Raw genomic sequence first — 144,179 nt, 5'->3', positions numbered from 1 at the left:
AGGTCCCTTCATGATGATGTTAATGAGAGCAAGGGGAGGCCAGGTGCAAATTATATTTTTTAACTCTCGACATTTGCAGCAAGTCCGCTAGGTCAGTTCCACGAGAGTTGGATACTTCTTTGGAAAAATAGACTGCTGATTTTGGTATGTTGATCTTCTCACCCAACCATAGACAATACCTGTCAAGACAATTTAATAGACCTTTAGCTACCTTGCGTGATGCTCTATCAAATAGGATAATATCGTCAATGAATAAGACGTGACTAATGACTGACCATTGCTTAGATACTTTGATCCCCCTGATAACCTTCAACTTTTCTTGATGGACCAACCTTATGGGAAGGACATCAGAAGCGATGATAAACAAAGTTGGGGATAATGGGTCCCTTTGGTGTGACCCCCTTGTAAGAGTGATGCTTCCAAGCCAACTATTGTTGAGTAATAAGCTGAGTGTAAAAGAAATAACACACCCCATGATCCATCCTGCACACCCTATCACAACCCAATTAAGGAGAATTGCTTCCAAGAACTTTTAATCAAGCTTATCATAGGCCTTTTCCATGTCCAACTTGGTCAACATATAGCCATCTTTGCTATGTTTCATATTCATAGAATGAATAACTTCATGAACCACCGTAGAATTATCTTGTATATGTTGGAAAAATCATTCAGAGCACGCAACGAAAACTTTGCGTGGTGGACCCATTGTTTTATTTATGAACAACAGAACAACAACAACAATTTTTTTTTCATTAATCATATATACAATTTATTTGACCAAGAGAACAATCCAGAAACATTATCATACAATACTATTAATCATGCAACAAATATACATATATAAATATCCAATATATTTATATAGAATATATAAACACAAAAATCAAGAGCATAATCTTTTACCTATTGAAGCCTATCAACTGTCTTTGAGTCTTTTTGTATTTTTAACGATCTAACTATCCAAAGCTTTGGACACTCAAACCACGATCTTTCAGAGAGTTCTCTGCACCTCAAGATGTGTGTAGGCACATAGAGAACATGGGTTTATATTTTAGGAATCAGAAGTATTTCTCAACACATGAGAACTTCGATTATTGTCTAAGAATGGCTAGAATATAAAAAGAAGGAAAGACTTTTTGTCTGACAAAAAGCTCTGAATGATTTGTGTTCTGTGTAATGTGTGTATGTTATTATGTTCTCTTCTTCTTCTTCTTCTTCTATATCATATATATAGAGATTTACATTACCTTATTATTCCTAATAATAATAGTAATATAATATAATATAATAATGCTGATCGGAATTGATTTAGGTAAATATCTAACTTACTAAATTTGAAAAAGCCATTTTCAAATTATTAAACAATTAAATAAATAAAATAAAAATTACACTGATACAATATCAGTACAAGTAGTACACGCATGGCACAGTCCTTGGACAGTGTCAGGCATTTACTGCTATTCCCTTTTCAGGGATTTTTTTATTTTTATTTTATTTAATTATTTAACTAAATCAATCTCCCACAAAATAATATATTTATCTTTTTAAGGAAAAGATGACAACCATATTTCAAAATTTAAATTCTAAATTCTAAATTCAAAATTCAAATTGATGATCATCAATATCATCATCTTTTAAAATTCAATAAATCAAAATCTATTTTTGACTTACCAATTTTATTTTCTCTCACTCAAATAAAATAATTAATTAAAAAAATTCATTTATTTATTTATATATATGAAATTTGAAATTTTATATATTTAAATTAATAAATATATTTTCAAAATTAATAATTAATTCTAAATTAATTATTCAACCTCAATTATCATATAATTGCATACTTGACCCGAAGAATAAAATTCTTCTAAAATTCCCAAATTACAGTTATACCCTTGTATAAACTCTTACCTTGGTATGGTGCTGATAAAGCCACCCTCGGGACCTATGGATCTATAATATCAAGATCCAATAAATATTACATTATTAATAAAATCTCTTTGATTAAATAATCATATTTATTAATCTCATGATTACTCTACTAAAAATATGAGATTGAACTCTTAATAATTATAGATATATATTTACTGAGTGCTTTATTAAGAATAAAGTGTCCATTGATATAATCATTACATATAATGTTAATCCTATATTAATGGTTCATAATTAAAAGGGAGTAAAATTACCATTTTACCCTTTTAGCTATATCTGTTCCTAGAATACCATTGACTTTAGTAGTGTGAAGGTTGTGTCACAACAAGTTTGCGACATGAGTGCTCATAACCTTTTAAGTTCCAAAAGTCAACCTAATAGGGAACCATTATTCAATCTATAAGGAGGTGTAGATTCCATATCTGTTAAACTACGTTCCCAACCATATAAAACATTGAGTCCCCAAAATAATTGTTCTTAGCCTGATCATTCTGACAAACCTTAACACATAAATCAAAGGATATGATGACATATCTAGGAGTTCATAGTAACCTTAGGATTAAGATTATTGTGTATATGATCATCGTTTGATGTGTTTGATTAATACTTTGAAATGGTGTTTAAACAAGTATTAACAAATCACATCCGGTCCAGTTCTACATACTCTCAGCATGCAAAGTACCTCATCTAAAGTGTCCTACTACACTAGTAACCCAGATCTAGGTCACATGTATTCATAATACTAGTGGACCATACTAGCAGTAATTAATCTAAAGATTCCATAACTGTAGCGTCCCAAATTTGCTAATAAGGCTTAGGGCCTCGATTAGCATGCCGGGAGGGTAATAATTGATTTAATTATTTTAATATGTGAATTTAATGATTATGTGATTAGAAATGCATGCTTAAGTGAATTAAATATGCAAGTGGGCCCCATCTAGTTGTCAGGGGCATATTTGTAATTTTAGCCCCTTTAGGGCATAAATGTGATATATGTGTTGTGATTGATACCACGAATGAGTGGTGATGTAACACCCCAAGTTGCTAATAAGGTTTAGGACCTTGATTAGCGTGCCTGGAGGGCAATAAGTGAATTAACATGATAATATATGTGAATTTGCATGAATATGTGATTAGAATGCATGTGGACCCTGTTTGCATGATAGGGGTAAATTGGTAATTTTAGCCTGTTGAGGGCATAAATGTGATAATTGTATTATGTGATTTGTACCACGTGAGTGTGGTGATGTTAATGAGATGCACGTGCCGAGACGGTCCTAGGGAGCTAGTTAACTTAAAAGTCACAACGGGATTTTAATACTCGGCTCGGGAGGAGCCTAGGGGTATTTTGGGAATTTTGTAAATTTGAGAATTAGTGGATAATGGTTATTGGTGATTGAGTAACCTGAGTAACCGTTAGTAACTGCTGAGAGTAACAGGTTTAGATGGGAAAATGGTAGAATTGCAATAAAGGTGAAAGGACAAAGGTGCCCTTGAGGTTTAGTTAGGAGAGAATTCTTATGGAAGGGTAGAATGGTCATTTGGCTAATGGTTAGATAACTTCAATTGAGGGGAAAAGGTGATCACGTATTACACTTAGCCATAGTGAGTTTATGTTGAATTTGAAGAAAAGGCTAGAAGAAAAGAGGAGAAGAAGATGAAAACTGAACTCTTGAAACCTAGGAGAGAATTAAGGGAGTTTGAGGCAACCAAATTCGAATTTGAGCAAGGATTGATTAGAGGTAAGAATTTGAGCTCTATTTTTTGTTGAAATTAAGCTTGAATTTACAGAGGTTAAGTGTGGGAACCTAAAGGAAATATGGCTGGTTTTACTTGGAAATTCAGTTAGAATAATCAAAAGGGAGGAGGCTTGAAGCTGGAATTGAGAAGAGTTCAAACTGAGTTTTGATTGAGGTATGAATCCTTAGCATGTTTAAATTTCGTACCTAGTGTGGTTTAAGATTTTAGAAGTATGGTTTGCTGTTCTTAAGATTTGGATTATGTTTTAGAAGCCATGGTTTGAACTTCTGAAATTTGAAACTCAAGAATGGATTTTGAGTGTGATTGTGTAATTGAGTTTTCTTATGATGTTTATAGGTTGTTAAAGGGTTCATTAGGGGGTTTAAATTGATTTTGGGGCTTAGGTACTTGTTTGGGTTGAGTTGGAGTTGTTTTGGCTCGGGAAAAATGCAGGGGAAAACCCAGAAATCTGGGTTCGCGTAGGGGCGCCGCGACCCTGTTCTTTGGTGTCGCGGCGCAAGCTTGCATCAGGATTAGGGATATCTTCTGGGCGCCGCGGCCCTTGATGGGGAGTGCCGCGGCCCTAGGCAATTTCTGACAGTGTAATTTTGCATTTTTAGGGCTTTTTCCCGGGGGCTCGGGGGATGTTTCCGTTACATTGTTATAGGAAATTAGAGGTCCCGAGAGTACGGGATTGGTCCCGGGAAGTGGTTTTGGATTGGTTAGTATTAAAAAGTGTTTTATATGTGTTGTGACTAGGATTTCAGAGAGGCTCGTGGTAGAGGACCGTGCTTGTGACCTTGGTGCATCAAAAAGCTCGGGATACAGGTAAGAAAACTGTAGCACCCGTAGAGCAGGGCATGGGCCCATAGTATTGTTGCAGGGAGTGGCCCTAAGCTGTGTTGTTGTTAGGATGTAGTCTTGATTAAGTTATTATATGTTTGTATGCTGTTTGAGAATGCTTTATGTGGTTATAGCAGAATGAACGATGAAGGGCCGAGAATGGCGAAGGCCGAGAACGGCAGTGGTGCCGGGAATATCACTTAGCACATGGAGTGATTATGGTTAGGGTGAGACCCCAATGGATACATGGGATATCCTTACGGTGTGGACCAGGAACCTAGACTTTGGTAACACTTCTGGGATGGCTTGGCCGTAAATGTTTAATCTGCTGGACTATCTGTTAATCTGTGGATTTATCTGACATAATGGTTATAAATCATCCGTGTGTTATTTGCTGTATGAGTTTTCTTGCTGGGCTTTGGCTCACGGGTGCTCTGTGTTGCAAGTAAGGGCAAGGAGAAAGTCAACCAGCCATGAGTACGGGGAGCGTGGGGGCGGCGCGTAAATGTTTGGCCTGCCCGACTGCTTTGGTTAGGGGCATTTTGAGAAATGGTTGTATTAAACAATGTTTTGATAATTAGTCATCTTTTAATCTATTTTGAGTTGTAAATATTTTACAAACCATATTTTGGGATCCCAAATGTTAAACTTTTAGAACTTTTAATGAGATAGTGTACTTTTAAAGACTACAGCCTTGTCTTTCTGTTTAATCACACTTTTGTTCTAAAAACCTCGTTTAGCGAGTTAATTGCACATTTTAAACACACTTAGTAACGACTCTAAGGTAGTAGGGCGTTATAGGTGATATATTTGAGATGCAAGATTCGAGACAGTCCTAGGGATCAGTTTAACTAAATAGTCACAATGAGGTCGAATACTCGGCACAGGAGGAGCCTAAGGGTATTTTGGGAACACAGTTGGTGTTCGGGATTTAACGGGTAATGGGTAGTAACTTAGCAATTATTTGGACATGTCGAGATTAAATGGGGATTTATAGGAATACTCAAGGACTTAGCGGGATGTGGCATATGAAGAAATTGCCCTTGCTCGCACTAAAAGATGTAGATAGGCTTAAGGGGTACTATGGAATTTTGGCTAAGGGGATAGACTTAGACTCCTTAGGCTGCTAAAGGGAGTTAGAAGGAAACAGAAGGAATTCCCAGCTCTCACTCTCTGTCTTACTCAGTTTTCTCTCCCTCTATTAGTCACTTTGGAAGCAAAGAAATTGTGGAGGATTCAAGCTTAGGAATTTGAGGCTAGAGGCTTTCTAAGCTCGAGGAGATTCAAGGTTTGTGGCAATTGAAGTTAGCTCAGGGCAAGATCAGAACAAAGGTAAGGATTAAAGCAAGTCTTTGTATAACTTTCTCTATTTTGTTGGAATTTTGGTAATTGAATTTAGGATATGCTGAGGTTTTCTGTTGGATTTTTGGAGGTTAGTACTAGTGTAATGACCCACTACTCTAGACTTTTGGACCATTAACGAAACTATACATACAAATCCTTAATAAAACTTACATTTGCGAAAATACCATAACTTTATTGGAAACTTGTAAAAATAAGAGTTACTTTCATAAAATAAGTAGGATATGGGATCCCATTGTCTTAAAAACAAAACATGATTTAAAATAAAAAGGAGTTACATAAAAAGTGCGGAAAAATACATGTAAAACCATAAAAAAGGTAAAACAAGACTACATCCTCGAAAATCGAACTCTCGACTCCTTGAATCCATTCACCACCGATACACATTCTCCCAAGCATCCACGAATCTTACCGCCACTATAGCTATTTCCCTGCACATAAAAACAAAAAGGAATGAGCCTAATGCCCAGCAAGGAAAAATCTAACACATAGTTCATATACATAAATTTCATAAGAAACATAAAAAACTTAACATAACACTTTATCATACACATACTATAATGGCCATTATTACTTGGGGTCCCATAGACTAAACAAGTCATATGCCCATGAGATTAGTGGGGTCCTACTAGCTAAGTAGGTCATATGCCCATAATCTATTTGGGGTCTTGTTAGTCATATGGGTCATATGCCCAAGCCTACAAACATACATATTCATAACATATTTTATAACATAAAACATAAGATAACATAAGCATAAAACATATAGATTCTATCCTATTTTCCTTACAAAAGTTACCGGGATGTGAGGACAGAGTTGGGACTTTTGGAACACTCCTAATAACCATTATGAAAGGGTGAGTCTATAGAAGAAAAAGAGAAATGAAAGGAATGGAAAAACTAAACCTTTGAGAAACATACTTACCAAAACCTTTTTGCTTAAGAACTTAGATTCCCTAACCAAAATAAAAATTAAGGTTAGAGGCTGAGTAGAAGACTATGAGAACTTAAAAGAAAAGTACAGAATTGAACTAGAGTTTTGGGTTACCTTGAAGACTTGTAAGACCAATCTACACCTCAAATCGAAATACTATAAAACCTTACTTCCCAAAGTGTTTGATAAGCTTATGATGATCAAGCTTATGATTCCCCAACCCAGGTGTTTACACTCTAACACTCACTTAGCACTTGCAGCCTCTGAACTTAGAGCAAAAGATGAATAATGGCTGGGTACTAGGTCCTATTTATAGAGTTTTGGAATGAAAGGATCTTAATTTTACTTGAATAAAAATAATAGCTTTTTAGGTGAAAATAATTTGAATAATCGTTCAGCAGAGGCTGAAGACTCGTTAAAAAAGGTGCTGGACTTATCAAGCGGTTGAAGGGCTGAATGGAAAACGATTTCAAAATGTTTCAAAATATACTGAAGGAGGCGATATATCGCCCCCTGTAGGCGATATATCGCTTGGGCCAGTATGCCTGAGGCTGTCGTGCATCGTCTCGTGTTTTCCGTATCTACGTGCTGCGATATATCGCCCCCTATAGCTGCGATATATCGGCACACACTGATTATTTAAACACGAAATTACACATTTTTAGCTAAGTTTGAATTGAGTAAATAGCCTTGACTAAGCCCTCAACATATTCAAAGCTGCTGACTGACCTTAAAGCATTCAAACTTTTACCCTTATTAAATTTAATCCTCAAAATACTTAATCCTTAATCACCCATTGATAACATGTGCTTAAAATCCTATTGGTTCTTATCTAAACCTTATAGTATAATAAATTTTATCCTTAATATCAGTCATATAATCAAACCTTAGGTTAACATTAATATTCTTAAACTATAGGTTAAACTTAGAAAATCTACAAGTACTACTATGAGTGTCCAAATAATTCCCGGTCTGAACCAAAAATCCACAGTTACAAAGATAATGCTATAAATACTATAATACTACTATCTAACTAGCTAAGTAAAGTTCTTGGACTCTACAATTCTCCCCTACTAAAAAGAATTTCGTCCTCGAAATTTACTTACCAAATAACTCCAGATACCGACCTTGCATGTCCTCTTCCAACTCCCACGTTGCCTCTCGTTCAGAACTGTTACTCCATAGGACTTTGACTATAGGAAAGCTCTTGGACCGTAACTGCTTCATCCCTCTATCTAGGATGCTAACCGGTTGTTCCTCGTAACTCAAGTCTTTCTGGAGTGCTATCGTATCGTACTTGAGGACGTGAGATGGGTCTGACACATATTTGCGTAGCATCGAAATGTGGAACACGTTGTGACTATCGGCTAGTGCTGGCGGTAGGGATAGTCTATACGCAACTGGTCCCACTTTGTCTAATATCTCAAAAGGACCTATGAATCGGGGACGAAGCTTGCCTTTCTTCCCGAACCGCTTGACACCTTTCATTGGAGATATCTTCAGGAAGACTTGATCTCCAACTTGGAACTCCACATCGCATCGCTTGGTATCCGCATAGCTTTTCTGACGGCTTTGAGCAGCAAGCATACACTGTCTAATAAGCGCTACTGCTTCTAGAGCTTGTCTAACAGCTTCGGGCCCTAGAAGCTCCCTTTCTCCTACCTCGTCCTAGTGCAACGGTGATTGGAACCTTCTTCCATATAGCAACTCATAAGGTGCCATCCCGATCATTGACTGGTAGCTGTTGTTGTACGAGAACTCGATCAGCGGCAAGTACTTGTTCCATGATCCTCCGAAATCAAGTATACACGCGCGTAGCATATCCTCTAAAATCTGAATCGTACGCTCGGACTGCCCATCTGTCTGAGGATGGAAAGCTGTACTAAGGCTTAACTTAGTACCCATAGCTTGCTGTAAACTCCTCCAAAATCTCGATGTAAACACCGATCCTCTATCTGACACTATTGTCTTGGGGATTCCATGCAACCGTACTATCTCTTGAATGTAGACGTCTGCATATTGGTCTGTCGTGTATGAAGTCTTAACAAGCAGGAAATGAGCCGACTTGGTTAGTCTATCTATTACTATCCAAGCAGAATCATGCTGCTTAATCGTCTTTGGCAGACCCGTCACGAAGTCCATGGCTATGTCGTTCCACTTCCATTCTGGTACGCTAAGCAGTTGCAATAAACCTACAGGCCGTTGATGCTCCGCTTTCACTTGCTGGCATACAAGGCACATAGATACATACTCCGCTATGTCCTTCTTCATCCTTGGCCACCAATAGATTGCCTTGACATCATGAGTCATCTTGGTAGACCCTGGGTGAACTGAATACGGGGTACTGTGCGCTTCTTCTAGGATCATCTTCTTAATACTTTGATGATTTGGCACGCATACCCGATCCTTATATCTCAATAAGCCTTGGCTAGATATTGAGAAATTGGTATTCTTGCCTTCTCTGACTGCTTCCATATGTGTTGCTAGCGATTCATCATGTCTCTGACCAATCCGTATGTCCTCTAGCAGATTCGATTGGATAGACAAGTTAGCCAGCTTGCCTATAAATACTTCTATTCCGGCACTGATAAGCTCCTGCTGTAGCGGCTTTTCTATTCCGGATAAGGCTGCTAAATTCCCATAGCTTTTCCTACTAAGCGCATCAGCAACCACGTTCGCCTTTCCTGAGTGGTATAGGATTTCGCAGTCGTAATCTTTGACTAACTCTAACCACCTGCACTACCTCATGTTGAGCTCCTTCTGCGTAAAGAAGTATTTTAAACTCTTGTGGTCCGTATAAATCTCGCACCGTTCTCCGTAAAGATAATGGCGCCAGATTTTTAACGCAAAGACCACCGCTGCCAACTCCATATCGTGAGTTGGATAGCGCTGTTCATATTCCTTTAACTGTCGTGAGGCATATTCTATCACCATGTCATTTTGCATCAGTACGCAACCCAATCCTTGCTTCGATGCATCGCAGTGGACAACGAACTTATCGTTGGGTGTCGGTACGCTGAGTACTGGTGTTGAGCAAAGCTTATCCTTAAGCAACTGGAAGCTTCTTCACACTTATCATTCCAGTTAAACTTTTGTTGCTTCCGGGTCAGGTTGGTGAGCGGAGTGGCTATATTTGAAAAGCCCTCTACAAACTTCCTATAATAACCTGCTAGCCCTAAGAAGCTTCTTACTTCTGATGCGTTCTTTGGTCTGGGCCAATCCTTCACGGCCTCTACCTTTGATGGGTCTACTGCAACTCCATCTTTCGATATAATGTGCCCGAGGAACGCCACTTGCGAAAGCCAAAACTCGCATTTCTTAAACTTTGCGTAGAGTTGATGCTCCTTCAATCGCGTCAAAATCATCCTCAAATGTTCCTCGTGCTCTACTTCATCCCTGGAGTATATCAAAATGTCGTCGATGAACACAACGACGAACTTATCTAGGTAATCCTTGAAGACCCTATTCATTAAGTCCATAAACGCGGCTGATGCGTTAGCAAGACCAAAAGACATAACCAAGAACTCGTAATGTCCATAACGAGTCCTAAAGGCTGTCTTAGGAATATCTTCTCCCTTTACCTTGAGTTGATGATACCCGGACCGTAAATTGATCTTTGAGAATACCGTCGCGACTCGGAGTTGATCAAACAAATCGTCAATCCGAGGTAGCGGGTACTTGTTCTTAATCGTTACTTTGTTAAGCTCACGATAGTCTATGCACATCCGCATACTTCCATCCTTCTTCTTCACGAATAGTACCGGAGCTCCCCATGGTGAATGGCTTGGCCTAATAAAACCCAAGTCTAGGAGTTCTTGTAGCTGCGTCTTTAACTCCTTGAGTTCCGTAGGTGCCATTCGGTATGGTGCCTTAGAGATAGGCTCGGTGCCTGGTACTAATTCTATCGTGAAGTCTATTTCTCGAGTTGGTGGCAATCCTGGCAAGTCATCGGGAAATACTTCTGGAAATTCTTGTATAACTCGAACATCTCCAACCTTGAGTGGTGTCTCCCTTTCCACATTTGTGATGATAGCTAGGAATGCTTGACATCCTTTCTCCATCATTCTCTGAGCTTTGAGAGATGACACTAACGGGGTACGCAATCCTGAAGCTTGTCCCATGAAGCATAGCCTCTGGCTGTCAGGAGTCTCGAACATCACCTTCTTTTGTTTGCAGTCGATCATTGTGCCATGCCGTGCTAGCCAGTCCATGCCTAGTATTACGTCGAAGTCTTTGATCACCAGTTCTATCAGGTCTCCTTCTAGTTCTTTGTCCTCAATCTTGATCGGTACGCCTCATACTATTCGTGATGATAGAACTACTTTGCCCGAAGGCAACTCGGTTACAAACCTAGTTCTAAATCTTTCACTAGGTTTGTCTAGTTTTTCTATCATTCCTAACGAGATATACGAGTATATTGCTCCCAAATCAAGCGATACTAGAACATATACTATCGAGGATAGGAATCTGACCTGTAACTGCTTGTTACCAGCATGGGTTCCTCCCTGGGTCAAGACAAAGACTTTGGTCTGGAACAATCGTTTAATCCCTCTTCTCCTCGCTAACATTCATCTGAATCCTTTCTACTCCGATTGCCGTCTCAAGAACGTCGGCATATGTAGTGTTTCCCGGGTTTGCTAACTTAACCCCTAATTCCATCTTTGGTCTAAGTCCTCTAACGAACTTGGTCAACCTCGTAAAGTCAGTTGGAACCAACTCAGGTGCAAACTTGGCTAATCTGACGAGCATATTCTTCTACCATTAGCGATGACTGCCGAGGTGTAATACTTCTTGTGGAAAAACTCCACAAATCTTGTCCATATCATGGTGGTGACATCGTTAGTCTGCTGAACTAAGTCCCACCATATTCTGGCATCCTTCTTGAGTAATGACGAGACGCAGGATATGCGGTCCGCATTACTGAGATTCATGTGCGTAAGAATTGGCTCCACATTCCTTAGCCACTCTTCTGCCTCAAAGGGGTCTGTAGTCCCTTCGAAGTTTGGAGTGTGCTACTTGTGGAACCTCTCATACACTGGCTCCATATGCTGTACTGGATACGGCGCGTAGTTCGTCATTAGCCATCCCCCATATGGACCAACTTGTTGGGGTGCTGGGGCCATTTGTTGTGGCTGCGGCTGTGGCGGAAGCTGAGGCTGAGTTTGAGCTTGTTGGCGTTGTTGCTGCAAAAGTTCCTCGACTTGCTGTCGCAGTCTGGCGATCTCCGCAATGTTGTCAGCTGGCGGTGCCGGCGCGTTGCGGCTAGTAGTAGCACGCACTCCTCTTCTGCGAACTGGAGGGGCATCATTGGTCGTTGGAACATCGTTGGAGGCATTTCCGTTGGTGCGTGCAGATCTTCGGAGCGACATCTTCACCAAAAGTTCTAACAGTCAAGAACATGTTAAAACTTACCCTAATAGGCTCTAAGGCAAAACTTATTCTAAAACAAACATATCTCGGACCTATTTATTATGACTTCTTATGAAAAAAAAATTTATATAGGTCTTTATTTATTAGTAAGAGTGGGTTTCTATACTTAGAAAAATAAGTCATCTTTATTTTCTAAGTGTGTTTCTAATCATCCTATATGACTTAATTTTCAGGCTCGAAACTTATCTCTGTTCCAAAGTTAACCATATTGAGGGAGGGCTGGGATCAGTAAAATCATTCCCACTACTATGGCCCCCTAACTATCAATAAGGAAACTTGGTTCATTGATTTGTATCCACCCTCACCGAACTTAGTCATTATTCATTTTATTTATTACTTATTATGATTGCAAAAATAAAATCAAACTCATACATGATAATAAAATAGCATGTTATTCATTTGGAAAAACAGTTTTCACTTATTACAATCACAAAATAAAGAAAGAAATAAAACAAACAATGAAAACTACTATTCTAAAAATCGGGATCTTCTACATCCGATCCTTCATCTAGCATATCGTCATCTATCTCCTCATAATCATCATTGTCTTGAGCCTCAAAATTTCCTCGGGGAAGATTCAAGAAGATCCTATGTTGTTGTTCATTAGTGAATTGAAACTCTAAATCATAGGTGAACTTAAGTATGAGAGAATAATATCTTAGGGCTACTTGTAAGTCATCATCATTATTTATAGTCTCCCATATTTCTTCTAAAGTTGAAATTACTGAAGGAAAATCTTTTAAAAGCCTAATTACTAGGACATATTGTTCCGTTGATCATAACATTATTTGCTTAGCCTCTTGAAGGTGACCTATCTCTTTGTGGAACAAGATCAATCTTCGAGTGATCCTTTCTAGTGCTCCTACGGTGTTTCTTGGCTCCCTTATTCTTTTTAAAGCCTTAATGGCTCGGATATCTTGGTAGGTTAAAGCTCCGTTCATACTTAACTGAAAACATAAACACTAAAGTTGTTAGCTATATACATAAGCAAAATAACTTATAACTTAAATACTTACTTGGCGGTCAGATTCTGAGCTTTTGAGTGTGTGTATCAAGGAGAACTTCATGCAAAGGAATCGTTTCTCTGATACCAACTGTAATGACCCACTACTCTAGACTTTTGGACCATTAACGAAACTATACATACAAATCCTTAATAAAACTTACATTTGCGAAAATACCATAACTTTATTGGAAACTTGTAAAAATAAGAGTTACTTTCATAAAATAAGTAGGATATGGGATCCCATTGTCTTAAAAACAAAACATGATTTAAAATAAAAAGGAGTTACATAAAAAGTGCGGAAAAATACATGTAAAACCATAAAAAAGGTAAAACAAGACTACATCCTCGAAAATCGAACTCTCGACTCCTTGAATCCATTCACCACCGATACACATTCTCCCAAGCATCCACGAATCTTACCGCCACTATAGCTATTTCCTTGCACATAAAAACAAAAAGGAATGAGCCTAATGCCCAGCAAGGAAAAATCTAACACATAGTTCATATACATAAATTTCATAAGAAACATAAAAAACTTAACAAAACACTTTACCATACACATACTATAATGGCCATTATTACTTGGGGTCCCATAGACTAAACAAGTCATATGCCCATGAGATTAGTGGGGTCCTACTAGCTAAGTAGGTCATATGCCCATAATCTATTTGGGGTCTTGTTAGTCATATGGGTCATATGCCCAAGCCTACAAACATACATATTCATAACATATTTTATAACATAAAACATAAGATAACATAAGCATAAAACATATAGATTCTATCCTATTTTCCTTACAAAAGTTACCGGGATGTGAGGACAGAGTTGGGACTTTTGGAACACTCCTAATAACCATTATGAAAGGGTGAGTCTATAGAAGAAAAAGAGAAATGAAAGGAATGGAAAAACTAAACCTTTGAGAAACATACTTACCAAAACCTTTTTGCTTAAGAACTTAGATTCCCTAACCAAAATAAAAATTAAGGTTAGAGGCTGAGTAGAAGACTATGAGAACTTAAAAGAAAAGTACAGAATTGAACTAGAGTTTTGGGTTACCTTGAAGACTTGTAAGACCAATCTACACCTCAAACCGAAATACTATAAAACCTTACTTCCCAAAGTGTTTGATAAGCTTATGATGATCAAGCTTATGAATCCCCAACCCAGGTGTTTACACTCTCACACTCACTTAGCACTTGCAGCCTCTGAACTTAGAGCAAAAGATGAATAATGGCTGGGTACTAGGTCCTATTTATAGAGTTTAGGAATGAAAGGATCTTAAATTTACTTGAATAAAAATAATAGCATTTTAGGTTAAAATAATTTGAATAATCGTTCAGCAGAGGCTGAAGACTCGTTCAAAAAGGTGCTGGACTTATCAAGCGGTTGAAGGGCTGAATGGAAAACGATTTCAAAATGTTTCAAAATATACTGAAGGAGGCGATATATTGCCCCCTGTAGGCGATATATCGCCTGGGCCAGTATGCCCGAGGCTGTCGTGCATCGTCTCGTGTTTTCCGTATCTACGTGCTGCGATATATCGCCCCCTATAGCTGCGATATATCGGCACACGCTGATTATTTAAACATGAAATTACACATTTTTAGCTAAGTTTGGATGGAGTAAACAGCCTTGACTAAGCCCTCAACGTATTCAAAGCTGCTGACTGACCTTATTGCATTCAAACTTTTACCCTTGTTAAATTTAATCCTCAAAATACTTAATCCTTAATCACCCATTGATAACATGTGCTTAAAATCCTATTGGTTCTTATCTAAACCTTATAGTATAATAAATATTATCCTTAATATCAGTCATATAATCAAACCTTAGGTTAACATTAATATTCTTAAACTATAGGTTAAACTTAGAAAATCTACAAGTACTACTATGAGTGTCCAAATAATTCCCGGTCTGAACCAAAAATCCACAGTTACAAAGATAATGCTATAAATACTATAATACTACTATCTAACTAGCTAAGTAAAGTTCTTGGACTCTACAACTAGTTCTATTATTTGGATATGAATCGTATCCTAAATTTTAGGATTAGGGCTCAAAATTGGTGAGTTTAAGGGAGGTTGTCTTGTAAAAATTCATGGGAATTCTGGGTTTAGAGGCTCGATCCACGACCCTGTTGATTAGGCGCTACGACCGACTTGAATATTTAGGCCAAGGGGCCTCAGAAAATTGTCCAGGCACCGCGACGCAAGGTGTAGCGCGCTGCGGCCCATGTCCCTCAGTAGAGAAGCATTTTTCCTTTAACTTGAGCGAGCCGCGACCCTTAAGGGGCTGGGCCGCGGCTCAAATGCAAAATTATGGCTGTTTGAGGGTTTTAAGCTTAGGAACCCAAATGCTAAGGCTCGGGAAGGGTTCTACTACCCAGTTTAGTAGTATCCAAGGTCTCGGAGGCTAGATTAATATTTTGAAGTTATTTATTGGTTTGGAACTTGATGGATGGTTATTATGAATGCGTTGTGACTAGGTTTTCAACGAGGCTCGGGTTAGAGGATTGTGCTCAAGATCACAGTATTTAGATTGCTCGGGACATAGGTAAGAAAACTGTTGTACTCGTAGAGCAGGGGGTGGCCCTATTGTTAGTATTGTTGGGTGCGACCCCTAATGCTTATGTTTAATATGAATTTAAATATTTGTGAATATTATGAAATGTGATGCATGTTTGTGAGTCAACAACGAAGGCCGGGAACGACAAAGGCCGAGAATGGTGAAGGCTGAGAACAACAAGAAGTTAGGTACGGCAAGGGGCTGGGATCGGCGTTTGGCACGTGGAGTGCAGGCCGTTAGGGCAGGATCCTCCTAGGGCATTGGGGCCACCCTCTCGATAAAGTGCATGGGACGACGTTGGCTGCTATGTGTATAGCCCGTTGGCTGTTTTGTTGTATACTGTGGATTGTTATGCATATGTCATACATTTTGTGTTGAGTTTATTTGCTTGGCTTCGGCTCACGTGTTCTCTATGGTGCAGGTAAGGGCAAAGGAAAGGTCGACCAACCATGAGTATGGAGAGCGTGGAGCGACAGGTACATGTTCAGCCTACCTGGCTGCCACGACCAGGGTTATTTTGGGAAAATGCACTGTAATGGTTGTTTTGTCGCCTAGGTCAACCTTGATTATAACTTTGAGTTGTAACGAATTTTCTAAACAGTATTTTGGGATCCCAAATGTATAACTTTCTATAATTTCAATGAATGACCACATTTTTATACTTAATGTCTTTAAACGACTTTTATTTCAGTTTAGTCACATTTTTAACCTAAAACTCAATTAGCGAGCTAATGACACATTTTTAATCCACATAGTAACGACTCTAAGGAAGTAGGGCATTACAACTTGGTATTAGAGCGTGCCAAGGTTTATGGTTCTTGGAGATCGACTGAATGTGTACGCTCACTGCCAGTGACAAGCTCGACTCAGGGTTGGTTGGTATTTAATGAATTATATGCTTAATTGCTTGTTTAAAGTGCCCTATTTGCTTGAATATATATATATATAAATAGAGCATGATGAATGTGTTGATATATGTATGATGCTAGGGCATGGCCCCCTTGATTGTTGTATTCTATCTGTGATATGTGGATTTGCTGGCTGTGATTGGTTGATGAAATTGGGAGGTGGTTTGGAATGTTGTTATCATGCCTGATGTGCGACGTCATTAATTGCAGGCATATTGTAGTAATGCCTCGATGATCAATCAGACTCCGTGGCTATAGGGCCGAGGATGACAACTAGGGTCAAGACCCTCCACCTACCCCACCGAATTGGCAACAATTATTTGCTGAGATTGAAGCTAGACATCACTGAATAGAAGAAGAGCTTCGATAGTTGAGGCAGCAGGCCCCTCCTCGGGGCATTGAGTTACAGGTTCCACAGGCTGTGGCACTAATGTCAACTCTGCCTGCTGACGAGAATAGGTGGGAACCATTGTACGAGAGGTTCAGGAAGCAACATCCTCCCACCTTCGAGGGTGGCTCAGACCCACTATGGGCAGAGTAGTGGATGAATATGATCTCTTCAATCTTGGATTTCATGAAGGTGGAAGGAAATGAGAGAGTAGATTGTGCCAACTACATGTTGAGAGAAGATGCCCGTATCTGGTGGGATGTTGTGTAGCAGAGAAGGAATATTGCGGTCACAACCTGGGAAGAGTTCGGAAATATATTCAATGAAAAGTATTATAGTGTCGCAATCTGAGCTGCGAAGGTGGATAAGTTTACAAACCTGACTTAGAACCGAATGACGATTACTGAGTATGCATTTGAGTTTGACCAGTTAGCGAAGTTTGGGTCGGATTTGGTGCTGACTTACATGGCACGAAGAGATCAGTTTGTACAGGATTGAATGTTATGATCGCCAGTGATGTCAAGATAACTTTTGATCCGACAACTACAATGTAGAGTCCAAGAACTTTACTTAGCTAATTGTTTAGTAGTATTATAGTATGTTTAGTATTATCTTTGTAACTGTGGATTTTTGGTTCAGACCGGGAATTATTTGGACACTCATAGTAGTACTTATAGATTTTCTAAGTTTAATCTATAGTTTAAGAATATTAAGTATAACCTAAGGTTTGATTAATGTGACTGATATTAAGGATTATATTTATTATACTATAAGGTTTAGATATCAACCAATAGGATTTTAAGCACATGTTATGAATGGTGATTAAGGATTAAGTATTTTTTAGGATTAAATTTAATAAGGAGTAAAGTTTGAATGTTATAGGGTCAGTCAGCAGCTTTGAATACGTTGAGGGCTTAGTCAAGGCTGTTTACTCCATTCAAACTTAGCTAAAAATGTGTAATTTCATGTTTAAATATTCAGCGTGTGCCGATATATCGCAGCTATAGGGGGCGATATATCGCAGCACGTAGATACGGAAAACACGAGATGATGCACGGTCGCCTCGGGCATACTGGCCCAGGCGATATATCGCCTACAGGGGGCGATATATCGCCTCCTTCAGCATAAATTCAAACTCTTTTGAATTCATTTCCTTTCAGCCATTCAAACTCCTTCAACAGTCCAGCATCTTTTGAATGAGTCTTCAGCCTCTGCTGAACGATTATTCAAATGATTTTCACCTAAAAAGCCATTATTTTTATTCAAGTAAAATCAAGATACTTTCATTCCCAAACTCTATAAATAGGACCTAGTACCCAACCATTATTCACCTTTTACTCTAAGTTCAGAAGCTGCAAGTGCTAGGAGAGTGTGAGAGTTAAACACTTGGGTGGGAAAGTCATAAGCTTAATGATCTTTAGCTTATCAAACACTTTGGGAAGTAAGGTTCTTTAGTATTTCGATTGTGGTTAGATTGGTCTTGCAAGTCTTTGAGGTAAACCCGAAACTCTATTTCATTTGTTTCATGTTATTTTCTTTCTCAAAGCCTTCTACTCAGTCCCCTAACCTCATTCTTATTTTGGTTAGGGAATCCAAGTTTTTAAGCACATAAGTTGTGGTAAGCATATTTCTCAATGGTTTAGTCTCCCTATTCATTTCCATTTCTTCTTCTTAAAACTCACTCTTTCTCATATGGTTTTAGGAGTGTTCCAAAAGTCCCAACTCAGTCCATCATATCCCGGTAACTTTGGTAAGGAAAATAGGATAGAATCTATATGTGTATTGCTTATGTTATCTTATGTGCTATGTTATGAAATATGATATGTTATGAATATGTTATGAAAGTGTATGTTTGTAGGCTTGGGCTTATGACCTATTTGACTAACAAGACCCCAAAAAGATTATGGGCATATGCCTACTTAGCTAGTAGGACCCCACTAATCTCATGGGCATAAGCTTGTTTAGTCTATGGGACCCCAAGTAATAATGGACATTATAATAAGTGTATGTATTAAGTGTTATGATATGTCTTTACGCTTATTATGAAATTTATGTTTATGACTATGTGTTAGATTTTCCTTGCTGGGCATTAGGCTCATTCCTTTCTGTTTTATGTGCAGGAAAATAGCTTTAGAGGCGGTAAGATTCGTGACGCTTATAGGATGTGTATCGATGGTGAATGGAGTCAAGGGGCCGAGCGTTATTCGATTCGAGGATGTAGTCTCATTTTACCTTTTTTTATGGTTTTACATGTATTTTCCGCATTTTCTATGTAACTCTTTTCACTTTAAGTTATTTTTGTTTTAAAGACAATGGGTACCCATATCCTACTTAATTTTATGAAAGTAACCTTTGTTTCTACAAGTTTATAATAAATTATGGTATTTTCGCAAATGTATGTTTTAGTAAGAATTTGTATGTATAGTTCGATAATGGTCCAAGAGTCTAGATTAGTGGGTCATTACATACAACTTATGCACAGGTAGTGGAGAATGCCTTACAACTGAGGGGGCTGAGGATCAGATATGGAGAATGGCCACTCCTAGGCGTGATGCTTGGAGGACGGTGCCTCCTTTTACTGGATCTAGCCAGGGTAGTGCCCCCAGTGAATAGAAGAGAAAGGCCCCATACTCTTCTGTTCCTCCTGGCTTGGATGGGAGGGCACAAGGTGCTTTTAGTGGCCGTCAGGGCAGGGGAGACAACTAGACGAGTTACCCAGTGTGTCCTTGGTGCAGACGATGACATCAGGGAGAGTGTAGGATCAGGGTCTGCTTTACTTGTTGAAGCATCAGTCATTTGAGGAAGGACTGCCCATGTGACAGTTAGGATCATGGGCATTGCGACCCACGTGCCCAGAATGCCCTGGGAGGGCTTGCTGACTTGATGGTGCGCCGCAACCCTCAGGGCCAGGTCGCGGCCTACCTAGACAGTTATAGCTTGGATTTGGTTTTAGGCTCGGGGATTTAAACCTAAGCTCTTGAGACGAATTCTACTACCTAGTTTGGTAGAATTCGAGGTCCCAGAGGCTAGAGTATTATTCCAAAGTCATTTAATTGGATTAGAATCTGATAGTTATCTATTATTGCTTATGACTAGGATTACCGTTAAGGCTCAGGACTAAGGATCGTGCTCAGGATCGCTCTTTATCCATCGCTCGGAGCTCGAGGTAAGAAAACTACACCCATGCGGTTGTGATCAGGACTGGGATTCATTGTAATTGAATATATGTGTTCTGTGAGTTATATATCTATTATATATTAGTAATTTGAAAGTATATGCTAATAGTTCCCTAGCTTAATACTTGTATTCTGCTGATTAATCGAAGTAATTAGTTTGAAGTTTATTAAATGCTCTTGTTGTTGTTTATGCTTGTTGATTATGGTTTTCTTGCTGGGCCTCGGCTCATGAGTGCTACGTGGTGCAGGTAAAGGCAAGGGAAAGATGGACCAACCATGAGTTGGAGAGCTTTGGGGACGGAGTGTACATTGGCAGCTGCTCGACTGCCACGACTGAGGGAATTGCAGGAGCTAGAGTTCAAAACTGTATTTTTCCATTTAGACTTGCTTTTTAATGTACTGACTTTTGAGGGTTGTTTTTCCGCAATGTAAATACTATTTTCTGGGATCCCATCTATCAAACACTTGTTTTAATGAAAATTAACCGTTTACAATCAAAATCTTTTAACCCTAACCTGTCAGTTGACTTCAAGAAACACATTTAGGTTCAAATGACTTGATTAGTAGGTCTTGCACTATTTTAAGCACACAGTGTAACAGTCTTGGTTATCCAGGCGTTACAACTTGGTATCAGAGCGGTCTAGGTTTAAGGGTTCCTGAAGACTGACTGGGCATGTACACTTGCCGCTAAAGAGAAGCTCGACTCAGGGTTTGGTAACCATATATGTGATTAGATGTTTAAATGAAATATAAATGCTTTATCTGCACGATTAATAGGAAGCATGAGATATACTGATAGAGCCTGGCCATTGCTGCTATGTGAATATGTTAAGGCATTCTTCTTAGCATTGCTATTGCACGTGAATAATTTCTTAAATGCCTGTTTACATCATGATTGTGCTTTGTTGTCTGGATATTGGCGTTAAACCATGGAATGGATATAAACCTGCTATCATTGCTTGACCAGCTGAGTCATTGATTGCAGATAAACTTGGATAGTTATGCATCCAAGGTGATCAATTCGACTAGCCGGCATTGGGGTCGAGGCTAGAGATGATGAGCAGGGCCAGAACCCTCCGCCAGTCCTTGAAAACTGGCACCAGTTGCTTGCTAATATGCAAGCTAGACTTCAGAGTCAAGAAGAGGAGATTCACCTTCTGGGGTAGCAGGCTCCGTCACGGAGTGTTGCACCTAATTTTCCACCTGTTGTGGCACCATCTGTATAGCCACCTGAGATTGGAAACATGTGGGGGTAACTTTATGAAAGATTCAGAAGCCAATATCCTCCAATATTTGAGGGAGGACCAGATCCACGTAAGGCTAAACAGTGGATGAGTATGATCACTTCCATCCTAGATTTTATGAGGGTGGAAGGTAATGACAGGGTGGCCTGTGCCACCCATATGCTTAGAGAGGATGTCTGCATTTGGTGGGAGGTTACATCATAGACTCGAGATATTTCTGCTATGAGTTGGGATGGGTTCAGAGATTTGTTCAACTAGAAATATTACAACATTGTTGTTAGGGCGGAAAAGGTGAATGAGTTCACTAGGTTGGTTTAGGGCAGTATGAAAGTTACTGAGTATGCCCTGAAATTTGAAAAGCTAGCAAAGTTTGCACCAGATTTAGTGCCTACGGATGCAGCCAGATAGGACAAGTTTGTTAGAGGGCTTAATGTTATGATAGTCTGAGATGTGAGGATCACATCAATACCTGGGGATATGACCTATGCCCAGGTGGCTGAAGGCCCTCACTATTAAGGAGGCAGAGAATAAGATTTGGAGGGAGAACGCTGCGAGACGGGATGTTCGCAGGACAGTAACTCCATTTACAGGATCTGGTAGGGGTGGAGGCCTCAGTGATTAGAAGAGGAAGACCCCTGGCACCTTGACCACTGTTGGTCTTGATAGGAGGGGTCGGGGTGCTCAAGGTGGCCGTCATGGAGGCGGTAAGACATGGAGGATCTATCTAGAATGCACTAGATGCAGGAAATGTCATTTGGGAAAATGCAGTGCAAAGGCTTGTTACTTGTGCGGGGTAGTTGGACACCTAAAGAAAGATTTCCCGGCACTGAAGAAGGAGGAACCAGGGAAGGTGGATAGCTTGAATTCCGCTCGAGTGTTTTCCTTGACACAAGCAGAGGCTGAGGCTAGTCCCTCAGTAGTGACAGGTCAACTTTCTAGCGCTAGCTCTTCATATACTGTATTGATTAACTCTTGTGCTACACATTCATTTGTTTCTAGTAAAGTGATTGATAGATTGTGTAGGCCTAGTGAGTATTATACTGCGGGGTTTGGGACTATACTGCCTATAGGGGAGCTGGTAGTTTCTAGGAGATGAATTAGAGCACTGCTAGTGATGGTGGATAGTAGGGAACTATCAGTAGACTTGATTGAGTTGGGTATGGATGATTTCGATATGATTCAGGGGATGGATTGGCTAGTCAGATATGGGGCCACTATAGATTACAAGAAGAAGATGGTGACTTTCGAGCCTGAGGGTGAGGATCCCTTTGTTTTTGTGGGTACTATGCACGAATCTCGCGTTCATGTGATATCATCGTTGAGGGCTAGGGACCTATTACAAGGAGGTTGTATAGGTTTTCTAGCTAGTGTGGTGGATACCACTAGAGTTACACCAGTGGGGCCAGGAGAGACTAGACTGGTATGCGAGTTTTTAGATGTGTTTACTGAGGATTTACCGGGACTGTCGCTGCACAGGGAGATTCAGTTTGTTATTGAGTTAGCACTAGGTACAGAGCCAGTATCGAGGGAACCATATAGGATGGCTCTGGTAGAGTTAAAGGAGTTGAAGATATAGTTGCAAGAGCTTCTAGACTTGGGGTTCATCAGACCTAGCTTCTCTCCAAGGGGTGCTTCAGTTTTATTTGTGAAGAAGAAAGATAGGACTATGAGAATGTTTATAAACTACAAGGAGTTGAACAAGTTGACCATAAAGAACAAGTACCCCCTACCGAGGATAGATGACCTGTTCGACCAGCTACAGGGTAAGACGGTATTCTCGAAGATTGATATTCGATCTGGCTATCACCAACTGAGGATCAAGGATGAGGATATTCCGAAGATGGCCTTCCATATGAGGTATGGGCATTATGAGTTCTTGGTCATGTCGTTTAGTTTGACCAATGCCCTAGCAGCGTTTATGGATCTGATGAACATGGTGCTCAAGGACTTCTTAGATCATTTTGTGATTGTCTTCATCGATGACATCCTAGTTTACTCCAGTTCAGAGGAAGAGCATGACCAGCATCTCCGACGGGTATTACAGAGATTGACAGAGCATCAATTGTATGCTATGTTTAAGAAGTCTGAGTTCTGGTTACCGGAGGTGACATTCCTTGAACACATTGTTGGTGGAGATAGGATTAAGGTAGATCCGGCCAAGGTAAAGGTAGTTAGGGATTGGCCGAGGCCAAGGAACGCCTCGATGGTTAGAAGCTTCCTTGGATTAGCAGAATATTACAGACGGTTCGTGGAAGGGTTTGCAAAGATTGCCACACTATTGACTGAGTTGACACAGAATAATCTGAAGTTCACATGGTCAGACAAGTGTGAGGGTAGCTTCCAAGAACTAAAGCGATGACCAATTACTGCTCCTATGTTGAGTCTTCCTTTGGAGGGAGGGAAGTTTGTGGTGTATTGTGATGCATCAAGATTGGGATTGGGATGCGTGTTGATGAATAATGAGAAAGTTATTGCTTATGTGTCGCAGTAGCTGAAAGATTATTAACAGCGATATCCTACCCATGATTTGAAGCTGGCAGTGGTGGTATTCGCATTGAAAGTATGGCGACATTATTTGTATGGGGAGAAGTGCGAGATATACACCATTCATAAGAGTTTGAAGTATTTCTTCACCCAGAAGGACTTTAACATGAGACAGAGACGTTGGCTGGAGTTGGTGAAGGACTATGACTATGATATCCTTTACCACCCAAGAAAAAGCCAATATAGTGGCAGATACGTTGAGCCGGAGGGGCCCAAGAAAGTTGTTTAGTTCAAAGCAGATATCGAAGAAGTTAGTAGAGGAGATGGCTAGAGCAAGGATAGAGCTTGTTGTGGGCTGGTTGGCCAATATTACTTTAAAGTCTACCCTCCTAGAGAGGATAAGAGATGGTCAGATGGACAGTTTCAGGAGGTTAGAGGGAATGTCCTAGCTGGAGTAGCTAAGGATTATTCTATTTCAGAGACGGGTTTACTACAGTATAAGGATCAGATCTATGTTCCCATGGATATGAGTATTAGACGAGAGATACTAGATGAATCCCGTACTACACCATACTCACTCCATCTAGGCACCACGAAGATCTATGAACTTTATATTGGTGGCCTGGGATGAAGAAGGACATGGTTGAAGACGTGGCCAAGTGTTTAACCTGTCAGCAGGTAAAGGCTGAACATCAACGACCACCGAGGTTGTTATAGCCTTTTGGTATTCCCGAATGGAAGTGGGAAGGGATTACCATGGATTTTGTGGGAGGTTTACCTAGGACAGTAGGGCAACATGACTCGGGGTGGGTGATAGTAGACAGGTATACCAAGTCAGCTCACTTTCTGCCAATGAAGATGACCTATACTGTGGATTAGTACACAGAGTTATATGCGAGGTAGATTGTACGTCTCCATGGGGTTCCTAAATCTATAGTATCGGACCGGGATCCCATATTTACCTCAAATTTTTGAGGTGGTTTGTAGAAGGCTATGGGAACTCAGTTGAAGTTCAGTACAACATTTCATCCTCAGATAGATGGACAATCTAAGAGGACAATTCAGATATTGGAGGACATGCTTAGAGTGTGTGTGCTAGACTTTGAGGGGTCTTGGAGTAAGTACCTCCCGTTGATTGAGTTTTCATACAACAACAGTTATCAATCAACGATTGGAGTAGCTCCATACGAGATGTTATATGGAAGGAAGTGTAGATCACCCATTTATTGGGATGAGATGGGGGAGAGGAAGTATTTGGGACCAGAGATGGTTCAGAATACTATTGAAGCTATTGAGAAGATTCGAGCTTGAATGCTCTCTTCGTAGAGCAAATAGAAAAGCTACGCTGATCCTAAGCGTAGGGATGTGGAGTTTTAGGTGGGGGACCACGTGTTTCTGCGAGTTTCACCATTGTGAGGGGTGAGGAGATTTGGGAAAAAGGGCAAGCTGTGCCCTAGATTCATAAGACCTTTTGAGATCCTGGAAAGGATCAGGCAGGTAGCCTATATATTGGCTCTGCCACCAGCATTATCAGAAGTTCACGACGGATTCCACATCTCTATGCTTCAGAAGTATGTCTCAGGTACGACTCATGTATTGGGATATGAAGATCTAAAGATACAGACTGATTTATCATATGAGGAGTGACCGGTTCAGATCCTAGATAGGAAGGATAAAGTTTTGAGGAAAAATACGATTCCTCTAATCAAAGTCTTATGGAGGAATATCAAGGTCGAGGAAGCGACCTGGGAGCTAGAGTCAGCTATGCAGGATCAGTATCCTGAGTTATTCAGGTAAATTTCGAGGATGAAATTCTCAGTAGGAGGGGATAGTTGTAACGACCCAAAAATGCTAATAGGGTTTAGTGCCTTGATTAGCGTACTGGGAGGGCATAATTGGATATGTGTGTGATTAGTTGATTAAATGCATGACTATGTAGCTTGCATGATTTATATGATAATATGAATATATTTATATGCATGTTTATGAGTATTAAATATGCATGTGGGTCCGTTCTTGTTTATAAGAACATATCTATAATTTTGGCCCGTTAAGGGCATAAATGTGATTATATGAGTTAAATGGTTGAGACCACATTATTATGTGGATATATTTGCAGTATATGGCTCGAGACGATCTTAGTGAGTGGATTAGTGGAATAGTCACAACAGAGAATAATACCCGGCTCGGGGTGAGTTTACCAGTATTTTGGGGAGTTTAATGTATATTTGGGGTTTATTGGGTAACGAGTAGGTATTTGGTAATTAGTTGGACGGTCGGTAACATGGTCCCAAACCCCTTAGCATGCATTTCATAAGGTCTATTAAATCTATCCACTATTCTCTTAGCAACAAATGAATGAGTGGCTCTAGAATCAATTAAAACATGACAATCAATTCCAGTTATAGAAATTTGTCTTGAGACCATGGAAGTACTCGCTTGTGCTTTAGGCTTGGTGAGAGTAAAATTGCGTGCTGGCACCAACTTGTCATCCTTGTTAGGCTGATCCTTAATGCCTTCTTGACTCCTCTAGGGGCAGTTCCTCATGATGTGCCCATCATTACCACAACCGTAACATGCATTTGCCCGACATTCTCCTTGGTGGTACTTTTTACACTTTCCACACTTCGAGTACCGTACCCATTCCTTGTTTCTAGGGCAGTTGTTTCCTTTATTATCTTTGGCCCTTTATCCTGACTTGACTACCCACATGATCATTCCCTTTCCTCTTCCAGTCATTGGAGTTATTATTCTAGGAGGCATTCTTTCTTGCCTCTCTTTTAGCAACACTTTCTTTCCAAATCCTGTCTTCCATTCTCTTAGCAGTAAGAGCCCTTTCCAAAACCTGAGCATATGTATTGTTTCCCCTACTGACATTATCTCTACGCCTTTGGCTATCATAGGCTTTAAGTCTCAAACAAACCAATCTACTCTTGTTGCATTAGTTGGGACTAGGTCTGCTACAAACTTGGAAAGTCTATCAAACTTTAATGCATATTCAATCACCGTCATATTCCCCTGGCTCAAGGTAGCAAACTCATCTACCTTTGAAGCCCGTACCGCAACATTGTAGCACTTGTCATTAAATGCTTGTTGAAATTCTGCCCAGGTCATTGTAGTAACATTTCTTGCCTGAGAGATCACTGCCCACCAGATCCTTTTGTCATCTCTCAGCCTGTGATTCGCACAAGCTACCATGTCATTCCTTCCGACTTGCATGAAGTCCACAATTGATCCCATCATACTCATCCATTATTCAACCTTCAATAGATAAGTGCTCCCTTCGAACACTGGAGGATGTTGCTTCCTGAATATTTTATACAATGGCTCCAAATGATTGCCAGCTTTAGGAATAGTTGCAATCGATGCTAAGGGTTGTTGAATGTCTCTGGTTACTAGTGTTGGCTAAGTTTGTTGCTGCATCAGCTGCCTCAGTTTTCTTAACTCTCCCGCCTGCCTTCTCACGTCTTCTTGCATGGAAATAAATTGTGCTTCCAACCTTTGTTAGGCAGTATGAGGATCTTCGCCGCACCTATTTCCCCATTAGCTAGTGGAGGGTTGCCATTATGGTTAGCTCGCATATTAGGTCTCACAACATGTGGATTGTTCAGGTTGCGGTTAACCCCAGCATTCCTTCGTACTGATCTCCTAGGAGGCATGATTTTAGTTTATTCATAAAACCAACAACGTCTCTTAGTGCAACTATTCCAAATCAGGAACCAAAACATACTTTTAACCCATAAAACAACTAGTCTCCATTTATTCATAAATCCAAAATATCTTGATACATCCATCATTCACCAAAGCAAAAATCAGACTAAAACCAATTCACATACAATGAAATGTCTACAACCACATTTTATGCACAGGAAAATAACTTTTGAGTTTATCTAGCAACTCTATATAATTTCCTTCATTAAATAGTTTGTTAGCCATCTCGAACCCTTGTTGTCTTGAGAAAGCCATAAGTGTACATTTGTACCTAGCACCTTCCAAAGCCTTATATTGTACGCGCTTCCATATCGCTTGAAGTTCTTCTTGCATCATTCTTGAAGAAATCATATCTCAAAATACATCATACTTCTTCTTACAGCTTAACAGTCCTTCTTCCCAGCCCATGTCTTGAATGCACTAATTGACCGTCACACAATGGTCCACTACATTTTGGATTCTTCATTCCGCAAAACGCTGCATCATTATCCTTCGTACCATTTTTATCCTTCTTGCTAGCTTCCTTCGTTGAGTCTTGTTCAAGCGAACCTTAGGAACTCTAAGCACACAAGCCATACTAGCTACTTTATACATGTTGATGAATCACAAAAACACATAATGCAAACATCACATAACCAAAACAAACTCAAATAACGCTTAGAGTGCAATAAGTTGAGCTTGTCTTCAGTGACGAGAGTACATGTTAGGACAGTAGGAAACAAAACCTTTGCTCTGATACCTGATAGGTATCGTGTGCCGTGTGAAATTTAATTATTATTTTCTTTTCACTATTATCAATTATATCAGTATAACAGTAAATATGAGTTGAACCAACGAGGACTACGTTCAAATTATTATTCAAGAATTAACAACAAAAATTAAAGAAGGGATTTTTTTTTCTCAAGTTAAAATTTAAATAACATAAACATAAAAGGAATAATGAGTTGATATTACGATTTAAAGAAACAGTTAAGAGTCATTCTCCCCCTCCAAAATCATTCAAGACCAACAATAATAAACATTATTCTGATTTCCCAATTAAATTATTAACCCTGCAGATAACGATGAAGCAGTTAATTATCCCAATCTCCCAATTACAATTAATCAAGGTGAAGTGCTCAATAATTAAATCGTCATACCAAGCAATAGATTCATGAATCGTATAATCTATTTAACCTAGGAATAACATTAATTTTTTAGGAGATAGGTTAATCTAAGCAACAAATCAATTTAGCATATAATCCATTTAACCTAGGTTCTAAAATTCATCACAATCAATAATACCTACAACAATATTATTAATTGCAAATTATCACGCACACTTAAGGTCCATTTTTTTGGACTTAATGAGAAAAGAAATCTGATTCAGTCAGATTTGAACCCATTAAGACCATTTTTTGTTTCTTTTTTCAACCACTTTTTGACTCTTAATATATCTAGTGACATGGTTTTTCGTCAACACTAGATTTCGAAATTTAATAAGGATATTAGTGCTTATTTGTAAACCGTAATGAAATTATAAGAACTTTTTCATACACACATAACTTTTAAATGGTTCAGTGGTTAAAATCCACCTAGTCCACGAGACAATGTTATTGCTTTTCTCTCACAATTTTTGCAGAGTTTCAGTAATAGAAAAGGCAGTCTCTTCCCTGTCCATTATCCCTGATATTTATAATGGAATTTCCTGAACAAGTTTGGGTAACCACGTGCATAAATATGGTATACATTTAATAAAGATTATTCCCATTTACATTGGGATATGATTTGATAACAGAATAAATTCCTACTATCTCGGGTAATAAATGACAAATGCAGAATAAAACCTAGGCATTAATGAGCGTATAAAGAGCCTCCAAGTCTCTTGAGATCCTTCAGTATGCATTCTGACTAGGTCTCCACGAGCTGACTATCTTTATCGATCTGGTGATCAAAGATTATTCAAACTTTAGCTTGGATTAACTTCAGAGCGCCTAAATGAGGATTTGACCACTATACGTCTCAAACTGGACTGTTATCCTAAGAGGCGATCTGATTATAACCTGTATGTCGTATTGCCAAGTCCCAACTCGAGTTGCTCACATGATTACTAACCAGAGGTTCTACTTGGCTGCTTTTCCACATATTCATCTGCCAACTGTACCCCGAGCTGAGTAACTAAACTCGAGATAAATTTTAGGGTACAACAATATCTGATTCGATCAGATATGTATTGGGTTCTTAAATTTTTTTAAGACATATCATTTATATTTTATTTATATTTCTTTTCTCTAATACATCGGCTTTTCATTTTCTCTCTCTACTACATCATTAGGTATTTTTCTCTCTCTACAACATAGTACTCTATGCAATATCAAATCAGCCGCAATAAGTCATTAATGTAAAATAGCTTGTGTATATATTTATATATATTATTGTCCGTATTTTCACCTCCCAACACGTGGCAACTCACAGTGACTGGCTCGGACGCTCGTAGACATCTTCCGGATATGTTATCCCCCGAGGCCTCTCTTCGGGTCAAGGATCCTTCCAGGTGAGGTCATTTTTCTTCACCAGTTGGTAAATCGTGGTTACCCTAACGGTAGATTACCCTCCGAGGGTTGCCCTAGGAGTTGGAGGTTCTCTAGGTGAATTAACTACAACAATAGTTCTCCTACCTTCGTCGTCCCCTAGCTCCGAGGTTTTGGTTCTTGGACCTAAGATAGGGGCCAGGTGTTAGCCAAAGCAGGTTTGCAGCGCCAAAGGATTCTCTAACAACCTTTTTGGTGATCCTTCCACAGTATTGCCGAGTGTACGACTCAAAAATTCGCACTCCTACTATGCCGTCTAACATGGAGATATTTACAACACGCTCTGACAGTACCTGGGGCATGTTCCCCATAAAGTAGGTACCTTTCTGCAGTGGGCCCCACAAATCTCTCTTGGGCTCCGTGGTCTCTATTCAATGCAGCCCAATGCATTGAGTTGGTATTAATCCCACAATAATGGGAAGAATGTGTATTAATTACTGATTATTAGTATTATGACCCCAGCCTCTATAAATAGGGCTGGGAGTCTCATTGTAAAGGGTTGGGTTTTTTAGGCAGAAAAGACCTTGTACTCAGAGCAATCTAAACACTACTTGAGAATACATCTGTAATGCCCCAAATTCCCTAATAAGGTTTAGGACCTTGATTAGGAGGCCGGGAGGGCCATAATTGCTTTATTATGCTATTTAATGATAATATGCATGTTTAGGTGTATTAAATATGCATGTGAACCCATTTGTGATTAATTGGGTGATTTTTATATTTTGGCCATTTCAGGCATTTTTGGCATATATGTGAAATGGGCGTGGTGCTTTGTTATTATCTGGTTATGCCAGGGTTACCCAGCACAAGACGATCCTAGGAGGTAAGCTAGTGGGAAAGTCACAATGGGATTTAAGCTTGACTTGGAGTAAGTCAAGGGGTATTTAGAGCATTACCGGGTTATTGGGTAATGGGAATTAACATTTGGTGATAAATTGGGAGTTAGTAAGACCAGGGGGAAATTCTGGAAGTTTTGACTATAATGTCCTCGGGGGTGTTTTCGGGACCCCGAGCATTAGGTTTTATTGGAAGTTACTTAAGCTTGAAGTAACCTTTTAAGAAAATAAAAAGAACGTTCTGTACGTTCTCTCTCCCTAAAGTTCCCTTTTCGTTCCCGATCGCATTTTCGAAGATAACTTAAGTTCTAGGACTTGGAATCAAGCGAGGATAGAGGCATAGAAATCCTAAGGAAGATTAGAAGCTTATTAGCCGGAGGATTTAGTTGGAAACAACTCAACCGGAGGTAATTCAAGTTTAAGTTTTAAGTTTTTAAAAGTTTTTAAGCTTGAATTGGACTTTGTGAATCGTTGGGTTTTTAGTTTGTTTGAACCTCGGGTTTTGGTGGTTTTGGACCATTGGGGAGTTTGGGAACTTTGATTTGATGATTTGGGAATGTTTAGACATGTTTTTGGGAGGTTTTTAAAGGTTTAAACGAAGGAAAAATGGCTGCCCCGAAGTTGGGCCGCGGCCCTTGCTCGAAGAAGCAGGTGTCAAGATTTGGCCTTGCTGGGCACCGCAGCCCTTGATGGAGGGCGCCGCGGCCCTAGCCTCAGAGAACCCTGGGGGCCGCGGCCCAAGGTGCTAGGGCCGCAGCCCTTGCCCTGTTTTCACCCTGTTTGCTCGTTTTGACCCCGGAAACATGGTTTTAGGCATCGGGATCATTCCTACTACCCGGATTAGTGAGGATTGATGCCTTGGAGGCTAAGTTTTAGTTCAAGGGTTGGTTTTAGAACTTGAACTCATTGGGTCATCATTTGTGGTTGTGACTAGGTTAACACTAGAGGCTTGGATCAGGATCGTGCTTGTGGCTCATTTGTTGGTAACCTGTGCTTGGACCTAAGGTAAGAAAACTGCACCACCCCATATGTGACATGCATGGTTATGATTGATGCATGTTGAATGTTTAAATGTAAACATTGATAGCATAATGAATGCTTGGCAATCTTGCCCATTTGCATATGATTATTGTTGAGGCATGCTGGATGATTAAATGTGATGCATGTGATGCACGAGAAACAGGTGATTAGGGCATGCCATGAATGATGAGTATGAGATTGGTCAGAGCTTGAGTCTCTGAGTTTGTGCATGATCATAATTATGCCAGCAACTGTTTAGTAAGCATGCTGAATGCCCTATTCCTGGATAATTGGCATATGATACACATTGATAGCATTGCTTACCTGTGCATGGTACTGACTAATTAGTCAGAATGGTCTTAGCGTGTATCACGCAAGCCATCAAAGATGAGGTCTAATTGACTGTTAGCATCGAATGACTCAAAGATCATTAATGCCAGACCGACCCCGAGGGTCGATGAATAAAATAAGTGCTTGGAGGCTGGTGGCTTACTTAGCAGCCACTCTCCCATTTGAAACAGTGACATGCTTGTCAGTCACTCAGTATGGTTTACCAGAACCTATTGAAGGCTAGTGGCTTACCTAGCAGCCACTCTTCCATTTGAATTAGTGACTTGCTTGTCAGTCACTCAGTATGGTTTACCAGAACCTATTGAAGGTTAGAGGCTTACCCAACAGCCACCCTTCCATTTGAATTGGTGACATGCTTGTCAGTCACTCAGTATGGTTTACCAGAACCTATTGAAGGTTAGAGGCTTACCCAACAGCCACCCTTCCATTTGAATTGGTGACTTGCTTGTCAGTCACTCAATATGGTTTACCAGAACCTATTGAAGGTTAGAGACTTACCCAACAACCACCCTTCCATTTGAATTGGTGACTTGCTTGTCAGTCACTCAGTATGGTTTACCAGAACCTATTGAAGGTTAGAGGCTTACCCAACAGCCACCCTTCCATTTGAGTTAGTGACTCGCTTGTCGGTCACTCAGCATGGTTTATCGGAACCTCAAGTGCTGCGACACTCATTTGATGAATATCATAAGCGCTTGAAGGCTAGTGGCTAACCTAGCAGCCACTCTTCCATTTGGTTAGTGACTTGTTTGGCAGTCACTCATCTGATTAGGATTGACTTAGTAGTCCTCCAATCAGAAGGCCAGGATTTCTTGTCCTGGATACCCCAACATCTGTTTGAACTCATTTGCATGCTGAATAGAGCTATGATAGCTAGGCATGCCAGATATGATTTGATATCATGATATGACTGTTTATGAGCATATGAGTTTTCTTGCTGGGCTTCGGCTCACGGGTGCTTTGTGGTGCAGGTAAAGGAAAAAGGAAGTTGGACCATCCTTGAGTTGGAGAGCTTAGGTGATGACGTGTACATATGCAGCTGCTCGACCAATACTTGGGCGAGGTTTGAAAATGGAACTAGGGCTGAACCCTGTTTTTGCCGCCTAGATCGGATTGATGTAAATAATCTTTTGTAATAAACTCTGAAATTATATTTTTGGGATCCCAATGTATATATTAAACGTTCTAGTGAGACGTTATATCTTAACCAAAGTTTTTAACCCCTAAACTGCTAATCATGCTTAGTTACACGTTTATGGCCAAACGACTCGATTAGCGAGTTTAGCACTGTTTGCAATGTGCACTGTAGCGGTCCCTGGAGTTGGGGCGTTACAACATCATTGAACCTTGCCAAAACAAGCTTCCAATCCTCTTAATACTAGAGACTCGTGGACTAGGGATTTTTTATAGCCTGAACAACATAAAAATTTGTGTTTGTGTTATTTATTTTTTTAATCTCTTGTTTTAAGGTTGATATAAAAAAAAGCGGTCAACATTTTGGTGCTTTCATTTAGAGTTTGAAGAAAGCATTCAGAACACTTACAACCATGGTAACTACTTGAAGAAACATTACAGATGACATACTCCCTCCTACAAGAGTTAAAGGAGGGGAACCCAAACCTCAGGACATGCCTGAAATGGTGGAGGATTATGACGAAGATGTCAAGTACGATGACGAATATGACGGTGTCAACTAGGGGTATTATGAGGAAGAGTAGCCTCAGCCCATGGACGCGGAGGAGACACCATAGGTGGTGGTGCTTCGTGAGTAGGTGGCCACCCAAAAACAAAAGATCGATGCTCAAAAGGGTAATATTGTTGCCCTACAGGAGATGGTACTTTCCATGAAGGCCATTCTTGCAACCAAGGGGCTACGAGTGGACCCCACCTGTGCATTCTGTTGGAGTTCCACCTGTCAATACAGCTGGAGTGCCTCCTGATCACCTAGCTACAGAGGTGCGAGATCCGCCAGCTGGGGTGCCCACCGCCCACCGGGCACCCAACAGGAGTTGAAAACTCGATGCCACTACAAGATCGCGGTAAAGGAAAGGTTGACGATAATCCTGCTCCAAAGCAGAAGAGGGTTCGTCAAGATCCCGATGGCCACTAGGTTCCCCAACAAGCTAGTAAAGGTAATGGCCCAGGGGCCCGAGGACACCGCCAGGCTATCAGCGCCTATGGAGCTCGGGGCATTCCGCCTCGATGCGCTCATACGGACCGCGCGATGCCTGGAGGTGGTGTCCCCTCGGGACCTAACCAACCTCGTAGGAACAACGGTCCAGGGATCAACAAAAGGAATGCTCTGTAGAATCGAGAACATGGTGTTAGTATCTCGGTAAATGAAAATATCAAGTCCGATGGAGAAACTGAAGTTGCTTATCTCGAGGATAACATCGCGTTCTGAGGACATACTGACCTATGGGATACCCTTAATTCCCAAAGGTGAAATAATTCCAATGGTCATGGGCCCGCCAACAAAGTTCTATCTGACCTGCGGGAGAACCTCAATGCTTGAAGAAGAGATAATTCTGTGTAGAGCATCAACCAAGACCAAGAACTGATTCGTGCGGAGCTAGAGAGTCTAAAAAAGATCATGCTAAGAATGGCCAGACGACAAGGCCATGACTCAAACTCGGAAGATGAAGAAGTGGAGCCATGTGCTCCCCACATTGTGGAAGCCCCCTTGTCGTTGGGTTTCAAGATGTCAGCCATCCCGCCCTGTGATGGCGGCTGGGATCCCACCGACCACCTTTTAATGTTCAACAGATTGATGTCGGTCCATCGCGTCTCCAACGACGCTAAGTGTCATGAGTTCCCGATCACTCTAACGGGTCTAGCAGACGAATGGTTCAAGAAGCATCGGTCAGGATACATTCATTCATGTCATTAGCTGTCATCTGCCTTCCGAAGGAAATTCATAAGAGCTCGGAAGGTGAGCTTCGAGGTCAATGCTTTGGCCAACTTTTAACAAGGGCCCTTCGAGACCCTCAAAGCATACATCAAATGCTTCAAGGAGGCGACAACGAGAAACAAGAAGGTTGATGATGGCCAGCAGTTGATGGTCTTCAAGGCTGGCATCCGCGCGGGGTCCTTGCTTTGGGATGAACTTTAGCGAAGAGGATGTCGACGTCTCGATGACTTCATTCTTCGAGCACAAGAGTATATTAGCTAGGAGGATGCCTAGATTAAGATGTTCAGAGTACCCGTCTCTTTTCCTGCTTTGACAACACCTGGCCCTATGGCTTCAGGAATCCAATATTCCCCTTACTCTCACATCCAACCAGGGTTGGGGGGAGTCCAGCCCAGCCAAAGTGTTCCACCTTCTGGTTTCAGCGCCATACCCACTCCTGGATTCATCATGGCTCTAACAGGATACGAAGGGGCACCCACTAGATACAGTGCTTTTCAGCCTACATTCAGCACTGGAGTTGCTGAACCTTCCCAGCCTGCTGAATCCAGTTGAGCCCTTACAGCAGTAGACATGGGGGGGGGGGGGGAGGGGAAGAGCTAGAAGCCCAAGGGAAATGGAACACCGCAGGCTGAGTAGGCAGCTTCCTTTGGTGAGAGGTATCTCTCATAATACTCTAAGTAAACCCAATTTGGTAGACTCCCGAGAAAGTATCTTCATAGCCACGACACAAAATGTTCACTATAGGAAGCCACAACCCATCCGGAAAGACATGGAAAGGCGGGACCTTAGCAAGTTTTTTCGTTTCAATAATGACATAGGGCACCGCACCAATGAGTGTCGCCAGCTCAAGGATGAGATCGAGAACCTCATAAAGTTGGGACATCTCCACAAATATGCTAAGGGTGGAGCACTTCAGGCACAACCCCCAACGACAGGTTCGCAGGTTCCAGCAGTTGCTACTGCGGTCCCATAACATCCAATGACACAAGGACCTCATCCGGTGAACAGGTGAGTAGGAACCATCTCAGAAGGACCCCACTTGGGTGGCGCCTCTCGAAGCTCGCAGAACAGGTATGCACGAGCTTTGAATCACGATGTTGAGGTGATGGATTTGGCTAAGTTGCCTGCCCAAAGCCTCAAATGACTGACAGAGTTATAACATTTTCCGAAGACGATGCTCGAATAGTGCATTTCCCACACCATGACCCGTTGGTAATTGAGAGCCAAATTTCCAAAAAAAAAAATGGTGACACAAATTCTGGTAGACAACGGAGTTCGATGAACATCTTGTTTAAGTCAGCCTTCGAGAAAATAGGACTGACCACGAAAGATATGTCCCCGTATGCCTCGACTCTCTAAAAATTCTCGGGAGAGGCCCTTATTCCGATGGGACAGATAAAGCTCCCTACAACTCTTGGAGAGGTGCCTCGCCAGGCCTTCAAATACTGCACCTTTGTAATGGCAGACTGTTCCTCGGCGTATAACACCATCTTCGAATGCCCTGCACTTGTCAAGTTCAGAGTCATCACTTCCATCCACCATTTGTGCATTAAGTTCCCCACGGAGGCAGGAATTGGTACGGTTCATGGAGACCAGAAAGAGGAGAGACAATGTTACAATGTCTCCCTCATAACCCCCATGATGGTGGTGGAGGAACAAGGCCCCGAGAAGCCCGAGGCATCAGAGGTATAAGCCGTCCAGGATGAGGTGAGGGTTCAAGAGGAGATCCTTTGAACCAATAGATTAGGTGAAGGAGGTATTTCTTGATACCTCCACCCCCGATAGAAAAATAAAAGTTGGGGAAAGCTTGAAAACGGAAGTCCGAAAGGCATTGGTGGGCTTCCTCCGAGAAAACCAAGACGTGTTCGCATGGTCGCATTCTAATGTGACTAGTATTGATCCAAACATCATATGCCACGCCTTGAATGTTGATCCTAACTTTGCTCCCATCCAAAGAATCCAACAGAAATTTGATCAAACTTGAAAAGAAGCTCTCAAGGCCGAAGTACACGAGCTCCTCTCCGACGGATTTATCCGAGAAGCCCAGTACCCTGGGTGGCTATGTAATCTTGTTCTTTTGCCAAAACCAAATGGCACCTGGAGGACATGCATCAATTTCTCGGACTTTAACAAGGCTTGTCCGAAGGACTGCTTTCCACTCCCCAAGATAGATCAGATGGTAGACGCCACCTCTGGCTACGAGTTGCTGTCGTTCATGGACGCATACTCCGAATATAACCAAATATCCATGCATGTCGCAGACTAGGAGCATACTAGTTTTCAGGCCGATTAGGGTGTCTACTATTACATCGTGATGCCCTTTGGACTGAAGAATGTCGGTGCCACCTACCAAAGGCTAATTAATAGGATGTTCAAGAACCAGTTGGGGAGAAACATGGAGATTTACGTGGATGACATGCTGGTCAAATCTAGGATAGCCCCCAACCATGTGGGCAACTTGGTGGAGGTTTTCACAGTACTCTGCCAGTTCGGGATGAAATTAAACTTGAAAAAGTGCACATTTGGGGTTTCCTCTGGTAAGTTCCTAGGCTTCATTGTAAGTGCTAGGGGAATTGAGGCAAATCCCGAGAAGATTAAGGTCCTAATCGAGATGCCACCTCCTCACTAGCATAAAGACGTGCAGAGCTTGATAGGGAGGATCGCAGCTTTGAGCTGTTTTGTCTCCAAGGCGACGTACAAGTGCATCCCTTTCTTTAATGTCATTCGAGGAAGTCAGATATTTGAATGATCAGAAGAGTGCGATCGGGCATTCCAATAACTCAAGGAGCACATGGAAAATCCTTCGATTCTATACAAACTAGTAGACAGAGAGCCTCTCCTACTTTATATGGCCGTCACAGATATTGGTGTTGCGTTGGTGCGAGAGGAAGGCCGTGTTCAGCACCCCGTCTATTACATTAGAAAAATGCTCCTTGGTGCAGAATATAGGTACCCTTTGATGGAGAAATTAACTTTTTTCCTAATGATGGCTTCTCGAAAGCTGAGGCCCTACTTCCAGGCGCAACCGATGAAGGTCCTCACAAACCATCCCATTAGAAAAGTCCTTCAAAAACCAGAGTCATCGGGAAGACTCTTGAAGTGGTCGGTGGAGTTAAGTCAGTTCGACATCACCTACCATCCGAAGACTATCATAAAAGGTCAGGCACTCGCTAATTTCATCATCGTGTGCACAAGGAATCAAGAGAAGACTGATGGTACCCCAATGGTTGGACCGGCCTGGAAGCTATTTGTGGATGGATCTTCAAACAAAAATGGTGTCGAGGCTGGACTTATTTTGGTTTCCCTAGAGGGGCACAGAGTGCATAGTTCCCTCCACTTTGGGTTCCGCGCCTCTAACAATGAAGTGGAGTACTAAGCCTTAATCACTGGGCTTTACGTGGCACTAGAGCTCAAGGCTGAGGGCCTCGAGATATTTAGCGATTCCCAACTTGTTGTAAACCAGGTACTCAGAGAGTACTAGGCTAGGGGAACAAAGATGGCAGTGAATTTTGGCAAGGCCCAAGAAATGCTGCATAACTTCAGAAGATTCACTATTCAGCAGGTGCCACGTGAGCAAAATTCCAATGCTGATGCCCTGGCTAAGTTGGCCACAACCAAAGATGCTGAGTTGATCAATGTGCCCATTGATTACTTGGAGTCTTTGAGTATCTCAGCTCCATATGAGGTGGAGTCTATACAGCCCCAAGATGGGTGGATGGAGCCAATAGTAAAATATCTCGTCTCCGGGGAACTAGCCCAAGATAAAAAGGCACCTCGGAAGTTGCTTTATCAAGTACCCAGGTACATAATCATTGACAATAGGATTTATTGGTGAGATTACTCTTTTCCTTTGCATCGGTGTGTGTCCAAGCAAGAAGCCAGTCTGATACTCCGGGAAGTACACGAGGGATTTTGTGGAGATAATGTTGGGGGGCAGAGCCTTTCCAAAAAGATTTTAAGGCGAGGATACTTTTGGCCCACCATGAATAGAGGATTATGTAAACAATTGAGACAAGTGCTAACACTTCGCTAACATCCCCTGAGCGCCTCCAAATGAGCTTACACAGATGACCAGCCCATGGCCTTTCGCTGTCTAGGGTATTGACCCTATCATGTCCTTGCCTACAAGGAAGGGAGGAGTGAAATATGCCATAGTGGCCGTCGACTAATTCATGAAGTTGGTCGAGGCCGAGCCACTCGCTACGATCACCTCCAAAAAGGCCTTGGACTTCATCATTATGAACATTGTTTGCCAATATGGGCTCCCGAAGAAGATAGTCTCTGATAATGGATTGCAGTTTGACAGTGAAGTGTTCACGGACTTTTATCAATAGCATGGAGTTTTTAAAAGATTCTCCTTCGTGTCCCATCTGTAGGCAAACGACCAAGTGGATGCAGTTAACAAGACACTCAAGTCCACTTTGAAGAAAAGGCTGGAGCAAGCAAAAGGAGCTTGGCCCGAGGAGCTACCTAGGGCATTGTGGAGCTATCACACCACTGCCAAGACCTCCACTAACCATTCGCCCTTCTCGATGGCCTGCAGGTATGAGGCTATGCTCCCAGTGGAGGTAGAAATCTCCACACACCGACGGGATATGTATGACCCGACCATGAACCATGCTTTACTACGGGAATCCCTGGACCTCGTGGAGGATTTCTGCAAAGCTTCTCAGCTTCGAGTAGTGTCCTACCAGCAGAAGGTAGCCAGGTATTTCAACTCTAAGGTGAAAGATAGAAAGTTTGGGGTCGGAGAGCTGGTGATGCCAAGAATTTTCCTAGGCACCCGAGACCTCGGTGCAGGAGTGTTGGGACCTAACTGGGAAGGCCCATACCAAGTCGAGAGCATTGTGTGTCCAGGAACATACAAGTTAGCCTGACTAAGTGGGGAGCTGATTCCTTATGCTTGGAATGCTGAACATTTTTGCCAGTATTACCAATGATATGAGCAACAAACATTATTTATTTTTGTACCCCTTGTAGCCTTCGGGCACATTTAATGGAAATCGTGTATGTAAAACACGGTAAGCAATTTATTGTCTGCTTATATTTTTTGGTTTCCTTTATTCTATTAATGCTATGTAAGAGCACCCAACTCGCCTGAACAAGTGATCACAGACGAGTCACCGATCAATTAGGGGCATGGAGTTATGGAACATCCTAGGAAATTAAGCTTGTCAAGTGGAATAAGCCTAGCATCACCACTCCAAGAATAGAAAATCCTAGGAAACTAATCGAGTAGCCTAGAAGACTAAGCTTGTTCCAGGAAAAATAGGGCTTAGCACCTAGGAGCTAGATAATCTTTGTTACTTCCCATGGACATTGAGCCCAAGGAGCTCTAAACAAGTCTCTTGATCTTGGGATGCGAACGAAAGGCCGAGTACCCCGTACTTGGTCTCGGGGCAGACTTGGGACACCTCTCGTGGACATTGCGCCCAAGGAGCTTGGACCCAAGTTCAGGAAATCTGTGACATGGGGAGCTTGGCTAGTCGACGAGCAAAGCACCCCTAATGTCACCTGATACCATAGGAAACCTAGAGAAATCCCAGCTTAAAAGTCCAGTAGCACGAACTTAGAGATTCAGGTTACCTTCTGAGGACAATGCACCCAAGAAGTAATAACTGAATCCTAATCTTTGAGATAAGAATGGATGCCCAAGCCATTTGTGCCTAGACACCTCGTTAACATCACCTTTCGAGGACATCGAGCCCAAGAAGTTGTGAGACAATCTTGGAGGTGATGAGATATGCACTCGGAGAGTAGGGTTGAAGCCCCTGGCTGACTTCCCTAGTAATGCGTACTAGTGGGGCAGGTGATTTCATGGGCAAGGACTCCTGAAAGCCCAAATTTTTGGATTGTGGGGACACAGGAGGACGCTGAGTTAGTCCGAGGTCCTTGAGCCGACTAGTTGTGTTAGACCAATGGTAAATTTTGCATTAAAGTTACTTCTAGGACTACAAGCCTACAAGAGATACTAAACGCTGGAATCACCTATAAAACAGTTTGAGTTCTTGTTCTCGTGGTAGTCATGTTATGTTGAATTTATAGAACCTAGTGTTTAAAATAGTTTATGTTCTTAATCTCGTGGCAGTCATGTTACCTTGAATTTATAGAACCTAGTGTTTAAAGTGGTTTGAGTTCTTGTTCTCGTGGAAATCATGTTACGTTGAATATATAGAACTAAGAGTTTATAACGATTTGAGTTCTTGTTCCCATGGAAGTCATGTTACGTTGAATTTATAGAACCAAGCGTGTAAAAATAGTTGGAGTTCTTTTTCTCGTGGCAGTCATGCTACGTTGAATTTATAAAACCAAGTGTTTAAAGTGGTATAAGTTCTTGTCCTCGTGGCAGTCATGCCTTGTTGAATTTATAGAACCAAGTTTTTAAAGTGGTTTGAGTGCTTATTCTCATGGCAATTAAGTTATGTTGAATTCATAGAACCAAACAAAACAAAACAGGACCTAAGGTTTTGGTTCTAGTGAATGCAATATTACGAAGAACTAAAAGAATCAGATTCTAAGAAGTAATGCAAGCTGCATAGTTCTTAAACAAGAAAATAATTACAACTGTGCTTGGGGGGTCGAGCGTTGTTTGCCTACACCCCAATAACCTATGGCACACAGGCCTACTCAGTTTATAAATTATGAACAGCCCTCGGGGACTTCCTCCACTAGGTCGATGACCGGGTGTGTTCTCGGGGCACCCTCTACTGGATGGACCATGACTTGGGCCGCTTCAGTAGCTGGAGTTGCCTTGGCTGCTTGAGCTGCCTCAGTAGGGGCGGTCGCCTTAGTAGAATGGATGGCCTCGGTAGAATAGGTTGCCTTGGCTGTCTGAACCACTTGGGTTGCCTCTACAACTAAAGTTGCAACTGCAGCCTGGATTGCTTAGAGACGCTCTTTGAAGAGGAGTCTATACTTCTCGGGCTCACTAGTGAAATCCAAGCTCATGTCTTGGTTATGATACCAAGCCACATAGAAGGCATCCTCGACGATTATCTCAAGTTCTTTCTTCAGCCTGTCCACCTGACATTGAGAGGACCTATTCATATCCAAGACTTGGAGGGCTTTTCTCTCCCCTAGTGCAGCCGGTTGATAGCCTCCTTAGTCTGCTCCTGAAGCTGGGAGTTTTCAAAGACTCTTTAGGCAACCTTGACTGTGGCCTTCTTTGCCTCTTCTTGGGCTTGTTGCATACCCTCTGTGGTTGTCATCGCTTCCTCTTGGGCATGCTGCATGTCCTCGGTGGCCTTTTGGACTGCCTCTTCAAGCTCCCGAGAGTGTTTTTGTTCAGCTTCTAGGGTAGCTTGAACTCAAGCGAGCCCTTCTTGAGGACCTTGGAATTTTTCCTTGAGGGAGCTTATCTTGTCCTGGGACCTCTAGAGTTGTTATGACTTCTCCATGATGATGTCTCCCAAGCGTTGGCAAGCCAAGGCAGATTGTAGAAAAGGAAAAGGTTAGCCCAAAACATTGTTGAATTAAATTAGAACGTTGAGAATGAATAACTTACCTAGACAGAAGCGTACCGACACGAGGCCATGAGAGAATCCTCGTTGCTATCGCCTAGGTGGGCGAAACTTCAGGCGGTCAGCTCGCACATAGTGGAGCTAACCCCCTGAAGGAGCTCGATAGCGAGAGGGGCGACAATGTCCTCTAACTTAGCAGAGAATAAGGTCTCCAGCTTGGCCCGATCTATCGAAGGAATGAATGGTCTCTCTTGGGGTGGCTTCAATTGGCGAAGGGCCTCTGCTATCTCATGGAGAGCCTTGTTGCCTTCCTCCAGCCTTGCTTCAAAATCCTGAAGTGTCCTCTCGTATTGCTCCAGCAGGGCCCGTTCGTACTTCTCGGGGTTCACCAGAAGACAGACCTACCTCTTGTTCCGAGTCTTGGACTGCCTCTTCTGGCCCGGGTGAGGAAAGGATCTCCAAGATTAAGGGCAAGTCGACCGTAGGAATTGTCGTAGGGGGAGGAGGAACTCTCAGCCTCTTGCCTGGAGGAGAGGGTTCTGGATGCTCTAGAGGACGTAACGACCCCATTCTCGCCGAAGAGCTTGGGGGTGCTCCTAGCCTCAAGGCAGACCGGGCAATATCATCTAATCCCATGTGAGCTACAAGAACAAATCAAACAATTAGTGTATATTCTCCATAATAAGGTCATGCAATAACATAAGCTCCTTAGAGGCTCACAGTTAGTTAAGCCTAGTTGCATGCATTGAGGGTGTCTTATCTTATCTCCGATCTCACAACTCATGTTGATGCCATTTTGGCAAAACCAGTCAGAGTTGAAAGACGTCACTAGGTCTAAGGGTACGAAGCCTCAAGGAGGTGACTGTCTCCTTGGGCGGTGGAGATACACGTCTATTAAATCAAAAAAATCCTGAAAATTCTTCCCTAGTTCAGCGCCGATGTGAAATCTGACCACAATGAAGGAGAGCAGGAGAAGCACAAACATGCTCGGGACTTAACCTATACCCTACACAGGAAGCATAATTTAGGGTGAGAGGTAGTTTACTTGGAGCAAGGTGAGAGGCTTCCATCCCCGCCTAAATCTCTTCCTCAAGCTCCCAATCCTCCTGGGCTTCTAGGGCTTGTTTCGCGGCTCGCATATTCTCCAGTCATTCCTATGCAAGCCGCTTCTGTAAAGCCATCCAAGCTAGCCCATCAATGTAGGTTATATGACGGGACACCACCTATCGAGACTTCTTGGACTGGCGATACTTAGTCAGCTCCAAGTTGTTGATTCTTTGTTCCACACTGAGGAGCTCCAACCTAATGAGGTTGGCTTTCATTACCAGGAGGCTAAGGTCCTGATCTCGGTCAGGAAGAGAATTTATCACCTAAAGATGATCTTTGAAGAGCTGGATGTAATGGGTTCGGCGGAAGGGGCCTATTCAGAAGAATGACTAAGTACCGAACACAAAAGAGCCTTAAAAACATGAAAAATAAAATGATTGGGAAGATACTCACCAACCCTAGTGAAGTCGAGGATCAGGGTCAGGTTGCTACGAGTCGGGAAGCCATTCGAGAAGAAGAAGGCGTCTTTGTAGTCCCGAGAATGATTCTTATTGTGTTGAGGAGCCTTGTAGTCGAGTGATGAGGCTGCATAATTCTCCAGAGCATAGTACCCATCTTGGTTGGTTATCTTCTTCCTTGGAGTGGTGCGGAAGCTGTAGAAATATAGGATCTTCGCGAGCGAACGCTCGGGCCACTTATGCTTCCAATATAAAATGTACATCCCTTGTGAGCACTCTGTAGGCATAGGGGGAAAGATGGAAATGGGCTATCCCCACGAACTTCAAAAAGTTCATAAAGTATTGCTTGAGGGGTAGGGTAGCCCCAACCATTAGGTGGGCCTGGCTCCAGGCGCCCAGGCCATTAACGCTACGATGTGCTATTTCAGACTCACGACAAAGGGGGATGAGAAATTTTTCCTCAACCAAGTAGTGCCTCATGATGGCCTCTATATCATCGGGGTATCGGAGCAGGGTGTGATAATCCTTCGCTTCAAACCCATCACCCTCGTACGTCTGGGTAGGGTGTGGAATCAGAGCTCTGTTGACTTCTTCCATAGTCAACCTCCTACCTTCGGACTTTTCAGGCCTATCCGCCATTTGGCTGTCGGGACGAAAAACCAACTCCCTGGTTGGTTCTCGGGCTCCCACCCTCGTGTTGTCCCCGAAAGCGCCTTGTTCACGGGCCATGTCAGAAATCTCCTGGTCAAAGAGATATAATCTTTATTCGTGCAGTTGTTGAAGTTCCTCGAACATCTGAGATAAAAACCAAGCAGTTAGTATTCTAATCGAAGGAAAGATGGCCAAAACCCAGATGGCTATAAGGATACTGCTTGGGGAGAAGAGGAAGATTTTGGAAATGTGAGTATCCTCGGCACCTAAGGACAAACTGGAGGGGATGAACCTACCGGAGTCTGGGAATTCCCCAGATTCAGGTCACATGCCCAGAAATGCAAAAGTGACATAAAATTGTTGAGGGCCATTTTGAATGTCCCTGATATCGAACTTTGTCTAAAGTGACTCGTGAAAACCAGAAACAGACTATCAAATACCATACCAGTGGCATTCCTAAACCCATAACAAAAATCCCCAAACATACACAAAAAGAAAAGGAAAAACAGGTTAAGGGCACTTACTCGAGATGAAATGCAGGTAAGTGCTGAGGTGAGTCTAGAAGTATGACGATTCATGCCAATCGTCCAGAGTTACGAGAAAAGATGGTTGAAGATAAGGGCGAGAGAGAAGGGATGTTTTTGTGAGGGTTTTCTATTTTTTTATGGCTAGTGTGAGACTAAAGACGATTTTTTTTTCTGGGTCTTATACATAGTAAAGCTTAAAGGGAAAGCCATCTCCCCACGATCGTCAGATTTCTTACCTTGAGATCACAAGGGCGATCCAACGGTCAGGGTTCAAAAAGGTGTGGATCGTAATCATTTTTTCTTTATGAAAAGACACCTCAGGTACCGAGTGGACGTTTGGGATCACAGAGTTGACCACTAATTAAATGCGCGGATTAACTGGCCCAACAATGGGGCGTTGACACGTGGGTTTACTTTTCAAAGTGATGTTAGAGGAAAGCCCAAATATTTTTTCTCTCCATAGTGGAAAGCCCATATTTTTGCCCATGGGAGAGTAGAGACTTGGGGGGAAAATGTTGTCCGTATTTTAACCTCCCGACATGTGGCAACTCACAGTAACTGGCTCAGATGCTCATAGACATCTTCGGGATATGTTATCCCCCAAGGCCTCTCTTCGGGGTGAGGATCCTTCCAAGTGAGGTCATTTGTCTTCGCCAGTTAGTAAATCGTGGGTGCCCTAATGGTTGATTATCCTCCGAAGGTTGCCCTCGGAGTTGGAGGTTCTCCAGGTGAAGTAACTACGACAATAGTTCTCTTACCTAAGTCGTCCCCCAAGTCCAGGGTTCTAGTTCTCAAACCTAAGATAGGCACCAGGTGTCAGCCAGTGCTGGTTTGTAGTGCCAAAGGATTGTTTGACAAACTTTTTGGTAATCCGTACACATTGTTGCTGAGTGTACGACTCAACAATTCACACTCCCACTACGACGTCTGACATGGAGATACTTACAGCACGCCCTGACAGTACCTGGGGCATGTTCCCCACAAAGTAGGTACCTTTCTGCAGTGGGCCCCGCGGATCTCGCTTGGGCCGTGGTCTCTATTCAATGCAGCCTAATGGATTGAATTGGTACTAATCCCCCAATAATGGGAAGAATGTGTATTAATTACTGATGATTAGTATTAATGACCCCAGCCTCTATAAATAGGGCTGAGAGTCTCATTGTAAAGGGTTGGGTTTTTTAGGGAGAAAACACCTTGTACTCAGAGCAATCTAAACACTATCTGAGAATACATCATTGAAGCTTGTGAAAACAAGCTTCCAATCCTTTTAATACTAGAAACTCATGGACTAGGGCTTTTTTATAGCCCGAACCACATAAAAACCTTTGTGTTTGTGTTATTTATTTCTTTGATCTCTCGTTTGAAGGTTGATAGCAGAAAGATCGGTCAACATATATAAAATGGCTTTTTATATTTGAATATATATATATATAAAGATGTGATTACTTGTTTGTTGTAGGTATCTTTTTATATATAAGAATATATATATATAATATTAAAAACTGATTTGATACCTGACCAAAAAAAGAAACTGACTTGATAGAAAGGTGAAAATATATATAATATTAGTGTACCAAAAAACGGCTCATGATGACATGGCAAGATTGACCTACACGTGGCAGGCACGTGGCAGCTTTAAGTGAATAATATCCTGCTTGACCATCTACCAGAAACTTATTGGTTTATAAAGAATCATATTTATGTGCGACCAGCCTGGTCACATACTTTCATTTAATTCCTTTATTGATGCAAATCTGTAATTATGCATTAATTGTAATTTCTTTTATTATTTAGATACGCAAATCTTAATTGGAATTAAGGCCCATTGGCCCGTGTAACTTCCTAGAGCCTATAAATAAGAATAAAATGGCTCTAGGGAAGGGAGTTTTTTTTTTTGGGAGCTTTGAATCCAGAGAGAAAATTGTAGTGTGATTATTCACCGAAGTGGTAATTCTCCCAAAGCTTGTGAAACTCGTGAATCCTAGTTCATTGATCACAGTATTAGAACTCTACATCAATAAGAACACTAAGTGGACGTAGGTCATTACCATCCAATTGGGGCCGAACCACTATAAACCGTTTGTGTTGTTTACTTTTCCATTGGAATTTCTTCTTGTTTTCATCTCATTTTATATTGTTTATCTGACTTCGTGTCGTTGACCAATTTGAGGGTCAACAATTAGAAACGTGATGTAAAACGTGAATATATATAATATATAATAATATAATTGTAATTGTTTTTTTTATATATGAATATAATATATATATATGTAGCTATTTTTAATTTTTTTATGAATGATTATATGTTTGCCTAGTTATACGGATTTGAAAAGTGATTATATTTTAATTGTGGTGTGGATGTTCTTTGAGCACAAGATAAATGATTAATTTTTGGTAAGTGATTATTTGGATGGTTTGGTGATTAGATGGAACAATCTAGTGAAAATCAAAGAATGAGTTAGAGGAATATGGAAGTAGTAAAACCTTTTCTCGAGAATTGTATTCAAGAAGTATCTTTAAATAGAAGACTTAAAAGTAGTTTGAAGCCAGATTCATGGAAAAATGTTAAACTAGTTTTGGATACTGCTCATTCTTTTATTGCAACACAAAAGCAAATGAAGAATCATTTTGATTATCTAAAGGATAAATATCAAGCTTGGTTGCCAATAACTAAGAAAATAGGAAATGTTTATGATCTTGCAACTAATACCACTCTCATGTCAAATTCTGAATGGGATGAGTACATTAAGGTTATTTCTCTTATCTAGATCTAGTCATATTATTTGATGATTTTGGATATTTCGGTTGTATATTAAAATGCATTGTCTTTTGGTATTGGATATAGACTCACCCAAAGGCAAAAACATTGAAAAGTTCTCTGTTACCCTTTCCGAACCTCTGTAAAGCACTCTTTGATGGTACTATTGCAACTGGAGTTTATGGTTGGAGTCCTAGTTTTACAACTCCTCGAACTGTTATCTCATCTACATCACCCAATATTGAGACATACGTTTCTGCAAAAGAAAGTGCACCTAGTAACCAAAATGATGAAGCTGCTAACATTTCTCCATCTCAATATTCAAACACTTTGGAAGGGAGAATGATGAGGAAGAAAAGAAAGCTATCGCCTCAATGAGATATTGATGATAATATGTCTATTACATTGGAGTTGTTAATTAAAAAGAATAGTGGTCCTGATGTTGAGGAATGCATGGGAAAATTAGATGGACATGGATGGGAAGAGTCTTTGATGCAATGATGCATTTTGCAAAAGAGATGATAGTTGCTACCAAAGTTGATCTTGATTCAAATATTTTGGCTGATAAAAAAATATTAGAAAAATATTTGAGGTATTGTATTTTTATATCATAATTGTATAAATAAAATGTTCTTCATAAATATTTTAACTTGTAAATTTATTGCAGGGGCAGTCGGTGCACTTGATGAAACATTAGTACATGTTGTAATCCCATTTGATAAACAAACTGCTTATAGAGGAAGAGGAAAGGGTAACTGCTACCAAAATGTTCTAGCAATATGTGACTTCAACATGGTCTTCACTTATGTTTATGCAGGACGGAAAGGGGTAGCACATGACTCACGAGTTCTAAGAGTGATATTAGCCAATCCAAATAATTGTTTTCCATTTCCTCCTCCAAGTAATAATAGGAATGAAATTTATTGGTACAATAACTTAATTCTCTATTTTAAATAATTTAACACTTTATTTGTATACATTTCAGATAAGTATTAGCTATGTGATGCAGCATATCCATGCACTCGGAGATTTTTATCTCCTTACCTAATTAGCTGGCCATCTAAGAAGATATCACATAATCCATAACATTAATCATAGAAGAATAGAAGCAATTTAACATTGGAGAAATCAAGAAATAACATTCATTATTGAAAATCAAGAATTCATGTCTTGAGTTTTGAAATAAACCTTAACCTAAGAGAAGATTATTCCATAATCACAAACATAACCAATAACATAATCATAATTGAAAATAAAGAGTTTTAAAGAGCAGAAGGAAAAAACTAGTTTGATGTAGGAAAGATTGTTGTCCTCTTCTCTCTTCTGTTCTTCTAATCTCCAGAATTCGCAATTCAAAACTAATGGAAAAACTTAACCCTAAAATTTTATAATCCTCTTAAAAATCTAATTAAAAATAACATAAAAAAATAAAATTGCGTTGACTAGCCACGACCTAGAAAAGTGGTTGTCGCGGTCAGTGTGCTTGATTCTTGAGAAAACCTACCTTGAGCCGCAACCTTGAAAAGTAGTGGTTGCGACCAATGCACGTATTCTCTTAAAAATTCGTATTTCGGCCGCTACCTGTAGAAGTATTCGCCGCAGCCAAAACTTGTTGTTTCCAAAATCCTAATTCCTTGTAATTAGGTTGCAGCCACCACTTCTTTGAGCCACAACCAACACTCCAAATTTCACTGTCCTTGATTTTGTAAGCTGCTACTCAAGCTTCATTCACCGCAACATGACCATATATACTTAGAGACTTCAAAACACATTAGAATTACATCCCAACTTTATCTTGCAACTCCTTTTTGTAGCCTATAAAATTCTTAAACCAAAATTACATCAAATATATCAGTGTTATCAACAAAAATTACAACTTAGTTTAAATATCGAAACCTTACAAAATGAAGATAAAATCTCTTAAAACACAAAATTAGCATCATCCAAATATAAAAGAACATGCAATATATATCTATATATATAACAATGAACTTATCAAATTCCCCCACACTTGAACTTTGCTAGTCCCTTAGCAAACTAACTAAAGCTTAAATAAAAATACAATTAAAAAAATTAAAATAGCATCAACCAAAATAAACTAGACTCAACTAAGCAACACTCTTGTTGAAAGTGATAATTGTCTTAGAGAATCACACAAATATATAATGCTAGAATAAATCCAAATTCTATATCCATTAGAATTTCAATCCTAGAGTGAATAGCTACTTAAATTCAATCTTTATAACCTCATTCACAATCAATCTTACCCACTTAGATGTAACAAAATCAATCCATGCATGTCGAATATTTATATATATATATAGTGTGTGTGTGTGTGTGTCTCCCTTGTATAGAAAATACTTATCATGAAAAATATTCACTCGATAGACATTGACCATTTATTCTCCACTAATATAAATACACATAACCAAGAATCAAAAGGTCTTTATAAACTTGTAATGTAAGGCTGAGGTTATAGGTAGATGAAAAAGTTACATTTAGGCTCAATTTACACCATAGCATACATTTTTTCTAATCTTTAGATCTTCCCAACAAACTTCCCATACAAATCTTGAATAAACAATCTTGTATCTTCTTCTTTTCACATTGATCTCACTATTTCCCCCACACTTATTCTTTTGCAATATGTATATTTTTGAAATTTGTGATTGCAAACTCTTTTTTTCTTTTTCAATTCACATTTCATAAGGAAATATGAGATCCTTTACATTCGTAGCACAACCCAAACCAGAAAACCATTACATAATTTTCCTCCCTTATTTATAATATCCATCCCACAAAATAACATTCACTTATGACTATGGTGCAATGGGTTACAAGAAAGGATTAAAACTTTCAAAGCTGCAAAGGTCTAGATTCTAGGTTCATAGAAGAAAAGAATAGTTATCATGGCTCAAAAATTGAAAACTATAGAATAACAAATCAAGGGTAGGCTTGAAAGACTCAAACGATCCAAAGAACTTTCCTTAATAATCTCCCTCATTATGTGTACTCATGATTTCACCTCAAATAATTAATCAACCCTTTATAGAGTGATAAAGACTTTAAATTTCCAACATGCAAAAATTGTTTCCAATACAAATAAGAAGTAAAATCAATTGTGTACATAAATTCAAAAATACAAGCTCAAGCTTAAGTAGCAATCCCACATGGGTTAAGCACACAAAATCATACAAAATTCATCATTATCTAGCATCACATTTAGTACAATCCATAATTCTCATCATCGACCACTACGTTCAACAAGACCAACACAAAAAAAACACAAACAAATAAAAAAAATAGACTAAAAAAACGAAAACAGAAAAAATAAACCCAACAACAGACAAAATGAAATTGTTCCCTTCCCCCACACTTAAATAGTACATTTTCCTCAATGGAACTTATTACAAACAAAAGTAAAAGGAAAGGAAAGGAAAAAAAACTCCCTCAAAATAATGTCACTGGTCAAGCATGTCCATCTGAGCAAGAATGTCTCCAGGTTCCACCTCATCAGGACGTCATTGGCAGTCTCTTGTGTCACTAGGATGGGTGGAGGATATGGCTGCAACTAGTTTTATGCAGGAAGATAATTAGACATGTTAACTCCAATACTAGCTGCATGCATCCGAAAACATTGATCTTGATAACTGGCCCACTCCATCATTCTCTACTGATGTTCATGAAATTCGGTACGATGGGCTTGTAAATCAAGGCGAGTGTAGTACAATTCTTGATCCCTAGTGCCCAAACAGTGAGTGAGACTCCTCCCTCTTCCAGTTGGAGGTTGAATTGGTGTTGGTGCAGAAGAATTGGCTTTAGTCTTGTCCTTCGGAATGAGGCGAAGGATGTTGGATTTATCCAATATGTGCATAAGGAACAACAACTCCTCAATCTCATCCCACGCCACCCCATCTTTAGCACATAGTGCAGTGATGAGCTGGGGATGATGAAAGACATTCTGCACATATTCCATGCTCTTGATGATGGAAGACTTAATAACCTTCCCCACATCGATTGATTTTCCTGTAACGATAGCATATATAAGTGCACCATATGCAATGTCAACATCACCAAAATGCTTCGTTGGCATGAGTTTTGCCCCAATGAACCTATGCCAAGCCTTAGAATTTAAATCCATAAATTTAGCTTTGAACTTGCTTGGTTGGTCATTTTAAAATGTCTACCATTTAGCACCTGGATGGACTCCAAAGTTGCTATGATAGCATCCAGGTCTGGATCCTTCTCTAATTGACTAAACTCATCATTAGGTATGTCTCAGAGTTTGTAGAATTTTTTAATAGCAGTAACAGAGTAGCTAACAGAAACACCACGAACTATGACTTTATTGTTAGCTCGCTCCACATCATTTGCATAAAATTCGCGAACAATAGGCTGGACTGCCGCTTGTGGCTGATAGCACATTGTTTGCAATTTCCTTTTCTCTATTTGTTCCATAATAGATGGGAAATCAGTCATATCTAAATCAAATCCTTGTTCCGTAACCCATGCTTTGCCTTTCACAAGAGCTTCCTTATACACTTTAAATGCTTTTTCTGACACAAACCTGTTTGAATCATATGTAACTTCATGAGCAAAAGAGGATGCACTTGGATCCTTTCGAGTTATTTTTTGCTGCCATTCCAAAATAATTACCAAAGTTGCTTACTATTTGTAGTTTAAGCCTAGAGAAATCCCGATGGTGATAGCCAAAATAATGCAAACACAACAACTATCTTCACCCATGTACCTCCAGAAAATTTTCTCCCAATATTATCACCAACTTCACTCCAAAACACAACAATTATTCACTAAAGCATTTTATCAAACACCTTGTGTGTAAAAGAAAAAAATTCAAGTGAAAAACAAGTGTATAATTAAAACAACCATCCCAAAAATAAAAAATCACAGCCTATAGAGTCTCAATACATGCTCAATATCATCCACAATATCACAAATCTTCAAACAAAAGAGCAAATTCTAAAATTCCCAAATAAACCCAAATATCCTTTAAGTGACAATGAATAAAATGTACTTGCACAAGATGATTCCAAGCTTAATATGAGGAGTTGTTCCTTTGATGAAGTTGTCAAAAACCTAGGGAAAACATCACCAAAAATTGACTTGTAATGTTGATTTTCAGATTTAGGTTTATGGAGAAAACTTGGGGAAGAAATGTTGAAAATGGGGGACTTAACTTGAATGTATGAGAAGAGTTGATAGATGGTTGATTGGGTGAATGGGAAATTTGTTGGTGATGTGAGAGAAAGGATATCATATTTGAGAAGAAGAGTGTGAGAAATATGGAAAAGAGTTGTGTGTGTGTTTGTGTTTGAGAAGAAAGGAGAAAAGTAGAGAAATAAAATATATGTGCAGAATTAGGGTCATGGCCGTGACTTAGATTTTTGCTTGCTGCAGCCGGGACCCCTGATGCTTAGGGACTAGGTGAAAAATGCGCACAGTTCGCAACAAGGAAAAGTCCTTGTCGCGATCAAAACCTCTTGATTCCCCATGCCATGTTTTTGAGAAATTAGGTCGTAACCATCAAAAGTGTTGGCCGTGGCCTGGAGCCCTGGAACACCATTTTGATGATTTTTTTTAATGTTTTTCACAGTTTAGATTTAAAAACTAAAAATAAAAATAAAAATTGTTCAAACTAAGAATAAATGAAAATTAAAACTAAAATTCACACAATAGCTAAGTTTAACGTCACTAGCTCGACTATGAAGCTGCACTGTTCATCTACATATTCTGGATCGATGAGGTTAATCACAATATCTTGTTCTTCCTCCATCGATTCGTAATATGGCTTTAATATGTGACCATTCACCTTGAAAGACTTTCTGGTACTTTGACTTAAAACTTCTACTGCTCCATGAGAAAAGACCTTGGTAACATTAAATGGACCCAACCATCAAGACTTTAATTTCCCCAAAAAGAGTTTAAGGCGAGAGTGATACATTAGAACTTTCAAGCCTTCCACAAAACTCTTTCGAATAATATGCTTATCATGAAATGCTTTGGTCTTCTCCTTTTAGATATTCGATCTCTCATACACCTCATTACAGATTTCTTCTCACTCATGCAATTGAGGCAATCATTGTTGTCCTACAACAACCTTGTCCATGTTACACTTCTTCACAGCCCACAAAGCCTTATGCTCTAACTCTACCGGTAGATGGCAAGGCTTCCCACACACCAACCGATACTGTGAAATACTGATAGGTATTTTATATGTCGTGCGATAATCCCACATGGCATTGCCAAGCCTTTCACTCCAATCTTTCTAGTTTGGGTTCACAGTCTTTTCAAGAATGGATTTGACTTCTCGGTTAGAAACCTTAGCTTTCCCATTGGCTTGTGGGTGATAAGCAGATGTCACCTTGTGAGTTACACTATAGCAGCGAAATAATGCTTCAATACTCTTGTTGCAAAAATGAGTCCCTCTATCACTAAGTATAGCCTTGGGTGTACCAAATCTCACAAAAATGTTAGAACGAATGAAATTCACCACTGTTTTTGAATTATCCGCTCTAGTTGGAACTTCTACCCATTTGGACACATACTCCACTGCATAAAGAATATGTTCATAGCCAAAAGAAGATGAGAAAGGTCCCATAAAGTCCATACCCCAAACATCAGGGATCTCAAGAATTAAAATTGGATTTTGAGGCATTTGACCTTTGGATGTTATGTTACCAACCCGTTGACAACGATCACATGCCTTACAATAAGCATAAGAGTCTTTGAAAATTGTAGGCCAATAGAAATCGTTGTCAAATATTTTACGAGTTGTCCTCTTGGGTCCAAAGTGTCCACCATTAGTATAAGCATGGCAAAAAGCAAGGATGGAACGAAATTCAAATTCGGGGACACACCTTCAAATTATTTGATCTGTACAATGCTTCCAAAGATAAGGTCCGTCCCATATGTAGTGGTGAGCATCATGGTTGATCTTGTTCCGTTGTGCTTGTGTGAGATCACTTGGTAACTCCTTTGTTGCGAGGTAATTGACAATGTCGACATACCAAGGAATGACTTCTTTCATGGCTAGTAGATTCTCATCGGGAAATTTTTTATCCACAGGTAAATTGTCTTCATTCCGAATAAGACGACTCAAGTGATCTACCACCAGCTTTTCTGAACCCTTCTTGTCCTTGATCTCTAAGTCAAACTCTTGGAGAAGTAGAATCCATTGAATTAGTCGAGGCTTGGTTGCTTTCTTTGCTAATAGATAGCGAAGAGCAGCATGGTCGGTATAAACAATCACTTTAGTTCCAATCAAGTAAAACTGAAACTGTTCCAATGCGAAAATGAAAGCCAATAGCTCTTTTCCAGTGGTGGAATAATTAAGTTGAGCATCATTAAGAGTGCAAGAAGCATAGTATATAACATGAGGAGGCTTGTCAACTCGGTGCCCAAGAATAACACCCACAACATAATCACTCGCATCACACATGAGTTCAAAAGGAAACTCCCAAATTGGTGGCTAAATTATAGGACCTGCAGTTAAAGACTCTTTTAATAAGTTGAAAGCCACTAAACACTTTTCATTAAACTCAAACTTGACATCTTTCTGAAGAAGGTTACATAGTGGCGTGGAGATTTTAGAGAAGTCTTTGATAAATCTCCTATAGAACTCGGCATGCCCAAGGAATGATCTCACTTCTTTCACACTAGTCAGAGGCGGTAGAGAACGAATTAAATCAATCTTTGCCTTATCAACCTCTATTCCCTTTACTAAAATTACATGACCCAAAACTATACATTAGTTTACCATAAAATGACATTTTTCCCAATTAAGCACAAGGTTAGTTTCAATACATCGCCGGAGTACCAAAGTGAGATTATGAAGGCATCGATCAGATGAGTCACCATAAACACTGAAATCATCCATAAAAACCTCAATGGTGTTCTCAATATATTCTGAAAAGATACTCATCATACATCGTTGAAAGGTAGCGAGAGCATTACATAACCCAAATGGCATACGTCTGAAAGCGAAGGTACCAAAAAGGCATGTGAAGGTCGTCTTCTCTTAATCTTCAAGAGCAATAAAAATCTGATTATATCCCGAATAACCATCAAAAAAATAATAATAAGGATGACCTGCTAACCTTTCATGCATGTGGTGAATGAAAAGTCATGGAAAGTGATCTTTACGAGTCGCCGCATTCAGCTTGCAGTAGTCTACAAACTTGCCACCTAGTCTGCATTCTTGTAGGCACCAACTCAATGATGTTCTCAATATATTATGATAAGATACTCATCATACATCATTGAAAGGTGGCGAGATCATTACATAACCCAAATGACATAGGTCAGAAAGTGAAGGTACTAAAAGGGCATGTGAAGGTCTTCTTCTCTTGATCTTCAAGAGCAATAACAATCTGATTATATCCCGAATAACCATCAAGAAAAAAATAATAAGGATGACCTACTAGCGTTTCAAGCATGTGGTCAATGAAAGGCAATGGAAAGTAATCTTTACAAGTCACCTCATTAAGCTTGCGGTAGTCTATACAAACTCGCCACCCAATTTTGCATTCTTGTAGGCACCAATTCATTGTCTTCATTCTTTACCACTGTAATTCCAGATTTCATTGGTACTACTTGAACTGGACTCACCTATTGACTATTTGAAAATGGGTAATTATAGTTATTATTGGTTAAATACAAATAATAAATGTTAAAATACAAGCAAGGTATAAAGACTTAGTAGAATTCACATAATGAAGATGTGAATTTGAGTTTCAATTGTAGGCACTTATAAAATGCAAATTTCAGTCCAAAGTGATACATGAGAGTATCTAACGGTTCCCAAAAATTTTGGTGGCATTTAGAGCAATTTTGGGACCTTTGGAAGTTTCCAAAGTCAGAGAGGGTGGATATACGTCGACACCCAAGAGGCGAGACATCACTTGAAGGCTAGGGTTTCCATAAACCCTAGCAGGCGATGCATCGCCTGTATATTACGTGAAATATCGTAAATGCTCTAAATGATGTGTTTTTCAAGTCTAATTCCATTGGTTAGACATAATGCCAGTGCTACTTTATATAAGGGCCAAAAACAGTGATTTGGAAGACTTAATCACTCTCTCCAATCTCTCTTTACCCTCTCTCCCTCTAGCTCCAAGAATCTCTAAGTTTTCTCAAATAACTCTCCAAGAAAGTGCTTGAATTTGAGAGTTGAAGGCTTGTTCAATCTCAATCCTCATTTCCTCAAGAGAAGGCTTCAAGCATCAATGGTGGCTGGGAAATAGAGTATTAGGATAGCATTCTACAACGTGTATAAGCATTGGTTTGTGTTTGTTTATTCAAGGGTTTGATCAAGGGATTTGCTCAATGTGGTGATCTTACCAAGGGTTTGAAGCTTCATCAAAGTTGAAGAACATCATTTTTCTACTTGGGTTTTCATGTTCTTTCACAATCTTTTTTAAGTCTCTATCAATCCAAATTTTGTGTAGATTCTATTTCTTGGGGTGGTGTTATCTCACTCTCCCCCAACAAATAATACCCACACTGAGACCGAGACCAGTTCCTCAGGGATGACAGGTCAGTTTTCTAGTTCTGAGTTTGGGTTATGCTGTTTGGCATTGGTGCCATGCCATTCTTCTGTTGGTATGTTTATAGAGAAGGGTATATTGATGGTATATGTAGATCACATGGTTATGTTGTGATGGGAAAAGTGGTACAATATTGGCAACTTGAGAGATAAGTTGGGTTATGGAAAGGACTTATCGTTGGTTCCATGAGTTAGTTATGACCGACTATGGTTGATCCAGGGTTTGGATTGGTTTAGTAACTAGAGAGCGGCCTTGAATGGCAAGGAAAGTATAGTAATTCTTGAGCTTGTGAGCGGAAAGTCTTGTGACAATTGGCACTGTGCATGGATTCGATATGTTTATGATACCAGATGTGAGGGCTGGAGTTCGTGCAGGGAGGTGCATGGAACTCTTAGCTAGTGTGATGGATATCACCTGGATTGTACCAGTGAGATCAGGACAGACTAGACTAGTCTATGAGTTCTGAATGTGTTCCCAGGTGGTCTGCCAGGGCTTCTTTTATGAAAAGAGACTAGAGTGGTGATTGGTTTAGTACCAGAGATGGAATCAGGTATAAGCACTGTTTCGAGTGGCTCAGTGGAATTATAAGAATTAAAAGTTAATTTCTGAGTAAGATGAAATCCTCTAAGGTGGATCTTGGATCTGGTAAAGACCAGTTAGAGATCAGAGTGAGAAAATTATGTATGAGATTGTGTTGGTACCAGATTAGAGCACTGTGAGTGCTGAGTATATCTTGATAATTGGTTTGATACTAAGTGTTTGTGAGTCGGATGAATAGAGCATTCAGAGATTTATTTGAATGGGATTAGTAATCGTCTTGGACGATGGTATAGTGGTGTTTTCTCTGTGGAGAATTGCCAAGAGTGAAGAGTGCCTTGGGGACAGGAATGTCCATGGATAGTAAATATATTTCAGGTGCCTTGGGAAGAAAGTGTTGGGTCTTTATGGATCAGGATCAGTTTGAGGATTGTTATGACATCCTGGCGATAGAGAAAAGTGATTGCCTATGCAACATGTTGATTAAAAAAGATCTGTCCAGGACTGGGTAGAGTTTCTGGCGGGCCAAGTGGCCAGTTTATTGTTTGAGATCATTATCTCAAGAAAGATAAAAGGAAAGATGGTTAAGTGAGCCACAGACGGGCAAGATTGAATGGGAAGCTTTAGCTGGACTAGCTAAAGGTTATCAGGTGACAGACATGAAATTATGGTGATATAGAGATCGGACTTAGGATCCGATGGACATTAAGATTAATTGAGAAATTCTGGATGGAACTCAGTGCAGATTGTTACTCTCAGACTGGTGGAAAATCAGAGAGAGAGGGTTATCCAATTATAATTGGAGGAACATCTTATAAGATGAATGAGGAAATATATGTATGTGTCTGGATCCTGAGGTGGTTCAGGGGAGTTAGGAGATTGCTGGAGTTTGAATCTTGGATGATCACTTCTTGGAATAAATGGGGAAATATTATTAAACTGGATAGTGGGAATGTGGAATTCCAGGTAGGAGAATGTATCTCCTCTAAAGTATCACCGTGGAGAAGGGTGAGGAATTAAGATAAGTCAAGCCCTACTTTGTTTCAGCAGTTGGATCCTGAATAGGTCTGAACAGGGTGGCTCTGAATCAGTTTTACTTTTGGCACTGGCAGTTGTATGCAGTGAGTTATGTGCTTCCATACCGTGGACATGGGCCGAATGAACTTATGAGTTGAGTTATGAGGATCTGAAGGTTAGGTTAAGTATTCCGGCAAGGAATAGCCAATTCAAATTGTGACATAAGTAATGAGGTTCTATTGAGCAGAATGTACCTTGGGTTAAGGTAAAGCAATCAAAATACAATAGTCAGGAAATGACTTAAGGAAATTTATGTCCAGTGAGTGGAATTCTGGTTCCGAGGTGTTGGGTAAATTTCGAGGACGAAATTTCTGTAAGGAGGGGATAGTTGTAGTGCCCCAAATTTCCTAATAAGGTTTAGGACCTTGATTAGGAGGCCAGGAGGGCCATAATTGATTTATTATAGTATTTGATGATTATATGTATATTTACGTGTATTATATTATTATATGACAGTGAGTGCACGCATATGGGAGGATTTATTATTGTGAGGGTATTTTGGTAATTTGGCCACTGTGGGCGTAATTGTATATCTTGGGTGCATGATTGTGATTAATTAATATAGCCACATTATAAGGTGGATTGGTTCGAGCTATCGACATGAGACGATCATGAGATGTAAGTGTTCGGTCTAGTCATAACAGGTTTAAGTCCGGGGCTCGGGGTGAGTCTCGAGGTGAATTTAATGGTTAGAGCATTATCGGGAATTAAAGGGTAATGGGATATAGCTTATTGGTGTTTGAGAATATTGGGAATAGCGGGAAATGAAGGGTGTTAATTGTGATTAATGAAATAGGTGCGAAAGGACGGTTTTGCCCTTGGTGGCTGTTAAGGTTTTCTTTTAGACCTAAGGGTACTTAGGTCTTTTCACCCTAAGAGATATATATCAGCCATTAAGGCTATAGAAGAGTAACAAAAACAGAGTTTCTCCTCCTTCTCTCCCGATAGATTTCCTTCCTTGTTTCTCTTTGGATTTTCAAGCTCAGTTTGAGGAATTAAGCCAAGGAACCAAGCTTAGCCAAGCTAGGGTTATGCTCCACCGTTGAAGAGGGTGTGTTTCTGGGATTAAGGTGAGTTTCTAGCCACTAGAACTCTTGATTTTGCTCTGTTTTCTAAGTTAAGTTTCAGCTGGTTTTTGGGTTGGAAACTTGGGAATTGTTTGGAGTTTTGGCTAGGGTTCTTGGGGTTGTGGTCCCTAGGACATGTGGAGGTGGTATTTGGGTTCATTTGAGAGTTAATTTGATGTTTGGAAGCTTTTGGATTGGGTTGGAAATGGTAGAATCGAAAGAAGGGAAACCTGGGAATTGGCTGGCTGAAGGTAGCGCTACAGCGCCCAGTATAGGGCGCTATAGCGCTACCTGCAGGGAGGTGGGGCGGTTTGTGGTTCTGCCTTGAGCGCTGGGGCGCTAGAAGGGCAGCGCTGTAGCGCTACCCTGTTCCTTCAGAACCCTGTTTTGGGTGTTTTTAAGGGCTTTTGGCTTGGGGTTTCAATCCTTAAGGCCCGAGATCGAATCTACTTACTGCGTGGGCATGTTTCGAGGTCCCGAGAGTGGGGTTTAGGTTAAGACCCTATCTTTGGTAATTTTCACTGATTGGAGATTGTTTTGGTTGTGACTAGGTGACCGTCAAAGGATTAAGGATCGATCGTTCTCAGGGGTCGTTCTTGTTCTAATTCTCACTCGAACCGGAGGTAAGAAAACTGCACCCTGTGTATATGTGACATGCATGGCTATTATGATGCCTGCTGGTTGATTACTGAGCATGACATGCGTGGTCATTATTGATGCGTGTCGGTTGATTATTATGTATGACATGCATGGCTACTCTTGATGCATGTTGGTTGACTATTAAACGTGACATGCATGGCTTTGGTGCATGTTAGATTGTTGGATATATATTGCATATGATGCATAAGAAACATGTGACTAGGACATGCTTTGTATACTGGGTGTGATATCGTTCAGAACTTGAGCCTCTGTGTTAATGCATAGTCCTAATTGTACTAATACCTGTCTAGTAAGCATGCTGAGTACCTTGTTTATGGACATGGAACATGTGATATATGATTGGCGGCATGACTTACTTGTGTATGGCGCTGGCTTATTAGTCAGAATCGAAAATGGTGTCAGATCCATCTGTGAAGCTGTGACTTATTAGTTAAGTTCACCATGGGCTGAGCACTGGTCGTGTTTTACCGACCCAAGGGTCAGAAGTGGCAGTGCGTTGTGAATGCCGGGCCAAATAAAGATTAGATATAATTGAGGTCGGCATTGAATGACTCATATGGGGTATTAATGCTGGACCGACTGGAAGGTCAATGAGAACTATAAGCGCTTGCCTGGTCTATGACCAGATGTTTATGGCCAAGGTATATGACCCCGGTGACTGTTTGTCACATGGCCGAGGGACGCTGTCCATTGCACGACTCTAGGGTCGGGAGGAAGGTTATGTTGGTGACCATTCACCATGCACCTGTCCTAATCAAACTTGTGAAAGGATCACTTATCAGTTAAGCCCTGGTGATCCTATCGTCACATGGCTAGAAGGAGCGATGCTCATTATTGTGACTTTCGGCTATTGTCACCTATTTGCTTGGACTGATAGTCCTGAATGGTTATTATGATCGTTGTTGATATTATATCATGCTTCATTGTGTTTTTCTTGCTGGGCTTTGGCTCACGGGTGCTACGTGGTACAGGTAAAGGCAAGAGGAAGCTGGACCATCCTTGAGTTGGAGAACTTAGGCGATGATGTGTACATATGCAGCTGCTCATCCGCCACGGCCGAGGTTTAAAGTGGAACTAGGGTTGAACCCTGTTTTGCCGCTTAGAACGGCCTGTTGTAAATATTTTCTGTAATAAACTCTGAAAGTTTATTTTCGGGATCCCAATGTATATACTAAACGTTCTAGTGAAACGTTACACCTCAACCAAAATGTTTAAACCCTAAACCGCTAATCATACTTAGTTACACGTTTTGGCCAAATGACTCGATTAGCGAGTTTAGCACAGTTTGCAAGGCACACCGTAAGAGTCCTTGGAGTTTGGGGCGTTACACTTACACTTTGGTGGATGCTTCTTCTGAAGAACTACAGAAACGCCCCCCCCTCCCCCCCCTCCACATTAACATCTTCATTACCCCTCAACTTACGCTTATTAATGAAAAATTCTTTCAAAAACTTGGCATAGCGTGACACTTGTTTAATAGCCTCAAGAAGAGGAATATTCACCTCCACTATTCGGAATGTGTCAAGAATTTCCTTATCAACCTCTTCCTTTTTAGTATTCTTTAGTCTGCTTGGGAAAGGAGGTGGAGAAACAAAAGTAGGCTTAGTTATTGGTTGTTTAGGACTAATTGGCTTTGGAGGCACATCTTCTTCAACTGAGCAATCAACTGCTGACTTGGATGACATATTAATAGGTATTGGAGGACTAGGTGGATCGTATTGCTTTCCACTTCTCAAAGTTACCACACTAGCATTCTCCTTGGGATTCTTCTCAGGTTGTGAAGGAAATTTATTAGAAAGATGAGCTTCCAACCTGTTATATGTTGCCACTAGTTGTCCCACTTGATTCTTCAAACTTTTGATGAAAGCTTGGGTAGTTTGCTCAAACTGAAGAGTATTTGTAGCAATTGAACTGATTAAATCTTCAGTAGAAGGTTTTGTACTCAGTGGTTGAGAAGCTTGTGGTGCTTGTGATGGTCTAGGTGCATAGTTCTGTTGAGATCATTGTTGAAGAGAAAAACTAGGCAGTCTAACAGGTGTAGACTGTGGAGCAGCTTGTTGGTGATTCCCATAACAAAGATTTGGATGATCATGCCAGCCAGGATTATAAGTTTGTGAAAAAGGTTCATAGTACATTTGGTGTAGTTAACCTGGGAAATTACCTACAACATTAACACCCTAAGTCTTTCCCTGAAATAGAGTATGGTAAGTATCAGTAGCATGCCCCACAACCTGACATATTCCACATGGTCGAACCTATTGGCCTAAAGCAAGTTATTGTACCACTTCATTTAATTGAGCCAATTGATGACCAAGCTAGTTCTCATTTGAATTGCTCACCTCATTAACTGACTTTGGTGGTGGAATAGGTTCTTGGTGAATTCCAAACTGTTGTGAGTTGGAAGCCATATTAGAAACAAAGCTCCTTGCTGCAGTAGGAGTCTTATCAACTAGTGCATCCTCACTGGCTGCATCAGTCATACTCCTATTCGGTGATTGTAATCCTTCATAAAAGTAATGCATTAAGAGTAGTTCACTTATGTGATGATGAGGGAAAATAGCACACAACTGCTTAAATCTCTCTCAATATTCATACAATGACTCCCCTGTATATTGCCTTATAATGCAGATATCTTTCCTGATGCTTCCAACTTTAGATGCTAGAAAATATCGTTCCAAGAACATAGTTGTCATACCATTCCAGGTTTCAACAGTACCAGATGGAAGATAGTACAACCACTATTTAGTTGCATCCTTCAGGGAGAAAGGAAAAGCTCGCAGCTTAATTTGTTCTTCAGTCATTGCAACCAGTTTCATACTAGAACAGACAATATGAAACTCCTTCAAATGTTTATTTTGGTCCTCACCAGTCAACCCATGGAAAGAGGGCAATAAGTGAATGAGGCTTGAATTCAACTCAAAGTTGACATCCAAAGGTGGATACTGGATGCAAAGCGATTGTTGGTCAAGATCCGGCGCTGCCAACTTTTTCAACGCCCTTTGCTGGGCCATTGTTCTATAGGATTGAACTAAATCATCAGAATTAGATTCGTTGTCAGATGGCAATGGCTCTTTCAAAGAATCTACACGTTGATAATGACGCTGAAAGAGTGTGACGTGGACGATGCCTCAAGATAATATTTGATTTTTTGTAGTCGATCTTGTGTATTGTCTTCACCAGACATATACATCGGACGTTTCCATAGTAAAAACTAATTAGTTGCAAACAAATAAATTTGAATAATAAAGTGAATAACAATAATCCCCGGCAACGACACCAAAAATTTGACGGGTGTCGTGTGCCGTGTCAAATTTAATTATTATTTTGTTTTAAGTATTACCAATTATATCAATATAACAGTAAATACAAGTTGAACTCATGAGGATTGCGTTCAAATTATTATTCAAGAATTAACAACAAAAATTAAAGAATGGATTTTGTTTCTTAAGTTGAAATTTAAATAACATAAACATAAAAGCAATAATGAGTTGATATTACGATTTAAAGAAATAGTGAAGAGTCATTCTCCACAATTATTCAAGACCAATAATAATAAACATTATTCTAATTTCCCAATTAAATTATTAACCCCGTAGATAACGCTGAAGCAGTCAATTATCCCAGTCTACCAATTACAATTAATCAAGGCGAAGCGCTCAATAATTAAATCTTTATACCAAGCAATAGATCCATGAAGCATGTAATCTATTTAACCTAGGAATAACATTAATTTATGTGGAGAAAGGTTAATCTATGCAACAAATCAATTTAGCAAATAATTCGTTTAACCTAGGTTCTAAATTTCATCACAATCAATAATACCTATGAGAATACTATCAATTGCAAATTACACTACTAGAAATATAGGCTTTTACTTCATTTTTTACACATAGAATATTAAAAAACTGAAGTAAAAGTCTATCAATGGGTTTTTACTTCGCTTTTGGGAATGGTAGTACATAAAAATAGGCTACTACTTCGGTTTCTTAAAAAAAAGAAGTTAAAATAGAAAATAGACAAGGGTCATGTTTGGTTTGCACATTATATTGAGACTTTCCACTTCGGTTTTTATGAAAAAACCAAAGTAAAAAGTGGAGCAAAGGAAACGCAGCCCTGAAGGGTATTAAAACCCTTTTACTTCGGTTCTTAGATAAAAACCAAAATAGAAAGTACCCTTTCTACTTCGGATTTTATCTAAGAACCGAAGTAAATGGGGTTTAATACCGTTAATATCTCGCTCCCACCTCATTCATCTCTCTGAAGAAAAATTCACAAACGCCAAACCCAGAAAACCTCCATTGTTGTCGTACTCCCACGAGGGTTTCACTAAATATACCATTTTTTATGTTTTTTTTACCATTTGAAACCATTTTTCTTACTTAAAAAACAGAAATATTAGTTCCATTTTTATTTTTGAGGGTGAAAATAAAGACTTTGAGTGTGTGTATTTTTAGGGTTCGAAAATGGGTATTGTTATTGGACTTTGACTGGTTTCTTACATTAAAATGTGTTCTTGAGCTTCAAAAAATGTATGAATCACTAAATCTTTGTTTGTATGATTTTTTTTTTTATTTTCTATATTATTTTCAGATTTTTTTCTTATAGATATATTGTGTTTATTATATATAGGTTTTAGAGTTGCTAATATTGATTTAGAGGTTATTTTGAGCATCAAAGAAGGTTTGTTACCTTAAAAATTTGTTTGTGTTAATTTTTTTTTATATTATTCCAAATTTAATACTTATTTTTAGTATATTTGTGTTATACTTTTTATTTATTTTGTTATTTTATATAATGTTATTATATATATATATATATTAGTAAAATTTAAAAATTGTTGTGACTTGCTATTTAAATCATTAAAAATAGCTTCAATAGGTAATGTTGTTGCCAATGTTAGAACTTGAAATGTTTGGATTATTAGTGGCATTTATTTTTTATTTTCTATAACTAGATAGCTTGATATGTTGTTTGATGATTATGTAACTAGTTTAATTTATTATGTAGCTGATTTTTATTTGTTTTTGTTTTAGCGTTTTAGTAGGGATGTTGATTTAGTTGCCAATTTGGTATTGATTTTGGGTGACTTCAAGAGTAATATTGGAGGTGAGTAATCTTTAAATTTTATTTATTATTATTGCAATATTTATTTATAAAAGTAGAGTTAAATCATGCATGTTTACTTTAGTGAAGTAGGTTCTAGGAAATTTGTTGTTGGCAGTGATATAAGGATGAAATTATGTGTGTTGATTTTGTGTTTGTTTGTATTGAATTTATAGATATTTATAAAATTGTAATATTCTACAAAAACAAAGGAAACTCTGCAAATTTTTTTTTATAGATTTCATTAACTGTTTTCTTTTTTCCATTCGCACACTATGTTGAGATATTCTGTGTGTTATTTACAAGTTTTAAAATTTTGGGAGATGTTAAAATGCAGTTGTTATGCTGCCGAAATTTTTTTAGACTTAGGAAAATTTAATAATTAAACTTCAATTATGTTGGATGTCTTAGAAAAAAGAACTAGGAGTGGAAGATGTAGAGGGATATGAAATTTGGATAAGAGCGCGAGAAACAAAGAAAACTCTAGTCAAAGATAATTTGGACAAAAAAATTGAAGAAAGACTTGTAAGTTTTTTTAAAGTAAAGTAGGAATTTTTTTTAAGTGTTGTTATAAGTTACTAATTTAATCTATCATTGGTTTGTTTCACAGAATAAACTAAATGACAAAGTTACTAGTAGCCAAATTGTCGCCAAGGGTCGGGAGGACATCTTGCCAATCCAATAAGAATAGTTAAGTCGATTGATGACTTAAATTTATTAGTAAGACTATTTTGTTTATACATACTTTTAGTTTTATGAGAATGTATATATGAATATTTAGGCTATTTTACTTAATTATAATAATGTGAATGTACATATGAATGATTAGGTTATTCTACTTAACAATTATGTGAATGTATAAATATTCAATTTTATAAGAATTTTAATTCTAAGTATATAAATTTTGTGATTTTTATTTTTGTTATAAATTAACTGAAAATAAATAAGTAAAATTGAAAGCAATTAAAAATAGAAATTTGTAAACAAAAAAAGAAATTTTATATATAATTCAAATTTAATTTCAATTTTATCAAAATTTGGTGGATTTTTTTTTAAAAAAAAAATAGACATTCCACTTCGGTTTATACATAAAAACCAAAGGGGAAACACCTCAATATGGAGACGCCACCTCAATATGAAGACCTCCACTTCGGTTTATATGTATTAATCGAAGTAGAAAGCCTACTTTCTACTTCGGTTTATACATAAAAACCGAAGTACAAAGTATATTTTCCACTTCGGTTTTTCACCACTTTTTACTTCGCCCCAAACTACTTCGGTTACGAATTTATGCGAAAACCAAAGTAGTTCCACCTTAAAAACCGAAGTAGTAGCCCTTTTTTTTGTAGTGTTATCAAATATACTTAGAACCCTAAACTATTAGGTGAATAGTAATTCTAAGACGATAGTAGAACAGTGAAACATCCTAATTAGTTGGCGATCTAACAAGATATCACATAATCCATAACATTAATCATAGAAGAATAGAAGCAATTTAACATTGCAGAAATCAAGAAATAACATTCATTATTGAAAATTAAGAATTAATGTCTTGGGTTTTGAAATAACCTTTAACCTAAGAGAAGATTACTCCATAACCAAAAACATAACCAATAACATAATCATAATTTAAATAAAGAGTTTTAAAGAAAAGTAGGAAAAACTAGTTTGATGTTGGAAAGATTGTTGTCCTCTTCTCTCTTTTGTTCTTCTAATCTCCAGAATTCACAATTCAAAACTAATGAAAAAACTTAACCCTATAACTTTTATAATCCTCATAAAAAGATAATTAAAAAGAACATAAAAAAACTAAAATCGCGTTGACTAGCTGGAGCCCAGAAAAGTGGTTGCCGCGGCCAATGTGCCTAATTCTTGAGAAAAACCGCCTTGAGTCGCAGCCTGGAAAAGTAGTGGCCGCAACCAATGCATCCTCTTAAAAATTCGTATTTCAACCTCTATTTGAAGAAGTACTCGTCGTGGGCAAAACTTAATGTTTCCAAAATCCAAATTCCTTGTAATTAGGTTGTGGCCACCATTTCTTTGAGCCACAACCAATGCTCCAAATTTCATTTCACTTGATTTTGCAAGCCGCTACTCAAGCTTCATTCATTGCAACATCACCATATATGCTTAGAGACTTCAAAACACAGTAGAATTACATCCCAAATTCATCTTGCAACTCCTTTTTGTTGCCTATAAAATTCTTAAACCAAAATTGTATCAAATAGGTCAGTGTTATCAACAAAAATGTTTAAATATCGAAAACTTACAAAATGAAGCTAAAATCTCTTAAAGCACAAAATTAGCATTATCCAAATACAAAAGAGCTTGCAATATGTATATATGTATATATATATATAACAATAAACTTATCAATACAAAACTGTAAAGCCTCAATTTTTTTGAGACATTAACTAACCCATACAATAAATAATTTTGAAGTAAAACATCTATTATTATAAAGAAATCAACGTGAATAACAACCTGAATGTTAAAAAGAAAAAAACTCCGGAGTTTCATAAATACCATTTAAATAAATAAATTTCATTATTCGACTCCATAACAAGACTCAAAACATTATTCAAAATTTAAAATAAAACATATATTAAAACTGAACAGAAAACATTAAAACTTCCAAGTAGGTCCGACCCCTAACAATCAAGATATCCATGACATGTACACTCTCTACCAAAGCTCTCTAACTCATTGTCCTAAAACCAATTCCTTGCCTTTACCTGCAACATAGAGTACCCATGAGCCAAAACTCATCAAAAAGAGTTGTGTAGGACACAACCCCCTTAAAAACTTACCCAAGAACATATCAGAAGAGCTTATCAAAACCCATCAAGAAGAGTTCTGATTCTTTCAACAAAATCTTGATGTTAAGTTTATTATAGCAATCTAAATAAGAATTGTTGGGATCGATATTAGAAGAGCTTATCAATTTTGTGATACACGTTGTTCTAATAATCAAATACAAAAAGTATGTATGCGATGGTAATTAACAATAAGTACAACTGTTGTGAGTCGTTGATGGAATAGTCTTGGAATTACAAGATTCCAAATTTGAATACGACAACTCTGGGAACAACAAAAAAATATAAGGGTCAATTAGTAAAAAAAATTATAGTTTTGACATTGTAATGTATGTTAAAAAAATCATTTAGAACGATATTTAAAATAAATAAATAAAAAAAACTTGACAACTATCCATCTCTGTTCTTTTTTCATTTTTTTTATTTTAAAATTTACATAATTTTAATCCTAGGTCATCTACTATATATTATATTAGGCAATAGAACCGCGCAAAATATATATATATATATATATTTTCAAATAATTTTTTAATATAATTAAAGAAAAAATAAAAATTTATTAATACAATAAATATAATAACTAAAAAATAATTTCAATATACATAATAACAGAAGTTAAAGGGTACCATTTACATAATCACCGAAGTTAAATGTATTTTTTCCTAAAAAAGTATATTTATTTTATTTGTATTATTATTATTTTGGTTTTTATAAAATATTTTAATAATTATTTTTTAATTTTAATTTGTAATTATTTTTATATTAATAAATATAGTTAGACATTCCCTTAAACTTAAAATTAAATAAAATTCACAAACTATATAGACTTAATGTACATATATGTAGTGATCCAATTTTTTTTTATTTAATTGTTATGTTGTAGTTTAATTGTTTGATTTGTAGAAAATAGTTTGAATTGTTTGTTTTATATGAATTATGATTTAATTGATTTATTTAGAATACATGTGTAACTTGTTTGTTTTATTATTAGTATTACATTTATTAGGTGTGACAAATTATGTGATTAGAATAAGTTACATTTTTTTATTTAAATGTGTGTGTATCGAATTGTATGTGTTTGTGGATAATTTTTTATTTATATTTTTATTAAGAAATTAAAAGGAAAAAGTAAATGAGTTGTCATCTTTTGGGATAAGATGATAAGGCTTGCCTTTAGATTGTGTTTACATTGGGATCGAGTTTAGGTGAAGTGTAAGAAGAAGAATTGGGGGGATTGAAACATATTTTGTGGGATTGGAGCATATATGGTTGGATAGGATTGGAGCTTTCACACATAGTTTCATTCCTTAGGTTTAGGTCACTAGAGTATTATAAATAGAAGAACACAGGGGCTTTGGAAATCCCTTTGTGTGGCTGCCGAATTTGAGAGAGAATGAAAGAGGAAGGGCACAAAAAAGAGAAGGAAGAAGAGAGAAAGAAAGAGGGAAGGAGGCTAGGGTTTCGAAATCCTAGGTATGCTATAATCTTTGTGTTTTTTAATTATCTAAGAATAGTTATTTCCCTCCATTCTAAGTATTATTTCTTTTCTTATCTTGTTGGGTTCGAAAATCATTGGTGTCCAAAGGTGTGCTCTTGCTTTCGAGTGTTGAACATAGTCAAGGAGGTAATGGAAAATCCTACCCTTTTAATTTTTTGGTGATGATTTATTGTTTATGTTTTGATATGTCATTGGTTGTTTAGATGACTTTGCCTCTGTGTATTTTGATTGTTCTCCATGTTCTTATTTCTCCTAAATCCATAGAAACATGAAAAATGATAAGTATGTGGGTTATGTAAGAGTAGTTTCTATAAATGATTTGCTTTGAAAATATGTATCCTTGTAAATGGCCTAGGCGTTGGCTCTAAGATTGGGTGTGTGTGTGTGTTTGGGCGTGTATGGGTGTTTAGGCAAGCATGAAGGAATTTTGAATATGCATAATGTATGAGTAAGGTATGAAAGATATAGGGTTATGTGTTACTATGTATATATATGTTAAAAGTTGATGTCTTGGTGATAAAGGTTTATATTGGAATATTGCGATTCTTATATCTTGATGTTTTGGGAAATCAAATGCAAATGTTGGAAATAGAATGCATATTAGAGTTGTATTGATGTTTGTGTATTCTTTATTCTTTCTTTTAAGCTATTACTTATGAGCATGTCAAATTTGTAATCTTTTTATGTATTATGCTATGTGGAGAATCAGTTTTTGGTATTTTATATGGTTTAGAATAGATTGATTTTGGTGTTGTTAGTTTTGCATGCTAATTGTAATACTAAGATGTACAAAGTATAGAAACATGCTAGGGTGAATTGTTCAAATTGTTAAAAATAAATAATGAGCATTTTTGGAATATTAAGTGATTTATTGGCTTGCTGATTTTTATTGTTTTAGCATGTTAATTTGTAAAGATGGTTTAAAAAAGAGTAAATTGTGTCTTGAATTCATGTTTTAAGTTAAAATGAGAAAATGTATAATGTTTGTACATGACATGTGCTGAAACTTTATTTTTAAAAGTTGTAAAATTTGGAACTCAAGAATGCTTAAGGTTTTTTTTTTGAAACATGTCATGTCGTGAGTTCTTTTGCTAAGCTTAATTAATTAAATTATGTGATGACATGCTTGCTGGTTTTTATTTAGACTAATGGAAAATCTATTTTAATGAAAAGATATCAAATATATGTCTTAGAAATTTATGCCTTCATATTTATTTATGATAAATGTGATTTTTTTCATACTTTAAAATGTATTTCTTTTTAAAATATATATGCAGTTTTTATTGATAAAATAATTATGAAAAATTATTTTATTTAAATGACTAAAGAATTTAATTAATCAAATGTGAGTATAATTAGCCATTTTTCTAACTTTTACATAATAATTAATTATTATGAAATTTTGTGACCCAGATGGTCTTATTTTTAACAAAGGTTAAAATATGTCACGTCTTATTATTTATTTTATTTGCCAATATAAAATGGACTTTTGTAAAATAAAGTCACTACAAAATGTTGTCATATTCTTTTAATTGTTATTAAATAATAAATAAGATTATTATTTTATATAATTAAAGCTAAAGAATGTGTGAGTTAAAGGAATAAAGTAGCAGTAAGCAAGTTTGTAATTTATTTATGCCCGTTGAATTTTTAAAGTTGACCAAAAAATAAAATAGTTAATATTACCAGCTTTAAGCGAATTTTCAAGAACTGTCCCACGTATACATGTTACATGCAAGTACAATTTTACACACAATTATATGCAATTTGATTAAGTCTAAGTTTCTTTTTTAAGATGATTGAGGATGGATGCGTAAATGATATTATTTTTTGTGATTTTGTATGAGACTTGCAAGCATGATTTGATGTATGGATTTATGCTAGAGAATGTGGTGCAACTTTTTGAGATAGGTGCCATGTGTGCATAGCCTATACACACGTGGGATGTGCTTGAAATGTTCATGCGTGGTTTTAAATGATATTAAGATAAGTGTTTGATTGTTATTCTTGGCTCGTTGTGAAGTTATCCCGCTATTATTTTGTGCTTGGATCTGAGGTAAGGAAGTTAACTAGAATTATGTTTTGTTTCTGAATAGACTCTAGTTATGATGATATGTACGGAAATTGTTTGTGTTTTCTTAACCTAGTGCTGCAACATTATTAAAGGCAGACGTACCTAAGATTCTGACCAAAAGGGTGCCAGGTGAATTATGGCCAAAATGGTGCCATGGAAGTGACAAAAAGGGAGTCACATGTGATCTTTGGACAATAGGGGAGCCATGATCTTATATTGTACGCTTACAATTATGTTGCTTATGATATTACATTGAATGTTTATGCTCGTGTTCTAAATGATCTTATGGTTATGGTTAGGATCTTATGATGTACAATTATGCTTATGTTTCAATAGTATCATGTTTATGATTATGATTTATGTTGATAGAGATTGCTAGAAGAAATGTATGTTGAGAATGTATGAAGTATGTCGCTTATGTTTGTATGTCTTGTTTGTACTTCCTTACTGGGCTTTTAGCTCACCCCCTTACTTTCCCCCTTGCAAGTAGACACTAGATAGACTTGTTTGGCACACATGGTGAGCTAAGTCAACTTTCCATGAGTATGTATGTATGCTGCGGGGAGCCAATGAATTAGGAAATGATCTGAAACGTTGTAGTTCCTTAGAGTGTTTCTTATGTTAATTTATCAGTGGGATGTAATTTAGTTATTTTTAAAACTGCATAAAACTCTCTTTTGTTTAGAACATTGGATCCAAACACTGCATGTATTTTCAATAAAGTCTCATTGTGTGTTTAGACAAAGTTATGAAACCTTTTGAGCTATAGTTAAAAACTAGTATTTTAATAAAGATAGACAATTAGGGGCGTTTATAATATATATATACACATTCATATATAAATAAAAGTTAATTAGCACATAAACATCTAATTGGTCATACAACTAAACACGTGAAGTTCACCTAAGTAATTAGTTAAAATATTGAAATTTCTTAAGTATTAAATATTTACGTGTGTTGATGCGGTTTTTTGCCAATAATGTATTAAGAAATAATAAGGCTGATTAGTGCTTAATGGTAAACAGTAATGAAAAATAAAATGAGTTCACTCAAGAATACATAACTTTTACGTGGTTCAATGGTTAAAATCCACCTAGTCCACGAGTCAATATTATCGCTGTTTCTCTCTCTATTTTGGCAGAGTTTTGGTATTACGAAATAATGGTTCCCTTTCCTATCCAATATTCCCAGTATTTATAGGGGGATTCCATGGACAGGTTTGGGTGACCGCGTTAGTCAATCATGCATTTACATAATAATTACATTTAATACAAATAATTCCCATTTATATTGGGATATGATTTGATAACAGGATAACAGGTTCTTGCTATATCAGATAATAATTATGACAGCCTGGTCATAAATAAACGTATAAAGGGATCCCGAGTCTTTGGGGATCCTTCAGTATGCAATATACTAGACTGACCACGAGTTGGATATCTCCTCCGAGCTTGTGCTTCACAGTCATTGCATCCTTTGTTCGAGATAAACTCAGGACGCCTAACACCACGTATGACCGCTATGAATCTCAAGCTATCCACAAGGATAATAAGTAGATATTATTCACCTTGGTGATTTCTCCATGTATTGATTTGCCAGCTGTACCCGAACTGAGTTAATGAACTTGTGCTAAAATCAGGGTAAAACATTTGCCCCCAAGCTCCTGCTCGTGTATGATGTCGTCACTTTCTGACCTACACAGTACGGGCTTTTAGACATTTGTTACATAAAACTATGCATGTCTACTACTTGAGTACTGGACACGTGGTGTACCGCAATTGGCGTCTGTTCGGGTTTCGAGGACTGCAATAATTGTCTTGTCAACTTTTTGCTGTCATTTGGTTTATTTAATCTTGTCCCTTGGATTTTGAACTAATCCAATCAAATGGCCCAGATTAATTTCCATAATTTACGTATAAATAGGATGGCCAAAATTCAAACCTCACCACCTGAACTCCCAAGCTTCCATTCTTCCCCAGAATCCCCAAAACTATTCATCGTGCCCAGACATTCAAAAGCTTTCCAGGAGCTTCCCATTGCCGAGTCTACTCCCTCTAATCAACGAACATATTTTCCAGTAAATATTTCATCCCTTGGTTTGAAAAGTTTTTCCTTTTCTTTTATCCAATGGAATTTCTGCTCTTAACCATGTTAATCCACAACACTCATTGTAGTTACTATTAGGCTATTTCTAAATGTTCATAGGGAATAGGTTACAATTTAGGTTCAACGGGTGAGTCCAAACATGTCTTAGAAATAAGACGTTCATAAAACTGGGGAAACTTCTAGGTAAATCTAGGTAACACTAATGGTGAATTGATTTAGAGAATACCCTTTTAGGGTAAAGAAACTGAAGGGTCATTAGGTTTAAAAGAAGATAGCTTAGGGGTTACCGTTTCTTGGGTGGTTTTGCACTAAATCGTTTCCTCGGGAAAGTAGTTGTAACGACCCAAAATCACTAATATGGCTTAAGGGCCTTGATTAGTGTGCCGGGAGGGAATTATTGGCCTATGTGTGTGTTTATTAAGTTAATGTATGATTATATGAATGTAAATGTGATTATGTGCTATATTTGTGAGAACCACATTATTATGTGGGTAAGTCTGCAGCGTGCGACTCGAGGCGATCCTAGGGAGTTAGTTAGCGGGAAGTCACAACGGGGCTTAATGATTGACTTGGGGTAACTCAAGGGGTAATTCGGGTATTAGATGATTATTTGGGTTATTATGTTATGGAAATAAATATATGGAGATATATTTGAGATTAGGAAGCCTAGGCGGGAATATTGGGGAATTTTACCATTTTCCCTCAAGGACGTTTTTGGCACGCCGAGCCTCCGGATTGACTTAATTAGCTAAGGTTAGACTAAGTAATTAGAAAACAATAGAGCAAAAGAAGGAAACCGATCCATTTTTACTTCTCTCTTCCTTCTTTTTCCTCTCTAGAGAAAGCTATAGAAGCCTAAGGAGAATCAGTTGGAAATTCTGTGTTTTGAGCTGAATTTGTGAAGGATTAGCCTAGTTCTGACCAAGGAGCACTCAACCAGGATCAAGGTAAGAATTGAATCTCATTCTTGAACACTAGAATTTTGTGTTTTGGCTGAGTATTAAAAGTGTTTATGGTTTTGATGTTAAGGATTGAATTAAACCTGAGAAGCTTGGATTTTAGCTCAGGAATCTGTTAAGGAAGTGATTCATCAAAGGAGGTAAGCTTCAATTCGTAGTTTAGAGCTTAAATTCTAAGTTTGCATGACTGTTTTTGAGTTTTTAAGTTGCTGGGTTTCAGAAATCAAAATGGGATTTCTAATGAGTTTTAAGCTGGATTTCTGTTGGATTATGTTGCTAGGATCATGTTAAAATTATTGTGATTAATGGGTTTTGGAATTAGGGTGCTTTGGGGTGGTTTTCAATAAGGTTAGGATGTTAGGAATGGTGGTTTTTTCTGGACACGAAGGGTTGGGCCGCTACTAAGTTCTAGAACGCTGCGGCCCTGCGAAGCAAGGAAGAGCCAAGAAGGCTCTGCAGTGGGGAAGCGTCGCGGCACCTCAGGGCAGGGCCGCGCGCGTGTCTATCTTCAGAGAGGCTTAGCCTCTGTTTCAGGGGCGGGTCGCGGCTAGGTTTCAGGGGACGTAGCCCTTAAGAGCATTTTTGATCTTTTGGGGGTTTTAAGAGAGGGAACCTGACCTAGGGTGCTCGGGATCAATTCCACCACCGTGATTGGTGGAATTCGATGTCCCGGAAGCTAGAATTCCACTCGGAAATATTAACGCGATTATTAATGGTACTCCCTATCTTGGTTGTGACTAGGTATTAAGCTAGGGCTCGGGAAGCGGACCGTGCTCGAGAGGCGTCGCTCGTAATCAGTGAACTTGGAAATTAAAGGTAAGAAAACTGCTCCCGGTTGTGGAATTATAATGGGACTAAGGGTTCCCTATCTCGTATTCTTTGTAAAGGATGGTATTATGCCATGTAAATGGTAAACCAACGACCTAAGAGTGCCGAAGTTTACACTAGCGCATAGGGTGCGACTCGACCACTGGTAGCTGAGGACAACTTGTTATGCACTGAGCTCGGTTTAAGCGGGCCGGAGTTAGTGGGGTTAACAGAGGGTGCGACCATAAGTGTCGACCCTAACTATTATATGATTTGTGTTATTATTGTTTGGTGGGTTGTTATGATGAATAGTTAGGTGATGATTAGCTGACTCTTTGGTTGAATCTCCATGCTTTGTGAGTATTGTGGTATGTTAAGTGTATGAACGTGCTTAAAGGGTTATCCAAATTTTATTTTTGCTTGTTATGTAACATGGTATGTTTTCTTGCTGGGCCTTGGCTCACGAGTGCTACGTGGTGTAGGTAAGGGCAAGGGCAAGCTTGATCAGCCCTGACTTGGAGAGCTCTGAGAGCAGAATGTACATGAACAGTTGCTCAGCCACCACGGTTGAGAGGGAGACAGGAACAGGAGAACCAGAAACGTCTATTTTTCCTTAGAGTGGCTAACGATTGTTGAAACTTTGGAAATTTTGTAAACTGACTTTTAAACACTGTTCCTTTTGGGGATCCCATTTGTAAAATGTTTAATTTTATGAAATGTACCTTTTGAGACCAAACCCATTTAACCCTAGCACATTAATGGTTTCAGTGACACGTTTTTAACTAAATGACTTTATTAGCAAGTCCTACACCCTTATAAGTACACAGTGTAGCGGTCTTGGCTATCTAGGGCGTTACAACTTGGTATCAGAGAGTCCTAAGTTTAAGGTTTCCAGAAGACTGGCTGGACATGTACATTCGCTGCTAGAGACAAGCTGGATTCAGGGTTTGGTAATGTGTATGTATGCTTATATGCTTAGAATGAATTATGAATGTTTTTATTTATTGGATTAATAGGAAGTATGAGATACTGATAGGGCCTGGCCCTTGACTGCTGTATGAAAATATTAAGGGATGCTTATTAGCATTGATGTGCATGTAAATGAACATTTGGATGGTTAACTGCATATTGTGTATGGGTGAACGTTATTACCTTAGCTGTTGTGTGGTAATGTTGGGGCATGCTTATCAATAGTTGGCGCATGTGGATAAATGCCTATATTATGATTGTTTGTGATTGGTTATATTCCTTTGGTTGATTTTGGGGAAGGTTTTACCCTGTCATCATGGTCTGATTGCCGAGTCGTTGATTGTAGATTGACTTGGATAGCTATGCGTCCAAGAAAATCTATGCGACTAGCTAGCACTAGGTAAGGGACCGGGGGTGATGACCAGGGCCAGATTTCTCCGCCACTCCCTGAGAACTGGTAGCAACTTATAACAAATATGCAAGTGCGATTGTAGAGTCAAGATGAGCAGATTCGCTTGTTCCGACAACAGGCTCCATTAAGGAGTGCTGCCCCTATTGTACCACCTGCAGTGGTACCAGTTGTACAGTCTCGGGAGGTTGGGAACAGGTGGGAGCCGTTATATGAGTGGTTCAGGAAGCAGCAATCCCCAATCTTTGAGGGAGGACCTGGCCCATTGAAGGCTGAGCAATGGCTGACTATGATTACTACTATCCTTGATTTCATGAGCATAGAGGGACATGACAGAGTGGCCTGTGCCACGTATATGTTGAGAGAGAATGCCCGCATCTGGTGGGAAGTGGCCTCACAGACCAGGGATGTCACTGCATTGAGTTGGGAAGGATTTAAAGATTTGTTCAGTCAGAAGTACTATAATGTTGCCATCAGGGCAGCAAAGGTTAATGAGATTGTAGGATTGGTTCAGGGCAGCATGACAGTTACAGAATATGCCTTGAAGTTTGACAGAATTGCAAAGTTCGCACCAGACCTTGTGCCTACTAATGCATCCAGGCAGGTCAGGTTTATTCGGGGGCTTAATGCTATGATAGCCTGGGATGTTAGGATTACAACGGTACTTGGAGGAAAAACTTATGCCAAGGCCGTTGAGAAGGCTCTTACCGCTGAGGAAGCGAAAAACAAAATTTGGAAGGAAAGTGCAGTGAGGCGCGAGGGTCACAGGGTGGTGCCTCCTTATTCTGGACCAGGTAGGAGCGGAGGCCCCAGTGATTTCAAGAGAAAGACCCCTGACACTTCGATCGCTGCTGGTCTTGATTGGAGGGGTCGGGGTTGTTAGGGTGGCCGTCAGGGCATCGGTGAACTATGGAGGAGTTATCTGGAGTGCCCGAGGTGTAAAAGGCGTCATTTGGATGAATGTCGGGCCAAGGCTTGCTATGTATGTGGCACGGTGGGGCACCTCAAGAAGGATTGCCCAACACTGAAGAAAGGGGAAGCAAGAAAGGTGGACAACTTGACTCCAGCTTGAGTGTTCACCTTGATGCAGGCAAAGGCCAAGGCTAGTCCCTCGGTAGTGACAGGTCAACTTTCTAGCGCTGGCTCTCCTTTTTCTGTATTGATTGATTCTGGTGCTACACATTCCTTTGTTTCTAGTAAAGTGATTGATAGATTGTGTAGACCTAGTGAGTATCAGACTGCGGGGTTTGGGACTTTATTGCCTACTGGGGAACTGGTAATTTCTAGGAGATGGATTAGGGTACTGCCAGTGATGGTTGATAGTAGGGAACTTTCAGTTGACTTAATTGAGCTAGATATGGAGGATTTTGATATGATCTTAGGGATGGACTAGTTGGTCAGATATGGGGCTACCATTGACTGTAGGAAGAAGATGGTGACTTTTGAGCCTGAGGGCGAGGATACTTTTGTCTTTGTGGGTGCGGTGTGTGGACCCCGAGTACCAATGATTTCTGCATCGAGAGCCAAAGACTTGTTACAGGGTCGATGTATAGGTTTTCTGACTTGTGTAGTGGAAACTACCAGGTTGTTGCCAGCGGGGCCGAGTGAGACTAGGGTGGTTTGTGAGTTTCTAGATGTATTTCCTGAGGAACTACCGGGGTTGCTGCCATGCAGGGAGGTTCAGTTTGTTATTGAGTTAGCACTGGGGACAGAGCCAGTATCGAGAGCACCATATAGAATGGCACTAGCAGAGCAGAAGGAATTGAAGATACAGCTGCAAGAACTTCTGGATTTGGGATTCATCAGACTTAGTTACTCACCATGGGGTGCTCCAGTTTTGTTTTTTAAGAAGAAGGATGAGACTCTGAGAATGTGTATAGACTACAGGGAATTGAACAAATTGACCATTAAGAATAAGTACCCTCTACCAAGGATTGATGACTTGTTCGATCAGCTGCAGGGAAAGACGGTGTTCTCAAAGATTGATCTTCGATATGGTTATCACCAGCTGAGGATAAGGGATGAGGACATACCGAAGATGACCTTTCGAACGCGATATGGACACTACGAGTTTTTGGTCATGTCTTTTGGTTTTACCAACACCCCAGCAGCTTTCATGGATCTAATGAACACCAATTATATGCTATGTTTAAGAAGTGTGAGTTTTGGTTGCCAGAGGTAACTTTCCTTGGGCAAATAGTTGGTGCAAAAGGGATTAAGGTGGATCCGTCCAAGGTGGAAGCAGTGAGAGATTGGTCGAGGCCAAGGAACGCCTCAGAAGTGCAGAGTTTTCTTGGATTGGCAGGCTATTACAGGTGGTTTGTAGGGGGATTTTCAAGGATTTCTTACCCAATGACAGAGTTGACAAGGAAGAACCAGAAGTTCATTTGGTCAGAGAAGTGTGAGGACAGTTTTCAAGAATTGAAGCGACGACTTATTACTGCACCTGTACTGAGTCTTCCTTCGGATGAAGGAAAGTTCGTAGTATATTGTGATGCATCGAGTATGGGTTTAAGCTATGTGCTGATGCAGAATGAGAAAGTTATAGCCTATGCTTCGCGGCAGCTGAAGTAGTATGAACAACGGTATCCTACCCATGACTTGGAACTGGTGGCAGTGGTATTCGCACTAAAGGTTTCGCGGCATTATCTGTATGGGGAGAAGTGCGAGATATACATTGACCATAAGAGTTTGAAGTACTTCTTCACCCAGAAGGACCTGAATATGAGGCAAAGGCATTGGCTGGAGTTAGTAAAGGACTATGATTGTGATATTCTGTATCACCCAGGGAAAGCCAATGTTGTAGCAGATGCATTGAGCCGGAGGGGCTCGGGGTGGTTATTTAGCTCTATTCAAATATCCAGAGAATTAGCTAATGAGATGGCCAGGGCAGAGATAGAGCTGGTGGTGGGCCGGTTGGCCAATATTACCTTGCAGTTGACCCTGCTAGAGCGGATCAAGGAAGGGCAGTTGATAGATGCGCAGCTTCAGGAAGTTAGGCAAAACGTTTTAGCAGGGATAACTAAGGATTATTCCGTTTCTGAGGCTGGTTTGCTTTGATATAAGGAACGAATTTGTGTTCCGGTAGATGAGGGGATCAGACGAGAGATACTAGATGAGTCTCACACTACGCCATACTCACTTCATCCGGGTACCACGAAGATGTATCAGGTTCTACGGACATTATATTGGTGGCCTGGGATGAAGAAAGATGTGGTAGAGTATGTGGCTAGATGTTTGATATGCCAGCAGGTGAAGGCTGAGCATCAGCGGCCAGCAGGGTTGCTTCAGCCTTTGGGTATGCCTGAGGGGAAGTGGGAGGACATTACGATGGATTTTGTGGGAGGTCTACCCAGGACAGTTGGACTTTGTGACTCGGTGTGGGTAATAGTGGATAGATACACCAAGTCAGCTCATTTTCTACCAGTGAAGTCAACTTTCACAGTGGAGCAGTATGCTGAGTTATATATGAGGGAGATAGTTTGTCTCCATGGGGTACCAAAGTCTATTGTATCTGATCGAGACCCTATCTTTACCTCTAAGTTTTGGGGAGCTCTGCAGAGAGCCATGGGGACACAGCTGAAGTTTAGCATAGCTTTTCATCCTCAGACTGATGGATAGTCTGAGAGGACGATTCAAGTATTGGAAGACATGCTCAGAGTGTGTGTGATTGACTTCGAGGGATCTTGGAGTAAGTATCTTCCGTTAATCGAGTTCTCGTATAACAACAGTTATCAGTCCACGATTGGAATGGCTCCTTATGAGATGCTATATGGAAGGAAGTATAGGTCACCCATTCATTGGGCCGAAATGGGTGAGAGAAAGTATTTGGGGCCCGATATGGTTTAGTAGACAGATGAAGCTATTCAGAAGATTCGAGCCAGGATGCTTGTGTAACGCCCTACTTCCTTAGAGCCGTTACTATGTGAGTTTAAAACGTGCATTCAACTCGCTAATCGAGATTTTAGGTCAAACAGAGGAAAAACTGTAGAAATAATTCCATTTTTATTGAAAGTCATAAAAGTTTCACACTTGGGATCTCAAAATACAATTTACAAATATTTACAACATATAAACTGAACCAAGTCGACTAAACGACAAAATCTAGGTTTATTTACAAACATCTCCCACAATCCACTGGCTGTGGCAGCCAGGCTGGCCAAACATGTACACGCCGCTTCACGCCTGCTACACTCATGGTTGGTTGGCTTTCTCCTTACCCTTACCTGCACCACAGAGCATCTGTGAGCCGAAGCCCAGCAAGAAAACCCACAAACAGATAACATATGCAAAACATACACCAAGTATACAAGCTAGCCATCAATAGGCTAAACACATACGGCCTAGCCATCCCAGGCGCTTTACCAGGCCCTGGGTTCGCGGTCCACACCGTGAGGATATCCCAGGTATCCTTTAGGGACTCGCCCTGGCAACTCGCACTCCATATGCTCAACGCAGCTCCCGGCCCCTTGCCGTACTCGGCCTCGTACTCAACGTGCCTAACGTCGTTCCCGGCCCTTGCCGACCTCGGCCTACACCGTTCCCGGCTCTTGCCGATCATTCACATAATTGCATTCATAGCATAACAAACATATATTGAATACTAACCAATTCAATCAAAGGGCTACGCCCTGCAATTCAAACACATTGGGCTCAGCCCTGCATACAAGCTCTATGGGAACAAGGGTTTTCTTACCTGTATTCCGAGGTTCACAATGCACCAGAGTCACGAGCACGGTCCTCTATCCCGAGCCTCTCCAAAAACCTAGTCACAACACACATAAAACACCCTTTAATACTAACCAATCCAAAACCACTTATTGGAACCAATCTCGTACTCTCGGGACCTCCAATTTCCCAAAACAATGTAGGGGAAACATCCCCCGAGCCCCATAGGAAGAAGCCCAAAAATGCAAAATATCCCTGCCCAGAAAATAGCCTAGCGCCGCAGTGCCCACCAAAGAGGGCCGTGACGCCCAGAATGGTCCGCCCCCCTGCTGCAGCCTAGCGCTGCGGCGCAGAAGAACAGGGCCGCGACGCCTCTTCGCGAACCCAGAATTCTGGGTTTTCCCCTGCATTTTCCCCAAGCCAAAACACCTCCAATTCAACCTAAACACATACCTAAAGCCCAAAATCAATTAAAAACCCCAAATAAGCCATTTAACAACCTATAAACACCAACAACCCGATCAAACACTCAATCACACCCAAAATCCACACTTTGGTTTTAGATTTCAGAAACTTAAACCAGTAGGCCAAAAACTTAAACCAAAGCTTGTAAAACTTAAACCATGCCTCAATATTCTTAAACCACATCAAAAAAGAAAATTCAAAGATGCTTAGAACTCTTACCTTAATCAAGAATTCGACTTTGAACTCTCTCCAATTCCAGCTTCAAGTCAATCCCTCTTGATTACCAAGTTGAATTCCCATACAAACCAGCCACAACTATCTTTCAATTTTCATTCTCACTCTCTAGAAATCAAGCTTGAAACTTAAATAAAACAGGGACAAAATCTTACCTCTGAACAATCTTGATTTATGATCCACTTTAATTTCCTCAAGCCACTTGATTCTCCTCCTAAGCTTCCCAATTTCAGCTCCCCTATTTTCTTCTTTCCTTCTAGTTTTCTCCTCAAGTTTTCAGCCAAAACAGATTATGCCTAAGTATAGAAACGTGAATCATCTTTTCCTCCAGCTGAAGTTATCTAAACCCCTGCCAAAAGACTATTTTACCCATCCAAGTAATTCCTATCCTAACTAAACCACAAGGGCATTTTTGCCATTTCACCTTTCCTACAAATCTACCATTTTCCCATCTAAAATTTGTTACTCTTAATGGTCAACAATGGTCACTCAAGTTACTCAATTACCATTAACCATTAACTCACAAACTCAAAGTATAGAATTCCCAAAATACCCCTAGGCTCCTCCCGAGCCGCGTATTTAATCCCGTTGTGACTTTTAAACTAATTAGCTCTCTAGGACCGTCTCGGCACGTGCATCGCAACAATATCACCACTCACACGTGGTATTAATCATATAATACAATTATCACATTTACGCCCTCAACAGGCTAAAATTACCAATTTACCCCTAACAAACAAACGGGGCCCACATGCATATTTATTCCGCCTAAACATGCATTCTAATCACACATATTCATTTAAATTCATATATTAACATAATAATTCATTTATTGCCCTCCAGACACGCTAATCAAGGCCCTAAGCCCTATTAGAAAATTCGGGTCGTTACAACTATCCCCTCCTTACGGAAATTTCGTCCTCGAAATTATCTGAACAACTCGGGATACCGCTCCCTCATCTCTGACTCTAGTTCCCATGTCGCCTCCTCTGCCTTCCTGTTCCTCCACAACACTTTCACTAAGGTGATGGTCTTGCTTCGCAAGACTTTATCCTTCCGGTCAAGAACCTGAACCGACTTCTCATCATAGGACAAATCCTGATCAAGCTCCAGATTCTCAAAACTTAGAACATGCGTCAAATCTGACATATACTTTCGGAGCATGGATATATGGTAAACATCATGAACCCCTGATAAAGCTGGAGGCATCGCTAGTCTGTAAGCTACCTCTCAAACTCGTTCTAAAATCTCGAAGGGGCCAAAAAACCTAGGGCTCAACTTGCCCCGAACACCAAACCGTTTCTCACCCCTTATGAGCGAAACCCTAAGGAACACATGCTCACCAACCTGAAATTCCACGCCCCTGCGTTTCAGGTCTGAATAACTTTTCTGTCGACTCTGGGAGGCGAGCATACGTGCTCTAATCTTCTCAATCGCCTCATTGGTCCTTTGAACCATCTCTGGACCTAGATGTCTCCTCTCACCTGTCTCACCCCAATAAATAGGTGATCTACACTTTCTTCCATAAAGCATCTCGTACGAAGCCACTCTGATGGTCGCCTGATAATTGTTGTTGTACGAGAACTCGAGCAAAGGGAGATACTTACTCCTCGATCCCCCAAAATCTAGCACACAGGCTCGCAACATATCCTCCAATATCTGAATCTTCCTCTTAGACTGTCCATCCGTCTGAGGATGATAAGCAGTACTAAACCATAATTACGTGCCCATAGCCTTCTACAGGCTCTCCCAAAAACTTGGAAGTGAAGGTGGGGTCTCTGTCGGATACTATCAATCTTGGAGCCCCATGAAGTCAAAGAATCTCCTTCACATACAACTCAGCATACTGCTCCATAGTATAAGTTGTCTTAATAGGCAAAAAGTGGGCGGTCTTGGTATACCTATCCACAATCACCCACACCGAGTCATGCTGTCCTACAGTCCTCGGCAAACCAACCACAAAATCCATAGTGATATCTTCCCACTTCCATTTTGGGACCCCCAGAGGCTGCAGCAATCCCTGTTGGCCTCTGATGCTCAGCCTTAACCTGTTGGCAAGTTCAGCACTTAGCCACATAATCCACCACATCCCTCTTCATGCCCGACCACCAATACGGAGCTCTCAAGTCCTGGTACATCTTCGTCGTACCCGGGTGCAAAGAATAGGGAGTGGTATGCGATTCATCTAAGATCTCTTGCCGGATATCAGAATCCATTGGAACACAAATTCGGCCCTTACACTTCAATAACACCATCTCTGAAATGGAAAAGTCCTTAGTCGCTCCAACCAAGACACTCTCCCTATGACCTCTCAACTGGGAATCTTTCCCCGGCGCTTCCTTGATCCTCTCAAGGAAAGTAGACTGAAGAGTGATGTTGGCCAACTGACCAACCACCAATTCTATACCTACTCTGGTCATCTCCTCAGCTAACTTATCAGATATCTGCCTCGAACTACACAACTGTCCCGGGCCTCTCCGGCTCAATGCATCAACCACTACATTAGCCTTCCCAGGATGGTATAGGATATCACAATCATAATCCTTAACCAACTCCATCCACCACCTTTGGCGCATATTCAGGTCCTTCTGAGTAAAGAAATACTTTAGGCTCTTATGATCGGTGTATATCTCGCACTTCTCACAATAAAGATAATGTCTCCAAATCTTAAGTGCGAACACCACCACTGCCAACTCCAAATCATGCGTGGGATATCTTTGCTCATATTCTTTAACTATCATGATGCATAGGCTATCACCTTACCAGCTTGCATCAACACGCACCCCAAACCCTGTCTGGATGCATCACAGTAAACCACAAACTTTTCATCCTTTGTCGGTAAGCTTAACATTGGCGCGGTGATTAGTCGCCGCTTCAACTCCTTGAAACTGTTCTCACATTTGTCCGTCCAGACATAGCCTGTCTTCTTCTTTGTCACTTCGGTCAATGGCGTAGCTATTCTGGAGAACCTTTCCGTGAACCGTCGATAATACCCTGCTAAACCCAAAAAGCTTCTCACTTCAGGAACGTTGCTCAGTCTAGGCCAATCTCTGCCCGCCTCAATCTTACTTGGGTCAACCAGAATCCCCTCCTTACTGACAATATGGCCCAGAAATGTAACTTGTGGTAACCAGAACTCACACTTATTGAACTTAGCATATAACTTATGCTCTCTCAACCGCTGTAGAACCAACTGTAGATGCTGCTCGTGCTCTGTCTCTGACTGGGAGTACACTAGGATGTCGTCAATGAATACAATCACAAACTTGTCCAAATAATCCTTGGAAACCCTATTCATCATGTTCAGAAGGCTAGTGGGGCATTGGTTAATCCAAAGGACATAACCATGAATTCATAATGTCCATACCTCGTTCAGAAAGCAGTCTTTGGTATGTCCTCCTCTTTAATCCTTAACTGATGGTAACCTGATCAGAGATCTATCTTGGAAAACACTGTTCTTCCCTGTAGCTGATCAAATAAATCGTCGATCCTAGGCAGTGGATACTTGTTCTTAATGGTTAACTTGTTTAGCTCCATGTAATCAATACACATCCTAAGGGATCCATCCTTCTTCTGAACGAACAACACTGGAGCACCCCATGGCGAGAAACTCGGTCTGATGAACCCCAAATCAAGTAATTCCTGCAATTGAATCTTCAACTCCTTTAACTCCGCCGGAGCCATTCTATAAGGTGTCCTAGATACTGGCTCAACTCGTGGTACCAATTCTATAACAAAGTCAATCTCCCGTTACGACGGCAACCCTGGCAAATCCACTGGAAACAAATTCAGAAACTCACACACCAATCTAGTCTCACCCGGTCCAACCGACACCACCCTAGAGGTATCCACAACGCTCGCTAGGAATCCTATGCAACCTTCCTGCATCAGGTCTCTAGCCCTCAATGATGAAATCATTGGTACTCGCAGTCCACTAACTGTCCCCACAAACACAAAGGGTACCTCCCCTTCTGGTTCAAATGTCACCATTCTTCGCTTGCAGTCAATTGTTGCCCCATACTTGGATAGCCAATCCATCCCTAGAATCATATCAAAGACATCATTCTCTAACTCAATCAAATCAACAGACAGTTCCCTACCATCTACCTCTACTGGCAATGCTCTAATCCATTTCCTAGAGACTACCAATTCTCCTGTTGGCAACAATGTCTGAAATCACCTAGCATACACACCACTAGGTCTACAAAGCTGGTCTATCACTCTAGCAGATACAAATGAGTGGGTAGCCCCTGAATCGATCAATGCAGTATACAAAGAACCAGCGCTAGAGATCCGACCTGTCACAACTGAGAGGCTAGCCTTTGCTTCGGTCTGTGTCAAAGTAAATACCCTGGGAGGAGCAAGACTGTCACTTTGCTTCTGCTCCTCCTTCTTAACTTGAGGGCAATCCCTCTTCAGATGACTAGCACTCCCATAAACAAAGCAGACCCTGATCCTGCACTCACCCTGATGTCGTCGCCTACACCGCGGACACATTGGAAAACTCCTGCAATTGTCACTGCCACCCTATCGGGCAATGGAAGCACCCCGTGCCCTCCTATCTGAACTGGGAGGAACAAAGAAATCTGGGGCCTTCCTCTTCTGCTCACTAGCACCACCACCACAACTGAATCCAACAAAAGGAGGCACTATCCTCCTAGCATCGCGCCTAACAGTGCTTTCCCTCCAAATCTGATCTTCAGCGCTCTCAGCAGTAAGGGCCTTGTCCACTACCTGGCCATAAGTGGTAGTCTCTAGATCCAAGGTAATATTCACATCGCGGGCGATCACAACTTTTAACCCCCGCGCAAACCTATGCCTTCTTACCGCATCCGTCGGCACTAGGTCTGAGACAAACTTCGCCAATCTGTCAAACTTTATAGCATACTCTGTCACTGTCGATCGGTTCTGAGTCAGGTTGATAAAATCATCAACCTTCGCAGCTCGAACTGCCACAATGTAATACTTCTCATTAAATAAGTTTCTAAATACTTCCCAGGTCATAACTGATACATCCCTTCTCTGAACCACCACGTCCCACCAAATGCAGGCATCCTCTCAAAACATGTAGCTAGCACAAGCTACCCTCTCATTCCTCTGAACTCTCATAAAATCCGGAATTGAGGAAGTCATATTCATCCACTGCTCTACCCGCAGTGGGTCTGATCAACCCTTGAAGGTGGGAGGATGTTGTTTCTTGAACCTCTCATACAAAGGTTCCCACCTGTTCTCCATAACAGGTTAAGCTAGCATTGGCACTGCAACCTGCTGAACTGGTAGCCCAGTGACCTGAGGTGGGGCCTGCTGCCTCAACTGTCGCAACTCTTCCTCTGTTCGCTGCAGTCTTGCTTCGATCTCGGCAAACATCTTTTGCCAATTCTATGGGGCAGGTGGAGGGTCCTGACCCTAGTAATCATCCTCGACCCTAATGTCGCAGAGTCTAGCTAATTGTCGAGGTATCTCAACAAATATGCATGCAACCAGCGACGCCGCTCTTCAGGCATGATAACAACATCCAAAATCACCTCCCAAGCACATCAGCCATCCACAGGCAATAACTCATATAGCATATAACACACACGGGCCATGCCCTAACATCATGCACATGTTAACTCATTCATCATGCTCTATATAAGAAAAGAAGGCAAATAGGGCAATCAAGCATATATTCAAACATTTCATTCAATCATACCAACCAACCCTGAGTCGAGCTTATCACTGACAGCGAGCGCACATGTTCGGTCAATCTCCAGAACCAATAACCTCGGCTCGCTCTGATAGCAAGTTGTAACGCCCTGCTACCTTAGAGCCATAAAACGTGCATTCAACTCGCTAATCAAGGTTTTAGGTCAAAAGTGTAATTAAGCCATAAAAGAGGAAAAACATTAGAAATAATTCCATTTTTATTGAAAATCATAAAAGTTTAACACTTGGGATCCCAAAATACAGTTTAGAAATATTTACAACATATCAACTGAACCAAGTCAACTAAACGACAAAATCTAGGTTTATTTACAAACATCTCCCAAAATCCACTGGCTGTGGCAGCCAGGTTGGCCAAACATGTACACGCCGCTTCACACCTGCTACACTCATGGTTGGTTGGCTTTCTCCTTACCCTTACCTGCACCACAGAGCATCTGTGAGCCGAAGCTCAGCAAGAAAACCCACAAACAGATAACATATGCAAAACATACACCAAGTATACAAGCTGGCCATCAATAGGCTAAACACATACGACCTAGCCGTCCCAGGCACTTTACCAGGCCCTGGGTTCGCGGTCCACATCGTGAGGATATCCTAGATTTCCTTTAGGGACTCGCCCTGGCAACTCGCACTCCACATGCTCAACGCAGCTCCCAGCCCCTTGCCGTACTTGGCCTTGCACTCAACGTGCCTAACGCCGTTCCCGGCCCTTGCCGACCTCGGCCTACACAGTTCCTGGCTCTTGCCGATCATTCACATAATTGCATTCATAGGATAACAAACATATATTGAATACTAACCAATTCAATCAAAGGGCTATGCCCTGCAATTCAAACACATTGGGCTCAGCCCTACATACAAGCTCTATGGGAACAAGGGTTTTCTTACCTATATCCCGAGGTTCACAATGAACTACAGTCACGAGCACGGTCCTCTATCCCGAGCCTCTCCAAAAACCTAGTCACAACACACATAAAACACCCTTTAATACTAACCAATCCAAAACCACTTCTTGGAACCAATCTCGTACTCTCCGGACCTCCAATTTCCCAAAACAATGTAGGGGAAACATCCCCCGAGCCCCCTAGGCAAAAGCCCAAAAATGCAAAATATCCCTGCCCAGAAAATAACCTAGCGCCGCAGCGCCCACCAAAGAGGGCCGTGACGCCCAGAATGGTCTGCCCCCCTGCTGCAGCCTAGCGTCGCGGCGCAAAAGAACAGGGCCGCGGCGCCCCTTCGCGAACCTAGAATTCTGGGTTTTCCCCTGCATTTTCCCCAAGCCAAAACACCTCCAATTCAACCTAAACACATACCTAAACCCCAAAATCAATTCAAAACCCCAAATAAACCATTTAACAACCTATAAACACCAACAACCCGATCAAACACTCAATCACACCCAAAATCCACACTTTGGTTTCAGATTTCAGAAACTTAAACCAAAGCTTGTAAAACTTAAACCATGCCTCAATATTCTTAAACCACATCAAAAACGAAAATTCAAAGACGCTTAGAACTCTTACCTTAATCAAGAATTCAACTTTGAACTGTCTCCAATTCCAGCTTCAAGTCAATCCCTCTTGATTACCAAGCTGAATTCCCATACAAACCAGCCACAACTATCTTTCAATTTTCATTCTCACTCTCTAGAAATCAAGCTTGAAACTTAAATAAAACAGGGAAAAAATCTTACCTCTGAACAATCTTGATTTATGATCCACTTTAATTTCCTCAAGCCACTTGATTCTCCTCCTAAGCTTCCCAATTTCAGCTCCCCTATTTTCTTCTTTCCTTCTAGTTTTCTCCTCAAGTTTTCAGCCAAAACAGATTATGCCTAAGTATAGAAACGTGAATCATCTTTTCCTCCAGCTGAAGTTATCTAAACCCTTGCCAAAATACTATTTTACCCATCCAAGTAATTCCTTTCCTAACTAAACCACAAGGGCATTTTTGCCATTTCACCTTTCCTACAAATCTACCATTTTCCCATCTAAAATCTGTTACTCTTAATGGTCACCAATGGTCACTCAAGTTACTCAATTACCATTAACCATTAACTCACAAACTCAAAGTATAGAATTCCCAAAATACCCCTAGGCTCCTCCCGAGCTGCGTATTTAATCCCGTTGTGACTTTTAAACTAATTAGCTCTCTAGGACCGTCTCGGCACGTGCATCGCAACAATATCACCACTCACACGTGGTATTAATCATATAATACAATTATCACATTTACGCCCTCAACAGGCTAAAATTACCAATTTACCCCTAACAAACAAACGGGGCCCACATGCATATTTATTCCGCCTAAACATGCATTCTAATCACACATATTCATTTAGATTCATATATAAACATAATAATTCATTTATTGCCCTCCAAGCACGCTAATTAAGGCCCTAAGCCCTATTAGCAAATTCAGGTCGTTACAGCTTGCATCACAGAGTAGGCAAAAATGCTACGCTGATCCTAAGCATAGAAACGTGGAGTTCCAGGTTGGGGACCATGTGTTTCTGCGAGTTTCACCACTGCGAGGGGTGAAGAGATTCGGAGTAAAGGGAAAGCTGAGCCCTCAGTTTGTTGGACCTTTCGAGATTCTAGAAAGGATTGGACAGGTGGCTTACAGGTTGGCCTTGTCACCATCGTTGTCAGGAGTTCATGATGTTTTCCATGTCTCTTTGTTGTGGAAGTATGTCTCAGATTCGACACATGTATTGAAGTATGCAGATTTAGAGTTACAGACAGATTTTTCCTACGAGGAACGACCAGTTCAGACTTTGGACCGGAAGGATAAAGATCCACTGAACAAGATGATTCCGTTAGTTAAAGTATTGTGGAGAAATAGCAAAGTCGAGGAAGCGACCTGGGAGCTAGAGATGGTGATGTGGGATCAGTATCCCGAGTTATTCAGGTACAATTTCGAGGACGAAATTCTCAGTAGGAGGGGATAGTTGTAACGACCCAAAATCACTAATATGGCTTAAGGGCCTTGATTAGTGTGCCGGGAGGGCATGATTGGCTTATGTGTGTGTTTATTAAGTTAATGTATGATTATATGAATGTAAATATGATTAAATGCTATATTTATGGGAACCACATTATTATGTGGGTAAGTCTGCAGCGTGCGACTCGAGGCGATCCTAGGGAGTTAGTTAGCGGGAAGTCACAACGGGGATTAATGATTAACTTGGGGTAAGTCAAGGGGTAATTCGGGTATTAGATGATTATTTGGGTTATTAGGTTATGGAAATAAATATATGGAGATATATTTGAGATTAGGAAGCCTAGGCGGGAATATTGGGGAATTTTACCATTTTCCCTCAGGGACGTTTTTGGCACGCCGAGCCTCGGGGTTGACTTAATTAGCTAAGGTTAGACTAAGTAATCAGAAAACAATAGAACAAAAGAAGGAAACCGATCCATTTTTACTTCTCTCTTCCTTCTCTTTCCTCTCTCAAGAAAGCTATAGAAGCCTAAGGAGAATCAGTTGGAAATTCTGTGTTTTGAGCTGAATTTGTGAAGGATTAGCCTAGTTCTGACCAAGGAGCACTCAACCAGGATCAAGGTAAGAATTGAATCTCATTCTTGAACACTAGAATTCTGAGTTTTGGCTGAGTATTAAAAGTGTTTATGGTTTTGATGTTAAGGATTGAATTAAACCTGAGAAGCTTGGATTTTAGCTCAAGAATCTGTTAAGGAAGTGGTTCATCAAAGGAGGTAAGCTTCAATTCGTAGTTTAGAGCTTAAATTCTACGTTTGCATGACTGTTTTTTGAGTTTTTAAGTTGCTGGGTTTCAGAAATCAAAATGGGATTTTTAATGAGTTTTAAGCTTGGTTTCTGTTGGATTATGTTGCTAGGATCATGTTAAAAGTATTGTGATTAATGGGTTTTGGAATTAGGGTGCTTTGGGGTGGTTTTCAATAAGGTTAGGATGTTAGGAATGGTGGTTTTTTTTGGACACGAAGGGTTGGGCCGCGACTCTGTTCTAGAATGCTGCGGCCCTGCGAAGTAAGGAAGAGCCAAGAAGGCTCTGCAGTGGGGAAGCGCCGCGGCGCCTCAGGGCAGGGCCGTGGCGCGTGTCTATCTTCAGAGAGGCTTAGCCTCTGTTTCAGGGGCGGGTCGTGGCTAGGTTTCAGGGGCGGTAGCCCTTAAGAGCATTTTTGATCTTTTGGGGGTTTTAAGAGAGGGAACCTGACCTAGGGTGCTCGGGATCAATTCCACCACCGTGATTGGAGGAATTCGATGTCCCGGAAGCTAGAATTCCACTTTGAAATATTAATGTGGTTGTGACTAGGTATTAAGTTAGGGCTCGGGAAGCGGATCGTGTTCGAGAGGCGTCGCTCGTAGTCAGTGAACTTGGAAATTAAAGGTAAGAAAACTGCACCCGGTTATGGAATTATAATGGGACTAAGGGTTTCCTATCTCGTATTCTTTGTAAAGGATGGTATTATGCCATGTAAATGGTAAACCAACGGCCTAAGAGTGCCGAAGTTTACACTAGCGCATAGGGTGCGGCTCGACCACTGGTTACTGAGGACAACTTGTTATGCACTGAGCTCGGTTTAAGTTGGCCTTAAGTGTGCGACGTTAAGTTTTCCGGAGTCAGTGAGGTTAATAGAGGGTGCGGCCTTAAGTGTCGACCCTGACTATTATATGATTTGTGTTATTATTGTTTGGTGGGTTGTTATGTTGAATAGTTGGGTGATGATTAGCTGACTCTTTGGTTGAATCTCCATGCTTTGTGAGTATTGTGGTATGTTAAGTGTATGAACGTGCTTAAAGGGTTGTCCAAATATTATTATTGCTTGTTATGTAACATGGTATGTTTTCTTACTGAGCCTTGGCTCACGGGTGCTATGTGGTGCAGGTAAAGGCAAGGGCAAGCTTGATCAACCCTGACTTGGAGAGCTCTGAGAGAAGAATGTACATGAACAGATGCTCAGCCGCCACGGTTGAGAGGGAGACAGAAACAGGAGAACCAGAAATGTCTATTTGGCCTTAGAGTGGCTAACGATTGTTTAAACTTTGGAAATTTTGTAAACTGACTTTTAAACACTGTTCCTTTTGGGGATCCCACGTGTAAAATGTTTAATTTTATGAAATGTACCTTTTGAGACCAAACCCATTTAACCCTAGCACATTAATGGTTTCAGTGACACGTTTTTAACTAAATGACTTGATTAGCAAGTTGTAGCGACCCAAATTTGCTAATAAGGCTTGTGGCCTTGATTAGTGTGCGTGGAGGGCAATAATTGCTATACTGTGATAATATATGTGAATTTAATGAATATGTTTTTAGAATGCATGCTTAGGTGATTAAATATGCAGGTGGGCCCCATTTGGTCGTCAGGGGCATATTTGTAATTTTAGCCCGTTGAGGGCATAAATGTGATACAACGGTGATATATTTGTGATGCATGTTCCGAGACGTTCCTAGAGAGCTATTTCACTAAAAGTCACAACGAGATTGAATACCCGACTCGGGGGGGGGGGGAGCCTAGGGGTATTTTGGGAATATTATAAATTTAGTTTGGGAATTTTGGGTAATGGTTAATGGCACTTTGGTAACTTGGGTAACTATAGGTAACTCTTGAGGATAGTTACTTTAAGTGAGAAAGATGTATTTTTGTAAGAGGATTGGAAAGGTTTAGGTTGCCCTTGAGGATTAGCAAGAGTATAGGTTAGATGGGAGGGCAAATGGGTAATTTGGCTTTAGGAAGGGATAACTATGGCTGAGAGGAAGTCATTCACGTTTTCTACACTTAGACAAAATTAAATTCTTGCTGAAAGTTAAGGAGAAGTTAAAAAGCAAGAAGGAAGGAAGGGAACCTCTGAATATTGTTGAATCAAGAGGGGAGTCAAGGCCATAAAACTTAGAGGTTGTTCTACATATTGAGGTAAGAAAATTCTGAGTAATTATGTTGTAGGATTCAACTAAGAATGTTATGGTTTGAGAATTGAAGTGTGTGTTTTGCTTGGTTGATTCTTGGGATGAATTGTGGTTAGGTTCAGCTTGGATTTAGTGATTTAAACTTGGAATTTGATTGGGAAAGCAGCTCAAGGTCGAATCTCCACTTGACGTAAGAATTCCATGCATATTTGAAGTTTATTTCTGGTTTGGTTTAAGATTTTTGAAGGCTGGTTTAAACTTTGCAAGGACTGGTTTAAGTTTTGAGAATTTTGAACTATTAAGTGATTTTTGGGTTTGATTGTGTATCTAGGCTTGTTGTTGATGTTTATGAGTTGTTAGATGGTTTATTTGGGATTTTGAATTGAAGTTGGGACTTAGGTATGCCTTGGTATTGATTTGGGAGTGTTTTGGCTCGGGGAAAACGTTTGGAGAAACCCAGATTTCTGGGTTTGCGAAGGGGCGCCGCGGACCTATTCTTCTGTGCCGTGGCGCTAGGCTGCATCAGGGGAAGGGAGCCACGCTGGGCATCGCGGGCCTTAAGGGCTAGTGCCGCGGCGCTGGACCATTTCTAGGCAGGGGAAAATTTTAGTTTTTAGACTTTTTTCCAGGGGGCTTGGGGGACGCTTCCGCCACTTTGTGTGGGGATCGGGAAGGTCTCGAGGGCTCGGGATTGGTTCCATGAGATGCTTTTGAATTGGTTAGTAATGGGAGTGTTTTTTATGTGTTGTGACTAGGTTCTCGGTGAGGCTCAAATTAGAGGATCCTGCTCAAAGGTCAGTTCTCAAGAAGCTTGGGACACAAGTAAGAAAGTTGTTGTATCCATAGAGCAGGGCAAGGCCCCATAGTTGCGTTGCAGGGCACGACCCTATATGATTATGTGTTGGCTGTAGCCCATTCATTATGTTAGTATATGTTTAATTTGTGTTTTAATTATGCTATGTATGCAAATATGTGAATGATCGGCAAGGGCTGGGAACGGCAAGGGGCCGGGAGTAGCGTTTAGCACGCGGAGTACGAGCTGCCAAGGTAAGAACCTGAAGGATACCTGGGATATCCTTATGGTGTAGACCACGACTCAGGGCCTGGTAAAGTGCCTAAGATGGCATGGACGTATGTGTTTAGTTTGTTGACAAATTGGTTATATGCTAAATGGTTCATATGCGTATGTTATCTGTTTATGTGGAGTTTTCTTGCTGGGCTTCGGCTCACGGGTGCTCTATGGTGCAGGTAAGCGCAAGGAGAAAGTCAACCGACCATGAGTATGGAGAGCGTGACACGGCGCGTACATGTCTGGTCTGCCCGGCTCCCACGGCCAGGGGTATTTTTGGAAGTTGTTTGTAAAGAACCCTATTTTGTCGGATAGTCGACTTAAAGTATATTTCGAGTTGTAAATATTTATAAACAATATTTTGGGATCCCAAATGTTAAATGTTTTATGAATTTCAATAAGTGGAATTATTTTTAAAGTTTATGTCTCTGTTTATGATTTGATTACACGTTTGCCTTAAAACCTCGACTAGCGAGTTAAAAGCACGTTTTAAACTCACTTAGTAATGGCTCTAAGGAAGTATGGCGTTACAACTTGGTATCAGAGCGAGCCAAGGTTTATTGGTTCTGTAGATTGACCAAACATGTACGCTCGCTATCAGTGACAAGCTCGACTCAGGGTTGGTTGGTAATAATTGACTTATATGTTTGAATTTGTGCTTGAATGCCATGTTTGCCTGCTTATTTCATATAGAGCATGATGAATGAGTTAACATATGCATGATGTCAGGGCATGGCCCATTGTGTGTTATATGCTATCTGTACATTATGTGGATTGCTGTTTATGGGTGACTGTCTTGATTGGGAGGTGGTATTCGATTTTGTTATCATGCTTGATGAGCGACGTCGTTGGTTGCAGGCATATAGTTGTGATGCCTCGACAATCATCCAGACTCTGCGGCAGTCGGGTCGAGGATGAAAATCAGTGTTAGGACCCTCCACCTGCCCCACAGGATTGGCAGCAGATGTTCGCTGAAATGGAAGCGAGATTCCAACAAACAGAAGAAGAACTCCGACAGTTAAGGCAGCAGGCCCCTCCACAGGTAACTGGGCTGCCAATTCAGCAGAGTGTGGCGCCAGTGCTGGTTCAGCCTGTGGTTGAGAACAGGTGGGAACCTTTGTATGAGAGGTTCAGGAAGTAGCATCCTCCCACCTTTGAGGGTGGACCAGACCCACTGCGGGCAGAGCAGTGGATGAATATGGTTTCCTCTATCCTGGATTTCATGAGGGTTGAGGGAAACGAGAGAGTTGCCTATGCTAGTTACATGTTTAGAGAAGATGCCCGCATCTGGTGGGATGTTGTGGTTCATGGAAGGAATGTGGCAGTCATGTCCTGGGAAGAAGTCAAGAATATCTTCAACGAGAAATATTACAGTGTGGCAGTCCGAGCTGCAAAGGTTGACGAGTTCATCAACCTGACTCAGAATCGGTTGACCGTGACAGAGTATGCTCTGAAATTTGACCGATTGGCAAAGTTTGAGCCAGATTTAGTACCGACAAATGCGGCAAGGAGAGACAGATTTGTACGGGGGTTGAATGTTATGATCGCTCGTGATGTGAAGATCACCTTGGATCCAGGGACTACTACTTATGCTTAGGTTGTGGACAAGGCCCTTACAGCTGAGGGGGGCGAGGACCAGATCTTGAGAGAGAGCGTTGTTAGGCGCGATGCTAGGAGGACAGTGCCTCCTTTTATTGGATCCAGTCGAGGTAGTGGCCCCAGTGAGCAGAAGAGGAAGGCCCCAGATTTCTTTGTTCCTCCCAGTTCTGATAGGAGGGGACGGGGTGCTTTTAGTGGCTGTGAGGGCGGAAGTGACAACTGGAGGAGTTTCCCAGTGTGTCCTCGGTGTAGACAGCGACATCAGGGTGAGTGCAGGATCAGGGCCTACTTTGTGTGTGGGAGTGACAATCATTTGATGAAGGACTGCCCACAAGCCAAGAAGGAGGAGCCAAAGTAGGGTGACAGTCTCACTCCTGCCAGAGTGTTTACCTTGACTTAGACTGAAGCGGAGGCTAGCCCCTCAGTTGTGACAGGTCAGATTTCTAGTGCTGGGTCTTTGTATACTGCACTGTTTAATTCGGGAGCTACCCACTCGTTTGTGTTTGCTAGGGAGATAGATCAACTGTGTAGACCTAGTGTTGTGTATGCTAGGGGTTTTCAGACTTTCTTGCCAACTGGGGAACTGGTAGTCTCTAGGAGATGGATTAGGGCTTTACCAGTAGAGGTAGATGGTAGGGAATTGTCTGTTGATCTGACTGAGCTTGCGATGGATGACTTTGATATGATCTTAGGAATGGATTGGTTAGCAAAATATGGGGCAACGATTGACTGCAAGCGCAAGATGGTGACTTTTGAATGCGATGGGGATGAGGCTAACTTTAGCTCAGATAACAAAAATAATCCATTTCGTCCTTCGTACTCTCCCGTCATAGTTATAGATCATCTTATGTCGCCTACTAACTAGGCCACTTTGTCATCAGGCAATCTGATGGCTCCTCAAAAGAAGAACGCTCTGAAGAAGAATGCCTCGAGCTCGTCCTCTCATCAGAAGAACAAAGGGAAGCAGGTCTCCTTTGAATCTCCCATTCCCAACTTTGGTTCGGTGGTGGAGAAAGAGCCCGTGATCAATCCCCACGAGTATTTCGAGGCTGAGTGTATAGTCTCAAAAATCACGACTCAGGGGAAAGTCAACAAAATCTTGTTGAGTCACAATATAAAGGTAGGGTCCGACACTCTTCTCGCCCGGCCTGCATTCGAGTGGGAACAGAGTTGTGCCCCCTTTCAAGATGACTACGCGGCCTGGAGCGACGAACACATGAAGGTCGACGCATTCCTTCCTTTGGACCAGTACTTCGCGGACTTCTTGAGCTATGTGAAGCTTGCTCCATTCCAGCTCCCCCCGAACTCCTACAGGCTTATGGTGGGGTTGAAGTTCTTATTTCTGAAGCAAGAATGGGAGGTCCCCACTCCGGCAGACATACTGTACTTCTTCAGCCTCAAAGCTAGCCCTGATCAGAGAGGGCAACGTGAAGGATTCTACTACCTCATGCGGTTTCCCAACTCCGCCCCCGTCATCGAGCTTCCCATGTTAGGAACGAGTTTCCTAATACGCAGCATAAAGGTGGTGGGGTTGGCCCAGTGTACAACAAAAATTTTATAACATATTTAAACTACCTTTAAATATGCTGATCCATTAATATACATACATTAATCATAAGAAAGTTAAGGATAGAAGTCATACCTCTTGAAGCCTATCAAGTGTCCCTGCTATCTTCTCGTATTTAGAACGATCTTCCTATCCAAGCCGCTCCCACGTACTCACACCATGATCTTCCAAAGCATTCTCTACACCTCAAGAAGTGTGTGGGCACTTAGAGAATGAAGGACATTTTATTTGTGATTTTACTTGATGTACTCAACACATAAGATCAAGAGAATAGGCTGAAAATTAGTTCTTCATTTTTCAGGGAGAGAAGACTATCGTTCTATTTTTCACACAGTGAATGTTGTGAATTAAAATTAAAAAAGAAAATATTCAAAATTAAAAAAAAAAATCTGTAACCAACTTACAATTTACTTTTTAATTAATTAATTATTTTATTAATGAAAATATCCATAAACCAATTTTTTGAATTATCCATAATTAATTAATTAAATAAATAAAAATGAAAATCCTATCCTTGAAAATAGCCCTAAACGCCACACATAGTCCATGGACTGTGTGTGCACGTATAGCATCCCTATTTTTAGGGATGTTGGTTTTTTCAATTTTTATTTAATTATTTATTCAAACTACTTTGTCAGATAAGATCTAACAACCTGATAACTAATTCAAATTTAAATTAATTATCTTTTTAATTAATTATCAAATATAATTAATTATTTGAATAAATATTAATCTTTTAAATTCAAATCCAATTTGAACTTATCAGATTATTATCGCCCACTCAAATAAAGATATTTAATTAATTCTACCAATTAATTAAATCCAATATTTTCAAAAATAAATATTTAATTTATTATAATTTCAAAAATTATAATTAATTAATTATTTAATTAAATTTCGAAATTAATTTAATTATGTAATATAATTTCGAAAATTATACAATAATTAAATATGAATTAATTTTGTTAACTATAACTAATTTGTAATTAATTAATTAAACACTATTATCATATAATTACATATTTGGCCTGAAGAACAAATTTCTTCTTAAATATGTCTTTAAACTATTTTTCCCTTCATATCAATTCTTACCTTGAATAGTGTTGATAGAGCCGCTATGGGGACCTATGGACCTATAATTCCAAGCTCCAATAAATTTGAGATTATTAATTAAACTCTTTAATTAAATAATCTTAATTTATTAATCTCATGATTATTCCACTATAAATATGAGACTGTACTCTTGTAATTATAGACATTTCATTTACTGAGTACTTTATAATTATAAAGCGTCCATTGATGTAATCATTGCATACAAGGTGACCCTCTAATAATGGTTCATAATTAATCGGGAATAAAATTACCGTTTTACCCTTTTCATTATCTCTTGTTTCCTTAAGTACCATTGACTTTACTAGTGAAGGTTAATTCATAACTAAATTATGAATTTGAGCTCAATAACCTTTAAGTCCCAAAAGTCAACCCTTAAGATAACCATCATTCAATCTCTTGCGAGAAGGTATAGATTCCATATCTGTATACTATGTCCCCAACCATCTACATTAATGAGTTCCCAAAACAAAAGTTTCTAGCCTAATCATTTTGATAGACCCTTACAAGTGAATCAAAGAACTCATATAACATAAACATGAGTTCATCGTAACTTTAGGATTAAGATCTATTTGTATATGATCATCAGTTGATATATTTAATTAATACTTCGAAACGGTATTTAACTAAGTATTAATAAACATATCTGGTCCAGTTCTATATATTCTCTAATATACAAAGCACCTCTAGCAAAGTGTCCTACCACACTAGTGATCCAGATCTAGATCACATGTATTCATAATACTAGTGGATCGCACTTGCAGTTATTAATCTAAAGTTCCATAACTTTATTTTTCTGCGAACTATTCAAGTTCATTTATCTCAAACACAATCCTCTCGTACCAATACGTGTTTAAGATCACATATATGAACTTAGGAATTTTCCTGATATTTACTTAATATTATCACAGAATAATATAGTCCATAAAATATATGCATAACAAATTCAATTCATTTATTTATTTCATAAAAGAATGTCTACTACATATGCTTTCAGGGCACAATTTTCAACAATCTCCCACTTTCCCTAAAGCAAATGAGGCATTTATCTCATTCCCATGTTTCTTACATGCTCCTTAAAAGATTTTATGGATAAAGTCTTTGTGAAAGGATCTGCCAGATTATGCTCTGAAGCTTTCTTCATAACTGCAACATCTCCTCGACGAACTATCTCTCTTAGCAAGTGATGTTTCCTCTTGATGTGCTTTCCCCTCTTATGACTCTGTGGTTCCTTTGAGTTAGCTACTGCCCCACTGTTGTCACAGTATAGGACTAGTGGTTTATCCACATCTAGTACAACTTCCAGATTGGAATAGAACTTTTTGAGCCACACAGCCTCCTTAGCTGCTTCACAAGCCGCTATATACTTGGCTTCCATGGTGGAGTCTGCAATGCTGGTTTGTTTAATACTTCACCAAACTACCGCTCCTCCAAGAGTAAACACTAATCCAGAAGTCGATTTCCGACTATCTCTGTCTGATTGAAAATCAGAATCAGTGTAACTAGTGGGGTTCAGGTCTCCACCTAAATATACAAGCATATAATCTATAGTATTTCTGAAATACTTGAGAATATTCTTTACTGCAGTCCAATGACTCAATCTAGGATTGGATTGATAACGGCTGACTATCCCTACTGCATAACAAATGTCAGGTCTTATACACAGCATGGCGTACATTAGACTGCCTACTGCCGAGGCATAGGAATATTGTCTCATGTCTTCCTCATCCTGAGGTGTTTTGGGACATTGCTCTTTGGAAAGGAATAATCCAGAACGGGTTGGCATATCACCCTTTTTGGAGTTTTGCATATTAAAGCGTTCTAGCACCTTATCAATATAAGTTGCTTGAGACAATGCCAAAGTTTTGTTCTGTCTATCTCTAAGAATCTTAATGCCCAGAACATACCTGGCTTCTCCCAAATCTTTCATTTGGAATTGTTCATCTAACCAGTTCTTTACTTTTGATAATGATGTTACGTCATTTCCAATCAGTAATATATCATCAACATAAAGAACGAGGAATACTACTACACCATCTTTGATTTGTTTATAGACACAAGGTTCGTCAATGCTTTGTTCCAAACCAAACGTTTTAATTGTGTCATCAAATCTAAGATTCCAAGATCTAGAAGCTTGTTTAAGTCCATAAATGGACCTAAGAAGCTTGCAAGCCTTTTGCTCTTGACCTTTTAACTCGAACCCTTCTAGTTGAGACATGTAAATGGTTTCGTCAAGGTAGCCATTCAGAAAAGCTGTTTTGACATCCATTTGCCAAATCTCATAATCCATGCATGCAGCTATGAACATGAGTATACGAATGGATTTTAGCATGGCTACAGGAGAAAAAGTTTCTTCATAGTCAACCCTTTCTTTCTGTGTGTAACCTTTTTCTACAAGCCTTGCTTTGAAAGTCTCTACTTTCCCATCCGCTCCTCTTTTCTTCTTGAATATCCACTTGCAACCAATGGGTTTGATATTCTCAGGTGGATATTCACTACTATTCTGACTAGAAATAACAGTTTCCTCTTGCTGTTTTTCATTGGTTGTTGCTGGTGACTTTGCAACTTCATTCGAGACCAACTCCTCTAAAACAACCTTACCACGAGGTTTGTGGTTATTGACATAGTCATGTTCAAGAAAAGTTGCATTTGTCGATACAAATGTTTTATTTTCTTTTGGACTATAGAAAATTCCACCTCTGGTCTCTTTGGAATAACCCACAAACATGCACACTTCAGAGCGTCATTCCAACTTCCCGGTCTTTCCTTTAAGCACGTGTGCAGGACACCCCCTAATTCTAAAATGGTGTAAACTAGGTTTACAACCATTCCATAATTCTATTGGATAGACTTAGATGAAACATCATTTAATATGTATAGAGCACATTGAATCGCATAGCCCCAGAATGACAGTGGTAATGATGAGAAACTCATCATTGATATAACCATATCTAATAACGTTCTGTTCCGTCTTTCTGAAACACCATTTTGCTGTGGCATTCTAGGTGCTGCGAGTTGGGATTGAATGCCATGCTCACACAGATGGTCCTTGAATTCAAAATCCAATTACTCTCCTCCTCGATTAGATCGAAGAGCTTTCAGTAACTTGCCTAATTGCTTTTCAGCTTCTGCTTGAAATTCTTTGAACTTTCCAAAAGTTTCAGATTTTCTTTGCATTAAGTATAGGTAACCATATCTTTAATAATCGTCAATAAAAGTGATGAAGTATTCATAACCTCCTGTTGCTTGTACATTAAGTGGACCGCAAACATCCGTATGTACTAGCTGAAGTTGTTCTGTGGCTCTTGAACCTTTAGCAGAGAAAGGTCTCTTGGTCATTTTTCCTTCTAGACAGGATTCACAAACAGGGAGAGATCCAATAGATAGTTTTCTTAAAGGACCATCCTTTACAAGCCTATTTATTCTGTCTAGACCAATATGGCCCAATCTCAAATGCCACAGATATGTATCACTATCGGAATCAATCTTTTGTCGTTTTAATAGATCTATGATTAGCTATTTTAAATAATTCAGAATTATTAACAGATTTCTCTTTAGCTTGAAGTTTATAAAGCCCATCGATAGATTTTGCACAACATATCTTAAAACCATATCTTGAAATAACAATCGAATTATTATTAAAAGAGATTTTAAAATTTTGTTCATGCAACATAGAAATAGAAATTAAGTTTCTAGAAAATCCAAGAATATAATAAACATTCTCTAAAACAAGAAATTTATTATTCTCAAATTCCAAACGGGCTATTCCAACTGCTGCTGCGGAGACAATCTGACCACTGCCTACCCTCATAGTCACCTCTCCATCAGCAAGCTTCCTCGTTGAACTAAGAATCGGAAGAGAAAAGTAGACATGATTAGTGGCTCCTGAATCAACTATCCAGGATGAGGAATTGTCTTCCACTAAACAAGCTTCTAGCACAAGTAAATCAAATTTACTTTTCTTTTTCTCTTTGAGGTCAGCGAGATACTTTGGACAGTTTCTCTTCCAGTGACCATTTTCTCCAAAATGAAAGCAAGTCCTTTTTGGGGTCTTCCTTTTGGAGGTTTTAGTGTTCTTCTTCTCTTTGCTTTTGGATGAATTTTTAGGCTTCTCACATATATAATAAAATTTTCAAGTTTGATTTCCATTTCATGTAGTTTTCACCAGTCAACTTTTCATTAACAAGTAAAGAAGATACATGATTTGAGCTAGGCATAATTGCTGAAATTAAATAAATAAACAAAATGAATTTATGCATATAATAAATATCAGTTATTTTTGGAATAGGAAACGTGATGCATGAATGCAACAATTAAAGAATACATAAAAAATAATTACTAAGTCCACAATTAATTAATTTGAACATTAATGGACTAGCCTTAGGGTAGGTCAGACTAATTTCAAATTAATTTTGAGAAAAGTTCTCAAATTTATAAGTTAAAACTTAAATCAATATTTCCCTTTTGACTTATAAACAATCGCTTGTTTGGTCAAGAATACACTAGTCCGCTCGAAAGCCTAATGTACCTTGTGAGTGTAACCCATTATTTTAGATCAATGACTTAACTCAAGAGTGTGACTTAGGGTCAGTCAAACTTGAAATACATCATTAAATCCTATTTTTGAAAAATATGTTTGCCTTGAGAATAACACAGTCAGAAGCCTTCCTTAGGGGGACACAAGCAATGGTGTCGTGAGGCCCTCTCCATGTTACCTCGATGCTAACTAATAATGAAGACCATGAGACTTATTGTCATAACTCCCTCTCCCACTCACTATTTTAGAATATGTGTTTTCTAAAAACATCCTATGCTTTTTAATTGGTTGTAAAAATAAAGTGATCTATTTTTACCAAATGATATTCTAATAATTACTAATCAAATTAAGCAAAAATAAAATTATAGAACTATGCCCTAATTAGTTCAATTTTATTTTGCTGTAATTTCTAAGAATACCATTTATAATTTTATTAAATACTAGAAATTAAACAACTTTTAAAATCTATTTCCGCTCTTGAACTAGTTAAAAACTAGATTTATTATTATATGGACCAGCATATAATCACATAGGACAATCCTAAGGCATGTTTCTACTCATATGAAATGCATGCACAATTTTAAATATTGTGTGGGTTATATGTATGGCATGTCAAAAAATGCATGATAAAGTATTAAACAATTTAATCACATTCAAATATTTAAATAAATAAATAAATTAATGCGGGCCGGGTGTCTTGGGTATTTCTAGAAAAAATTACAACACTTGCAAAATTAGACACAAAAAATGTAAGAAACTAAATTAGACCTAAAGAGATCTCTATCTCTAACTGTGGGCCTTCACAAGTAGTCTTGATCCATTAAGCCACTTATCCATTTAATTTTGAATTAAAATAACTTTTAATTATCTTAAACAAATTTTAAGAACAATTAACTTGGGCTTAATGCCCGATAAGTTATTAGGCCCAAATTTGAATTTGGGCTCATACAATTACTTCAAAATAAAATAATTTTAATTATGGGTTAACTTAATTAAGCACATAATTTAAATGGATAATTTTTGGATGCAAGCCCTAGGGTTTAAAACCCTAGGGGTGGCTGCATAGGATGGCTCGGCATGGGGCACGGCTGGGGCGCACGGTGGCTGCTGGGTGCGGCACACAGGGGTGCGCGACCTGGTGCAGCAGCAGCAGGCGCAGGGGTGCGCATGCGTGCGGCTGGGCGAGGCGTAGGGGCGCGCTGCTGAGGTGTGCATGGACGAGTAGGGGCGCGCAGGCGAGATGCACAAGGGTGTGGCCACTCGACTGGGCGTGATGCGCATGGCGCACTGGCAGGCCGCACGCAAGGGCTGGGCGCGCATGCGGCGGGGTGAGGCTCGGGCTTCGGGGCTTGGAACCCGGGGCTTAGGCCTTACAGAATTTTTCAAATAATTTTAACGTAGAAAATTAAAATTACAAAAATTCCTATTCCCCAAAATGGCTTACATTTTTCATCTAGAATTTTAAGAACATTTCCTAAACCCAAAACACCATATAATTAATGACCCTTAAGAATAAACTATAATCATACATACATCAATCCATTCACATATATTACAATAACATAACAATGCCTATTATGCCCACACAGTAATTAATGTATGCAGAGATTAATGACTGCTTTGGTACCAATTGTTAGGAAGGAGTCTCCTAATACGCAGCGGAATGGTGGTGGGGTTGGCCCAGTGTACAACAAAATTTTTGTAACATATTTAAACTACCTTTAAATATGCGAATCCATTAATATACATACATTAATCATAAGCAAGTTAAGGATAGAATTCATACCTCTTGAAGCCTATCAAGTGTCCTTGCTATCTTTTTGTATTTAGAACGATCTTCCTATCCAAGCCGCTCCCATGTACTCACACCAAGATCTTCCAAATGGTTCTCTACACCTCAAGAAGTGTGTGGGCACTTAGAGAATGAAGGATACTTTATTTGTGATTCTACTAGATGTACTCAACACATGAGATCAAGAGAATAGGCTTGAGAATTGGTTCTTTATTTTTCAGGGAGAGAAAACTATCGTTCTATTTTTCACAGAGCGAATGTTTTGAGTTGTCTCAGATCTCTGAATATTTTCTGATTAGTCATACTTGAAAGAAAATATTCAAAATTAAAAAAAATAAATCTGTAACCAACTTACAATTCACTTTTTAATTAATTAATTATCTTATTAATGAAAATATCCATAAACCAATTTTTTGAATTATCCATAATTAATTAATTAATTAAATAAAAATGAAAATCCTATCCCTGAAAATAGCCCTACACGCCACACACAGTCCATGGACTGACGTGTAGCATCCCTATTTTTAGGGATGTTGGTTTTTTCAATTTTTATTTAATTATTTATTCAAACTACTTTGTCAAATAAGATCTAACAACCTGATAACTAATTCAAATTTAAATTAATTATCTTTTTAATTAATTATCAAATATAATTAATTATTTGAATAAATATTAATCTTTTAAATTCAAATCCAATTTGAACTTATCAGATTATTATCTCCCACTCAAATAAAGATATTTAATTAATTCTACTAATTAATTAAATCCAATATTTTCAAAAATAAATATTTAATTTATTATAATTTCGAAAATTATAATTAATTAATTATTTAATTAAAATTTGAAATTAATTTAATTATTTAATATAATTTCGAAAATTATACAATAATTAAATATGAATTAATTTTGTTAACTACAACTAATTTGTAATTAATTAATTAAACACTATTATCATATAATTACATATGTGGCCTGAAGAACAAATTTCTTCTTAAATATGTCTTTAAACTATTTTTCCCTTCATATCAATTCTTTCCTTGAATAGTGTTGATAGCGCCGCTATGGGGACCTATGGACATATAATTCCAAGCTCCAATAAATTTGAGATTATTAATTAAACTCTTTAATTAATTAATCTCATGATTATTCCACTATGAATATGAGACTGTACTCTTGTAATTATAGACATTTCATTTACTGAGTACTTTATAATTATAAAGAGTCCATTGATGTAATCATTGCATACAAGGTGACCCTCTAATAATGGTTCATAATTAATCGGGAATAAAATTACCGTTTTACCCTTTTAATTATCTCTTGTTTCCTTAATTACCATTGACTTTACTAGTGAACGTTAATTCATAACAAAATTATGAATTTGAGCTCAATAACCTTTCAGTCCCAAAAGTCAACCCCTAAGAGAACCATCATTCAATCTCTTGCGAGAAGGCATAGATTCCATATCTGTATACTATGTCCCCAGCCATCTACATTAATGAGTTCCCAAAACCAAAGTTTCTAGCCTGATCATTCTGACAGACCCTAACAAGTGAATCAAAGAACTCATATAACATAAACAGGAGTTCATAGTAACTTCAGGATTAAGATCTATTTTTATATGATCATTAATTGATATATTTAATTAATACTTCGAAACGGTATTTAACTAAGTATTAATAAACATATCTGGTCCAGTTCTATATATTCTCTAATATATAAAGCACCTCCAGTAAATTGTCCTACCACACTAGTGATCCGGATCTAGATCACATGTATTCATAATACTAGTGGACCGTACTTGCAGTAATTAATCTAAAGATTCCATAACTTTATTTTACAGCGAACTATTCATGTTCATTTATCTCAAACACAATCCTCTCGTACCAATACGTGTTTGGGATCACATATATGAACTTAGGAATTTTCATGATATTTACTTAATATTATCACAGAATAATATAGTCCATAAAATATATGCATAACAAACTCAATTCCTTTATTTATTTCATAAAACAATGTCTACTACATATGCTTTCAGGGAATGATTTCCAACATCCTAGTCATCCAAACGACTATAAAGATCTATTCTTTATGTCGAATGGCTTCAAGAACTGCGAACACCAGTACTTCTACTGTCCTCGTAAGTCTTCTACCCTTGTGAACTTAGCTCGTTAATTTTGTTCCTTTAAAACATTTATTTTTTGTAAATGTTTTAATTGACTTTGTTTCTTGTGCTGCCATATTTGCGAGGACGGAAAAGTTTGTGACTCTCAGGGGTCAGTATGAGAAGCTGTCCGAACTTCCCCTAGTGAAAAAGACTATCGCTAGGTCATGAATGACGTCACGGTGCAGGGCTGGAAGTTGATCGGTGAGGGGCAAACGCTTGCATTGAGGACCTGCGCTCCTCTTCCGGTGATCCCTGAGCTCCCCTCCTATCAAGAGGCCTTGCCAGCTACTGAGGACGATGAGGAGAGATAGGACGAGGTGCCTCTTGTGTGAAAAAGGCGGGCTCTCGAGGTTGTCCGAGAACCCAATCTAGACCAAGTTATGTTAGGGGTAGCAGTCGGCCCCTCCGGCCAAGTTAACCCATACCCCTTTAGGGAATTAGATAGGGTTGTTGTTGATTTTAGGTTAGTTTGCTATAACCTGAATCAGCTAGTTAGCCATCATCCTTTCAACCCGAATCTAAATTTAACCATGCTCCACTGCATAGACCGCCTAGTGGTACGCCATGAAAATAGTTATCCTAGGGGCACAATCGTAGTTGACAACACCCTAAATTTTAGATCATCCATTTTTGAAGAATAAGGGATAAACCGTAGGTCCTAGCCTTCTCTGCTCCAGGCTGCATTTGCCCCTGGGTTCAGACACTACGTAGATGAATCTAGCACTGAGGAAGGACCTGATCCTCCTAGGGTCAAAGAAATAGTAACTTTAGATTCTCCTTCTCCTCCATTAATTCAAAGGTCGGAGGTTGTGCCTATCCTAGTCAAAACACACGAGCTGGTGATAATAGACTCCTCCCCCAGCCTGGAGGGTAGGATCTTTGTTTTCTTTCTTTCTTTCTTTCTTTATAAATGCTTTTTGAAACATTATTTTGTGAACTAACTCCCTTTGTTCTTTATAGATGAAGAGATGGAACAACCAGGAGCTCTCGACCTATGATTTGCTTTCCAAGCTAAGAAAGCCGGCTCGGGCCCCGTCGTGAAGAGGCCCAGGGTGGTGAAGAACACCATCCCTGCAATGTGAAATACTTCAAAATCCCCTACCAAGAGTAAGGACAGGAGCTTGGTTCGGGAGCCAACTTCAGTGACCTCTGTCAGCGCTGGGCAGCTTCCCCCTCCTCCACCTCGATTCATGCCTCCTCAAGTAATACAAACCGAGGCCCCCACTATCAGAATACTAGTCGATCCCTAAGACCTGGAGAAGATCCCCAAAGCCTTTCAGGGTATCATTTACGAGACCGTGACTCACATGGTGGGTCATGCTTATAAAGCCAGCTCGAGGGACCTAAGGACCATTGAGGAGTGCAGCCCCGAGAATGTTCTTAAGTCTGCCATGGGGATGAATTTCACCGTGAGTTCTTCTCCCATACTTTGTGGTGAAATTGTTTTGTTTTTTTCTTTTTTACTATGCTCACCTTATATTTTTAACTTGTTCTGTTATTTTGTAGTCTGTCTTGGCCTAGTACCGCAGCATAGCTCGCGCTAGGGCCAGAAATGACAAATTTCGGGCCGAGCTAGACGCTGCCAAGGAAAGTGACCAGGCTGCCAAAGCTGCCTTGACAAATGCTCAGAAGAATGAGCAGGCTGGCCAGGCTGCTCTCACCTTTCCCCAGGAATGTGAGCAAGCTGCGAAGACCACACTATCTGCCTCCCAAGCTCAGATTGCCGAGGTGAATCATCTTTCTAAACATCTTCAGGTCGAGATTGGTGAGCTCAAGGCAAAACTACTTGAGTCTGAAGCTAAGGCCAAGGAAGAAAAGGTGGCGTCTTCATCAGCCATGGAGGAGATGTTATACCATTGTTGGGCCTTTAACCAGGATGGAAACTTGTCATTCATGGAGCCCAGGCTATGGGATCCTTACCTTGATAATTTCAAGGCTCGGCTCTTGCACGAACTGTGAAAGACTGGTGAGGCTTCCAGAGTGGTGGAGGGAGACGGCGAGGAGGTCACTTCTGCGGGGCGAGCTGATGGAGCCCAATGATTTCTTTTTTAATTTCCTTTATTGTTTAATAGTTTTTTTGATATTAAAAAATTGCCTTCGGGCTCTGTTCGAGGTTTTTTTCTCCTTGTGTACTTTATTTGTTTTATTTTAACATATATCTAACTTTTGATCCACCTGTCTTTCCTTTATTATCTTCTTATGTTTATGAATCCTTAGACTCTTGTACATTCGAGATTTTAGGAATTGACTTTTAGATCAAGAAAGATTTTATCGAGCTTGGTTATATCAAAGTTTTGTTTGCTTATTTGTATCATACCTGTTAGGAATCAGGCCTTGAACTTGGTTATATCCAGGGTTTTTAATAATTTAAACTTAGTTCGTGCTAGGTTTACTGATAACTCGAGCTTTAACAAGCCCTTGAATAATCAATTTTCCCAAATTTCCAAGTTTTTGACCTAGTTACGTCCAGGGTTTTAAATGATTTAAACTTAGTTCACGTTAGGTTAATTGAACACTCGAGCTTTAAAAAGTCGTTGAATAATCAGTTTTTCCAAGATTCTAAGTTTCGGACCTGGTTACGTCCAGGGTTTTAAATGACTTAAACTTAGTTCGCACTAGGTTTATTCAAAACTCGAGCTTCTAAAAAGCCGTTTAATAATCAATTTTTCCAAGCTTCTAGGTTTTTTTTTTATCTTATCGAGCAGGCTTAATTTTACCAACCTCGAGTTATGTGCCCCCAAGTAACCAGAATGTATAAACCTTCTCGGTTACTCACGACACCAAATACCCCTTTTCATAACATATGAATATAATACTATTGAAAAAGTATTATGATACATAAAATAATAAAATAATAGGTGGGAAAGAAAAAAAATATTGGCGGTACCAAAATTTTGGAGCCTGCGTATTCCTTGTAAAGTTATCTTCAACTTTTACTTTTTTATTTGCCTCTACTTTTTTATTTCCAAACCTCTAAACAATTTTCTATCGCCTACAATCATCAACTGTGTTTCAAAGGAAATTTTTTTTCGACTCATACGATCATCGACGGTGTTTCCAACCGCCTACGGTGTCTCTGAAGTCAGCCCACTGCTTTGTCTACAACGGTTGTCTCTTTGGCGTTTCCAGTCGTTCGGCTTCATCTTCGGCGGTTCCGATCATGCACTCACACCTCTCGGCTTCTCCTCATCAGTCCCCGAATACTTTAAGGTTCAAGAACTATGGTTTTGGTGCTTTAATTTCAGGGGAGCTCTCTATCAAAGTTAAAGGTGTATTGAGTATTCATATTCTTTTTTGGGTTTATGGTTTTATTATTGCTTTAAACTTTGGATTTTTGTTGTCTGTAGCTCATTTTTTGTAGAGATGTTATTGTTTTAATAAGGTTTTGAGTGTCTGTTGTTATGCATATTGATGAATATTGTAGAGAAATTTGCAGCTAAGTAAATTTATTGTTAATTTTTTTGATGAATATTCTCTTCCCTACTTTTATCCGATCGTATTATGCCCACACCAAAATGATGACAGGAGTGATTTTTGCCTAAAAAATGTTTACTTGCTGATTTTAAATACAATAATTTTACGTTACTTTGGTGAGTTTTGATATCTTTTTAGTTGAATCTATTCATGATGTTTCATTTCTCTATTCTTGGTTTTTCATGTATAGGAGGATTTTAATGCTTTGTTATATATAGACCTTGTTTAGAGTTTGTCTGATTTTTTTTTTGGTTTGATAGAGCTACCTGGTGCAACATCAGTAGATGCCTAAGGTGAGGCCCAATATTTAATCAAGGAGATGTTCAAGAAACCATTTCTGAGATTTTCAACAACTTTCTTTTGATTGGAAAATCGGAGGTCAGTTTATTGAACTATGATTGCCTTTCTATGATGGTTTAAGATTCTCTTAATCTATATAAGCTCCAAACTCCAATTTAGTTAGGTCTTTTTTTTTCCTAGTTATTTTTCTACGCACATGAAGAGAGAAACATGCCAAAAACAGATATCAACAGGTGAATGATGACTTTTCTTATAAATTATAACGAACAATATTTGAGATGCTTTTAAAGGTTGTAGTTATGTTTCTAATGGTCCCCTAATTATGATTTCATTGATAATTATTTAATTTTACTTGCTTTTCAGTTCCTTCTTGACTTTTTCTCAAACACCATAGGTGTTTGATGATTTCATCATGCAGATAACCAAACTTCCCCAAATCTTTACCAAACTCAAAATCAAGCTTATGAACACGCTCCATTCATCCCAAGCATCCCAAATCCTCAAATCCCAAGAACATTTATCCCAAATCTCAAAATCTACCATGATCAACCCTAAGCTCAAAAATTCAGTCAACAACAAAGTTAAAGGCTTAGAATATTTACCATTGATGCAAATTTCGACCTTGATTCAACCCTAGGCCTCCTTAGCTTGTTCATCATCAAAGCTTGCCCAGAAATTCCCTAAAATTCCCATCAACTCAGCTCAAAACACAGCTCAAACCATCAAAAACCCTTAAAACTGAAATCTCTAAAACTTACCTCAAAAGTTGATGTGCTCTTGCCAAATCTTCAAGTCTAACCCAAGATCCTTGATGTACAGCCTACCATTGCTCTCCACTACGCTTTGCTCCAAGAAAAATGGAGCGGAATGGTGCAAAAATGCACAAACCGACCCTTGTGAAAACCCCTCTGTTTTCTCTCTTTTCTTTCTTTCCTTATTCTTTCTTTCCTTATTCTTTCTTTTCTTTTCTTTCAGCATTCTCACTCTCTAACAATCCCTCTCACTATATAAAGCCTTATAAAATCCTATCTTTAAAAGCCAAATGACCAAAATGCCCTTCCTATTAACTCTAAATCCTTTTGTCCAAATAGGGCCATTTTAGTCATTTTACCCAATTCCCGCTAATCCTCAAGTGTCTCTAATATTTTCCCGCTACCTTCCAACACCTGATAAACCACCAAATAAGTATCCCCCATCATCAAAATAAATCTCAATCTATTCTCTGAATTCCTGCTTATACCCCCTGGCTCACCCCGAGCCGGGTATAAATTCCCGTCATGACTTTCCGCTAGCCTGCTCACTGGGATCGCCTCGAGTCACAAATCAAAGATACACCCACATACCACTGTGGTCTCAACAATCATCACATATCAATACAGTTATGCCCAACATGGCCAAAATTACATTTATGCCCTACTAACACGATCCGGGCCTACATGCATACTAATATACATAGTCATGCATCTCAGATAAACAAATAGTCATATAACATGCTTTAAATCATAACCATGCATTTAATTCATAAAACAAATCACACATAAATCCCATCATGCCCTCCTGGCACGCTAATCAAGGCCCTTAAGCCTTATTAGCGGATTTGGGTTGTTACAACTATCCCCTCCTCATAAAAATTTCGTCCTCGAAATTTATCCAACACATCAGTCAGTAAACCCGCAACTCTGACCATAATTTCCAAGGCCCACCGCCTTTACTTTACTTTTCGACAACACTCTCACAAGAGTAACAATCTTGCCCCTCAAGATTTTGTCTAATAGCCATACTCTTGATAGCTTCTTGTTTACACCGCAACCCTGCTGAAACCTCAGGGCCTGCCTAGATTACAATGACCAATTCATTGTCTTATTCCTGATTCCAGAGATACTCAAAATCATCACCTCTACTAGGTGGGATCAGCTTGTAGGCCCCGCTGGCCTAACACTTAGTACAACTTCAGAATTTTATGTTGAATTAAGAGTCAGAACTCTCCCTTCGTTCTCTGGACACCTTACAGATCCTCGTCTGTTATTACGCAGAGACGCAACTCTTTCCTTCCGGAACTTTATTTCCTCATGACTTAGCAATTTACCAGCTCTTTATTCTTTCAAATAGGCAGACACTCCTGCCTTAAGAAGTTTCAACGACCTCTTTGGCTTTCTCTCTGAACTAAAGCCAAACTGTAGTATTCACTATGCTTCACCTCTTATCAAGCCCTATGTCGCGTTACATTAACAAGACACCAGCAACTGCCACCACGACTTACTTACCAGGGATTACACTTCCCTTAATACCTCAAGTATTCGCCTACTCAACGCCTAATTCTTTAAGATCTTTGATAAACTTTCAGACTGCCATTCCACTTGCAATCAATTGATAATTCCAGGTTCCCACTCTGTTCTTTTCGTCCTCTAAATCCATTCCAACAATTTAAATATTATAGGGTCTCGATTCAGTATCATAGACGTTCTATCCTGAAACCAGTTCACTTGATCCAACACATTAACTCAAACAACCGAGTTAAAAATTTTCATGTCCAAACGCCTTACTTAAGGTCTATTGTGGTCCATTCCCATGATACACTACCACATCACTTAACCCCTCAGGGTCCAAAGGAAAACACTAGATTCCGTCACCCGCTCGACCCTCCTGGTACGGCATACCCTAGGAGGTGGAATGATATCCCTTCAGAATTCTCATTCAAGCACCTAATCTAATTGGATCCTTCATCCATTCCTGGTATCCTAACATGTACCACCTTAGCAGGGTTCTTTCCTGTTTCAACCAAAGCCGACGCTTCGGATTCCATAGCTCAGTGACATTCACCAGCTAATCATACCTACTAGCGTTACGCCAATCTCAGTCGTTTCCTTGTATCCTCCATTACGATCTATGGCGTTATTCCTTGACTGACACACGCCTCACAGCTAGGAGTTCCGCCTCCAATTATATCTCCCCTCGCTCAATCGAGGATTTCAAACACTGATCATCTGTCTGTTACTTTTCACCACCTCTGTGTCTCAATGCTATCTTTCTTACTAATACCCAAGACTCAAGCACCTTGTGATACGCGTAACTGTTAACTTAACGCTCCAAGTATATCAACCACGTTCATTCTTTCACCTCCCGCAAGGTTCGATCCATCCTAGCGTCAATTTATTCCTGGGCGTGCCCAAATCGTGATACACTACCCCATTTCCATAACCTTACCATAGATCAGGTCCTTCATGCAATCACCCTTTACTTAACCTTAACACACACATATTCCAGCATTACCAGATATCAATCAATTCTTACCTTGTCTTCTGAATTTCTTTCTGATGTGACACCATTCAGTCCGTCTAACCTCAAGTTTTACTGTTCTCCTCATCTCTGATGTAGTTGTCCCCGGAGATGCTTGCGCAATAGATGACGTGCTTACCAATATTGTTATGCCTTCAATTCTTCAGACGTTCTTCATTAGCTTCTTTGCGGCTTCAGATCAATTCTCTTCTTACCTGTCCTTTCTTCTTGTAGCTCTAATCTGAGTACTTCTGACGACACTCAAACTAACACTCTGTAGAACCTTACCTGAGGCTCCGCCTTCTTGGTACAAACGTCATCCGCATAGTCATTTGCTCACCATTTCTGTCTGGGAGTAATCCACATGTACTGCTCGTGAGCTTGAAGGGGACTTGTCCATACCGTTCATGCATCCTCTGCCCAAAGAACTTACCTGTGCTGCTGTAGCTTGAACCATTCTAGAATCTTTGTTACCAGTTCCTCACACCCTACCCAGTGCAAACTAAACAATTCACGAAATGTCTTTATCCTTGGTTTCCAACTGGTAATAACCAGGTCCTAGATCAACTCTTGGAGACATCGTCCCATCTTGTATCCAACATCGTACTTTTCATCCTAACCCGACGATGCTAACAATCCCCGCAGTGTAACACACTGGCTACACCAGGGTCAATTCCTTCAATTGCTTCACTAGACTTTCTGTCGGCCAAAACCGTCTTTCACAACATTCTTTATACCAATCCTATCTGTAGTCTAACCTTGAAATACTCCTGAGTCTTCCTTTTCATACCCACATAATTTTCCACTGGTCAGCTCAGTTCCCACTCAGTCTCCTTTACATACTCCAGATGATATCCTCTACAATCCATCTGCCAGAGTTCCTAATTCCTTCTCAATAAGTATTATTGTCCTCAGCCTCTCAAATGGCACCTTTGAGGCAACCTCTCTATGTCCATCTCCCTCTCGGAACATTCTCAACACCGTGCCCTTCCAATTCGTTACATGCCCAAAGCATAAGCTCGTCAGTTAATTACTCAACCTCGAGGAATCAGCCTCGAACTTTGAACGTATCAACGCATTCCAGTTCCCCTTTCCCTCACCATGGGAAATTCATCCTCACATATCGAGTCATTTCATGTAGAAGTCATGCCCTCACCTGACCTCCTCTCAGGTGGCATCCTTTCCCTCGTGCATACCAAATAACCTCCTGGTTCCTGTCGCCATCTCGATAACTACCATTTCAATCAGGCTTCTTTCTAATCTCAATCTAGGTGCCCAAGCACTGTCTGGAGTCCTTCTACCTCAAAAATTGAGAATCCTTCCTTGCGGCATTCTAACCATAAAAGTACCATCTTATCAATCAGACTTTTCCCCTTTTCTTGGCAAAACCAGAAGCCACAGAACTATCCGGGGTTCTATCAACTTTATTATCACAATTCTCTCCTTACTAACTCCATCAAAGGGAGCACTGCCCTTGCGGCTCTAGCACTCATGCTCTATACATCAACCGTCAGTTCCTCGAGCCACATGGCTCTCTCCGCCATCCACATGCAGACGATAAGTTCTTACATCAGAGCGGCCCAAACACCTTGGACTAATCCAGAGTTCAATCCTTAAATGGGTCGCCATCATTTCCAGATACATCCATCAGTATAACTTTCCGAAATGAATTACCCGATTCACCAAAACCATTGATTTACACTGTTGTTACCCTAACAGTCCAAACCAAACTTGTAAGCCCACCAGTCTCCACGGTTCAAATCATGTCTTTAAAATCTCTTCTAACCATTCATCATCTAGGTTCTTCCCAACCCATTAAGCCAGTACCTCAGCCCGAGTACCATTTCCAGGCATCTCCCTGCCTCAACATTTAACACAACCCTCTAATCAGGATCTCTCATCCTCTTAACCAAGGGTGGAATTAACTCTGCCCGTCTATTGATAAATTCCTTGTCAGTCTGAACTCTCCTCAAAACCTGAGGATCAGACCCTTTAAGCCTTTCATTTAATACCCTTTTCTGTCCATACCTCACAGTAAACCAACACTGGTAACCTTACTGTTAAAACATCTAAATCAGCCATTTCCCCAGAGAAATCCGCTGTTCTTCTATCCCATCTCAACTAACAAACTCCGCAGCTTACTCACACACTAGTGACCCTCCGCTGCTGCTTTCAGGGATAACTGGAGCTCTCAACTCCAACTTATATCTAGAATCCCCCTTTCAACCCAATATCAGGTCCACCACCCTTCTAGGAACCAACAACTCGAGTTCATCTGTCAAAACTGACCAACTCCTGAACTCTGAGGTTCATACCCTGAACAAAACCACCACTAGGTCCAAATATCCATAGGTATAATGCACACACAAGCATATACTAGGTCAAATCCACAATGTCATACATTTAGCTACCAGATTTAACATCACTAAGTATATCCAGGTCTCAACATGCTTCATACAAGCAAATAAACGGATATAACATGTGAATTTAATTCAGAAAATTTCCCACATACACTCAATATGCGAACCCTTATGCCAATATTCATCCATATGCATAATAGTATTATTCAGCATGTATCAATCTCAACATGCAATAATCAAGGGCCCAGCCCAACAGCATCTCATGCATATGTCAACTCATTTCTCATGCTCCATATAAATAACCAGGAAAACAGGGCATTCAAACATATATTCAAACATGTCAATCAATCATACCAACCAATCCTGAGTCGAGCTTGTCACTGACAACGAGCGTACATGTTCGGTCGATCCCCAGAACCAATAAACCTTGGCTCACTCTAATACCAAGTTGTAACGCCCTACTTCCTTAGAGCCGTTACTAAGTGAGTTTTTAAGACAAAACAGTGTGCAATGAACTCGTTAACCGAGGTTTTGAAACAAAAGTGTGACTAATTAAAAGTTAAGGCTGTAATCTTAGAAAAACGCGTTGTTTCCATTTCCGCTTCCGGAAATCAAAACATTTGGGATCCCAAAATAAGGTTTGAAAACTATTTACATCTTGAAATAAGTTTACAGTTGACTAGTTATAAAAATCATAGGTTATTACAGCCATTTCTCGTATAAACCCCCAACCAAAGCAGTCGGGCAGGCCAAACATGTACGCGTCGCTTCACGCTCTCCGTACTCATGGTTGGTTGACTCAGTCATTTCCCTTACCTGCAACACAGAGCACCCGTGAGCCGAAACCCAGCAAGAAAACTCACGCAGAACATAACATATGCAATTTATACAGTTTATCATAACAGATAATCCACAGATAAACAAGTCAACCATCAGACTAAGCAAGCACGGCCATGCCGCCCCAGAAGCCTTACCGAAGCCTGGGGTCTCGGTCCTCACTGTAAGGATATCACATGTATCCACCGGGCCTTGCCCTCACTATAAGCATCCCATGTGCTAAGTGTTACTTCCGGTTCCGCTGCCGTTCTCGGCCTTGCCGCCCTCGGCCATAGCCGTTCATTTCATTATAATCATATATAGCATAAATCAAGCAGCATTCAAACAAATGCCAATTTATTTAAATCTGCACCCTAACATGTAATGCAATATAGGGCCATGCCCGGCAATCATCTCATCATGCAACATGCAATATAGGGTCGTGCCCCGCAATCACACTATGGGCCCATGCCCTATCCTACGGGTGTTATAGTTTTCTTACCTGTCCAATTAATAGCTTAGATCACCTGACTCCTTTAGCACGATCCCACTCGAGCCTTAGCGCACACCTAAGCACAATCATAGGTCAAAGTCAACACTGAACCCCAAGTCCGAAAACCTAGCCTCATGACCAAACCTGAGCCCCCGGGAAGTCCTAAATCCCCAAAACAAAGTGGCGGAATCGAGCCCCGAACCCTAGGTCAAAATCCCTCATCAAAAACCAAAAAATTCACCTCTGTGAACAGTGCAGCGCTACAGCGCTCTAAAGAGGGCGCTGTAGCGCTACAAGCAGAACTCACCTCCCCAGAACAGGGGCTAGCGCTACAGCGCCCACTGACTAGCGCTGTAGCGCTAGTTGCAGCCCAGAAAACCCAAAATCGCATTTCTGCGATTTCTTTCAACCAATCTCAAACCAAACTTCCCCAAATCTTTACCAAACTCAAAATCAAGCTTATGAACACTCTCCATTCATCCCAAGCATCAGAAATCCTCAAATCCCAAGAACATTTATCCCAAATCTCAAAATCTACCATGATCAACCCTAAACTCAAAAATTCAGTCAACAAAAAAGTTAAAGGCTTAGAATATTTACCATTGATGCAAATTTCGACCTTGATTCAACCCTAGGCCTCCTTAGCTAGTTCATCATCAAAGCTTGCCCAGAAATTCCCTAAAATTCCCATCAACTCAGCTCAAAACACAGCTCAAACCATCAAAAACCCTTAAAACTGAAATCTCTAAAACTTACCTCAAAAGTTGATGTGCTCTTGCCAAATCTTCAAGTCTAACCCAAGATCCTTGATGCACAGCCTACCATTGCTCTCCACTGCGCTTTGCTCCAAGAAAAATGGAGTGGAATGGTGCAAAAATGCACAAACCGACCCTTGTGAAAACCCCTCTGTTTTCTCTCTTTTCTTTCTTTCCTTATTCTTTCTTTTCTTTTCTTTCAGCATTCTCACTCTCTAACAATCCCTCTCACTATATAAAGCCTTATAAAAACCTATCTTTAAAAGCCAAATGACCAAAATGCCCTTCCTATTAACTCTAAATCCTTTTGTCCAAATAGGGCCATTTTAGTCATTTTTTCCAATTCCCGCTAATCCTCAAGTGTCTCTAATATTTTCGCGTTACCTTCCAACACTTGATAAACAACCAAATAAGTATCCCCCATCATCAAAATAAATCTCAATCTATTCTCTGAATTCCTGCTTATACCCCCAGGCTCACCCCGGGCCGGGTATAAATTCCCGTCATGACTTTCCGCTAGCCTGCTCACTGGGATCGCCTCGAGTCACAAATCACAGATACACCCACATACCACTGTGGTCTCAACAATCATCACATATCAATACAGTTATGCCCAACATGTCCAAAATTACAGTTATGCCCTACTAACACGATCCGGGCCTACATGCATACTAATATACATAGTCATGCATCTCAGATAAACAAATAGTCATATAACATGCTTTAAATCATAACCATGCATTTAATTCATAAAACAAATCACACATAAATCCCATCATGCCCTCCTGGCACGCTAATCAAGGCCCTTAAGCCTTATTGGCGGATTTGGGTCGTTACATTTGTAGCATTGAAGCATCTTGTGCCACACACCCTACTGCTGATGTATTTATCAACTTGTATATCATTGGGTTAATTGAAGGTTTGCCACTTTATTATTATTATTAAACGTCTCTTCTAGTCTGCTTTGTTTTACAATACAATTACTTTTGTTTTAAAAATTTGGCTGGTATGTGCACTATATCTTCCTTGTAGGTGAGACTAAACCTATGAAGATGTTCGAAAGAACTGCTAATATGGCAAACAATCAGATTATAAACAATCGGTGTGACCCTTCTAAAAAGTGGTTGGTTTTGATTGGAATTGCACCTGGTGCTCTTAGGTATGTTCTTATATATTGTAACATCATTTATTAGATTGTTACTCATATGCAGATATGCTTTATGTATAGATTTTTCATAGGGGAATCCTTATTCAAGATAATATATTTGATGTTCTTTGTATTTATATGTTACATTTGTAATGGTGTAATCCATGTAGTTGGAATAGAAAGGACTGCTTCTCCTCTAACTAGTTAGTTCCAAAGAGCCTTGTCCAAATGGTCCTTTCAAATTTTCCTGTAACATGATTTAATACCTTATTGGTTGCTTGGCAGACTCTGAGCTTTAATTGTCCTATTTCTTGTACTTAATTTATTTCTCTGCTCTGTTTGCAGAGGAAAAATATGGTGAAAGGGAATATGCAACTCTTTTCAGTGGAACAACAGAGAAGTCAAGCTCTGGAAGCTCATGCTGCTGCTTTTGCACAATTAAAGTGCGTAAATTAACTTCTCCCTCTCTTTATCTGTCTTAATTCTCTTGTTTTTGATCGCACTTGGTATGCATATCATATATGCATATTTGTTGATTGATTGTCGAATTTATACAGGTTCCAGGGAATGAGAATCCTTCCACTCTCATTTCCTTTGCAACAAAGAATTTTAATGCTGGCCAAATTACATTAAAGTTGCATGTTATAGAGCTTGGTGCCCAACCAGGTTAGCTTAGTATTATTTAATTCACCCCCTTTATTAAAAAAGAGAAATATGGTTGATAGGTGTAGAATCCTAATCAGAAATTTATTCCTATCTTTATGTCTTGATGAATAATTTTTCTCTATTTTAATGTTGCAAACTTATTGGCAGGAAAACCTTCTTTTACAAAGAAACAAGTAGATCTTTTCTTTCCCCCAGATTTTGCAGATGATTTCCCCGTTGCAATATAGATAGTGAGATTCTTATATTTGTGGTCTGCCCCAGTATTCAACACCATGAATATTAATTGTTTTAATGCTCAATATTCCAGATGTCACACAAGTATAATTTGATCTACATAATCACCAATCTCGGGCTGCTATTCATTTACGACTTGGAGACGGCTACTGCAGTTTACAGAAATAGAATCATTCGAGATCCAATTTTCCGAACATCGGAGGCTTCGTCACTAGGGGATTTTACGCAATTAACAGGTGGGGCCAAGTGTTAATGGCTACTGTTAATGAACAAACAATTGTACCTTTCGTTAGTGGGTAGGCATGTATCACAAATTGGTTTATCCTTATGGTTAGTAGATTATGATAAATATTTGGAATTTAAATTTTATATCTTGACTTTTTGCAGTTGAACAATTTGGAGCTTGTTGTCAATCTGGAAAAAAGAGGAAATCTTCCCGGTGCTAAGAATCCGGTGTGTTTTTGTTTCTATTAAATCTTTAACTTGACTGATGATTACTGAGTGGGCTGTACAGAAAATATATCACAATAAATCCAGTCCATTTATGAGAAATGAATCCATTCACACACTATTTAAGTGAAAGATGCTAAACACAAACTAATCAGAATTATGCCACATCACTTAGGGCTGGATCTTACTCAGCCTGTTCTTACATGACATGATCAAGTTTGATCAAAGCCATATGAACAAAACGAATCATGATTAGTCTACATATAGCTAGTTTATACATCCTTTTGTTGGTTCATCACAAATTAAAATTCTGTGTATGGTTTCAGGTTGTCCAGTGATTCCAAGAACTGTTTGCGCAAACGAAGTATAAAGAAGCTGCTGAACTTGCTGCTGAGTCTCCACAAGGAATTCTCCATACTCCTGATATAGTTGCCAAATTTCAGGTTTTTCCACTTTGCTTTTGTTGTCATGTTGGTGTCAAGATATTCTGTATCTTGTTACTGTGTAAATTTAAAGTAATTCTCAAATTTAGGTTGTGTATACTGTAGAATAGACAAACTCTCTGTCAATGATACAGAACGTGGCATTCCATATTGTGGCAGTTTGTTACTAAGGGATGCCTGTAAAAATGGCTATTTTCCCTTATTTAGAGGGTTGGGGATCAGAGACCAATTTCAAATGGTTGTTTCTATAATTTTTTAAATAATTGGAAAGTTTTAAAAATAATTGAGATAAAAGTACTAGTTAATTACTTGGAAAAAGACAAAGTATAAGGCAACTCGAATAGAAGTGGAATTGGATATTATTGGCTTTAACAACAGATACAAGTTCACACATCCTTTTTATGGAGAACAATACTTTTAAGTTATGCTGAACCTTTATGATTAGTAATTAATTCTTATTCTTATTGTTGCAGAGTATTCCTATACAAACTGGGCAAACACCACCCCTTTTGTAGTATTTTGGTACTCTCTTGACTAGAGGAAAGCTTAATGCTTTCGAGTCATTGGAACTATCACGTCTCGTTGTGAACCAGAACAAGAAGAATTTGTTGGAAAATTGGCTAGCAGAAGATAAATTAGAAGGCAGTGAGGAGCTAGGAGATCTTGTGAAGGTTAGCATTATGGATTTTGTTAATTACACAGTCCTGTGCTTCTTTTCTCTTGGCAATAATTTAGTTGTTTACTTCAAATAATGCATGTGTCATGTTGTTTATGGTATGTCTAATGTTGATGCTCTGATCATGTCTCACTGTAGACCGTGGACAATGACCTTGCATTGAAAATTTAAATCAAAGCCAGAGCAACTCCAAAAGTTGTTGCAGCTTTTGCTGAGCGAAGAGATTTTAATAAAATTCTAATTTACTAAAAGCAGCTTATATCAAGAGAGTGATCAATAATTTATGCATCACTTGTAATATATATATCTCACAAGCTGAGATTTCTGGTGACACCTTATTTTTTATTTTCCCCTTTCCCTCTTCAGCACCCCAAAGCCTTATTGTCCCTCTGTTCTAAAATTGATGTTTCTCTGCGCCACTCCATAGACAGCTCACTGAAGTTATTTTCCTGAGACACACAATCACGCACTCACACCTCTCGGCTTCTCCTCATCAGTCCCCGAATAGTTTACGCTTCAGATCTTTAGATGGTACGTCTTCTACGCTTAGAGTTTCAGTTTATATATATTTATAAATAAATCGTTAGTTCAGTTTTCTAAAGAATCTTTATTAATATGGCTCTAAGTGAAAGAAATAAAACTAGCAGCGGTAGCAACACTCTTTCACTATTTGGCTTGTTTAGTGGTGCTGATAGAGAAGACTATGCTTTGGTGTTTTTTGGAAGTGTTGGTGCCTATGTCCATGGTCACTTGAATTAATATTATGCACCATTTAATTAAAGTTCTAAGGTCACTTGAGTATAGATAGTTGTAGTAATCTGTGTAATATAATAACTTGTTTATTACTCAAACTCAATTATTGTAAATTTGGTTATGTGTCATGATATTATTGACTATTTTAGATGAATGATATGATATTTCATGACCTCATTAGTTTTTCTTTTAAGTTTTATTTACTAGATTCAATAAGTGAAGTGCAAAAGAAAATCAGATTTGGAAGGCTTTGGTGTGCTGACATTTGGAAGATCATGAATTTCTACCTTTACTTTTGAATATGCAATTGTTTAAGACTATTTTGTTGACTATTGTGAGAGTGTTTTGTTTATGTTAATTAGGCAGTGTTGAATATCTTAAGACTTTTGGATTGTTTTTTAGATAATCTTGAATGTATTTTGACATAATTATTTGGTAATATGTGTTATGAACCAAATAATTGGTACTCAAAAATATATTTGTACAATGTTAAGGGTATCTTAAGTATATTAAATGAAGCGGGTTTGAATTAAAGCAATAAAAAATAATTATAATGTACAAGTTTATGTAATAATAATTCAAGCTTATCCAAATATTAGAATAATACAAAAAATGTGTTATTGTATCTTTTACAATAACACTGGATTATAAGCATAAAATTATGTTATGCAAACTATATTCTATAATGCAGAAAATGTGTTATTATAAAGTGTATCATAACACTAATTTATAAATACAAAAAAGTGTTATATAATTTATTTATAAATAGCACAATGAAATACTTATCTAACTATTAAAATAACACAACAAAAGTGTTATCGTAGGCTATACCATAACACATGTCTATAACTATGGAAAAGTGTTATGGAAAGTGCTCCGACCTACTATAACACCGCTTTCCTTACAACATAAAAAATTGTTATGGTATATATTTGATAATACTTTTTCGATCTTATTGAAAGTATTTTTTCTTGTAGTGACTTCTACAAATATGAGAACACGAGCTAATAGATCATTTAAAAAGAAAAAGTTATTTAACAATCCATTTATTATTCAATCAAATGGCTTTTATAAATAATCTTTACATTGATGGTGGTATTACTGATAATACTTTTTCAAATGTAGGGCATTCTAGGTCCGCAGGACTACTTCCCCATTCAGCCGAGCTATGTTGAAAGTTCCTTCATGAAAAATATCAACGATATGGTCCTTATTCGCTAAAAAGACCCTTTGGAGAATCAGGTCGCCTAGTCCAAGTCTGCGCCTCTTAACTTTAGAGTTAAAATAGTGAGTGATTTGTTATTGATAATGGGCGAGCTTTAACTTCGATTCATCTTTTTTTTCTTCAATCAGTTCGAGAGATGCGTTAAGTAGTCCATCATTCTATTCTTGGTTAAATGTACTTTGCCTGTGAGTGGCTACTATGGCTTCGATTGGAAGCACAACCTCGCTTCCAAAAGTTAAGGAAAAATGAGTATGCCCCATGGAGGTTCTGTGAGAAGTTCGGTAGGCCCATAGTACTTGTGGGAGCTACTCAGGCCATAGTCCTTTGGCTTTGTCTAACCTCTTCTTAAGGCTTGCCTTAATGGTTTTGTTCACATCCTCGACCTGCCCGTTGGCCTGCGAATATGCTACTGAGGAGAAACTCTTAGTGATGCCATATTTTTCACAGAAGTAAGTGAAGAGATCACTATCAAATTGTGTCCCATTGTCTGACACAATATTTTTAGGAAGCCCAAACCGACATATAATACTCTTCACCATGAAGTCCAAAACTCTTTTTGAAGTGATGGTTGCCAGAGGCTCGGCTTCTACCCACTTCGTGAAATAGTCGATCGACACCACCGCGTAACGAACTTCCCCTTTCCCTTAGGTAGGGAACCTATTTGGTCGATTCCCCATACTGCAAATGGCCATGGGGATGAAATCATAGTCTACTTGACTGGAGTAGCTCAGGAAACTATGGTGAAATGCTTTCATTTGTCGCACTTCTGAACATACGAGATTGAATCTTTTGTCAAAGTGGGCAAAAAATATCCCTGCCTCAGTATCTTCAGTGCTAGGTTTTACCCCCCAGCAAGATCTCCACAAAAGCCTTCGTGTATTTCTTGTAAAATGGTCTTTGCTTCCTCGGGCAGAGCACATCATAGGAGAGGCAACGAATGACCACGCCGATACAAGGTCCCATCCACTATTACGTACTGTGGAGCTTGATAAAGTATTTTTCTTGCGTATTTTCTGTTGTCAGGTAGCTTTCCTATTGTGAGGTATTCCATTATGGGAGTCATCCAGGTCGGTCTTGTGTCGATCATTTCGACCTCTATTATTTCTTCTGTCACACTCGGGCTCTCGAAGAACTCCACTGGTACTACATTTAATGTCTCAGCTTCTTTTGTGATGGCAAGCCGTGGCAAAGCTTCAGCATTAGAATTTCACTCGCGGGGTATCTATTCAACAGAACGGTACTCAAATTCAGAAAATTCTCCCTTCACCTTAGCTAGGTAGGCCGCCATCTTGGTACCTCGAGCTTGATATTCTCCCAATACCTAATTTATCACGAGCTGAGAATCACTATAGCATTGGATGGCTTTTGCCTCATGCTCCCATTCCACTCTCAGCCCTGCTAGTATGGCTTCATATTCGGCTTCATTGTTGGATACCTCAAATCTGAATCTCAAAGCTGTATGAAATCGATGCCCATCTGGTGAGATAAAGATGATCCCAGCCCCTGATTCGTTCTCATTTGATGATCCATCCAGGAAGATTTTCCATAACTCCTGCACTAGCTCCTTCAAAAGCTCCTCTTGAAATCCGGTGCATTCAACCATAAAATCAGCAAGGGCCTGACTTTTGATTGAGGTATGTGGCATGTACAATATCTCGATTTGGCTAAGTTTGATAGTCCATTTTAAAAGACGTCCTGACGTTTTAGGTTTTTGCAAAACCTGCCTTAAAGGTTGGTCGGTCATGTCTTTGATTGAATGGGACTAGAAATATGGCCAGAGCTTCTTGGAAGCCAATATCAGATAGAATGCCAGTTTCTCTATTAGTGGGTATCGTGAGTCGGCTTCGAGAATTCTCTTGCTTATATAATATACTGGTTTTTGAGCACGATATTCTTCTCGAACTAACATGGCACTGACTGCATTCTCTATCACGGCCAGATAAAGGAATAGAGGTTCTCCAGACATAGGCTTAGATAACACTGAGGGCTCGGCCAGGTGCGTTTTTAGGTTGAGGAATGCCTGTTCGCACTCCTCAGTCCACTCAAATTTTTTGTTTCTTCTGAGCAAGTTGTAGAATGGCAGGAACTTGTGAGTGGATTTTGAAATGAAATGATTCAAAACTGCCACCCTTCCAGTCAGGCTTTGAACTTCTTTACGCGACCTGGGTGAGGGAATTTCTAACAATGATCTGATTTTCTCAAGATTTGCCTCTATCCTCCTCGTGTTGACTATGAACCCAAGAAATTTTCCAGATGCCACTCCGAAAGTGCATTTTTGAGGATTCAGCTTCATGTCATACCTCATTAATATTCCAAAGCATTCTTCTAGATCGGATACATGGTTATTGGCAATCATTGACTTGACAAGCATGTCATCGACGTACACTTCCATACTTCTCCCGATCTGATCAGCGAACATCTTGTTGACCAAGCGTTGATATGTAGCTCTGGCATCCTTCAGCCCAAAGGGCATAACTTTATAACAATATACATTATGTTTGGTCATGAAGCTAGTATGTTCCTGATCCGAAGGAGTCATAGCGATTTGGCTATATCCAGAATATGTGTCCATGAAAGACATGAGTTCGTGACCTGCCCTGGCATCTACCAACTGATCAACCCTTGGCAGTGGAAAACAATCCTTGGGTCACGATTTATTCAGTTTAGAGAAGTCGATATAGGTCCTCCATTTCCCATTTGGCTTCGGTACCAACACGGGATTGGTGACCCAGCTCAGGTATCTTGCCTCGCGAATAAACCCGCACTTTAATAGTCGAGCTACTTCTTACTCAAGAGCTTTAGCTCGGACCGTTCCCAAGCATCTCCGTTTTTAGGATTTTGCAGGCACGTTCTTATCCAAATTTAAGGTGTGCATGATTACACTCGGACTTATTCCCACCATATCTTCATGTGACCAGGCGAAAATGTCTAGATTCTCCTGTAAGAAATTGACCAACTCCTTCTTCCTTTTATCGTCAAGATTCTTCCCAATCTTTACGACTCTTGAAACTTCTTTGGGGCCAATGTTTACCTCCTCGAGTTCCTCTACGACTTGGAGTTCTGACCTGTCTTCGGCTATCCGTGGGTCAATGTCATCGTGTTGGGCGTCGTCATTATCCTCTTTTTGTTGAGGTTCTTTCATCCTGCAAGTAACTTCTACTTCCTGGGACTCCTCACCTCAGTCATTTATGACCATAGCTTGCTGCCCGGGTTATGATTTTCCCTTTGTAGAAATGCTATAACATTCTCTGGCAGTGAGCTAATCACCTCTAATGGTTCATATTCCCGCAACTGAGGGGAATTTTATTTCTTGGTGGCGGATGGAGGTTATGGCTTCAAATTCCATCAGCGCAGGTCGGCCCAAAATTGCATTGTACGCAGCTGGACAATTGATTACCACCAACTCAAGTAACTTGGAAATAGTTCGCGACTCTTCTCCCAATGTCACCACCAATCCGATCGTCCCGATGGCTGCTGAACCTTCACCAGAAAACCCATACAGAGTCATTAAAGTCGCCTTCAAATCAGTTACAGATAATCCAATTTTTCGCAAGGTGGACCTGAACAGTAGATTCACATAACTTCCATTATCTACTAGTGTTCTTCGGACCCTCTGGTTGGTGAGCTGAACGGTTATGTCCAACAGATCATTATGTGGGAATTCGACGTGGCTAGCATCCTCTTCTGTGAAAATGATTGCTTGCTTTTCCAATCGCTGCTGTTTTGATAACCACTGGTCCGGAACGAACTCCACCCCATTATGAGACTTTAGTTCATTAATGTACCTCTTCTGGGCCCTGCTGCTCGTGCCTGCCAAATGAGGTCCTCCCGAAATGGTAGTTATATCTCCACCTACTATCAGAGGAGGATCGACCTGATTTGATTGAGCTCCGATTTGAGTTACTGGAGCTTCAGGGGTTGATTGAGGGTTTTGTCCAGTGAACTGACTAGGGACCACCCGATTTTGGGCGTACTGGGCCAAAGGTCTGGCTCTGATGAGAGTTTCGATCTCATCCTTCAGCTGCCGATAGTTATCAGTGTTATGACCGATGTCATTATGGAATCGACAGAACTTTGATGAATCTCTCTTCGCCCTCTAGTTCTTGAACATTTCTAGCTTCTTCCATGGAAGGTAAGTAGAATTTGTTAGGAAGATGTGCTACCTAGTGTCCGTTAGATCGGTATAAGTAGCAAAAACATGTTTGAACTTCTCCCCAGACTTATTTTTCTTCGTTTCGCTCTGCTCGCCCTCGCCATTTCCCATCCTTTTGTTATTCCACCCTTGGTTATTCTGGGTAGATGCAACGTCTGTTACTACTCCAACGAGCTGGATAGGGATCTAGCTGGTATGGAAGCTCGCGCCTCTTCTAGGTTAATCCACTCTTGAGCTCGGGCCAAGAATTCGTCCACGCTCTTAATTCATTTTCTTTGGAGTTCCTACCACAGATCGCCCCCAACAAGGATTCCCATCCTCATTGCCATGAGTTTGGAGCTGTCATTAGAATCTCTAGCTTGTGCAACAACATTGGCAAACCTACTTAGATATGCCTTCAACATTTCTCCAGGGTGTTGCTTCACGTTGGCCAATGAATTAGCCTCAACTCGAGCTGCCTGTGAAGCTTGGAATGCTTTTTAGAACTCAAAGGAAAACTTCTTTCACGAGCTTATGGAATGTATCTTGTATTGCTTAAACCACTATCTGGCTAGCCCAATCAGAGTTGCAGGGAATAAAATACACCTTAGATCGAGCCCGACATTGTGAGCCATCATCATGGTGTTAAACATTCCGAGGTGATCTGACGGATCTCCATCAACATTAAATTTTGACTAGTGTTGCATTCTAAAGCCTATTGGATATGTTGCTGCCGCATCATTTGGAGCGAAAGGCTCGAGCTCATCTTTTGAGTCGCTGTAACGCCCTGGATAGCCAAGACCGCTACACTGTGTACTTATAAAGTGCAAGACTTGCTAATCAAGTCATTAATTTAAAAACGTGTCATTAGCTTCAGTGTTCTAGGGTTAAAAGACATTTTGGCCACAAAAGATACATTTTATAAATAATAAACAGTTTACAGAAGGGATCCCCAAAAGATCAGTGTTTAAAAGCTGGTTTGCAAAACTCAACAGTTAAAAGTAGACATTAGCCATACTAAGGCAAAATACAAGGTTCTGGTCCTCTTGTCCCTGTAATCTCCTCAACCGTGGCGGCTGAGCGGCCTGCCATGTACATTCACCCTCCAGAGCTCTCCAATCAGGGCTGATCGAGCTTACCCTTGCCTTTACCTACACCACGTAGCACCCGTGAGCCAAGGCCCAGCAAGAAAACATCATATACAACACAATCAATGATACCAGACAATTAATTCATCAAGCATGAACTCTCATCAAATAACTCACTATAGACATTCAACACATATACTCAGATTCAAGATGCAATCAATCATTTATATCACTCATATCACATAATATTCAGGGTCGACGACTTAGGTCGCACCCTGTGCGCTAGTGTAACCCTTGGCACCCTTAGGCCACTGGTTCACTAAGTAGCTTGCATGGCATAATACCATCATTTCAAGAAATTGCAATAGGGAGCCCTTAGTCCCGTCACATATATTCAACCAGGTGCAGTTTTCTTACCTTTAATCTTTGCAGTTATTGAATTACGAGCAATGCCCCTCAAGCATGATCCGTTCCCGAGCCAAAGCCTTTATCACCTAGTCACAAAAAAAGTATAGGATTCCATTAATACTCAAATATAGGTTTCCGGTTACAAAACTTACTCCCGGGAATCCGAATTCCACCAAGCACGGTGGTGAAATCAATCCCGAGCATACTAGACCACACTCCCATGCCTAAAACTCTCAAAAGTTCATGTGCACAACCAAGGGTTGCAGCCTTGGAAACTTAGCCGCGGCCCTAGCCTCAAACAGAGCCAAGGACCACCCCTGAAAGAGGACACGCACCGCGACCCTTGCCTTGGGCGCCGCGGCGCTCACCTATGGCCGAGCCCCTTTGGCTCATCTTCATCCTAGGGCTGCAGCGTTCTAGAACAGAGCTACGGCCCTTCCCTTCATGCCCAGAAAACCCATCATTTCTAAGCTTGAAACCTTACCTTAAACCATCCCAAAGCTCCCAAACTCTTAACCAATTAATCCCAACTCCTTTGGCATGACTTAAACAACATAATTCCATAGAAAAACTCAGCCTAACACACACTAATCTTCTCTTTTCAATTTATGAAACTCAAGAACTATAAACACTCAAGCCAGCCATTCAAATCCAAATTAAAACCTTTAAATCATGGGTTGAAACTTACCTCTTTTGCTGAACCACTTCACCAAGCCAAAACCTAGCAAAATCCCCAAGTTTCCTCCTCAATTCTGCCTTCAAATATGAAACCACAGCTTCCTCAATAACCTAACAAGAAAACCCAGAAGTTCTAATCACAGAAAAGGAAATTAAGTGCTTACCTTAGCCCTGATTTAGTTCTTGAGTATGTCCTGAGCTGAGCCTCAAGTTTACCCCTGAATTCCCAGCAATCTACAGCTCCAACTTCCCAAGAATTTTCCCCTATTTTTTCCCGTGAGTATCTCTTGAATGTTCCTTGAGAGAGAAGACTAAACTGAAGGAAGAAAATAAGGTCGGTCTATCTTTCTCCTAAAGGCTTCCTAGCTTTTGTCCCACTCATTAAGTTAATCTCAAGGCTGGGGGTGCCGGAACCGTCCCCGAGGCCAAAACGGTAAAATTCCCCAATATTCCCACTTAGACATTCTAACCTCAAATATATCTCCAAATATTTAATTTCATGACCTGATAGTCCAAATTGCTACTCGATACCTAAAATACCCCTGACTTGTCCAAAGTCATATCTTAAGTCCCGTTGTGACTTTTCCCGCTATCTGACCCTAGGATCGTCTCGAGTTGCGCTCTATGAACCTGCCCACATAATAATGTGATTCTCACATATATCACATACATATCTCATATTATCACATACTATTCATTAATTATCATATAATCATCATTAATCACATATTCACACATTTAAGTCAATAATATTCACTCTAATCCTATTTATGCCCTCCCGGCACACTAATCAAGGCCCTTAAGCCTTATTAGCGAATTTGGGTTGTTACAGTCACAATCGTCTTTTTCTTTTCAAAATAAAAGCCTCTTCATTTGCTCTTCCATCAAAGCTAGTCTTTCGAGGGTTCGGTCCCTAGTCTCTAGGTTATCTGGGGGCTGTTCACCAGCTCCAATCCTATCATATGCATTTGGTGGCATTCCCATTATCGCATACTATGGATGGACCTCCCTCTTGTCGAGTATAGCTAAGATCTTCATTTTGAGCTAGATTTCTTCTCTGCCAATTCAGACGATGGCGCAAATCTAGTTGTGGATCGTACCTAGGGCTCTGTGCTGAACTCAACTGATTTCTTAGGTCTCCCTCAGACCTACAACTATGAAGAATTTCGGTCCAGTAACTCCTATTTGTGAAGCTTACAACTCGTGGTTTAGGTCGAGGATCTGGATTTTTCACACGTGTCTGTGGGATGTAAGTATTGGCAAATGGGGGAGGATTTCTCCTACTGTCTCCATAAGTTGGGATGTCCTGTTGAGGACGAGGTGGTGTTGGGTGTGTTATGGGTGACGGGTGGATGCCTTATTGGTGAGGTAATCCTTGTTCCATCAGGGCAGACTAAATTAGCCTGCCTCTGTTCTACTCCATTGTCTCTAGCTCTCTGCGCCTGACGATCCGATTGTGACGTAGGAGGGTTTGTTGGAACATTTTTCTTTGTGAGCCTATCCCAGCCTCTCCTTGTGGATTTCCATGGGCATTCCTGGGGACTTGTGAAGGAGGCACTGAACTTCGGGTTGCGGTTCTAACCGACTGGATGACATGCTGATGACCTCTATGATGGCCACTGGGTTGAGCATTTTGGCGATCTTTCCCTGTAGGTACAGAACTTGGGGTGGCGGTTCTGACTAATTGACTTGGTTTGGATAGATTATTCTTGTGAGACGTGTGAGACCCACTTTGCCTCTTTCCGACATTAACGTCGGTTGCACGAGGATATAACCGAGCCAAAACCTCCTCAATCTGCCTGTTTTCCTTAGCGAGATGGCTTCTCAATTGCATGTTTTCCAACTCGACGACAGTTAGGTAATCTGGATTTGGATTCAGTGGTAATGACACCGAACTCCCATTGTCACCTTGTCCCGCCGATTGTTTCCTGGATGTTGCTGGATCTCAAGGCCACACTCCTTCGAGACAGTGGTATGATGGGCCTCCTGCCCACCAGGTTGTTCTTTCTCATTATCGTGCATTGAGCGAGTGAGCACCATGATGAAAATCGACTAGGATTTTGATGAAGCACTAATTTGCGCTCAATGAAAGCACCAAACTGTTGACGCAATTTTTCGCCAACAGTGTATTAAGAAATAATAAAGCAGATTAATGCTTAATGGTAAAATGTCATGAAAAATAAAATGAATTCACTCAAGAACACAGAACTTTTATGTGGTTTAGTGGTTAAAATCCACCTAGTCCACGAGTCAATATAATTGTTGTTTCTTTCTCTATTTTGGCAGAGTTTTAGTATTACAGAATAATGGTTCCCTTTCCTGTCCAATATTCCCAGTATTTATAGGGGAATTCCATGGACATGTATGGGTAACTGTGTGATTCAATCACACATTTACATAATAATTACATTTATTACAAATAATTCCCATTTATATTGGAATATGATTTTATAACAAGATAGCAGGTTCCTGCTATCTCGGATAATAATTATGACAGCCTGGTCATAAATAAATGTATAAAGGGGTCCTGAGTCTCTGGGGATCCTGGAGTATGCAATACACAAGACTGAATACGAGCTGGATATTTCCTTCGAGCTTGTGCTTTGACAACAATTTAATATTCTGAGCTCGCGCTTCACAACCATTGCATCCTTAGTTTAGGATAAACTCAGGACGCTTAACACAACGTATGACCACTATGAATCTCGAGCTGTCCACATGGATAATAAGCAAATATTATTCCCCTTGGTGATATCTCTGTGTATTGATCTGCCAGCTGTACCCGAGCTGAGTGAATGAACTTGTGCTAAAATCAGGGTACAACAACGTGGTTCTCTAACAATGTGTTAGCAACGTTCACATGCAGAGGAGATGAAGTTTTATTAGCTTTGACGGTTTTCAGATTATAGAGTTAGAGCTAGGTTATAGATTCAATGCATATTTTAACCGCTTGCCTTCAATTTTGACGGTATCCTACCCCGTAGTTCAAAGTAACCTTACCTAGTCAAGTGGCTAAGGATACTTCAAACTAGGGGCTTATGGTTATCACTGCAGCACATGAATTCTCGATATCATACTCAAAACATATTGTCAAACCTAAAATGTTTAAATTATAGCTCTATATAATAAATATTACATATTAAAAACATGTTCAATTAATAAATTCTAAAAAAAATTGGGCAGAGTTTCCTTTGTTTCTATAACATATCACAATTTCATAAGTACCTATGAATTCAATACATTCAAACAAACACAACAATCATCATGTATAATATCACACACCATAAAATTATTCTTCAAGCTAGTAACCACCAATGAAAAACCAAATTACATCACAAACAATAATCGTCCTAAAAAATAATTTAAAATTATATATTATAATTATTAAGTTAATAATAACTACTACCAAACATTAAAGCATATCATACAAAAAAAAAATATTTTTTTAACTAAATATTAATTTCAATTTTTTTTACAACAAATACATAGGTAAACATTAAAGCATATTATACAAATGATTTTTTTTTCAACTAGATATTAATTTAATTTTTTTTATAACAACATATTAACTTTTTTTAACAACAATGAAATATTAACTTGATTAGTTTTCTAAATAATAACATATTGTAAAATAACAAAATAAATCAAGTAAATTATAAATTTAGTAATACATTAACATTATATTCGGATTAACAAAAAAATTTATCACAAACATATTTTTGAAGATACATACCTTCTTAAATAATCAAATACAACTCTAAAACAATATTATCAATCATAATCACTTATACATTATCAAAAAATAAAAAAAATATGAAATAATATATATAATAAAAATCATAGAAACACCAGTTTAATGATCCGTAACTAGTATTAATCTCAAAACCTTGTATAGAAGTTGAAAATCCGTTGAAAAACCCAAAACAATGGGTATTTCCATCACCACATGTACCCATTGTCAAGACACCATTTTTTTCACTCAAAACTGAAAATAACCAATTTTCTATGATATATTTGAGTTTTCTAACAAGATTGATGGAAAAAAATGAAGAAAAATGGTGGTAAATGGCGAAACCCTGAGAACATGGTGCGTCCCTAGATGGTGCGAGGGCGGAGGCCCGAGAACCAGTCAGCGAACTGATTGTTCGTACTGATGGCCCGTTAGCGGAGAGGCTAGTGTTATCGGCCTAAGGGGGGTCGACCGTGGAAGAAGTAAATGGAGCGCTTATTCCACAGCCCACCTAGTCGTACGAGGCTGATGGACTTGAAGTGGAGGAGTACCATACCCTGCTCCGACACCCTGAGGCCTTGGAAGCCATTATGAGGAATTACATGATTAGGGATAGGTGTCTCGTGCACCTTTGTCGGGAATCCGAAAGGGGGCACCTGCTGCGTTAATGGTCTTGGCACTTGGAGCCAAGCCCACCTGATGGTTGGGGCCACCCTGACCATGCATCAGTATTTCGTGGATTTTTTGAATTTCATAGGGATAACTCCCTTTCAACTCTCCCCCAATGTCTATCGGGTGCTAACGAGAATGTATCTTCTGTATTTTAAACAAAACTCGCCCGCACCTTCTCCGGAGGAGATTATGTACTTTTATTGCTTCTGCACCACTCTGAGGAAGAAGACCAACCGGGATGGGTACTACACCTTGATAAAGTACGCCTCCTCATCTCTCGACTACAAGGCTCTTCATTACAACGAGAACCATTCTAAGGACTACAAGGACACCTTCTTCTTCATGAACGATTTTCCAATCTATAATAACTCGACCTTGATCCTTGACTTATCCAGGGTTGGTGAATGTCTTCCCAATCATATTCTTTTTTCTTTTGTTTCTTTGACCAATTCATGTTCTTTACTTAGTCATTATTGAATAGGTCCCTTCCGCCAGAAACCATATGTCAAAATCTTTGAGGACCACCTCCAGGAGATGAAATCCCTCCTTCAGCAAGCTCTGGATCTCTGCTTCTTAGGGATGGAGGACAACCTCATTGGGTCAAGACTTGTTAGCATGGGGAAGAAAATTAGCAATCCGGAGCTCACCAAGAATCGCACTTCAAGATGTCTCGGGAGCTGGCATCCCGACACATCAGTTACATTGATGGGTGCGCCCGGGCAATGCTGAACCAGCAACTACATGAGGAGTGACTGGAGAATATCTGGGCACAGAGGCAGCCTGAGAAGCTCAAAAAGACCGAAAGCTCGAGGAGGATCTCTAGGCGGGGATGGAGGTTTCTTATCTTGCCCCATGTAAATCGCCCCTTACTTTTATACCTCGCCACACATGTAGGGGATAAGATAAGTCCTGAGCATGTATGGGCCTTTCTTGCCCTTTGTCATTGTGGCCAGATTGCACACTAGCATTGGACTAGGAAAGAGTTTTAGGGCTACTTAAACGTGATAGACGTTTACCTTCACTACTCGAGGAGACAGTTACCTCCTCGGGGCGTTGTACCCATTGATCGTGTGACATCTCTCAACTCCAACTGGTTCTGCCAATATGGCACTAATTTGAGTTGTGAGATGGGAGATAGGACTAGCCACCTCCAATGCTTGCACAAAGACATAACTCATGGTGGGCATTCGAGAAGCCTACAACACTGTTTTATGTCTACGTTTTGGACTTTGCGCTAACCATTTCTTTGTTTTCGCAGATCATATGGGGCTAGCTGACATCGCCGGATCGACTCTAAGGCTAGAAGTGCCCCCAAGTTCTTCAACTGCAGGAGAATCGTCGCGTCCTCAGGAGGATCTCGGACCCTCTCCACCAGCTAAGAGGTAGAGGGATTCCACTCCCCCTGCCGGAGTTCCTATGATAGAGTTTCCCTCGGCCTTGGAGGTTCCTTCCTCCCCTCAGGCTGGTGAAGTAGTTCAAAGCTCGGACCAACCATGGTTGGCACCTTGTGCCCGACTTCTTGTATACCCCAAGAGGTATGAGGGGGTTCCTGCTGTAGCAATACTAGAGGATGCTCCAAAATTTTGATGGAAGGATGGCGGAAGGCAATAAGCTCCTCCACAAAACTGCGGAGGCCCCACACCAACTGAAGTCACCAAGAAAGAGACCCATCATACCTTCGATAGTTCAGGATGAACTAGAGACTTTGTTCATAGCCAAGCTAAAGGAAGTTGTCGCTCCTCTTGCTGTCGAGCTCCTACAATGGGTTAGCTCCACCATGTGCGAGCTGACTACCCATGGCTTTGCCCAACTGAGCGACAGCAATGATGCCTCCTTCGTGGCTTCATGAAGGTATCCTATTATCTGTGTAGGTCACCAATTCTAGAGGTTTTATCTTACTTCCACAATGCTTGAGCTAATTTCTCTTTTTGTGCAGTTCTCACTGGCTTGTAAACGCTTGGGCGATATTATGATGGAGAAGTCATACAAACTTCAGCAGGCCCACGACAAGATTTATGTCCTCAAGGAGAAACTTTGAGGTCCTCAAGAAGAGCTCACTTGCATTTAGACCGCTATGGAAGCCGAACAAAAACACTCTCGGGAGCTTTAGGAGACCGGCCTAAAGACTGCCGAGGATCTATGACAAGCCCAGGAGGATGTTAAGAAGGCAACGACCGAGGTTGCTCGAGGGGCCATTGAGATTTCCCAGCTTCACGAGCAGCTCAAGGAAGTGAACGACTGAGCCAATCTTGGCAAGAGAAAAGTCATCCAAGCCATGGAGATGAACAGGTCTTCTTAGTATCAGGCGGACAAAGTCAAACAGGAGGTGGAGACCATTGCTAAGGATGCCTTTTACGTAGCTTGGTTCCACAATCAAAAGATGAGCTTGGATTTCAACAGAGAGCCCAGGAACTATAAACTCCTCTTCACAGAATGCCTCCAAGCGACCTAAGATGCAGAGGAGGCTCAGGCTACAACTCGCCAAGCTGGAAGTGCTTCGAAGACAGACCCAATCATTGACTTGGTGGAGGAGGTACCGGAGGGCAATTAAATCTCGAGACCCAAGATGCGGAGCATTTGTCATGATTTATTTAGGCCTATGTGCCACAAACTATCAATTTGTTTACTTATATTTTGTACAAACGATACAATACATTTTCTTTTAAATTGGTTTTTACCAACTCAACATAATCGTAAATCATGAGGGTCCTTAGATGTTGACCTAGGTATTACGCTCGAGTCTTGAAAGCTTGAGTCTTTATCGACATCTCTTAGTACGTAGACAATTTTCATGTGTTTAGTGTTGGTCTGTAGGCTCGCGGTCCTCGAGAGTAACTTTAACGCTAGGTCAAGTGATTACTCGACGCGACCCTATGTCCCCAAGTTCCAATGACTCAGGATGGGGCCAGCCTATGGTAGTTAGAGCTTGAGCAAGGCTCGTGGTCCTAAGAGTAACTTTGATGTGGTTTCAAGGCACTCGACTATCCTACGCCTTCGAGTTTCAACGACTCGAGATTTTAGGAGGTCTTGTACTGTATGGTTTTGCCTTAGTGCTCGATGCTTAAGACATTTAGTGTTGCCTTCCAGGCTAAATTTCCTTGAAAATAACTATATTGTCATCTCGTGTCCCTGATTTCTGATGACTCGGGACTTAGGAGGTCACCCGCACTAAGCTATCTACCACACAGTTACGTGGTCATCGGTGGGCCAGCTTGTGATTTTTGGTTTGCCCCCCATGTATAAAACTTGGGAACTAATCATGTGGAATTCATGAACTCATCATCCTAGGCCCAGGAGGTTGAGTTCCCCGCCCTTTAACTAGGTATTTCACGACACTCAAGTTTTAGCACATGAGGTCTAGCTCCGAGTTCCAATGACTCGAGCCTCCATTCACATCTCGAGATCATAGGATTGGGTCACTAATCTTTGGGAGGTAACATCAGTCCGTACTCACGCTACTTGAGCTTTATTTACTCTTAGGGGTCACTCTTGACTAGGGCCCCAACACGCATCCTGAGAATGAGGGACTTGGTTCTTACTTCCTAGGCATGGAATCCACGAAAGGTAACCTTGAGTCCATTCTTGCGCTACTTTGGGGCAACTATTGTCAAGGTCTCGTAGAGTATTTTGCTTAAGTCTTAGGTGACATACACTCATGCCCGAGTACTGACGACTCGGGCTTCCGTTCACATATTGGAATTTATTTTATTACTCCTCGAACGTGCACCATCCTCGGGAGAATATGCTAAATCCAATGTCGCGTTACTTGTATCTTTTTAGCACTGTGTTTGTAACAGACCACCTTGCTATGGGGTCTCATGACATTAGGGACGCTTCACTCATTGACTAGCTAAGCTTCCCATGTGATGGACTTCCCGATGCTAATTTTGCTCGAGGCATACTGGGGACTTGGTCAGAGCTCTTTGGGCGCAATGTCCATGGGATTTTTCCCAAGTCCATGCTTACTCGGTCTTCCATTCACATCTCGAGATTAAGGGACTTGGTCAGAGCTCATTCGGCACAATTTCCACGAGAGGTGATGCAGGTTCGTTCTCGCACTACTAATATGTTAGGAATGAGTTTCCTAATACGCAGCGGAAAGGTGGTTTGGTTGGCCCAGTGTACAACACAAATTTTGTAACATATTTAAACTACCTTTAAATATGCGGATCCATTAATATACATACATTAATCATAAGCAAGATAGTGATAGAAATCATACCTCTTGAAGCCTATCAAGTGTCCTTGCTATCTTTTCGTATTTAGAACGATCTTCCTATCCAAGTCGCTCCCACGTACTCACACCAAGGTCTTCCAAAGCGTTCTCTACACCTCAAGAAATGTGTGGGCACTTAGAGAATGAAGGATAGTTTATTTGTGATTCTTCTTGATGTACTCAACTCATGAGATCAAGAGAATAGGCCTGAGAATTGGTTCTTTATTTTCAGGGAGAGAGAAAACTATCGTTCTATTTTCACAGAGCGATTATGTCAGAGTAGTCTCACTCTCTTCACTTATCTTATCTGAATAATTTTCTGATCAGTCATCCTTAACAGAAAAAATTCAAAATTTAAAAATTAAATCTATAACCATTTTACAATTTAATTTTTAATTAATTAATTATTCCATTAATGAAAAAATCCAAAAACCAATTTTCGAATTATCCATTAATTAATTAATTAAATAAATAAAATTGAAAATCCCATCCCTGAAAAACACTGGTGCTACATGCCACACACAGTCCTGGACTGTGTGTGAACGTGTAGCTTCCTAATTTCTAGGGATATTTGTTTTTCAAATTTTATTTAATTATTTATTCAAATTACTTTGTCTGATAAGATCTAACAATCTGATAACTAATTCAAATTTGAATTCAAATTAATTATCTTTTTAATTAATTATCAAATATAATTAATTATTTGAATAAATATTAATCTTTTAAATTCAAATCCAATTTGAACTTATCAGATTATTTTCTCCCACTCAAATAAAGATATTTAATTAATTCTACTAATTAATTAAACCCAAATTTTCGAAATTAAATATTTAATTTATTATAATTTCGAAAATTATAATTAATTAATTATTTAATTAAATTTCGAAAATTATAATTTAATTATTTAATATAATTTCGAAAATTATATATAATAATTAAATATTAATTAATTTGGTTAACTACAACTAATTTGTAATTAATTAATCACTATTATCATATAATTGCATATTTGGCCTGAAGAACAAATTTCTTCCTAAATATGTCTTTAAACTATTTTCCCTTCATATCAACTCTTACCTTGAACAGTGTTGAAAGAGCCGCTATGGGGACCTATGGACCTATAATTCTAAGCTCCAATAAATTTGAGATTATTAATTAAACTCTTTAATTAAATAATCTTAATTTATTAATCTCATGATTATTCCACTATAAATATGAGATTGAACTCTTGTAATTATAGACATTTCATTTACTGAGTACTTTATAATCATAAAGCGTCCATTGATTTAATCATTGCATACAACTTGACCCTCTAATAATGGTTCATAATTAATCGGGAATAAAATTACCGTTTTACCCTTTTAATTATGTCTTGTTTCCTTAAGTACCATTGACTCTACTAGTGAAGGTTAATTCATAACTAAATTATGAATTTGAGCTCAATAACCTTTCAGTCCCAAAAGTCAACCCTTAAGAGAACCATCATTCAATCTCTTGCGAGAAGGTATAGATTCCATATCTGTATACTATGTCCCCAGCCATCTATATTAATGAGTTCCCAAAATTAAAGTTTTTAGCCTGATCATTCTGACAGACCCTAACAAGTGAATCAAAGAACTCATATAACATAAACAGGAGTTCATAGTAACCTCAGGATTAAGATCTATTGTATATGATCATCAGTTGATATATTTAATTAATACTTCGAAACGGTATTTAACTAAGTATTAATAAACATATCTGGTCCAGTTCTATATATTCTCTAATATATAAAGCACCTCCACTAAAGTGTCCTACCACACTAGTGATCCGGATCTAGATCACATGTATTCATAATACTAGTGGACCGTACTTGCAGTAATTAATCTAAAGATTCCATAACTTTATTTTACAGCGAACTATTCATGTTCATTTATCTCAAACACAATCCTCTCGTACTAATACGTGTTTGAGATTACATTCATGAACTTAGGAATTTTCCTGATATTTACATAATATTATCATAGAATAATATAGTCCATAAAATATATGCATAACAAATTCAATTTATTTATTTATTTCATAAAAACAATGTCTACTACATATGCTTTTAGGGCACATCTCCAACATAATATTCTTAGTATGTCTCTAGATTGTAAGCCTACTCTGCTTTGAACAAGCTTAGTTTCTTAGGTCTCAGACTCAAGACTAGTTTCCTATGTTTTTCTATTCTCGGGTTACTGACACTAGGCTTATTCCGCTTTTGACAAGCTTAGTTTCCTAGGTTGTTCCCTGTAAGGCATGATGCTTTGCAAGGCTGCCCTAACTCCATGCCCTCCAAGTGATTGGAGACATGTCTGCGTTGACTTGTCCAGTCCAGCGAGCGGGTGTTCTACGTATAGTACATACAGAATAAAGGAAACTAAAAGATAGAAGGAGAAACACAAAAAAATTTCTTCTTTACCGTGTTTTATCTACACCGTTTCCATTAAATGTGCCCGGAAGCTACTAGGAAGAATACAAAATTTAATAAAGTTCATTGCTCATATCCCTGATAATACCGATGAAGATGCTCGACATTTCAGGCATGGGGTATCAATTCCCAATTCAGTTAGGTCAATTTGTATGCTTGATTGCTTCGCGTCCTTGGTGGTTGTAAGCTTGGCCAGGGCGTCAGTGTTCGAGTTCTGTTCCTGTGGCACTTGTCGAATTGTAAACTTTCTGAAGCCATGCAACATCTCTTGGGTCTTCGCTAGGTAAGTGACCATTTTCATTCCTCAGGCCTGGTACTCCTCGAGTACCTGATTAACTACCAGCTACTAGTCTCTAAAAATCTCGAGGACCTAGGCCTTAAGCTCCAGCATGACTCGAAGTCCAGCAATCAACACTTCATACTCTACTTCATTGTTGGAGGCTTTGAACCAAAATCTTATGGTGTTGTGGACCCACTGTCCTTCAGGGGATACCAAAATAAGGCCTGCCTCGACACCATTTTCATTCGATGACCCATATACATATAACTTCCACGCGAGCCCATCCATCGGGGCGCTCCTAGGCCCTTCATGATTTCCCTTGCACTCGATGATGAAATCTGTCAGTGCCTACCCCTTTATTGCAGTCCTCTAGAGATAAGTGATGTAAAACTAACTATGTTCTACAGCCCATTTCAGGAGTCTCCTGAATGACTTCGATTTTTGGAGGACTTGCCGTAAGGGATGGTTCGTGAGGACCTTTATGGGATGTGCCTTAAAATTGGGCCTTAACTTCCATGAAGCTATCATTAGGTAAAAGTTCAGCTTCTCCATAAGTGGCTATTCAGACTCCACTCTGAGGAGTCTTTTGCTTACATAGTATATGGGGTGCTGATGGCATTCTTAGCTGGACACACCGACTAAGGCGGCACTGATTGCATTCTTAGAGACAACCATGTTGAGTAGGAGGGGTTCT

This window comes from Humulus lupulus, chromosome 9 (assembly GCF_963169125.1).
Source record: "Humulus lupulus chromosome 9, drHumLupu1.1, whole genome shotgun sequence".
NCBI lineage: Eukaryota > Viridiplantae > Streptophyta > Magnoliopsida > Rosales > Cannabaceae > Humulus > Humulus lupulus.
This window is presented reverse-complemented; position numbering follows the sequence as displayed.